Genomic DNA, 143,151 nt, shown 5'->3' with positions numbered 1-143,151 from the left:
CGGAGAAAATCCACATGGTCACGGGGAGAATGTGCAAATCCCGTACTGGCAGCACCTGTAGTTGGGATCGAACTCGGGTCTCTGGCAGCAACTATACCGCTGTACTACCGTGCCGGCTTTGTGTCTTTATTTTTGGAAACCAGTATGTGCCATTCCTCATGTCTATTTTGATCATCCTTTATTTCAGATTTTCAATTGATCTAGGAATGGACTCTGCGAACATAGCATTTCATTTTAACCCACGGTATTCTAACAGTGGCTCTAAGATTGTCTTGAATAACCTGGTCAACTCCCATTGGAAAACGCAGCAGATTGAGGAAAACCCCCTAGGCAAAGAGGAAGATTTTACGGTGAGTGAGTGTGATTTAGATTTAGTTCTAGAGACACAGCGCGGAAACAGCCCACCTAGTCCGCACCAACCAGTGATCCCCGCACACTAATACTATCCTGTGCAACAAGTTCAATTCAGACTTATACCAAAGCCAATTAGCCTGCAAACCTGCACGTCTTTGGAGTGTGCGAGGAAACCGGAGCACCTGGAGAAAACCTGCGCCGAATACCCAGGTTCGATCCTGATAACACGTGCTGTCTGTATGGAGTTTAACGTTCCCCCTGTGACCGCAGGGGCTTTCTCCCGGCGCTCTGGTTTCCTCCCACACTCCAAAGACGTGTAGGTTTGTAGGTTAATTGGCTTCGGTAAAAAAACCCAGTAAATTATCTCTAGTGTATGTCGGGTAGATCTAGTGTATGGGATGATCGCTGGTCGGCAGGGAATCCATGGGCCGAAGGGCCTGTATCCGCACTGTATCTCTAAAGTCTAAAGTCAGTAAGTAAAGAGGAATAATGCACGGAGTTTTTGGGTTGAGTTACAGAATGAATTAGGGTTTGATGCCTCCTGAACATGAAGGAACCTACAGATAGACACAGAAAGTTTGAGTAACTCAGCGGGATAGGCAAAATCTCTGGAGAAAAGGAATGGGTGACGTTTTGGGGTGAGACCCTTCTTCAGAAGGAAAGTCACGGGAAAGGGAAACTAGGGATATCGACAATGATAATCATATCTTGCTTGCATATCTTTCATTCGTGTATTCTATAACTCTCTATATCACTGTCTATATCTCTTGTTTCCCTTTCCCTTGACTCTCAGTCTCAACCCAAAACGTCACCCATTCCTTCTCTCCAGAGATGCTGCCTGATCTGCTGAGTTACTCCAGCATTTAGTGTCTCTCTCTCCACTTTGTGAATCCTGTCAAATTCCTGACCTTTTGTTTCCCGTTTATTTCTTTGATAGGTCCTCATTACGTTCAACGCAGACAACTTTGAGATTGTCATATGTAATAAAACCACACTGCAGTTTCCAAACCGCTGTGAAAAGGATATGCTGGAAGAATTTTGGATCAACGGGGATATTCAAGTGAAGCGTGTGACAATTAATAGCCTAATAAACTGACACTTTTGGGGGGTGTTTTAAAACATTTCGAGAGAAGAATGGTTTTTCTTCAAGGAATTGGGTGTGGGGGAACTAAAGCAAGTAAGCGTAAGGGGATGTCAGAAGGGGGCTCACCACTGAATGTTTTGTTCAAGCTATTGGAACACTTTGCTTGCCCTTCAGATGGGCGTCGAGCTGTTTCCATCTTTACTGTCGCTAGTCCAGCCCTATTGCTCCTACAGGGATTGTAGAACAGATTGCCTTCCCCCCTCTCACAAGGTGTTGTGTAGAGAGCGGAGACCACATTTGGCCCATTTCTATTCATCATGGACCTCACTGATGCACGCAGTCTGCCTCTTCTCCCAGTTTGACCATTTATTCAATGCTATTGCAGGGGTTTATTTTCCGACTCAAATGACACTTTGTAAACATACGTCTGTGTTGAACAATTGGTGATGGGGTGTGTCACCAAGATTGTAAACTCGAGAATAACTCGCTTTGCGCTTGTAATGCAATAAAAACATATTCCCTTCATGATTCATTGTGTCTGATTCTGTTACTCACTTGGTGAGACACTTTCATTCCATCTGGCATCGTTCACCTACCTTGATAGACACAGAATGCTGGAGTAATCAGTGGGTCAGGCAGCATCTCTGTGGAGAAAATGGAGAGGTGACTTTAGACTTTAGAGATACAGCGTGGAAACAGGCTCTTCGGCCCAACGAGTCCGCGCCGACCAGCGATCACCCCGTATACTAACACTGTCCCACACACTTGGGACAATTTACAATTTGACCGAAGCCCAACCTACAAATCTGTACATCTTCACGAGTGTGGGAGAAAACCGGAGCACCCGGGGGAAGCCCACACAGGTCACGTACAAACTGTGCGGCAGTAACTCTACCACTGCATCATCGTGCCACCCCTATCTTGGGCTTGCCCTGAGTTGGACTACATTTCTCCACATTTCCATCAAGATCCATGACACCCGGCTATAATGGTCCATCAGTGAAAAATGTCATGGAGCCCATTTAGTGATAGCCGAGAACCTGGCGCTGTAACTCTCCACTGCGCCACCGTGCCGCCCTCAACCCCTACACATCTCAGATTTAACTGACCAAACCCTTTCTTGAGACTCTGCCAGTTGTGAAAACATCTCAACAGTTTCATTGTGTTCACACCTCAACCTCCGGAGCTCCAAGGAACACGGATCCGGTTTCTGACTCCATTTGTCTGGGGTCAGCTCTCTCATCCACGGAGGTGGCCTCGTGACCCTTGGTGCGGGCAAGTTGGGTTGAAGGGCCTGTTTCCATGCTGTATGAACCTATTACTCTATGACATTGAGGTGTGATGTCCACTTCGGCTGCAGATGCCTCTCTCCCTTTCCCTCTCCAGTTCCAACCTTCTCGTCTCAGATGTCCTCAGTAACACGCAATGCCTCTCCCTCCCTCCCTCCTCCTCCATCCCTCTCCCTCCCTCTCTCTCCCTCCCTCCCTCCCTCCTCCTCCATCCCTCTCTCCCTCCTCTCCTCTACCTTTCCCTCCCTCCCTCCCTCCTCCTCCATCCCTCTCTCTCCCTCCTCTCCCTTTCCTCCCTCCCTCCCTCCTCCTCCATCCCTCTCTCTCCCTCCTCTCCCTTTCCCTCCCTCCCTCCCTCCTCCTCCATCCCTCTCTCTCCCTCCTCTCCCTTTCCCTCCCTCCCTCCCTCCTCCTCCCCTTCTCCCTCTTTCTCTCCCTCCTCTCTCTCTCCCTCCCTCTCTCTCCCTCTCTCGCTCCCTTCCCTCCTCTCACTCCCTCCCTCCCTCCAGACCCTGCAGCTGACGCGCGGTGTTGGTGTTGGTGTTGACGGCGCCTTCATTGTGTCTCGAGGAGCCGCGATCGCGCGCCCGATCCTCCCGCCAAACACCAACCGCCGCGCGCACGGGCCTCCCAGCCCAGGGGGTCTGTGGTGAAGCCGGGCGGCGAGGCCGATCTGGGCCGAAGGGAACCTCAGTGGCGGCGGCAGCGGGAGCCTCGACGTTGACGGCGGTGGGAGCCTCGGCGGTGCTGGGTCCTCGGCGGTGCTGGGACCTCGGCGGTGGGAGCCCTGACGGTGGGAGCCACGGCGGTGGGAGCCTCGGCGGTGGGAGCCCTGGCGGTGGGAGCCCTGGCGGTGGGAGCCCTGGCGGTGGGAGCCACGGCGGTGGGAGCCTCGGCGGTGGGAGCCCTGGCGGTGGGAGCCTCGGCGGTGGGAGCCACGGCGGTGCTGGGGCCTCGCGATCGACCCACGATCAGAAGACAGACACAAAATGCTATAATGTTTCAGACCCTTCAGAAGAAAGGTCTCGACCCGAAACGTCACCCATTCCATCTCTCCAGAGAGATGCTGCCTGTCCCACTGAGTTACTCCAGCATTCTGTGTCCATCTATGGACAGGTACATAGATAGGACAGGTTTGGAGGGATATGGAGAAAAGGCAGGCAGTTGGGAGTAATGTAGATCAGGCATGTTACTAATCGGTGCGGGCAAGTGGGGCCGAAGGGCCTGTTTCCGCGCTGTATGACTATGACATTGAGGTGTGATGTCCACTCTGACTGCAGATATCTCTCTCTAATTCTGTCCTGTGTCTCCTGATCTCAGTTGTCCCCATTAAGTAAGTAAGTAAGTTTATTGGCCAAGTATTCACATACAAGTAGCAATGTTACAAAATTTTGAGATTTAAAAAATCAAGTCTGCAATTTATCCCATCAGATAAAGCATAAAAAGAAGTTTAATTTGGCACCTAATTCACTTTCATATCTCAAGTATTAAAAATGTTATGGCCATTTTCATACTCGGAAATTAGCATCTTGTTCCCTATTGATTTTCTATGGACATAACAAAAAAGCTGTGATCGTGAACAGTCAAAAGCCCATAACCTTCTTAAAAATTAAGAGAACTGAATGAAATTTTCAGTTATCATAGATTGAACCATTCTGAAACAAATATAAAACAATCTTACTCGGATGACCTGAAATTAAAGCATATAATTAGTTAGTTACCCACTTGTAGCTAATTTCAAACTTCAATTACTAGATCTGAACATCTATCCATTTCTTAATAAATGATTAACAATTATAAATAGCCTAAGTGTCCAAATAATATTCACAAATAATTCACAATAAAACATGATTTTTAAATCTCATTTACATTAATTTATAGGCCAAATGGAAGGAATTTAGTGTTCAATTGCTTTAAATTAAAGTCCATTTTAAATCAGCTTTCTAGTGGGATCCTGTGAACGCGCTGGTTTAGAACGTTCACATTGCGGTAGATTTGTGCCCTCAAATGCCCAGAAAAATACTGCGGGATATAATGGGCCCAAAATTAGCTACTCGCAATATTAAACTTTGTATAAAGTGATCTTAAGAAGCCCTTTTTAGTGTAAAAATATACTGCTACCCTTCAGATTTCTGCTCTATAGACCCAGCTGGTTTCGAGCCGTCGAGGGTTTAGAGGTTAATTATTAAACTTCTAAAGCACTTAGGAAAAACTCGTAAAACTAATAATAGCTCATGTGAGGGAACCTACCAGCGAATTTTCGTTAATAATTAACTAGGCTGAACAAACTCGATTTGAACAGCCTAGAGAAAATCGCGTTTTAAACCCGCCCCCCTCTAAACGGCGCCAAACTCGAGCACACGGGCGGGGGCAGATTTTCAGCGACGCTTCAGGTACGCTTTGCAACATACCTAATACAAGGAATTTGCCTTGGTGCTCCGCCCACAAGTAACAACATGAGAGTGGTAAATCTCTGGAACTCTCTGCCACAGAGGGTAGTTGAGGTCAGTTCATTGGCTATATTTAAGAGGGAGTTAGATGTGGCCCTTGTGGCTAAGGGGATCAGGGGGTATGGAGAGAAGGCAGGTACGGGATACTGAGTTGGATGATCAGCCATGATCACATTGAATGGCGATGGCCTACTCCTGCACCTAATTTCTATGTTTCTATGTTTCTAACATGACATACAGTGACAGTTACGATTGACTCAGAAAACACTAAACATTAATAATAATAAAACACTCCGTGCCTTCATTTACCCCAACTGCGTCCATCTTCCCCCTAGACCTCCGTTGTCTCAGTCTACCTCCCAACTAGACGCTCTTGAACCCACACCTGACAAGTTGTTTGGACAATGCCTTCATATTTCCTTGTGGCACACCGTCTAATTCTAGCAGGTTTAGTTTTTATTTCAGTTTGGAGACTTAGCGCAGAAACAGACTCTTCGGCCCACCGAGTCTGCACCGACCAGCGATCTCCGCACACTAACACTATCCTACACACACCCAAGGGACAATTTACACTTACACCAAGCCAATTACCTGTACGCGTTTGGAGTGTGGGACGAAACCAGTGAAAACCCACGCAGGTCACGGGGAGATCATACAAACTCCGTACACACAACACCCGTGTTCGGGATCGAACCGCTGTAATGCGGCACCTCTGCCGCTACGCCAGCATGCCGCCTGTGATTAGTAAGGGTTAAGATGCCAAGGGTTATGGAGGAAGGCAGGAGAATGGGATTGAAAGAGAAAGATGGATCAGCCGTGATTGAATGGCGGAGTAGACTCAATAGGTTCTGGGTCCCGAGTATATTGCGCTGTAAAGGGGCTGTCCCACTTAGGCAACCTAATCCGCGAGTTCTGGCGAGTTTGCCCTCGACTCATACTCGCAGCATGGTCGACACGAGGTTGTAGGAGGTCTTTGTAACTCTCCTTCATGCTTGAGAGTGGTCCCCGTGTACTCGAGGCCTCAGCTAGGTTGCGGCATATTTTTCAACGTGTTGTAAAATGACCGTGAGCAAAAAAACCTTGCCATGGAAAACTTTTTTTACTCGTAGGTTTAGTCGTAGTAGGCCATAGTAGATCGTCATGTTAGTCGTAGGTAATCGAGTCCGAGATAGTCTTCATCATAATCGAAGGAGGTCTTCTTCACTCTCCACTATTCGGTGTCCAATTTTCCCGAAGTTAGTCGAAGCTGGTCTTCAACATAGTCGAAGCTGGTCTTCAACATGTAATTTTTTCAAACTCTCCTAAACTCTTCTAAACTCGCCAATTAGGTCGCCCAAGTGGGACAGCCCCTTAAGGCAACAACTCTACTGCTTGGCCAACATGCCACCCAGTTTAGTACAAAACCAATGTCTTCTTCAGACAAACTCAGACTCTGAACAACTTCTGCCCAGGTTCACAGCCTCAAAGATTGTGCAGACGTTACCCAGTCTGATCACTAAATGATTGTTCAGTTTAGTTTACGTTTACGTGTGCCGCGGTACAGCAAAAAACCTTTGAGAGAAACTGGGGAGGGTCTCATCAAAGAGGCCAGCGTGTCCTTCAATCCTGACTGCCGGTGCTGTCAGAGCCCTTCAATAGATGATAGCCTCAGAATTAAAGGGCGTTCTTTCAGAAAGGAGGTGAGGAAGTACTTCTTTAGTCAGAGGGTAGTTCATCTGTGGAACACATTGCCACAGACGGCTGTGAAGGCCAAGTCTGTGGATATTTTTAAGGCAGAGATAGACAAATTGCTGATTAGAGCAAGTGTCATGGGGGTGAGGCAGGAAAATGGAATGGCGGAGTAGACTCGATGGGTTCTGGGTCCCGAGTATATTGCGCTGTAAAGGGGCTGTCCCACTTAGGCGACCTAATCCGCGACTTCTGGCGAGTTTGCCCTCGACTCATACTCGCAGCATGGTCGACACGAGGTCGTAGGAGGTCTTTGTAACTCTCCTTCATGCTTGAGAGTGGTCCCCGTGTACTCGAGGCCTCAGCTAGGTCATGGCATATTTTTCAACGTGTTGTAAAATGACCGTGAGCAAAAAATCCTTGCCATGGAAAACTTTTTTTACTCGTAGGGTTAGTCGTAGTAGGCCGTAGTAGATCGTCATGTTAGTCGTAGGTAATCGAGTCCGAGATAGTCTTCATCATAATCGAAGGAAGTCTTCTTCACTCTCCACTATTCGGTGTCCAATTTTCCCGAAGTTAGTCGAGACTGGTCTTCTACATAATCGAAGGAGGTCTTGAACATGTAATTTTTTCAAACTCTCCTAAACTCTTCTAAACTCGCCAATTAGGTCGCCCAAGTGGGACAGCCCCTTAAGGCAACAACTCTACTGTTTGGCCAACGTGCCACCCAGTTTAATACAAAACCAATGTCTTCTTCAGACAAACTCAGACTCTGAACAACTTCTGCCCAGGTTCACAGCCTCAAAGATTGTGCAGACGTTACCCAGTCTGATCACTAAATGATTGTTCAGTTTAGTTTACGTTTACGTGTGCCACGGTACAGCAAAAAACCTTTGAGAGAAACTGGGGAGGGTCTCATCAAAGAGGCCAGCGTGTCCTTCAATCCTGACTTCCGGTGCTGTCAGAGCCCTTCAATAGATGATAGCCTCAGAATTAAAGGGCGTTCTTTCAGAAAGGAGGTGAGGAAGAACTTCTTTAGTCAGAGGGTAGTTAATCTGTGGAACACATTGCCACAGACGGCTGTGAAGGCGAAGTCTGTGGATATTTTTAAGGCAGAGATAGACAAATTGCTGATTAGAGCAGGTGTCATGGGGGTGAGGCAGGAAAATGGGATTAGGAGGCAGAGATCAGCCATGATTGAATGGCGGAGTAGACTTGATGGGCCGAATGGCCTAATTCTATCCAAAACATGTGAACTGTCTGTGCGGAGTTTGCACGTCCCCCCCCCCCCCCCCCCTGTGACGGCCTGGGTTACCCACACTCCTGGAGTGGGCTGCTGTAAGTGATCCTCCAGTGTCGGAGTCTGTTGGTGTTAATGGTCATGTTCGGTATAGTTTAGAGATACAGCGTGAAAACAGGCACTCCGGCCCACCAGATCCACGCCGACCAGCGATCACCAAACACTAGTTCTATCCTACGCACTAAAGGCAATTTACAGAAGCCAATTAACCTACAAACCTGCACCTCATTGGAGCATGGGAGGGAAATGGAAAACCCACGTGGAGAACATTAAAACTCCATACAGCAGGGAAATGTATAAGGGAAATGACTGGGGCAATGGGGCTGGAAACAGAAGATGCATCTTTATTGTCATCTGACATCTATAAGATCACTAGCTTGCGTTGGACCTACATCCACTCTTGTGAAGGAAGGAACACCATTTGATGTTTGGCTCCATCTGGATAATAGTCTGTCTTAAAGTACACTTTTCCCACATTGAGTGAAGCTAATGTTATGTTCATGGCTCAGCTTTTTAAAGTTCCAGGGTCATTGTCACAGTCAGTTGTCGATTGTCCTGGGCTCACAATCGTTGCAAAGTTCTGTACTGATATAGTGTCTTTAATTCATAAGTGATAAGGTAATATGGGATAGGAATAGAATTAGGCCATTCGGCCCATCAAGTCTACTCTACCATTCAACTAAGGTTGCTCTATCTTTCCCTCCTAACCCCATTCTCCTGCCTTCTCCCCATAACCCCTGACACCCATACTAATCAATAATCTATCAAACTCCACCTTAAAAATATTAATTGACGGCCTCCACAGCTGTCAGTGGCAATGAAATCCACAGATTCATCACCCTCTGGCTAAAGAAATTCTTCCTCACCTCCCTACTAAAGGTATTTTTTTTTTATCTGAGTTTATTGTCACATGTATCTATGCATCCACTTTTTTAAGAAAGGTGTGAGAGAGAAAACGGGGAATTATAGACCAGTTAGCCTTACATTGGTAGTGGGGAAAAGGCTTGAGTCGATTGTTAAAGACGTTATAGCAGCGCATTTGGAAAACAGTGATGTGATCGGTCAAAGTCAGCATGGATTTATGGAGGGGAAATCATGCTTGTCTAATCTTCTGGAATTTTTTGAGGACGTAACAAGTAGAATGGATAAGAGGCATCCAGTGGATGTGGTGTATCTGGACTTTCAAAAAGCCTTTGACAAGTCCCTCACGAGAGAATAGTGTGTAAAATTAGAGCACATGATATTGGGGGTAGGGTATTGATATTGATAGAGGACTGGTTGGCAGACAGGAAGCAAAGTTTAGGAATTAACGGGTCCTTTTCAGAATGGCAGGCAGTGACTTGTGGGGTGTCGCAAGGCTCAGTGCTAGGTCCCACTATTTGCAATATAAATTAAGACAAGGGAATTAGACGGGAATTAAATGTGACATCTTCAAGTTTGTGGATAACAAAGCTGGGTGGCAGTGTGAGCTGCAATGAGGATGCTATGAGTCTGCAGGGTGACTTGGATAGGTTGGGTGAGTGGGCAGATGCCGTGTAATGTGGATAAATGTGAGGTTATCCACTTTGGTAGCAAGATCAGGAAGGCAGATTATTATCTGAATGGTGACAGATTAGGAAAAGGGGAGGTGCAATGAAACCTGGGCGTGCTTGTACATCAGTCACTGAAAGTAAACATGGAGGTGCAGCAGGCAGTAAAGAGAGCAAATGGCATGCTGGCCTTCATTGCGAGAGGATTTGAGTTTAGGAGCAAGGAGGTTTTACTGCAATTTTACAAGGCCCTGGTGAAACCACACCTGGAGTACTGTCTCCTAATTTAAGGTAGGACATTATTGCTATTGAGGGTGTGCAGCGTAGGTTCACCAGGTTAATTCCCGGATGGTGGGACTGACATATGATGAAAGAATGGGTCGAATGGGCTTGTATTCACTGGAATTTAGAAGGATGAGAGGGATCCCTATTGAACCATATAAAATTCTTAGAGGATTGGACAGGCTAAATGTTCCCAATGTTGTGGGAGTCTAGAACCAGGGGTCATATTTTAAGAATAGGGGTAGGCATTTAGGGCTGAGATGAGGAAAAACTTTTTTCACCCAGAAAGTTGTGAATCTGTGGAATTTTCTGCCTCAGAAGGCAGTGGAGACCAATTCACTGGATGTTTTCAAGAGTTAGATTTAGCTCTTAAGGCTAAAGGAATCAAGGGGTATGGGGAAAAAGCAGGAACGGGTACTGATTTTAGATGATCATCCATTATCATATTGAATGGTGGTGCTGGCTCGAAGGACTGAATGGCCTACTCCTGCACCTATTTTTCTATGTTTCTATGTACTGAAGGTCCAGCTTATTGTTGCGTGCTACCCAGTTAGCGGAAAGACAACACGTGATTACAATCGAGCCATCCACAGTGTATAGATACATCATAATGGGAATAACATTTAATGCAAGATATTCCCAGTAAAGTCCGATTAAAGATAGCCCGCGGGTCTCCTGTGATGTAGATGGAAGGTCAGGACTGCTCTCCAGCTGGTGAAAGGATGGTTCAGTCGCCTGAAAACAACCGGAAGAAAGGGTCCCTGAATCTGGAGGTGTGCGTTTCACACTTCTGTACCTCTTTCTGCCAGAGGGGAGAAGACGGAGTGACCGGGGTGACACTCATCCTTGATTATGCTGCTGGCCTTGCCGAGGCAGCGTGAGGTGTAGACGGAGTCAATGGAAGGGAGGTTGGTTTGTGCGATGGTCTGGGCTGCGTCCACAACTCTCTGGAATTTCTTGCGTTCTTGAATGGAGCTGTTCCCAAACCATGCTGTAATGCATCCCGATAAAATGCGATAGTTCACATCATGGGTTCCTGCCACTGATGGAGGTGGAGGCCGGATCTCTGGATCTTTCAAGAGAGAGCTAGATAGGGCTCTTAAAGATATCGGTCAGGGGATATGAGGAGAAGGCAGGAGCGGGGTACTGATTGGGGATGATCAGTCCTGATCACATTGAATGGCGGTGCTAGCTCGAAGGGCCGAATGACCTACTCCTGCACCTATTGACAATTCACCTTAAACCTATGCCCTCTGGTTCTCGATTCTACAACTCTGGACAAGGTAGTGAGGTGGACCCGGTGAGCCGAGGGGCCTGTTTCCGCGCTGTATCTCTAAACTAAACTAAGCTTCAATAGTAGGTGGCAGACAAAAATGCTGGTGAAACGCAGCGGGTGTGGCAGCATCTATGGAGCGAAGGAAATAGGCAACGTTTCGGGCCGAAACCCTTCTTCAGACTTCAATAATGTTTTATTGTTAATGTTTTGTGTCATTCCTAACTGTCATGGTATGTCATATTGTCACTTGCGGGCGGAGCACCAAGGCAAATTCCTTGTATGTGAATACTCGGTCAATAATCCTTTTCATTCCTTCATGAACATAACATTAGCTTCACTCAATGTGGGGAAAGTGCGGGGACGTGTACTTTAAGATAGACTATTATCCAGATGGAGACATACATCAAATGATGGAGTAGAGAGGGTTCTATTCTGGAGATGTAGAAAATGGAGAAATTGTTGCAACAGTACAGGGTGTTGGTCAGTCGGTCGTTCTGTACCCGGAGTGCTGGGTACCCTAGGGTCACGCGGCCACCTCCGTGGATGAGAGAGCTGACCCCAGACAAATGGAGTCAGAAACCGGATCTGTATTCCTTGGAGCTCCGGAGGTTTAGGTGTGAACACAATGAAACTGTTGAGATGTTTTCACAACTGGCAGAGTCTCAAGAAAGGGTTTGGGTCAGTTAAATCTGAGATGTGTAGGGGTTGAGGGCGGCACGGGTGGCGCAGTGCTAGAGTTACAGCGCCATTTTCTCGGCTATCACTAAATGGGCTCCATGACATTTTTCACTGATGGACCATTATAGCCGGTGTGTCATGGATCTTGATGGAAATGTGGAGAAATCTAGTCCAACTCAGGGCAAGCCCAAGATAGGGGTGGCACGATGATGCAGTGGTAGAGTTACTGCCGCACAGTTTGTACGTGACCCTGTGTGGGCTTCCCGGGTGCTCCGGTTTTCTCCCACACTCGTGAAGATGTACAGATTTGTAGGTTGGGCTTCGGTCAAATTGTAAATTGTCCCAAGTGTGTGGGACAGTGTTAGTATACGGGGTGATCGCTGGTCGGCGCGGACTCGTTGGGCCGAAGAGCCTGTTTCCACGCTGTATCTCTAAAGTCTAAAGTCACCTCTCCATTTTCTCCACAGAGATGCTGCCTGACCGGCTGATTACTCCAGCATTCTGTGTCTATCAAGGTAGGTGAACGTTGTCAGATGGAATGAAAGTGTCTCACCAAGTGAGTAACAGAATCAGACACAATGAATCATGAAGGGAATATGTTTTTATTGCATTACAAGCGCAAAGCGAGTTATTCTCGAGTTTACAATCTTGGTGACACACCCCATCACCAATTGTTCAACACAGACGTATGTTTACAAAGTGTCATTTGAGTCGGAAAATAAACCCCTGCAATAGCATTGAATAAATGGTCAAACTGGGAGAAGAGGCAGACTGCGTGCATCAGTGAGGTCCATGATGAATAGAAATGGGCCAAATGTGGTCTCCGCTCTCTACACAACACCTTGTGAGAGGGGGGAAGGCAATCTGTTCTACAATCCCTGTAGGAGCAATAGGGCTGGAATAGCGACAGTAAAGATGGAAACAGCTCGACGCCCATCTGAAGGGCAAGCAAAGTGTTCCAATAGCTTGAACAAAACATTCAGCGGTGAGCCCCCTTCTGACATCCCCTTACGCTTACTTGCTTTAGTTCCCCCACACCCAATTCCTGGAAGAAACACCATTCTTCTCTCGAAATGTTTTAAAACACCCCCCAAAAGTGTCAGTTTATTAGGCTATTAATTGTCACACGCTTCACTTGAATATCCCCGTTGATCCAAAATTCTTCCAGCATATCCTTTTCACTGTGGTTTGGAAACTGCAGTGTGGTTTTATTACATACGACAATCTCAAAGTTGTCTGCGTTGAACGTAATGAGGACCTATCAAAGAAATAAACGGGAAACAAAAGGTCAGGAATTTGACAGGATTCACAAAGTGGAGAGAGAGACACTAAATGCTGGAGTAACTCAGCAGATCAGGCAGCATCTCTGGAGAGAAGGAATGGGTGACGTTTTGGGTCGAGACTGAGAGTCAAGGGAAAGGGAAACAAGAGATATAGACAGTGATATAGAGAGTTATAGAATACACGAATGAAAGATATGCAAGCAAGATATGATTATCATTGTCGATATCCCTAATTTCCCTTTCCCGTGACTTTCCGTCTGAAGAAGGGTCTCACCCCAAAACGTCACCCATTCCTTTTCTCCAGAGATTTTGCCTATCCCGCTGAGTTACTCAAACTTTCTGTGTCTATCTGTAGGTTCCTTCATGTTCAGGAGGCATCAAACCCTAATTCATTCTGTAACTCAACCCAAAAACTCCGTGCATTATTCCTCTTTACTTACTGACTTTAGACTTTAGAGATACAGTGCGGATACAGGCCCTTCGGCCCATGGATTCCCTGCCGACCAGCGATCATCCCATACACTAGATCTACCCGACATACACTAGAGATAATTTACTGGTTTTTTTTTACCGAAGCCAATTATTTTTTTTATTTTATTTATTTTTTTAATTTTATTTTATTAGAAGTACGGTAAATTACAATCCTACACAACACATATATCTTAATACATTTTTTGTACCGCTTCATTTTTTTTTAGAGCTTTAAGAAAAAGGTAGAAGTAAGGAAAGTAAAGAAAGTGCAAGAGAGTCGTGAAGTGCAAGAGTGTTGGGAAAAGAAAGCCCCTTAGGAAAGAAGTTAGAGAAGGAAGTAAAGTAAGAAAATAGACCCTAGAAAAGAAAGAAAAAGAAAATAGAAACAATCGCTCTATTATAACATTAAACTCCGCAGAAAGGGGACTACCAACCAAGTCTGTTTTTGTTGATTTACCTTCCGTTACCAGGTCCTGATACCACTTATTTATATATTTTTTTTTTTTTTAAATTACTATTGCACCTCATACTTGTAATAGGTCCAGAAACATAGACCACGTCTTTTGGAATTGGTCTGCTTTACCTGCTAGGGGGAATCTCATCTCTTCCAGATGTAATGTTTCAAACATATTTGATATCCACATTTTTATTGTTGGTGTCGGCGCATTTTTCCAGAATTTAAGTATAAGCTTTTTTCCCATTATTAGCCCGTAATTAAATAAATTCTTCTGAAACACGTTTAATTCAGGGTTACCTTCCGATATTCCGAAGATAATCCATTCTGGTTTTGGTACCAGTTTTATTTTGATCAATTTTGAAAAAATATCAAATATTTCATACCAGAATTTTTGGATTTTTTATACAAAAAAACAAAAGAGTGCGCTATGGTAGCTTCTTGACACAGGCATTTATCACAGATTGGTGAAACATTAGGGAAGATTTTATTTAATTTAGTTTTTGAATAATATAAACTATGTAATGTTTTAAATTGGATGAGCGTATGTCGTACGTTGATCGGACATTTATGCACCTGTAGTAAATGATTATCCCAGGTCTCTTTTGAGATTTTTCTATATTTTCCCATACACGAGATCTACCCGCCACGATTAACCTACAAACCTACAAAACGTCTTTGGAGTGTGGGAGGAAACCGGAGCGCCGGGAGAAAGCCCCTGCGGTCACAGGGGGAACGTTAAACTCCATACAGACAGCACGTGTTATCAGGATCGAACCTGGGTATTCGGCGCAGGTTTTCTCCAGGTGCTCCGGTTTCCTCGCACACTCCAAAGACGTGCAGGTTTGCAGGCTAATTGGCTTTGGTATAAGTCTGAATTGAACTTGTTGCACAGGATAGTATTAGTGTGCGGGGATCACTGGTTGGTGCGGACTAGGTGGGCTGTTTCCGCGCTGTGTCTCTAGAACTAAATCTAAATCACACTCACTCACCGTAAAATCTTCCTCTTTGACTAGGGGGTTTTCCTCAATCTGCTGCGTTTGCCAATGGGAGTTGATCAGGTTATTCAAGACAATCTTAGAGCCACTGTCAGAAAACCGTGGGTTAAAATGAATTGCTACGTTCGCAGCGTCCACTCCTAGCTCAATTGCAAATCTGAAATAAAGGATGATCAAAATAGACATGAGGAATGGCACATACTGGTTTCCAAAAATAAAGACACAAAGCCGGCACAGTAGTACAGCGGTATAGTTGCTGCCAGAGACCCGAGTTCGATCCCAACTACGGGTGCTGCCTGTACGGGATTTGCACATTCTCCCCGTGACCATGTGGATTTTCTCCGGGTGCTCTGGTTTCCTCCCACACTCCAACACATGCGGGGTTGCAGGTTAATTGGCTTTGGTAAATTTGTCAACTGTACCTAGTGTGTGTTGGATAGTGTTAGTGTGCGGGGATTGCTGGTTGGCTCAACTCGGTGGTCGGAAGGCCCTGTTTCCATGCTGTATCTCTAAAGTCTAAAGTGCTGGATTAACTCAGCAGGTCAGGTAACATCTCAGGACGACATAAATAGGCGGAATTTCAGGTCAGGACCTTTCTTCGGGATGAATGGAGGGGGGGGGGGGGGGGAATGTGGAAGAGATAAAAATAGAAACATGGAGAGAATTTGAGATATTTTTCTCTCTCAAAGAGAGATTCAACAACATTGTGATAAAGTCCTGGAAACGTACAGCACCAAAACAGGCCCTTCGGCCCAACGAGTCCATGCTGACCATCAAGTACCTGTTAATCCTACACCAATTCCATTTTATTCTGCAGAAACAAAAAACTGTAGATGCTGGAAAACTAGATGCTGACTTAAACTAGATAGTTTAAGATAGACACAAAGTGCTGGAGTAACTCTGCAGGTCAGGCGGCATCTCTGGAGAAAAAGGATGAGTGACGTTTCGGGTCGGGACCGTTCTTCATACTGAAGGTAGGGGGAGGAGAAGAAATAGAGGTAAGAAAAGACCAAGACAAAGCAGGGCCAGTAACACATTACCTCATGTGTAGGAAGGGACTGCAGATGCTGGTTTAAACCGAAGAAAGACACAAAAAGGCTGGAGTAACTCAGCAGGACGGGCAGTATCTCTGGAGAGAAGGAATGGGTGACTTTTCGGGTCGAGGTTCTTCTTCAAACTAATATACAATACATATAAGGGTGTTTCCGTAACTATAGGGATCCAACCTGTGACATGGAAGGCCAAATTTGAAAGTCATTAAATCTAAATGAAATACCACAGGATAAAAAATTGGCCTGCCTATGATACGTTTGAGCTAATTTGTGATCAAAATCGAAATTTAATACTTTCAAAATTTGGGGGGGGGAAACAAGAAATCTTTTAAAATAAAAAACATATAAGACACTTACTGATTTTGAAGCTCCATTACAAAATGGCAGCACCTAACTCACCACGAGGCCCATAGTTCCCGCCAGGGTCATTATAATCGCGTTGGTTGATTTAAAAAAAAATTGTGACATGCAACAAAATCCCGTTATAGCGTCATCAATAGCATTCGCGACTATGGAGACGCTAAAATAGGTGAACTAACTAGATTTTTATTTCATGATTTTTAGTTCCATTCATTATTAACTATCTCAATGGAAAGCTTAAACTCAAAATATCTAAACTTCCTGTCTGCGCTTTATATTGATTTTAGAAAAAACGCTACTCTTTATCGCTGAGATATTTGGCCATCTTACTCACAGTCCACCTCGAGTCAGCCCCGAGGATTTTTCCCATCGATGAAAAATAAAAAAGTTATGAGTGTTTAAAAAAGCTTGAGATCAGCTGATTGGTCCTCTCGTGTCAATCACCGGGATGAAGGTAATGCCCCCTCCGGGGGTGGGGGTGGGCAAGACTATAAAACCCCGGATGCCTGGACATGAGTCAGTCACTCTGCAAGATCGCGAGGGAGAAGCCACGACTGTCATTCTAAGCTGTGAATCAACTGAACTGTGAGTCTGCAATGTACTTGCAATAAATGATTTGTCAGCCCTTAATGACAGCCATGAGTTGCTTGGCCTGTTGCCCTGGCTGTGCTTGAAAGTGCAATGCTTAATTGGTAATGAAATGACAATGCCATGAGTTGTTTGGCCGGCTGCCCTGCCTGTGCTTAAAACTGCAATGCTTTATTAGGCCCGACTGTGTTTGGAAGGAATAAATGCTTTATTAGGTCCGACTGTGTTTAGTTCATAAGTCCCGCTCATTTCGTGACTTCTGCTTAGTGGACAGGTCGCGCTGATTGCGTAATTTCCGGAAAGTGCAGAGGTCACGCTGATTGCGGAAGTGTAGCTGACTGCGGAAGCCCCACAGTGGAGAGGCCGCGCTCAGCCGTGTGAATAGATTCAAGAACGTTTACTGTCATATATATGGCGTGTTAGTCCGTGTTTGTGAGTGTGAGTGTGTATGTGTGTGAGTATGAGTGTGTGTGTGTATGTAAGTGTGAGTGTGTATGTGAGTGCGTATGTGTGTGTGAGTGTATGTGTTAGTCTGTGTGTGTGTGAGTGTATTTGTGTGTGTGAGTGTGTGTGTGTGTGTGTGTATGAGTGTGTGTGTGTGAAAGGTGGAGGGTATGTGTTTACGTGTGAGTCTGTGTGTGTGTGAGTGTGTGTGTATATTGGAATTGGTGGAGAGGTGGAATATTGCGTTGGGGGACCACCCCTCCCGTGCGAAACTGGGACCCAACCGGCCCCACTAGTAAACAGTAAAAAAAGAAACAATAAATATAAAAATAGTTACTCTGCTTTTAGTTCACACATGACCAAATTGACACTGATACTCGTGTCTGCTGCAAAAACGTGTGGCATCAGAAACCCAGATAAATAATAAAAATCATAAGCATCATCTGAATTTGGCTTTTATTGAGTTATATAATTGAAAAATTAATGTTATCTTTCTGGTATAAATGAGCCTAGGGATTTGATGAAACCTGCTTGAAAAATGTCACAAAAAAGGCAAGAAAACACAGGGACATCTAATTTTTTTCTTTGTAAAACAGATTTATTTATTTTTGCTTCATCTCATTATTTTGGCTATACAGCATGACCTATACTACTTAAAATACAGGATATGAAACAATGGGAATATTGCATAAAAAACAGAAAAATATCCTGGAGGTTTGGAGACCTTCAGTTTCACTACTGAGTGTTGTATTTATGGAAGCACCCATATATATAGGTGAGTGTGCGTGTGTGTGAGTGTAAACAGTGGGTAATAACAGGACAACCACAATCTTTTCTTACCTGGCTGTATCTGATTTAACTCTTCCTTCAACTTCGACAGAGTCACCATGCTTAATTTTGAGACCAGTCAGGTGAAATAACTGAGGGGGCAAGAAAAAGCTTCCTGAGTCGACAATATTAGAAGGCGAATATTAGGTGCAATGACTGGTAGAGCTGATGCCTCACAGTACCTGAGATCCCAGGTTCGATCCTGACCTCGGGTGCTGTCTGCAAGGAGTTTGCACGTTCTCCCTGCGCCCACGTGGGTTTCCACCGGACGCACCGGTTTCCTCCCACATCCCAAAGACCACGCGGGTTTGTAGCTTATTTGGCCTTCGGTAAATTGGCCCTAGTGGGCAGGGAGTGAGTGACAAAGTGGGAGAACGTAGAACTAGTGCGAACGGGTCAGTGCGGACTCGGTGGGCCGAAGGGCCTGTTTCCACGTTGTATCTCTAAACTAAACTGAACATTAAAGGATGTAGGAAGGAACTACAGATGCTGGTTTACACCGAAGATAAACACAAAATACTGGACAGGCAGCATGTGTGGAGAAAAGGGATGGGAACAGCACCTCATATTTCACTTGGGCAGCTTACACCCCAGCGGTTAACATCAATTTCTCTAACATCAAGTAACCCTTGCTCTCCCTCTCTCTCCGTCCCTCCCCCACCCTAGTTCTCCGACTGGTTCCACTGTCCTCCTGCTTAATGTTACTGTTTGTTTGCCTCCTTGTCACCTTCTCTTCAGCCAACAATGAGCCATTCCACATCTCCTTAGTACAGGTATTGTCTGTTTTGATCTGTCCTTTTCACACCTTACGCTTCCATATCTCTCGACCCCCTCCCCCTGAATATCAGTCTGAAGAAGGGCCTCGACCAGAATCGTCACCCATTCCTTCTCGCCAGAGCTGCCGCTCGACCCGCTGAGTTACTCCAGCTTTTTGTGTCTGTCTTCGATGTAAACCGGCATCTGCAGTTCCTTCCTAAACAAAAATAAACTGGGTTTAAGAAGGAACTGCAGATGCTGGAGAATCGAAGGTTACACAAAAAAGCTGGAGAAACTCAGCGGGTGCAGCAGCATCTATGGAGCGAAGGAAATAGGCAACGTTTCGGGCCGAAACCCTTCTTCAGACGGAAAAAATAATAAACTGGTGCTTACTAGCGGGTAGCCTCATCATTGGCCGAATTACCCACCACAGGTTAAGATCATAAGTGCTAGTGTAAGGGGTGATCGCTGGTCGGCACGGATTCGGCGGAACAAAAGGCTTGTTTCCGTGCTGTATCTCGAAAGACTAAAGTCATAATAAGATCATAAGTGAAAGGAGTTAAATACGGCTATTCGGCCCATCAGGTCCACTCCGACATTCAATCATGGCTGATCTATCTCACCCTCTTAACCCCATTCTCCTGCTTTCTCCCCGTCACCTCTGGTGGTGAATGATAGGCACCGGCTGGTGAGAGATCAGTACTCACGCTTATTCTTCTCTCCGTGTTCTGCATTCTTCTTGTATCTCACAGGCGCAGTCAGCTCGTTGAAACAAAGCGAGGACAACATGCCTGGTCTCCACAACCCTGGTTTATAAAGGCAATCTCGCCCAGCCTGGTCGCCACTCAGGATCGGTCCCAACAATGCCTCACCCCTACACCTCCCCTTTGGAGCTCGCAGCCAATGCAAGAGCGTGATAGGCACCCGTGCAGCATCCCACTGGAAGCTGGCAAGGAGACAGGGGAGTGATTGAGAGATGCAGGTGAAGTTGTCAGAAAACAAACCTTGGGCGGGGAAGATTTGTTTAGACAATGTGTCCTTACACTTTCACACTGGGAGAGTTGCTGGATTGGGAAGACGTTTGTTTACCACACATTATATGGCAATTGATGCGCATGAACAAATAGATCCTTCTCTACTCCACCATTTGATGTTTGTCTACATCTGGATAATAGTCTGTCTAAAAGTGCACGTCCCTGCATTTCCCCCACATTGAGTGAAGCTAATGTTATGTTCATCGCTCAGCTTTTTTAAGTTCCAGGCTCAATGTCACAGTCAGTTGTCGATTGTCCTGGGCTCACAATGGTTGGAAACGTCTGCACTGATTTAGTTTCATAAGATCATAAGTGATAAGGTCATAAGTGATATGAGCAGAATTAGGCCATTCGGCCCATCAAGTCTACTCCGCCATTCAACCATGGCTGATGTATCTTTCCTTCCAGCGATGTAAATGGTAGGTCAGGACTGCTCTGCAGCTGGTGAAAGGATGGTTTCTGACAACAGCCGGGGAGAAAGGGTCTTATCTAAATGGTGGCCGATTGGGATATTATCTAAATGGTGGTCGATTGGGAAAGGGGGAGATGCAGCGAGACCTGGGTGTCATGGTACACCAGTCATTGAAGGTAGGCATGCAGGTGCAGCAGGCAGTAAAGAAAGCGAATGGTATGTTAGCTTTCATTGCAAAAGGATTTGAGTATAGGAGCAGGAAGGTTCTACTGCAGTTGTACAGGGTCTTGGTGAGACCACACCTGGAGTATTGCGTACAGTTTTGGTCTCCAAATCTGAGGAAGGAAATTATTGCCATAGAGGGAGTGCAGAGACGGTTGGACAGGCTAGATGCAGGAAGGTTGTTCCCGATGTTAGGGAAGTCCAGGACAAGGCGTCACAGCTTAAGGATAAGGGGGAAATCCTTTAAAACCGAGATGAGAAGAACTTTTTTCACACAGAGAGTGGTGAATCTCTGGAACTCTCTGCCACAGAGGGTAGTTGAGGCCAGTTCATTGGCTATATTTAAGAGGGAGTTAGATGTGGCCCTTGTGGCTAAGGGGATCAGGGGGTATGGAGAGAAGGCAGGTACGGGATACTGAGTTGGATGATCAGCCATGATCATATTGAATGGCGGTGCAGGCTCGAAGGGCCGAATGGCCTACTCCTGCACCTAATTTCTATGTTTCTATGTCCCTGAATCTGGAGGAGTGCGTTTTCACACTTACGTACCTCTTTCCTGATGGGAGAGGGGAGAAGAGGGAGTGACCAGGATGAGACTGGTCCTTGATTATGCTGCTGGCCGGGGCAGCATGAAGTATTGAGTCAATGGAAGGGAGGTTGGTTTGTGTGATGGTCTGGGCTGCGTCCACAACTCTCTGGAATTTCTTGCGTTCTTAAATGGAGCTGTTCCCAAACCATGCTGTAATGCATCCCGATAAAATGCGATAGTTCACATCATGGGTTCCTGCCACTGAGAGTGGGGTCTTCACTGGTGAAGCTGATGGTTTTGCTGATGGGATATCACCCCGTGTTATGACTCGAGCTGCAAGAAAGAATGTTCTGTTTGGGACATATGACAATAAAACACTTTTTAGTTTAGTTTATAGATAAGCACGGAAATAGTCCCTTTGGCCCACCAAGTCCGCGGTGACCAGCAATCCCCAGACAATAACACTATCCTACACAACGGATGATTTTACTTCGGAGTCACGTGAGTAACTACGTGAAGAGCCCGCTCAGCACGTATGCGCGCGGCATTGCGTTCAGCAGTGCAACAGTGGCCGCAGCGGAAGTCGGGCGCTCCCGCTGCAGTTTAAAAGACGGACTGTCAGGTAAGTTAAACTGAGGTCGGCTTTACTTCTGAAAGGAGAGCCTTCTGATTTCTGTTTTCAGAATGAGCAAAGAGATCTGTCCCCCGCTCGACTCCAACGGAGGAGCATTCCATCTGTGGGGGGCAGCAACAGGCGGTAGGACCGCTTATCGGGTGCTCTGCCATCCCCGACACCGTGCCGAGCGCAGTCCCGCTAGCGCCTGAGCAGCGGGCTGGATGTAAAGCCACCAGAAAGAGCATCCGGCCGGTAATTTCCGACTCGTCGGACGGGGACGTCTCACCACCCGCACGGGGGAGAGACAGTCGCATGGAGCGGCTCCTGGAGCAGGTGCTCCAGCGAGACTCGCTGCGTTAGGGGCAGTCTCGCAGGGGGAGTTCAGGCACTCCCTCCACAGTGCCGTGCACTGGCCATCGCTTCCTTCAGCCATCACATAATTTGCTCGTTCTGTGGACAATACGGAGATGACCACTAACCAACTCTCGCGCTGTTGTGCAACACGCAGTTCGAGATAAATAACCTCCGTAAAGAAATGATAAGACCTGCCCTAAATCCAAAATTCGCGGGGTTGTGCAAAACCCCAGCCACTGAGCCAGACACACTGCTCTTTGGCAAAAAGCTCACGAAAAAAGTAAAGGATATGGAAGAGGCCTCTAAAAAACTTTCGGTCTCATGAGGGCAGGCCCCGGGATGAGCAAACCCAAAACAACAATACCCAAGCGGCAGCACCCCATCGCGTCCACCAGTTGACGTCTACCATATGGGACTGGTGAAAGCTCGGGGTCCGCATATCACCACCTGAAGTCTTTTTTAGACCAAGGCCCAGAGCGGACCCCATGGGAAATGCGCCACCCCCAAACATCACCGCCACGTCAGACAACGCGCAAGACTCGCTGGTCTGGGAAGAGACAGAAGAAACACCCGTAACCATGGAAGTAGGTGGGTCTGGTTCCTACCAGCATATAGAAAGTAGGGGCTCAATACTAACAGGGGGGGAGATTACACCTGTTTAAGGAAGCATGGGAGTCTATCACGAGTGACAAGTATATACTCAATAGCATTAGTGGATACAAAATACAATTTATACTAGAAAAATTGCCACCAGTTCAACATTCACCCCAGAGGGTCTTTTCCCTCTCAGTTAAAGAGAAACGAGAGGGACAAGCTGAACTGGTGAGAATAATCACAAAGGGTATCATGGGAACAAAACAAAACATGAACTCTTGGAATTTGTGTCAAATATATTCACTAAAACTAAAAAAGATGGTGGGTGTCGCATCATCATTGACTTAACTTCACTAAATATGTTTGTTAAGTATGTACGTTTCAAAATGGAAACGTTTGTTACTGCCAAACAACTGATTTCCAAAGGATACTTTATGGCAAGCATTGACCTCAAAGATGCATACTATTCAGTACCCATTCACAAGGATCATCGCAGATACCTGAAATTTACCTGGATGGGGCAGCAATGGCAGTTTAAAGCATTACCCGATGGATTAACATCAGCCCCAAGATTATTCACCAAGATACTAAAACCAGCCCTGGCAATATTAAGAAGACAAAAACATATGGTCATGGCATATCTTGATGATCTCTTAATAGCAGGCAAGACCATGGAATTAGCATATCGGCTGGGTCAACTACCAAACAGTTGTTCGAAACCTTGGGATTTGTCTTACATCCAGATAAATCTAAGTTGAAGCCATCCACAACCATGGACTACTTGGGCTTCACAATTAACTCAGCCCACATGTCTGTGACTTTGCCAAAAGACAAAACAACTGAATTGGCACAATCATGCAATAATTTAATGGTCAACGAGCGACCAACTATTCGACAAGTAGCAAGAGTAATTGGGGAAATGGTAGCAGCATTTCCGGCTACACAATTTGGACCTTTGCACTATCAAAACTTACAAAGAGCAAAGGTACAGGCAGTAAAACGACATGCAGGTCATTATGATCGTATCATGAAATTACCCACTGAAGCAATATCAGAACTACAGTGGTGGGCAGAAAATGTTTGGCATAGTTTTAGCCCTATCATCATCATTAACCCTACTTTAGTTATCCAAACAGATGCCAGTGCTCAAGGCTGGGGAGCAACTAACTCCATATCCAGCACAGGTGGTAGATGGACTAACCTAGAGTCATCATTACTACTTATACTGGGCATTAACTATCTAGAGATGGTGGGTGCCTTTTATGGTTTAAAAGCATATGCATCCAATATGCATCACTTGCATGTACGGTTACAAATAGACAATACTACGGTGGTGGCCTACATTAACCATATGGGCGGCATAAAATCAATATCATGCAACAAATTGGTCAACACAATTTGGCAATGGTGTGTCGAAAGACATATTTGGCTATCAGCAACTTACCTGCCAGGTAAGCTAAATACAGTGGCAGACACCAGGTCACGCAAATTTAATGACAACGCCGAATGGATGTTAAACCCCAAAGTGTTTGCAAAGATTATTAAGCAATATGGCACGCCAGATATCGACTTATTTGCATCAAGGCTAAATCACCAGGTACCTTGGGAACCAGACCCTGACGCAGCAGCGGTAGATGCGTTCGCGCTGGATTGGGGAAATGTCTTCTTCTATGCATTTCCTCCCTTCTGCCTCATCAGCCGTGTACTACGCAAAATACAAATGGACTCTGCTTCAGGTATTTTGATAGTACCCGACTGGCCTACACAGCCATGGTTCCCATTACTTCATGACATCCCTCCGAATATCCACAAGAAAACAGTACTTGTCCAGCATCAAAAGGTGGGAGAAGTACTGCTTGGATACAGCGACCACCTACTCAACCGCTACAGTTATCAACGTACTGGAATTCCTGGCGAACCTTCACCACGATGAAGGACTCAGCTACAGTGCCATAAACACAGCTAGAAGTGCCCTGTCTGTCTATTTAAAACAAGCTCCAGGACAACAGGCCATGGGGTCCCACCCACTGGTGGTCAAACTAATGAAGGGTATTTACAACTTTAACCCCTCTAGAACAAAGTACACCCATATATGGGATGTCAGTGTGGTCCTGACATGCCTCAGGGGATGGCCACCAGCCAGATCCCTCAACCTGGAACAATCTACGCTTAAAACACTCATGTTGATGGCACTTGTATCTGCACAGAGGGTCCAGTCACTACACCTATTGCGACTGGACAACATGATCACAGCTCCAGACCAGATCTTTCATTATCCAGGGACTGATCAAACAGAGCAGACCAGGAACACCTAATCCAGTCGTGGAATTCCGGGCTTACCCGCCAGAACCACGGTTATGTGCCATGACCCACCTACTGTCCTACATAGACACAACCAAAAATATTCGAGCGAGTGAAAAAGCCTTATGGGTCAGTCATAAAAAACCTTATGATCGGGTGACGAGCCAAGCCATTTCGAGATGGTTCAAGCAGGTGCTAAAAGCTGCTGGGATAAGCACTAACATGTACAAATCTCACTCCACCAGGGCAGCATCCACGTCGACGGCCAAAGAATGAACGTGCCTATAGACCACATCCTGGCTACAGCAGGATGTTGGGGGGGAAAGAACGTTCAGAACTTTTTATAATAAGCCGTTGGCAAAACCTGCTTTATTTGCAGAAAAAAATTTACAGACTGCAAATATTTAATTTAAGCCCAGGGGAGCAATTTAATTTCGTTGTTGTCATTGTTAAAAAATACCGTTGTGTTTTTCTACAAACAGATTCATTGGTTGATTACGATAACACACTTCCTCCCTCAAGGACTTTGGCAGTGAGTGAAGTAAGAACTGTTACACGGTTTGAAATCACAGAGCTTTAAAATCTTCACGTAGTCACTCACGTGACTCCGAAGGAAAATAGTAAAATTAAACGAGAACTTACCAGTTTGAAGTTTGATCTGTATTTTATGAGGAGTTACGATGAGGGATTACGTGCCCTCCGCTCCCACCTTCAATAATATGGGTCAAACTGATAACTGATGTCTCTTTTTCTTTAATATGTTTATTTCAATAACTGTATCTATCTGTGATTCCACACCGCTGCTTTGAAGTATGCCGCACATGCGTGCTGAGCGGGCTCTTCACGTAATCCCTCATCGTAACTCCTCATAAAATACAGATCAAACTTCAAACCGGTAAGTTCTCGTTTAATCTTACTATTTTACAATTATACCAAGCCAGTTAACCTACAATCCTGCATGTCTTTGGAGTGTGGGGGGAAACTGGAGATTGCTGAGAAAACCCCGCAGGTCATGGGAAGAACATACAAACTCCATACAGACAGTACCCGTGGTCAGGATCGAACCGGGGTCTCTGGCACTGTAAGGGGGTGATGGGGAGAGGGGGAGAGAGAGAGGGGAGAGGGAGAGAGAGAGAGAGAGAGAAGGGGGGAGACGGGGGAGGTGGGATGAGAGAGAGGAGGGGAGAGAGAGGGTGCCTTTTTACTTCAAACCAAACAACCATTTGTAGGCAGTGCTTTTTTCCTCAAACTAACCATATTTTCATTTTCAAACCACATTATGGGTACTAACAGCTGTGGAGACATTTGTTCAGTGTTATTCAGAGCTCTGATTGAGGCACACCACTTGCAGAGACTGATTGAGGCACACCACTTCCTGGTTTTATAGTCCCTCCCCCTCCCTCCAGCAGGGGCAGCAGAGAGAATGGAGAATTTTGTAAAAACATTAATATCTCTGTCATTTTTAATCGACGAGAAAAATCCTCGGCACACATGCGGCGGAGGGGGGCTCTGAGCGAGGTGGCCAAAAATGACGGCCATAGGTGGCGGCGTTCTCTTGGAAATCGCAGCACAGAAGGTCAAAAGCGGTCAAGAGATTTAATAATATATAAGAAAGATAGATTGTGTGTTGTTTATCATTGTACCGTTGCTGACAAATTCATTTCACTTGCACTTTATGTGCAATGTGACGAATAAAACTGATTGATTGACTGATTGAAAGGTGTAGATGGTGATATAGAAAGATATGGAACAAATGAATGAAAGACATGCAAAAAAAAACGATGATGGGAACAGGCCATTGATAGCTGTTGGCTAGGTGAAAATGAGTTACAGACAATGAGACGACTTTGAAACTAGTACAAAGACATGGGTGGGGGAGGGTCGGAGAGAGAGGGGATGTATATGTTGTTTGATATTAATATGTCAAAAGTTGCTGGGTCAGTGAGTCACAATTGTTTTGTGGTGCCTGTAACATGCTGCCTGTGGAAGTCATAGAGTCATACAGAACGGAAACAGGCCCTTCAGCCCACACTGACCAACATGTCCCATCTGCACTAGTCCCACCTGCCCACGTTTGGCCCGAATCCCTCTAAACCTTTCCTATTCATTTAACTGTCAAAACGTCTATAAAATCCGATAGTTTTATAGTTTCTGCCTCAACTACATCCTCCGGAAGCTCGTTCCATATACCCACCACCCTCTGTGTGAAAATGGTGCACCTCAAATTCCAATTAAATCATTCCCCTCTCACTTTCAACAATGTCCTGTGGTTCTTGATTCAAGGCTCTGTGAATCTGCCTCTATCTGTTCCCCTCGTGATTTTATACGCTGGTATAAGATCATCCCTCATCCTGCTATGGTCCAAAAAATACAGTCCCAGCCTGCCCAACCTCTCCCTATAGCCCAGGGCCACAGGTCCTGGCCATAGAGTTCAAATAACAATTTTCAACAAATAAAAAAGTTGAAATAACAAATTTGAAGAGGTATTTAGACCAACATGTGAAATGGGCAGGGAAGGAGGGATACAGAACATGTGCGGGCAGATGAGATTAGTTATTAGGGCAGCATGGTGGCACAACGGTAGAGCTGCTGCTTTACAGCGCCAAATACTGCTTAAGGGGTTGGACAGGCTAGATGCAGGAAGATTGTTCCCGATGTTGGGAAAGTCCAGAACAAGGGGTCACAGTTTAAGGATAAGGGGCAAATCTTTTAGGACCGAGATGAGGAAAACATATTTCACACAGAGAGTGGTGAATCTCTGGAATACTCTCCCACAGAAGGTAGTCGAGGCCAGTTCATTGACTATATTTAAGAGGGAGTTAGATGTGGTCCTTGTGGCTAAAGGGATCAGGGGGTATGGAGAGAAGGCAGGTACAGGATACTGAGTTGGATGATCAGCCATGATCATATTGAATGGCGGTGCAGGCTCGAAGGGCCGAATGGCCTACTACTGCACCTATTTTTTTATGTTTCTATGTTTCTAATACCAGGGTTCGATCCAGACCACGGGTGCTGTCTGTACGGAGTTTGTACGTTCTCCCCGTGACCTGCGTGAGATCTTCTGTTTCCTCCCACACTCCAAAGATGTACAGGTTTGTAGGTTAATTGGCCTGGTTTCGATGTGAAATTGTGCCCAGTGTGTGTAAAGTAGTGTTAATGTGCGGGGGATCGCTGGTCGGTGTGGACTCAGTGGGCCGAAGGGCCTGTTTATCCGCTGCATCTCTAAACTAAACTAAACTAACTTTAGTTGATGAAAAGACACAAAGTGTTGGAGTAACTCAGCTGACTGAATCAGTGTGAGGAAGGGTCCGACGTTGCCTATCCATGTTCTCCAGAGATCCTGACCCACTGAATTACTCCAGCACTTTGTGTCCTTTTGTCTATTAACCACCATCTACAGTCATTGTCCATAACGGACAAAACTTCCCTCCGCTATGGACCATTAACATATAAAACCTTGTCCCCTCGAGGCATGTTAATAGGGGAAACTGGGAACTGGATACACAAAGGCCAGAACTTTACAGGGAGAGAGAGAGACACATCTGCAGTCAGTGTGGACTGCAATGTAATAAACATTTGGAAGAAATAGTACCAGAGGGCTTTAAGAGAAAGATGAATAACAGCAACATTACAATGTGAGGAATTGTAGTCAGTCTGAAGAAGGGTTTCGGCCCGAAACGTCACCTATTTCCTTCGCTCCATAGATGCTGCTGCACCCGCTGAGTTTCTCCAGCATTTTTGTGTATCTTACAATGTGAGGAACTCCACACAGATCCATGTTAAACATGGTAATAAAAGGAACTGCAGATGCTGGTTTATACCAATGAATGAAACAAAATGTTGGAGTAATTCAGCGGGTCAGGCAGCATCTCTGAAGTAGGGTCTGGACCTGAAATGTCACCTATCCATGTTCTCTAGAGATGACGCCTGACCCGCTGAGTGACTTCACCAATCTGCGACTATCTTTCATGTTGAACTTGAACTCAGTGCTATCTGTAGCAATACATCAAGCTTCCATTATTATCTAAGTAGGAAGGAACTGCAGATGCTGCTTTAAACAAAAATAGACACAAAAAGCAGGAGCAACTCAGCAGGACAGACAGCATCACTAGAGAGAATTAATGGGTGAAGTTTCAGTTCTTCAATTATAATCTCTCCCAAAACACAAACACTAACGGCCCGTCGCTCCCTATCAAAGCTCATGAACAATGTCGGGGCAGAATGGTTTGCAGACGGACTCTGAACACGGATCCGGTTTCTGACTCCATTTGTCTGGGGTCAGCTCTCTCATACACGGAGGTGGCCTCGTGACCTTCTTCTGGACCGCCTCCAACACTGGCACATCTCTCCTTAAATGAAGGGAGGCCACTAAACCTATGCCCAGCACTCCGGGTACAGACCGACCAACACCCTGTACTGTTGCAACAATATCTCCATATTCCATGTCTCCAGTCCTCACTGTATCTGCCTGCTGATTGTATGGTCATTGATGCACAAGAACAAATAGATCCCTCTCTACTCCACCATTTGATGTTTGTCTACATCTGGATAATAGTCTGTCTAAAAGTACACGTCCCTGCATTTTCCCCACATTGAGTGAAGCTAATGTTATGTTCATCGCTCAGTTGTTGATTGTCCTGGGCTCACAATGGTTGGAAACTTCTGCACCGATTTTGGGCTGGGTTCCTGACACTGATCTCCCCCTTGCTGCCAGATATACTAGATGAATGTATGAATAGAAATTCAGTCAAACAACTTAACATCATATTTGTATAACACCCTTCTAAATATAGAAATCCCATTGTCAGAAGCAATTAGAAGAGACTGGGAAGAGGAACTAGGTCTAAAAATTCTAAAGACAGATGGGAAGAAAACCTTTTATATATACACAATTGTTCGATTAACGTTAGACATACGTTAGTTCAATTTAAAATACTGCATAGACTCTACTATTCAAAGTCTAAACTGAATAGGATCTTTCCAAATGTATCTCCTATTTGTGACAAATGTCTCCTTCAAGAAGCAACTTTAACACATTCCTTCACCTCTTGCATAAAATTACATAACTTTTGGAGAGGAATTTTTGAAATTCTCTCAAAAACACACTGGATCCTGACACGGAATTGATTATTCGAGCAACGTCAGAAGCCTGCTCTGAGCTATCAATATTTCAAAGACGTTTCCTCAATTATGGCCTGAAAAACGGCAAAAAAATGAATGCTCAAATTTTGGAAACATACATCTGCCCCTACTCTTAAAATGTGTATTACAAGCATGTCTGAGACGCTACATCTTGAAAATATTAGACTTGTCTTAGCAGAAAAACCAAAGCATTTTTCGAAGACATGGACACCATTCATTGATTTATTACAAGGATAGTATGGTGCAACACAATCTAATTACGGGTTGGGTGATGAGTGGGGAGGGATGCGAGGCAGGTATATCACCACCTTTTGTTATTCTTTCTGTTTTTATCTTTTTATTTCTCTACGTCTTCCTTATTTCTTTTACTTACTCACTCTTTGACTGCACCACTTTGGTAGTCTAGGGGTTCTATCCTTGAAGAAACAGTAACCCTAAGATTTTTGCCTCCATCACAGTGAGGAGGTGCCTGATGAATTCACTGTGGTGGATGTTAATTTGTGTTTATTGTGTGTTTTGTTGTTTATTATTACATGTATGGCTGCAGGCAACGACATTTCGCTCAGACCGAAAGGTCTGAATGACAAATAAAGGATCTAAGTCTAAGTCACATTCCACTTTTTCTCTCTCTTGCTTTTTCTCTCTTCTTTAATCTTAACTTTAGCTAAAAATTAAAATTGAAGCTGTACGATAATTGTATTATGTCATATGCCGCTGGTTATATTTTTGTACACTTGCTTCTAATAAATTGAAAAACAAAACAAAAACAAAAACAAAGATAGACACAAAAAGCAGAAGCAACTCAGCAGGACAGGCAGCATCACTGGGGAGAATTAATGGGTGAAGTTTCAGTTCTTCAATTATTATCTCACCCAAAACACAAACACAAATGGCCCGTCGCTCCCTGTCAAAGCTCATGAACAATGTCGGGGCAGAATGGTCATAGACGAAGACTGCAGACGTGGTTCGTAGACAAAAGGACACAAAGTGCTGGAGTAATTCAGCGCATCAGGAGCTCTGGAGAACATGGATAGGTGACGTCGGGACCCTTCCTCACACTGATTCAGTCAGCTGAGTTACTCCAACACTTTGTGTCCATTCATCAACAAAATTTATTTTAGTGATACAGCGCGAAAACAGTCCCTTTGGCCCACCGAGTCCGCGCCGACCAGCGATCCCCACACATTAACGCTATCCTATACATGCTAGCGACAATTGTACATTGATACCAAGCCAATTAAAACCTGTACGTCTTTGCAGTGTGGGGGGAAACCGAAGATCTCAGAGAAAACGCAGGCAGGTCACGGGGAGAACGTACAAACTCCGTACAAACAGCACCCGTGGTCTGGATCGAACCCTGGTATCAGGTGCTGTAAGGTGGCTCTGCTGCTGCACCACCGTGTTGTCCTAATAACTAATCCCATCTGCCTGCATATGTTCTGTATCCCTCCTTCCCTGCCCATTTCACATGCCTGTCTAAATACCTCTTCAAATTTGTTAACTTTGACAATAATTTTGTCACTTTTGAGAGAAACTGGGGAGGGTCTCATCAAAGAGGCCAGCGTGTCCTTCAATCCTGACTTCCGGTGCTGCCAGAGCCCTTCAATAGATGATAGCCTCAGAATTAAAGGGCGTTCTTTCAGAAAGGAGGTGAGGAAGAACTTCTTTAGTCAGAGGGTAGTTAATCTGTGGAACACATTGCCACAGACGGCTTTGGAGGCCAAGTCTGAGGATATTTTTAAGGCAGCGATAGACAAATTGCTGATTAGAGCAGGTGTCATGGGAGTGAGGCAGGAAAATGGGATTAGGAGGCAGAGATCAGCCATGATTGAATGGCGGAGTAGACTTGATGGGCCGAATGGCCTAATTCTATCCAAAACATGTGAACTGTCTGTGCGGAGTTTGCACGTCCCGTCCCCCCCCACCCACCTGTGACGGCCTGGGTTACCCCACACTCCTGGAGTGGGCTGCTGTAAGTGATCCTCCAGTGTCGGAGTCTGTTGGTGTTAATGGCCATGTTCGGTATAGTTTAGAGATACAGCGTGAAAACAGGCACTCCGGCCCACCAGATCCACGCCGACCAGCGATCACCAAACACTAGTTCTATCCTACGCACTAAAGGCAATTTACAGAAGCCAATTAACCTACAAACCTGCACCTCATTGGAGCATGGGAGGGAAATGGAAAACCCACGTGGAGAACATTAAAACTCCATACAGCAGGGAAATGTATAAGGGAAATGACTGGGGCAATGGGGCTGGAAACAGACGATGCATCTTTATTGTCATCTGACATCTATAAGATCACTAGCTTGCGTTGGACCTACATCCACTCTTGTGAAGGAAGGAACACCATTTGCGTTTGGCTCCATCTGGATAATAGTCTGTCTTAAAGTACACTTTTCCCACATTGAGTGAAGCTAATGTTATGTTCATGGCTCAGCTTTTTAAAGTTCCAGGGTCATTGTCACAGTCAGTTGTCAATTGTCCTGGGCTCACAATCGTTGCAAAGTTCTGCACTGATATAGTTTCATAAATTCATAAGTGATAAGGTAATAAGCGATAGCCCCATTCTCCTGCCTTCTCCCCATAACTCCTGACACCCATACTAATCAATAATCTATCAAACTCCACCTTAAAAATATTAATTGACGGCCTCCACAGCTGTCAGTGGCAATGAAATCCACAGATTCATCACCCTCTGGCTAAAGAAATTCCTCACCTCCCTACTAAAGGTATGTTTTTTTATTCTGAGTTTATTGTCACATGTATCTATGCATCCACTTTTTTAAGAAAGGTGTGAGAGAGAAAACGGGGAATTATAGACCAGTTAGCCTTACATTGGTAGTGGGGAAGATGCTTGAGTCGATTGTTAAAGACGTTATAGCAGCGCATTTGGAAAACAGTGATGTGATCGGTCAAAGTCAGCATGGATTTATGGAGGGGAAATCATGCTTGTCTAATCTTCTGGAATTTTTTGAGGACAGCGTGAGGTGTAGACGGAGTCAATGGAAGGGAGGTCGGTTTGTGTGATGGTCTGGGCTGCGTCCACAACTCTCTGGAATTTCTTGCGTTCTTGAATGGAGCTGTTCCCAAACCATGCTGTAATGCATCCCGATAAAATGCGATAGTTCACATCATGGGTTCCTGCCACTGATGGAGGTGGAGGCCGGATCTCTGGATCTTTCAAGAGAGAGCTAGATAGGGCTCTTAAAGATATCGGTCAGGGGATATGGGGAGAAGGCAGGAGCGGGGTACTGATTGGGGATGATCAGTCATGATCACATTGAATGGCGGTGCTAGCTCGATGGGCCGAATGACCTACTCCTGCACCTATTGACAATTCACCTTAAACCTATGCCCTCTAGTTCTCGATTCTACAACTCTGGACAAGGTAGTGAGGTGGACCCGGTGAGCCGAGGGGCCTGTTTCCGCGCTGTATCTCTAAACTAAACTAAGCTTCAATAGTAGGTGGCAGACAAAAATGCTGGTGAAACGCAGCGGGTGAGGCAGCATCTGTGGAGCGAAGGAAATAGGCAACGTTTCGGGCCGAAACCCTTCTTCAGACTTCAATAATGTTTTATTGTTAATGTTTTGTGTCATTCCTAACTGTCATGGTATGTCATATTGTCACTTGCGGGCGGAGCACCAAGGCAAATTCCTTGTATGTGAATACTTGGCCAATAAACCTTTTCATTCATTCATGAACATAACATTAGCTTCATTCAATGTGGGGAAAGTGCGGGGGCGTGCACTTTAAGATAGACTATTATCCAGATGGAGACAAACATCAAATGGTGGAGTAGAGAGGGTTCTATTCTGGAGATGTGGAAAATGGAGAAATTGTTGCAACAGTACAGAGTGTTGGTCAGTCGGTCGGTCTGTACCCGGAGTGCTGGGTACCCTAGGGTCACGAGGCCACCTCCGTGGATGAGAGAGCTGACCCCAGACAAATGGAGTCAGAAACCGGATCCGTGCTTGGAGCTCCGGATGCTATATTTAAGAGGGAGATAGATGTGGCCCTTGTGGCTAAGGGGATCAGGGGGTATGGAGAGAAGGCAGGTACGGGATACTGAGTTGGATGATCAGCCATGATCATATTGAATGGCGGTGCAGGCTCGAAGGGCCGAATGGCCTACTCCTGCACCTAATTTCTATGTTTCTATGTACAGATTTGTAGGTTAGGCTTCGGTCAAATTGTAAATTGTCCCAAGTGTGTGGGACAGTGTTAGTATACGGGTTGATCGCTGGTCGGCACGGACTCGTTGGGCCGAAGAGCCTGTTTCCACGCTGTATCTCTAAAGTCTAAAGTCACCTCTCCATTTTCTCCACAGAGATGCTGCCTGACCCGCTGATTACTCCAGCATTCGGTGTCTATCAAGGTAGGTGAACGTTGCCAGATGGAATGAAAGTGTCTCACCAAGTGAGTAACGGAATCAGACACAATGAATCATGAAGGGAATATGTTTTTATTGCATTACAAGCGCAAAGCGAGTTATTCTCGAGTTTACAATCTTGGTGACACACCCCATCACCAATTGTTCAACACAGACGTATGTTTACAAAGTGTCATCCCCCCCCCTCCATCCACAATCCCTCCAAATGCCAATCCGTCCAACAAGCCAACGGATTCCACATATTCAAATTAAGACCTTCAGGAAAAACAAATGATTCCTGGTGAAACCATCTTGCACAGTGCAATGACCAGTCACTGGAAGGACAAAGTCGTTTGGTGAGCAAGGCTGGTGTGGAGGGAATAGTTAGACTAGGGGCTGCATCAACGCCCCACACTGAATGGAGTAGATGCCCTGTCTGCCCTCTTCTCCCCAGGGCTGGAATAGTGACAGGACAGTAAAGATGGAAAAACAGTTCAACGCCAATTAGAAGGGCAAGCAAAGAGTTCCAATAGCTTGAACAAACCATTCATTGGTGAGCCCCCTTCTGACATCCCTTTATGTTTACTTGCTCTAGTTCCCAATTCCTGGAATAAAAACCATTCTTCCCTCGAAATGTTTTAAAAGACCCCTCAAAAATGTCAGAGGTAGGCAAAACTGCTGGAGAAACTCAGCGGGTGCAGCAGCATAGAGTTTCTCCAGCACTTTTGTCGCTGAGTTTCTCCAGCACTTTTGTCGCTGAGTTTCTCCAGCACTTTTGGCGATCTTCGATTTTCCAGCATCTGCAGTTTCTTCTTAAACCCCAAAAGTGTCAGTTTATTTGAAGGACCATCATTTGTTCAATTTCACGCTCTTCAGCTCAAGATCCCCCTTGATCGAAAGCATTTCAATTATATCCAAGCCACTGTGGTTTGGAAATGTCATTGTGGTTTCATCACATAGGATGATCTCAAAGTTTTCTTTGGTGAACTTAATGTGGACCTGTCAACACAATAAAGGGGAAACAAAAGGTCAGGAATTTGACAATTCACAAGAGCGAATGCAGGTCCAACGCAAGGTAAAGTGAATTTATAGAGGTGTACGAGAACCGGCTTGAAGTGTAATGTCAAAGATGGACACAAAATGCTGAAGAAGTGTCTCAACCCGATACGTTGCCTATTCCTTTTCTCCAGAGATGCTGCCTTACCCGCTGAGTTACTCCAGCTGATTGTGTCTTGCTCCAATACACCGACACAGAGATACAGCCAGTTCATAGACACAAAATGCTGGAGGAACTCAGCGGGATGGGCAGCATATCTGGAGAGAGGGAATGGGTGGCGTATCAGGTCAAGACCCTTCCTCAGACTGAGGGTCAGGGGAAAGGGGAATCAGAGATATAGACGGTGATGCAGAGAGATAAAGAACAATGAATGAAAGATACGCAAAAAAGTGACAACGATAAAGGAAACGGGCCATTGTTAGCTGTTTGTTGGGTGAGAACGAGAAGCTGCTGCGACTTGGGTGGGGGAGGGATGGAGAGAAGGGGAAAGCTGGGGTTACTAGAAGTTAAATAAATCAATATTTATATATTAACGGAGGAGGCCTAGGACAGAAACGTCAATATTTTACAGTGGAAAAATTGACCATTTTGGTGGTTTCTAAGAAAGGTAACATAGTGATTCAATTCAATTCAACTTTATTGTCATTGCACAAATACAAGCATAGGTACAACAAAATGCAGTTTAGCGTCTGGTCATAGTCATAGTGCAAGATAGTCCATATGGTGCCAGCGCATTAACCTGGCCCTCAACACCAGCAAAACCAAGGAACTGATTGTGGATTTTGGAAGGAGTAGGATGGGGACCCACAGCCCCGTTTATATTAACGGGTCGATGGTTGAAAGGGTCAAGAACTTCAAATTCCTGGGCGAGCACATCTTTGAAGATCTTTCCTGGTCCGAGAACACTAACGCAATTATCAAAAAAGCTCATCAGAAGTAAGAGAGAGTCTTCCTTGAGACCTCTACTTCCTGAGAAGATTACGGAGAGTCGGTTTGTCAAGGAGGACTCTCTCTAACTTCTACAGGTGCACAGTAGAGAGCATACTGACCGATTGCATCGTGGCTTGGTTCGGCAATTTGAGCGCCCTGGAGAGGAAAAGACTACAAAAAGTAGTAAACACTGCCCAGTCCATCGGCTATGACCTTCCCTCCATCGAGGGGATTTATCGCAGTCGCTGCCTCAAAAAGGCTGGCAGCATCATCAAAGACCCACACCATCCTGGCCACCCACTAATCTCCCTGCTACCTTCAAGTAGAAGGTACAGGAGCCTGAAGACTGCAACAACCAGGTTCAGGAATAGCTACTTCCCCACAGCCATCAGGCTATTAAACCTGGCTCAGACAAAACTCTGATTACTAATAACCACTTTCTGTTATTTGCACTTTACCAGTTTATTTATTCATGTGTGTATATATTTATATCATGGTACTAGACCAAGTGCAGACCCGTTGGGTCTGTTCCCCCAACGTCACACACTAACACCCCCCCCCCCCACACTCACGCTAATTACCCCCCTTGATATTATATTAATATTATTAATTTGCTCCTTTTACCCCATAAACACCCTATCTATTGACACATAGCCCCAAACTTGCAGTCATACCTAGAGAGGGGGAGGGGGGGGGGGAAGAGGGGGGGAGAGAGAAAAAGGGGGGGGGGAGAGACACAGAGAGAGGGGCAAGAGGGAAAGGGGGTTGGAGAGGAGGACAACAGGGAGGGTGGGTGAGGGAGGAAAGGTGGGGGAGGAGGGGAAAGAGAGAGGATGAGAGTGAGGGGGAGAGAGAGGGGGGTGCGGTGGGGTAGCAGGGAGGTGGGGGGAGAGAATGAGGAGAGGGTGTGGAGAGAAGGGGGTTTCGTGGAGGGAGGGAGGGAGGGTGGGTTTGAGAGGGGAGGGAGGGGAGAGAGTGATGGGGGAGGGAAGAGAGAAGAGAGGGGGGGGGAAGAGAAGTGGGGGGGGAGAAGAGGGGGGAGAGAGAGGGGGAGAGGGAGAGGGGGGGAGGAGGAGGAGGAGGAGGGGGAGGGGGGAGGAGAGGGGGGAGAGGAGAGGGGGAAAAGGGGTAGTAGAGAGAGGTTGTGCTGAGAGGGGAGGGGGAGAGGTGGGGAGCAGGGGAGGGGGGGGGAGGGTGGAGGGAAGGGGGCCACGGGGGTGTGTGGAGGGGAGGGGTTTTAGGGGAGGAATGGTGGGGGAGGGGGATGGAGGGAGAAAAAGAGAGGGGAGAGAGAGAGGGGGGGGAGAGGAGAGGGGAGAAAGGAGAGGGGTAGAGAGAGAGAGGGGGGGAGGAGAGGGGGGAGGGGGGGGAGGTGAGGGGGGCGGGGAGGAGGGGGGGAGAGGAGAGGAGAGGGGGGTAGAGGAAAGGGGGGGGGGAGGGGAGAACCTAAAAAACATTTTTTGAACCAAAAGAGAGACACATTCTGCAAGCATTGTAGAAGGGTGGAGGGAAGGGGGTAGGGGTGTGTGGAGGGGAGGGGGGGGGTTAGGGGAGGAATGGTGGGGGAGGGGATGGAGGGGAGAAAAAAGAGGGGGAGAGAGAGAGGGGGGGAGAGGAGAGGGGGGAGGAGGAGGAGAGGAGAGGAGAGGGGGAGAGGGAGGGAGAGGAGGGGGAAAGGGGGGGAGAGGAGAGGGGGGGAGAGGAGAGGGGGGGGACAGAGGAAAGGAGGAGGGGGGAGAACCTAAAAAATATTTTAGAACCAAAAGAGACCCATTCTGCAAGGATTGTAGAACCAAAAGAGACACTTTTTGCAAACATTTTAGAACCAATAGACACATTCTGCAAGCGTTTTAGAACCTCTAAGGGCACTTACATTTGAGTAAACATATGTTCAGTGTTATTCACAGCTCAGAGAAACGTGACCCTCTGCCTTCCTCCAGCTTGCAGAGACTGATTGAGGCACCCCACTTCCTGGTTTTATAGTCCCGCCCCCCTGCCGCCAGCGGGGGCAGCAGAGAGAATGGGGAATTTTGTAAAATCATTAATATCTCTGTCAGTTTTCATCGACAGGAAATATCCTCGGCACACATGTGGCGGAGGGGGGCTCTGAGCAAGGTGGCCAAAAATGACGGCCGTAGGTGGCGGCGTTCTCTCGGAGATCGCAGCACAGATGGCCAAAACCGGTCAAGAACAGAGTTTTAGTAATATAGATATGGACACATTTATCTGTTTTGTAGTAAATGCCTACTATTTTCTGTGTGCTTAAGCAAAGTATTTCATTGTCCTATACAAGGACACATGACAATAAACTCACTTGAACTTGAACTAGAAGTAAAAATAAAAATACAACATAAGCATACAATAAAAAATAAAAAATACTGGTTAACAATGTGTGGATTGTGGATAAATTAAAACTGGTACATAGGCAAATAACTGTATACAAATGGGAGAGTCTAAAGATAGCTAGCGACGGGCTCCGAGTTCAGCAGTGCAATGATGTTGTTGAAAAAGCTGTTCCTCAGGCTGCTTGTGCGAGACCTGAGGCCCCTGTACCGCCTTCCTGATGGGAGGAGGGCAAACAGTCCATGGTTAGGGTGAGAGGGGTCCATGATGATTTTCCCGGCCCGTCTCAGACACCGTTTTCGGTGGAGGGCATCCATGGCAGGGAGCGGGGCACCGATGATGTACTGAGCGGTTTTCACCACCCGTTGCAGTGCCTTCCTGTCCGCTACGGTGCAGCTGCTGTACCATACCGTGAAGCAGGTGGTCAGGATGCTTTCGATGGTACAGCGGTAAAGGTTGGTCAGGATCTGGGGGAACAGGTGAGCTTTCTTGAGCCTTCTCAGGAAGTAAAGGTGCTGCTGCGCCTTTTTGATCAGCTTGGTGGTATTGAGGGACCAGGACAGATCCTCCGAGATGTGTACCCCGAGGAATTTGTAGTTGGAGACGCGCTCCACCTCAGTCCCGTTTATATGGATGGGGGTATGTCTGCCACCTCTGTTCTTCCTGAAGTTAACAATAATTTCCTTCGTCTTCGTGGAGTTGAGGACGAGGTTATTGTTGGCACACCAGGCTGCCAGGTTCTGGACCTCCTCCCTATAGGCTGACTCGTCGTTGTCACTGATCAGCCCTACCACCGTGGTGTCGTCGGCAAACTTAATGATGGCGTTGGAGCCATACTTAGGGACGCAGTCATGGGTGAAGAGGGAGTAGAGGAGAGGACTGAGCACACAGTGTTATAGTGGAGGAGGTGAGGTTGGTGACCATAACAGACTGTGGTCTGTTGGTGAGGAAATCCAGTGTCCAATTGCAGAGGGAGGTGGTGATGCCAAGTCCGCTGAGTTTGGTGATCAAGCTAGTGGGGATGACAGTGTTAAAGGCGGAGCTGAAGTCGATGAACAACAACCTGATGTAGGTGTTATTGCTGTCCAGGTGGGTCAGGGCAGAGTGCAGGGCCGCAGATATGGCGTCCTCTGTAGACCTGTTGGTCCGGTAGGCAAACTGATGGGGATCCAGTGTGGGGGGGAGGCTAGCTTTGAGATGAGCCAAGATCAGCCGCTCGAAGCACTTTGCGATGACAGGGGTGAGTGCCACTGGGCGGAAGTCGTTGAGACTCCCTGAAGCTGACTGCTTGGGCATGTAGGGAGATGTGGAACAAATGAATGAGAGATATGCAAAAAAGTAACGCTGATAAAGGAGACAGGTCATTGTTGGCTGTGGCTCAGTGAGAACAAAATACATGGGTGGGTGAGGGTTGGAGAGAGAGGGAATGCTGGGATTACTTGAAGTTAGATAACTCAAATACCCCTGAGCTGTATGCTGCCCAAAGCAAAATTTGAGATGCTGCTCCTCCAATTTGTGCTGCCAGAGTGGGCAAAACGCAAATTGCAGGGACAACATCTCCAGAACTAAATCTAAATCTAAATCACACTCACCTTGAAATCTTCGTTACGTTGTAGGGTGTTTTTCTCGATCTGCTCAGCCCTCCACTTGTCGCTGACTAAGTTATTCAAGACAATCTTAGTTTCAATTGCAGTAAACCGTGGGTTAAAATGCAGTCCAATGTTCCACACGTCTATTCCTAGATTAATGGTAAATCTGAAACAAAGGATGAAACAAAGAAATAGACATGATGAAGTACACAGCGACACAGGCCCAGGCTCGATCCTGACTACGGGTGTTGTCCGTACGGGGTTTGCACGTTCTCCCCTTGACCTGCGTGGGTTTTCGCCGGGTGCTCCAGTTTCCTCCCACACTCCAAAGATGTGCGGGATTACAGGTTTGGTAAAAATTGTAAATTGTCCCTAGTGTGTGTTGGATAGTGTTAGTGTGCGGGGATTGCTGGTTGGCGCGGACTCAGTGATCGGAAGGGCCTGTTTCCAGGCTGTATCTCTGAAGTCTAATGTGTTGGCTTAACTCAGCAGGTCAGGTAACACCTCAGGACGACATAAATAGGCGGAAATTCGGGGACATTTCGGTAAACCTCAGAGACAGGATTGTGTCAAGACACAGATCTGGGGAAGGGTATAAAACAATTTCCGCATCATTGCAGGTCCCAAAGAGCACAGTGGCCTCCGTCATTCTTAAATGGAAGAACTTTGGAACCACCAGGACTTTTGTTAGAGCTGAGTAAAAGGCACATGACAGCCTGCTTGGAGTTTGGCAAAAGGCACCTAAAGGACTCTCAGACCATGAGAAACAAGATTCTCTGGTCTGATGAAACCAAGATTGAATACATAGGCCTGAATGCCAAGCGGCACGTCTGGAGGTAACCAGGCACCTACTGTGAGGCATGATGGTGGCAGCATCATACTGTGGGGATATGTTTCAGCGGCAAGAACTGGGTGACTAGTCATGATCGAGGGAAAGATGAACAGAGCAAAGTACAGAGAGATCCTTGATGAAAACCTGCTACAGAGCGTTCTGGACCACAGACTGGGGCGGAGGTTCACCTTCCAATAGGACATCGACCCTAAGCACACCATCAACACAACGCAGGAGTGGCTTTGTGACAAGTCTGGGTGGCAGTGTGAACTGTGAAGAGGATGTTAGGAGATTGCAGGATGACCTGGACAGGTTGAGTGAGTGGGCAGATGCGTGGCAGATGCAGTATAATATAGATAAGTGTGAGGTTATCCACTTTGGTGGCAAAAACAAGGGGGCAGATTATTATCCCAATGTGGTTAGGTTAGGTAAGGGGGAGGTACAGCGAGACCTGGGTGTCCTTGTACACCAGTCACTGAAAGTTGTCGTGCAGGTACAGCAGACAGTGAAGAAAGCTAATGGAATGTTGGCCTTCATAACAAGAGGATTTCAGTATAGGAGTAAAGAGGTTCTTCTGCAGTTGTATAGGGCTCTGGTGAGACCACATCTGGAGTATTGTGTACAGTTTTGGTCTCCTAATTTGAGGAAGGACATCCTTGTGATTGAGGCAGTGCAGCGTAGGTTCACGAGATTGATCCCTGGGATGGCGGGACTATCATATGAGGAAAGATTGAAAAGACTGGGCTTGTATTCACTGGAGTTTAGAAGGATGAGGGGGGATTTTATAGAAACATATAAAATCATAAAAGGACTGAACAAGCTAGATGCAGGAAAAATGTTCCCAATGTTGGGCGAGTCCAGAACCAGGGGCCACACAGTCTTAGAATAAAGGGGAGGTCATTTAAGACTGAGGTGAGAAAAAACTTTTTCACTCAGAGAGTTGTGAATTTATGGAATTCCCTGCCACAGAGGGCAGTGGAGGCCAAATCACTGGATGGATTTAAGAGTTAGATAGAACCCTAGGGGCTAGTGGAGTCAAGGGATATGGGGAGAAGGCAGGCACGGGTTATTGACAGGGGACGATCAGCCACGATCACAATGATGGCGGTGCTGGCTCGAAGGGCCGAATGGCCTCCTCCTGCACCGATTTTCTATGTTTTTATGGAAGTCTGTGAATGCCCTTGCGATGGCCCACCCAAAGCCCAGACCTGAACCTGATTGAACATCTCTGAAAATAGCTGTGCATCGACGCTCCCCATCCAACCTGACAGAGCTTGAGAGGATCTGCATAGAAGAATGGGAGAAATGACCCAAATACAGGTGTGCCAAGCTTGTAGCGTCGTACTCAATGAAGACTTGAGGCAGTAATCGCTGCCAAAGGTGCCTCAACAAAGTACTGAGTAAAAGGTCTGGATACTTATGTAAATGTGATATTTCAGTTATTTATTTTTAATTAATTTGCAATAATTTCTAAACACTTGTTTTCGCTTATTCATTATGGGGTATTGTGTGTAGATTGATGATTTAAAAAAAAAAAGAAATGTATCCATTTTGGAATAAGGCTATAACATCAAAATGTGGAAAAAGTGAAGGGGTCTGAATACTTTCTGAATGCACTGTATGCTTTCACGCACATGCATACACACATATATAAATACACATGTGTGTGAGTGAGTGTAAATAGAGGGTAATAAGCAAGTGAACCAAAATCTTTTCTTACCCGATTGCTCTGAAATGAACTCTTCCTTCAACTTCGACAGAGTCACCATGCTTCATTTGGAGACCAGTCAAATCAAATAACTGAGGGGGCAAGAAAAAGCTTCCTGAGTCGACAGTATTAGAAGGCGGTTCAGTGGCACAGCTGGTAGAGCAGCTACCTCACAGTACCTGAGATCCCAAGTTCGATCCTGACCTCGGGTGCTGTCTGCAAGGAGTTTGCACGTTCTCCCTGCGCCCACGTGGGTTTCCACCGGGCGCTCCGGTTTCCTCCCACATCCCAAAGACCACGCGGGTTTGTAGCTTATTTGGCCTTCGGTAAATTGGCCCTCGTGGGCAGGGAGTGAGTGACAAAGTGGGAGAACGTAGAACTAGTGCGAACGGGTCAGTGCGGACTCGGTGGGCCGAAGGGCCTGTTTCCACATTGTATCTCTAAACTAAACTGAACATTAAAGGATGTAGGAAGGAACTGCAGATGCTGGTTTACACCGAAGATGAACACAAAATACTGGAGTTACTCAGCGGGTAACTGAGTAACTGAACAGAAACGGGATGGGATCAGCACCTCTGATTAAGTCGGCGCCGACCAGCGACCACCCATTGACGCTTGATCCATGTTATCTCACTGTGTCACCCACTCCACAGATGAAAGAATCTATACACATCTCTATGTGTCGGTGTTTTGGAGCAGGTCAGGCAGCATCTCTGGAGAAAAGGCATAGGTGAATTTTCAGGTCAAGACTCTTCAGCATTTTGTGTCTGTCTTTGACGTTACACTTCAAACTGGTTCTCGTACACCCCTATAACCATATAACAATTGCAGCACAGAAACAGGCCATCTCGGCCCTTCTAGTCCGTGCCGAACATCTTTTTTCCCTTAGTCCCACCTGCCTGCACTCATGCCATAACCCTCCATTCCCTTCTCATCCATATGCCTATCCAATTTATTTTTAAATGATACCAACGAACCTGCCTCCACCACTTCCACTGGAAGCTCATTCCACACCGCTACCACTCTCTGAGTAAAGAAGTTCTGAAGTCATGTCCTCTTGTTTGAATCTTCCCTACTCTCAAAGGGAAAAGCTGATCCACGTCAACTCTGTCTATTCCTCTTATCATTTTAAAGACCTCTATCAAGTCCCCCCTTAACCTTCTGCGCTCCAGAGAATAAAGACCTAACTTATTCAACCTTTCTCTGTAACTTAGTTGTTGAAACCCAGGCAACATTCTAGTACATCTCCTCTGTACTCTCTCTATTTTGTTGACATCCTTCCTATAATTGGGCGACCAAAATTGTACACCGTACTCCAGATTTGGTCTCACCAATGCCTTGTACAATTTTAACATTACATCCCAGCTTCTATACTCAATACCCCTATAAGATCACTCCTTAACCTCCTACGCTCCATGGAATAAAGTCCTAGCCTTAACCTGTCCCTACAGCTCAGGCCCACGGGACCTGGGAACAGACTCTTTTCTGCACCCTTTCCAGATTGACGACATCTGACATCCTGACTTTATCATAGTTACGTTTTTGCATATTTTTAATTCATTTATTTCATATCTCTCTGTATTACCGTCTATATCTCTGGTATCCCTTCCACCCCCAGCCCCCTTTCACTGACGGAGGCACTGAGGTCAAACATCAGCTGTGAGTTTAAACCGTAGATAGGTCGAGTCTGGCCCTGATACGATACGGTAGATCATTATTTATCCCAGGAGGGAAATCGATCGGCCAACAGTCATAAAAACACAAAATACATAAAACATTAAATTAAAGTGACAAGTGGAAAGGTTTGGGGATGTGGAAAGATTGGGGGGAGGGGGTTCAGTCTCAGTCTACCCCATGACAGAAGGGGGAGGAGTTGTACAGTTTGATAGCCACAGGGAAGCAAGATCTGTGGCGTTATGTGCCTCATCTTGGATGGGTCACCTATTCCTTTCAAGAGATCCTCCGAGTTACTCCAGCTTTTTGTGCCATTCTTCAATGTAAACCGGCATCCACAGTTCCTTCCTACACAAAATAAACTGCCGCGTACTAGCTGGTATCCTCATCGTTGGCCGAATAACTCACCACAGGTTTAAGATCATAAGTAATAGGAGTATAATACGGCCATTCGGCCCATCAGGTCCACTCCGACATTCAATCATGGCTGATTCATCTCTCCCTCTTAACCCCATTCTCCTGCTTTCTCCCCGTCACCTCTGGTGGTGAATGATAGGCACCGGCTGGTGAGAGATCAGTACTCACGTTCCATTGTAACTCCTTCTCTGACATCCTTCTTGTATCTCACAGGCGCAGTCAGCTTGTTGAAACAAAGCGAGGACAACTTGCCTGGCCTCCACAACCCTGGTTTATAAAGGCAATCTCGCCCAGCCTGGTCGCCACTCAGGATCGGTCCCAACAATGCCTCACCCCTACACCTCCCCTTTGGAGCTCGCAGCCAATGCAAGAGCGCAATAGGCACCCGTGCAGCATCCCACTGGGAGCTGGCAAAGAGACAGCGGAGTGATTGAGAGATGCAGGTGAAGTTGTCAGAAAACAAACCTTGGGCGGGGAAGATTTGTTCATCCTTCTGAACTCCAAAGTGTACACGCCCAGCCGATCCATTCTCTCAGCATATGACAGTCCCACCATCCCGGGAATTAACCTTGTAAACCTACACTGCACTCCCTCAATAGCAAGAATGTCCTTCCTCAAATTAGGGGGCCAAAACTGCACACAATACTCAAGGTGTGGTCTCACTAGGGCTCTGTACAACTGCAGAAAGTCCTCTTTGCTCCTATATTCGATTCCATCAGTTCCTCCGTCACCCCAGATCCTGGCCACTACTATATCAGGAAGATTGTTTGTGTCCTCCTTAGTGAAGACAGATCCAAAGTACCTGTTCAACTCATCTGCCATTTCCTTGTTCCCCATAATAAATTCACCTTTTTTGGTCTTCAAGGGTCCAGCTTTGGTCAACTAATTTTTTCCCTTCACATACCTAAAGAAGCTTTTACTATCCTGCTTTATATTCTTGGCTAGCTTACCTTCGTACCTCATCTTTTCTCCCCTTATTGACTTTTTGGTTATCTTCTGTTGTTCTTTAAACATTGCCCAATCCTCTTGCTTACCGCTCATCTTTGCTACGTTGTACTTCTTCACTTAAATTTTTATACTTTTAATTTTATCAAAAATTATTATACTTTTAAATTTTATACTGTCCCTGACGTCCCTTGTCAGCCATGGTCGTCCCTTTCTCCCCTTGGAATCTTTCTTCCTCCTCGGAATGAACTGATCCTGCACCTTCTGTATTATTCCTAGAAACACCCGCCATTTTTGTTCCACTGTCATCCCTGTTAGTGTTTCTTTCAGGTCAACTTTGGCCAGCTCCCCCTCACGGCCTGCCCCATAGTCCCCTTTATTCAACTGCAAAACTGACACCTCCGACACCTCTAGTTGGTGGTAGGATCGTTCAGTTGCCTGATAACAATGGGGAAGAAACTGTCACTGAATCTGGAGGTGTGCATTTTCGCGCTTCTGTTCTGTACCTCTTGCCCGATGGGAGAGGGGAGAAGAGGGAGTGAGACTGATAAGGGTCATGATAAGGGAATAATGTTTAGTGCAAGATAAAGCCAGTGAACTCAGCGGGTCAGGCGGCATCTCAGGAGAAAATGGATACGTGATGTTTCAGGTCAGGACCCTTCTTTGTTGACCATGAGCTCAGTGTGATCTGTAGCACTAGATCAAGCTTCAATTATAATCTCACCCAAAACACAAACACTAACGGCCCGTCGCTCCCTATCAAAGCTCATGAATAATGTCGGGGCAGAATGGTTTGCAGACGGACTCTGAACACGGATCCGGTTTCTGACTCCATTTGTCTGGGGTCAGCTCTCTCATACACGGAGGTGGCCTCGTGACCTTCTTCTGGACCGCCTCCAACACTGGCACATCTCTCCTTAAATGAAGGGAGGCCACTAAACCTATGCCCAGCACTCCGGGTACAGACCGACCAACACCCTGTACTGTTGCAACAATATCTCCATATTCCATGTCTCCAGTCCTCACTGTACCTGCCTGCTGATTGTATGGTCATTGATGCACAAGAACAAATAGATCCCTCTCTACTCCACCATTTGATGTTTGTCTACATCTGGATAATAGTCTGTCTAAAAGTACACGTCCCCGCACTTTCCCCACATTGAGTGAAGCTAATGTTATGTTCATGAATGAATGAAAAGGGTTATTGGCCAAGAACTCACATACAAGGAATTTGCCTTGGTGCTCGGCCCACAAGTGACAACATGACATACCATGACAGTTAGGAATGACACAAAACATTAAACATTAACAATAAAGCACTATTGATTAAACATGTGAATCAACTAAAATACCAGAACAAAAGGAGGCTTCATTGCTCATCTTTTTAAAGTTCCAAGGTCATTGTCACAGTCAGTTGTCGATTGTCCTGGGCTCACAATCGTTGGAAGCTTCTGCTCCAAATTTGGGCTGAGCTCCCGTCACCGATCTCTCCCAGAGAGAGGATTCCCCTCTGGTAAAGTTTAGTTTAGAGATACAGCGTGGAAACAGGCCCTTCGGCCCACTGGGTCCGCACTGCCCAGCGATCAACCTGCACACTAGTACTGTCACACACACTGTGGGCAATTTACAATCTTTACCAATTAACCAACAAACTTCGTAATGAACTGGGCAGCACGGTGTCGCAATGGTAGAGCTGCTGCCTTACAGCGCCAAAAACTCGGGCACGATCCCGACTACTGTTGTTGTCTGCTCTTGCTCCCAGATTCCTCCAACACTTTGGTAAAATTGCAAACTATCTCTAGTGTGTGTAGGGTAGTGTTAGTGTGCGGGAATCATCGGTTGACATGGACTCGGTGGGCCGAAGGGCCTATTTCCGCGCTGTATCTCTAAACTAAACTAGTGCTTTATTATAATATGTCCCAAACAGAATGGTTAAATTCTTTCTTGCAGCTAGAGTCAGAACACGGGGTGATGTCTCATCTGCAAATCCATCAACTTCACCAGTGAAGACCCCACTCTATGGGGCAGATCAGTGGCAGGAGCCCATGAGTCGGAAGGAACTGCAGGTGCTGGTTTACACCGAAGATAGACACAAAATGCTGGAGTAACTCAACGGGACAGGCAGCATCTCTGGAGAGAAGGAATGGATGACGTTTTGGGTCGAGACCCTTCTTCAGATTAGACAGGAGAAAGGGAAACGAGATGATGACATTGACTGAGGGTGGTGTGTGTATTGAACAAGCTGCCAGAGGAGGTAGTTGAGGCTGGGACTATTCTAATGTTTTGCAAAAGTTAGACAGGTACATGGTTAGGATAGGTTTGGAGGGATATGGACCAAGCACAGGCAGGTGGGACTAGTGTAGCTGGGGCATGTTGGCCGGTGTGGGCAAGTTTGGCTGAAAGGCCTGTTTCCACACTGTATCACTCTATGACTCTATGTAGAGTGAAAAAGAACAATGAACAGGAGCTCATGATGTGAACCATCCCATTTTATCGGGATACATCACAGCATGGTTTGGGAATAGCTCCATCCAAGAGTTGTGGACACAGCCCAAGCCATCACACAAACCAACCTCGCATCCATCAATGCCATCTACACTTCACGCCAACAGCATTACCAAGGACCAGTCTCACCCCGTTTACATTCTTCCCGGCTGTTATCAGGCAACAGAACCACCCTTTCACCAGCTTGAGAACAGTCTTGACCTACTATCTACCTCGTTGGAGACCCGCAGGCTATCTTTAATCGTGCATGCAACAAAACATGTTTAGCATGCAACAAAACATTTTCACTGGACCTCGGTACATGTGACAATGAACTCAGAATAAAAGGACGTACCTTTACAAGGGAGATGAGGAGGAATTTCTTTAGCCAGGTGGGTGGTGAACCTGGAATTTTCAGCAGGCGGCTGTGGGGGCCAAGTCAATGGATATTTTTATGGTGGAGGTTGATAGATTCCTGATTAGTACGGGTATCAGGGATTATGGGGAGAAGGCAGGACAGGGGGACAGATAGATCAGCCATGATTGAATGGCAGCTTACTTGATGGGCCGAAAGGCCTAATTCCGTTCCTATATTTTATGACCTTTTAAACTTATGAAACTAAATCTGCAGAATTTTGCAAAGATTGTGAGCCCAGGACAATTGACAACTGACAGTGTCAATGACCCTTGAACTATAAAGGCTGAGCAATGAAGCCTTCTTTTGCTCTGGTATTTTAGTTAATTCACATGTTTAATCAATAATGCTTTATTGTTAATGTTTAATGTTTTGTGTCATTCCTAACTGTCACGGTATGTCATGTTGTCATTTGCGGGCGGAGCACCAAGGCAAATTCCTTGTATGTGAATACTCGGCCAATAAACCTTTTCATTCCTTCATGAACAAAACATTAGCTTCACTCAATGTGGGGAAAGTGCGGGGGCGTGTACTTTTAGACAGACTTATCCTGATGTAGACAAACATCAATTGGTGAAGTAGAGAGGGATCTATTTGTTCTTGTGCATCAATGACCATACAATCAGCAGGCAGGTGCAGTGAGGACTGGAGACATGGAATATGGAGATATTGTTGCAACAGTACAGGGTGTTGGTCGGTCTGTACCCGGAGTGCTGGGCATAGGTTTAGTGGCCTCCCTTCATTTAAGGAGAGATGTGCCAGTGTTGGAGGCGGTCCAGAAGAAGGTCACGAGGCCACCTCCGTGTATGAGAGAGCTGACCCCAGACAAATGGAGTGTTCCTTGGAGCTCATGAGGTTGAGGTGTGAACACAATGAAACTGTTGAGATGTTTTCACAACTGGCAGAGTCTCAAGCAAGGGTTCAGTCAGTTAAATCTGGGAAATGTTAGGATTTATGAGCGGCACAATGGCAGAGTTTCTGCTTTATTAAATGGGCTCTGGGACATCTTTCACTGATGGACCATCATAGCCGGGTGTCATGACCGCATCTCAATGGAAATGTGGAGAAATGGAGTCCAACTCAGGGCAAACTGAAGATAGGGGCGGCACAGTGGTAGAGTTGTTGATGCACGGCGCCAGAGACCCAGGTTCGATCCTGTCTACGGGTGCTGTCTGTACGGAGTTTGTACGTTTTCCCCATGACCTGCGTGGATTTGTGGTTTAATTGGCTTGGTATAAATGTAAATTGTCCCCAGTGTGTGTGTGTGTGTGTATGTGTGCAGGATAGTGTTAGTGTGCGGGGATCGTATGTTCGGCGTGGACTCGGTGGGCCAAAGGGCCTGTTTCTGCGCTGTATCTCTAAAGTAAACTTCACCAAGATTGTGCAAGGCAACCAAGACTTTATTTAAGAGCATCAAATACAGTGATCTCTGGGAACAATCTAATAGAATGTGCACTGATCAAAGATGCACCTGCTCCTTCAGATTCAGATTCAATTTTAATTGTCATTGTCAGTGTACAGTACAGAGACAACTAAATGCATTTAGCATCTCCCTGGAAGAGCGACATAGCAAACGATTTGAATAAATAATAATAAGTGTCCAGGGGGGGGGGGTGGTGATTGGCAGTCACCGAGGTACGTTGTTGAGTAGTGACAGCCGCCGGAAAGAAGCTGTTCCTCGACCTGCTGGTTCGGCAGCGGAGAGACCTGTAGCGCCTCCCGGATGGTAGGAGCAGTCCTTGGCGATGCTGAGCGCCCTCCGCAGACAGCGCTTGCTTTGGACAGACTCAATGGAGGGGAGCGAGGAACCGGTGATGCGTTGGGCAATTTTCACCACCCTCTGCAGTGCCTTCCGGTCAGAGACAGAGCAGTTGCCATACCATACTGTGATGCAGTTGGTAAGGATGCTCTCAATGGTGCAGCGGTAGAAGTTCACCAGGATCTGAGGAGACAGATGGACCTTCTTCAGTCTCCTCAGGAAGAAGAGACGCTGATGAGCCTTCTTGATCAGAGTAGAGGTATTGTGGGTCCAAGAGAGGTCATCGGAGATGTTGACTCCCAGGAACCTGAAGCTAGAAACACGTTCCACCTCCGTCCCGTTAATGTGGATGGGGGTGTGCGTGCCGCCTCTGGACTTCCTGAAGTCTACAATGAGCTCCTTGGTCTTCTTGGAGTTAAGGGCCAGGTTGTTGTCAGCGCACCATGCTGCTAGGAGCTGGACCTCCTCCCTGTAGGCCAGCTCATCGTTGTTGCTGATGAGGCCAATCACCGTTGTATCATCTGCATACTTGATGATGGTGTTAGTACCATGTACAGGTGTGCAGTCATAGGTGAAGAGGGAGTAGAGGAGGGGGCTCAGCACACAGCCCTGTGGAACGCCGGTGTTCAGGGTGAGGGTTGAAGAGGTGTGCTTGTCTAACCTCACAGACTGTGGTCTGTTGGTTAGAAAGTCCAGTATCCAGTTGCAGAGGGAGGGGTCGATGCCCAGGTTACCGAGTTTGGTGATCAGTTTTGATGGTATAATGGTGTTGAATGCTGAGCTGTAATCGATGAACAGCATTTAAGTCTCAAGAAGGGTCTCGACCAGAAACGTCCTCCATTCCTTCTCTCCAGAGATGATGCCTGTCCTGCTGAGTGACTCCAGCTTTTCGTGTCTAACTTTGGTTTAAATCAGCATCTGCAGTTCCTCCAAACACACCTTCTACATCGAATTTCCCTTCGATGTACGCAGCGTCCCTTTGATTTACTTTTCCCACGGGAACTCGAGCCTTTACATCTTCACATGGTCCTACAACAATCATGTACCCACCATCCTTTGTGTGAAGAAGTTGCTTCTCAGGTTCCTAGTAAATGTTTCCTCTCTCACCTTAAACCTGTGTCCTCTGGTTCTTGATTCCCCTCATAAAAAGCTCTGTACATTCACCCTGTCTTTTCCCCCCTCATTATCCTACACACCTCTAGAAGATCACTCCTCAGGAAAGCAGACTATTATCTAAATGGTGGCCGATTGGGAAAGGGGGAGATGCAGCGAGACCTGGGTGTCATGGTACACCAGTCATTGAAGGTAGGCATGCAGGTGAAGCAGGCAGTAAAGAAAGCGAATGGTATGTTAGCTTTCATTGCAAAAGGATTTGAGTATAGGAGCAGAGAGGTTCTACTGCAGTTGTACAGGGTCTTGGTGAGACCACACCTGGAGTATTGCGTACAGTTTTGGTCTCCAAATCTGAGGAAGGACATTATTGCCATAGAGGGAGTGCAGAGACGGTTCACCAGACTGATTCCTGGGATGTCAGGACTGTCTTATGAAGAAAGACTGGATAGACTTGGTTTATACTCTCTAGAATTTAGAAGATTGAGAGGGGATCTTAAAGAAACTTACAAAATTCTTAAGGGGTTGGACAGGCTAGATGCAGGAAGATTGTTCCCGATGTTAGGGAAGTCCAGGACAAGGGGTCACAGCTTAAGGATAAAGGGGAAATCCTTTAAAACCGAGATGAGAAGAACTTTTTTCACACCGAGAGTGGTGAATCTCTGGAACTCCCTGCCACAGAGGGTAGTTGAGGCCAGTTCATTGGCTATATTTAAGAGGGAGTTAGATGTGGCCCTTGTGGCTAAGGGGATCAGGGGTATGGAGAGAAGGCAGGTACGGGATACTGAGTTGGATGATCAGCCATGATCATATTGAATGGCGGTGCAGGCTCGAAGGGCCGAAAGGCCTACTCCTGCACCTAATTTCTATGTTTCTATGTTTCATCTGCGCTTTCATGTAGTCTAACTGTGCCAGATAACGTTCCTTTCTCTATCTTTAGTTCAGTTTAGAAATACAGGCCCTTCGGCCCATTTGAAGTTAGAGAAATCAATATTCATATGGCTCGGTTGCAAGCTGCCCAAGCGAAATATGAGGTGCTGTTCGTCTCAAGTGAAATAAGTTCCATATGATCAAGGAAATTTATTGTGGGCTGAAGGGCCGGTCCCTGTGTTTTAATGTTCTATGGTTCTATGTTAAAGACAGTCAGTACCTGTGCTGGAATGGAGAGAAATTACCAATGGTGTAAACTGGTGCAGAGGGGGAGAGGGTGCAGAAGGCTGGTTGAGTGTTGCTTGTTTGCCTGGAGAGGGTGCAAACCAACAGACAGAGGAGAGAGGGGACGGAAAAACCAAGGCAGCTACTGAAAATCTGAAATAAAGGAGTCTCGTGGGGGAGCATGTATGGTCGGAAAGCATCCTTTGTGCTATTAATTAGTTTTAAGTTTAGAGAAACAGCGCGGAAACAGGCCCTTCGGCCCACCGAGTCCGCGCTGACCAACGATCCCCGCACACCAACACTGCCCTACACACACTAGGGACAATTTTAAATTTATACCAAGCCAACTAGCCTACAAACATGTACGTCTTTGGGGACAGCACTCGTGGTCAGGATCGAACACGGCTCTCTGGCACTCTGCCGCTGCGCCACCGTGCCGCTATTCATCATTATCAGTGTTGCCTCCTCAAATCCATATCTTCATCATCTTGCTGCCAACTTCAACACTAACCAAAATTAACACCAGGAACACCAGGTTTCACAGTTAAACTTCCCCATATCAGATCAAAGTCTGTAATATAGAAATAATGATCACCCACCCCCACACACCAACAAAATAATAAAAACAAGAAGTTCTGTCTTGTTTGTTGAACAAAGAAGGACCCGGCGTGAGGGGACTGCCGTGAGGATGTGGGGGGCAACCTGGCGCGGGATACTTTGTAACCTTGTCGGTGCCCTTTATGTTGCCACTTGAGGATGTTTCCACCAGTGGGAGAGTCCAGGACCAGAGGGCACAGCCTCAGAATTAAAGGACGTTCCTCCCTTTAGGAGGGAGACGAGGAGGAGTTTCTTTAGTCAGAGGGCGGTGAATTTCTTTAGTCAGAGGGCCGTCAATGGATATTTTTACGGCAGAGAGGGAGATGAGGGTTATGGGGAGAAGGCAGGAGAATGGGGTTAGGAAGGCGAGATAGATCAGCCATGATTGAATGGTGGAATAGACTTGATGGGCTGAATGGCCTAATTCTGCTCCTATCGCTTATGATACTTTGGGTACACAAAACAAATAATTTCACTGGGACTTGTCACGTGTGACAACAATGTGTTCATTTATTCGTTCGTTCGTTCAAACCAGTCCTTGGTTATATTTCCCATGATTACATCTTGTTTGTTTACAGCTCCATAAATACAGTGAGCGGAATGATCCGGAAAACGCCAGCGATTCAGTGGTACTTTCTCCAGCGGTCATGCTCTACGGGGAAATAAAACCAACAGGTTAGTCAACAAAATGTTGGCAACACAAACTGGCAATCTACTTCCATCAGCTAGGTTCGCATTCCATTCACCTCTACCCCATTCAGGACATTGAACAATGCCGTGAACTGCTGTATATTGAGCACTCTGTATCCGCCCCATTGCTCTATCTGAAGAAGGGTCTCGACCCGAAAAGTCACCCATTCCTTCTCTCCAGAGATGCTGCCGGTCCCACTGAGTTACTCCAGCTTTTTGTGTCTATCTTTGATTTTAAACCAGGAATCTTCGGTTCATTCCAACATACCATTGCTCTATCTATTGTACTCTAGTTTGAACTGGTTGTGTAGGAAGGAACTGCTGAAGCTGGTTTAAACCGAAGATAAGGTACAAACTGCTGAAGGAAGAAGGGTCTCGACCCAAAACGTCACCCATTCCTTCTCTCCAGAGATGCTGCCCATTCCTCCAGCATTTTGTGTCTATGAACAGGTTGTATCTGTGTTGGTGTATTGGAGATAAACACAAACAGCTGGAGTAACTCAGCAGGCAGCATCTCTGGAAAAAAGGAATGGGTGACATTTCGGGACGAGACACTTCTTCAGACCTGAAATGTCACCTATTCATTTTCTCCTGACCCGCTGAGTTACTCCAGCTTTTTGTGTCTATCTTCGCATATTTGTTGAGGTTTGTCCTCATCTCCGTTCAAAATGGCTTACCCCTTATTCTCAAACAGTGGTTCCTGGTTCTGGACTCCCCCAACATCAGGAACATGTTTCCTGTCTCTAGTGTGTCCAATCCCTTAATAATCTTATATGTCTCAATAAGATCCCCTCTCATCCTTCTAAATTCCAGAGTATACAAGCCCAGTCGCTCCATTCTATCAACATAATCCATATCCCCTCACACATATGTGCCTATCCAAAAGTCTCTTAAAGGCCACTATTCCGACTGCCTCAACCACCATCCCAAGTTAGGAAAGGTTTGACGCATATGGATCAAACCCGTGCAGATGGGACTAGGTTGGAAGGGCATCTTGGACGAGTTGTTCCCATGCCCTGTGACTCCATGACTCCAACTTATCCCAAGCCAAAAGAGTTTTATTTTTCATATTAACCTGACACAGTTGGACAGCCAGAGACCAACTCATTTTCTGAGTATAGTAAACAGCGCACCCATTAGATGGTTGGGGTGGGAGATTGCAACCTTCACGTGGTCCACCCTGTTTCGACGAATGCCGGACTCGAGAGTTTGAGCTATAGGGAGAGATTGAGCAGGCTATGGTTTTATTCCTTGGGTTGCAGGAAGATGAGGGATGTCCTTATGGAGGTGTACAAAATCATGAGAGAAATAGATCTGGTAAATGCACTAAATCTTTTGTCCAGACTAGGGGAATCGAGAACCAGAAGAGATAGGTTTAAGGTGATGGGAGAAAAAGAATAGGAATGCAAGGGGAAAGGTTTACTTTTACAGAAAGAGTGTTCAGTGTATGGAAGCTGCCGGAGGAGGCAGATACTATCATAACATGTAAGAGACATTGTGACAGGTACATGGATAGGATAGGTTTGGAGAGTTATGCAGGTGGGACTAGTGTAGATGGGGCATGTTGGTCGGCGTGGGCAAGTTGGGCTGCAGGGCTTGTTTCCACACTGTATAACTAGATATATCACCAGATCATAGTTGGACTATCAAGTCAGATAGTGTAGTCCACCATTCCATCAGGCATTAACGTTCACTACCGGTCTACCAAAGGATTCCACTTACTCAGATGGTCGTACCCCCAAACGTAGCTGAGGAGGACGTAACCAGCCAGCACCATGGCAACTCCACCAATGCCACCTCGCTTCACGTTGATGTACTTGTTGTAGTACCGATTGTGGCCTGAATAGTGGGGGGGAGCAAAGAAACGCCACAGACACACGTTACAAACAAGTCATTGCTGGCAGCTCATTCACCCAACGTCAAACGTCCCATTATCGAGCAGGGCAGTCCCCCCCCTCTCCCCCCTCCCCCAGTGAGAGAAAATAAACCTTCCGCTGCATCTCCCCGGCTTTCCTCTTAATGCACACACTGAAGTCACATTCAGCAGTTTAGTTTACAATGCGGAAACAGACCCCAAGGCCCACTGAGTCTGCAACGACCAGCGATCACCCGCACACACACCAGGGGCAATTTACAGAAGTCAATTTACCTACAAACCCACACGAGTATGGGAGGAAACTGGAGCGCCTGGAGAAAATCCATGAGGTCACAGGGAAAACATGCAAACTCCATATAGACAGCACCCGTAGTTAGGATCGAACCCAGGTCTCAGCTGCTATAAAGCAGCAGCTCTACCTCTGTGTCGTCCCCACTCTGGGCAATAGACTGCATGTGTCTGCCTGATCTATTCCTGTCATGATTTTACATACCTCTATAATATCACCCCTCATCCTCCTGCGCTCCAAGGAATAGAGCCTACGCAACCTCTCCATACGGCTCAGACCCTCTAGTCCTGGCAACATCCTTCTCTGTAACCTTTTCCAGCTTGACAACATTTCTCTTATAACATGGTGCCCAGAACTGAACACAATGTTCTAATTGCTGCCTCACCAACGTCTTATACAACTGCAACATGGCCTCCCAACTTCTATACTGAATTAAGTTGGACTAGTGTGTAGTTCTATCCTACACATTAGGGACAAATTATGAATGGGGCAGAACCACAGTGAGAAAAGAATGCTCGGTGGCATGCAGCTGCGATCATCTTAGTTTAGTTTAGTTTCAAGATACAGCGCGGAAAAAGGCACTTCGGCCCACCGAGTCTGTTGCGACCAGTTATCCCCACACCAACACTATCCTACACACACTAGGGACAATTTTTACATTTACACCAAGCCAATTAGCCTCCAAACCTGCACGTTTTTGGAGTGTGGGAGAAACCGAAGATGTCGGAGAAAACCCACACAGGTCACAAGGAGAACGTACAAACTCCGTACAGACAGCACCTGTAATCTGGATCTAACCCGGGTCTCCGACGCTGTGAGGCAGCAATTCTACCGCTGCACCACGGTGTCACCCCTTTAGACAAGCAAACTTTTTGTAACACTCCAATTTTGCAAATAAAATTGACTCATCATTATACATAAAAACTAGGTGCAGGAGTAGGCCATTCAGCGATTCGACCCAGCACCGGCATTCAATACGATCATGGCTGATCATCCAGAATCAGTACCCCATTCCTGCTTTTTCCCCGTAAGGGATATTCCGTTAGCCCAAAGAAAAGAGAAAGAGTCCTCATAGACTTACCTCGTCTCAGAGCGGCCAGGACGCCGTTGGGCGTGAAGTCCCGAGCAACGACCCAGCGAGAGAGCTCGCCCAGCTTCACATCCATGAGACGCTTCTCAGCGACTGGAACTGCCGGCACAGAAACAAGTGGTCAAACACGCGGCTCAGCGGTAGAGTTGCTGCCTCACAGCACCAGAGACCCGGGTTCGATCCTGACCTCGGGTGTTGCCTGTATGGAGTTTGTACGTTCTCCCCGTGACCAGGTGGGTTTTCTCCGAGATCTTCGGTTTCCTCCCACGCTCCAAAGGCGTACAGGTTTGTAAGTTAATTGGCTTGGTGTAAATGTAAATTGTCTCTAGTGTGTGTAGGATAGTGTTAAATGTGCGGGGATTGTTGGTCGTTGCAGACCCGGTGGACAGAAGGGCCTGTTTCCGCGCTCTATCACTAAACCGCGCCTGAGGCAGGGATCATGAGGCATTAAAACCACAAATGTTTCCTTTCTGACAATTTCCCACAAGCTCGCCATCTCTCATTTATTCACTCAGCACTGGAGTCAACATACATGCTCCCCCACGAGATTCCTTTATTTCAGATTTTCAGTAGCTGCCTTGGTTTTTCCGTCCCCTCTCTCCTCTGTCTGTTGGTTTACACCCTCTCCAGGGAAACAAGCAACACTCAACTGCAGATGCTGGAAAATCAAAGGTACACAAAAATGCTGGAGAAACTCAGCGGGTACTATGGAGCGAAGGAACTAGGTATAGTTTCGGGCCGAACCCCTTCTTCAGTCTGAAGAAGGGTTTTGGCCCGAAAAGTTGTCTATTTCCTTCGCTCCATAGATGCTGCACCCGCTGAGTTTCTCCAGCTTTTTTGTGTACCCTGGAGTCAACAGAGTTGTCCAGAGAGCAGTGCTGAACTATTATCTACCTCTTTGGTGACCCTTGAACTATCCTTGATCAGACTTTGCTGGCTTAACCTGGCACGAAATGTTATTCCATATCATGTATCTATGACCTTTCTTTCCCTTTCCCGGGGGACATTGGATGCCCAGCAATGAACCCCTACCCTACCTGCATTGAACCCCTACCCTGCCTGCCCAGCCAAGCATGCAAGACGGGGTGGTACGATCCACATTCAATTTATTTTCCACCCACACAATGCCCGCCCACCTAGATGGGTTAAGATCCCCTTTATCATCTTTCCCGGGGGGGGGGGGGGGGGGGGTGATTTGTTACCCGCCATTGACCACTACCCTCGCTACCCAGTATTGACCCCTATCCTCCATGCATTGACACCTCTGCTCACTGCACAGCCAACCACCCAAACCAGGGCGTGGGGGGTGTAAGTTCTCCTTCATTCCTTTTCTCTCGTGGGGGGGGGGGGGGGGGGGGGGGATTAGATACTCAGCATTGACTCATGCCCTCGCTGCCCATCATTGACCTCTATCCTCCCAGTATTGACCCATGCCCTCGTTGCCCAGCATGCAAAGGGGGGGGGGGGGGGGGGGGGTTTCTCCTTCATTCCTTTTCTCTGGGGGGCATTAGATACCCAGCATTGACCCATGCCCTCGCTGCCCATCATTGACCTCTATCCTCCCAGTATTGACCCATGTCCCAAGGGTGGGGGAGGGCGGGGGGTGACTGCTATCTCAGGGTGACCTTGGGGCCAATCCTTTCCCCGACGGTGTCCGCCTGCCGGGCGGGACACATTGTATCCGACGGCCCCCACATTAGACACATTGTATCGGGCGCGGGCGCTGTGGAACGCGGCGGTGTCCCCGGGACGGATACATTGTATCCGCGTCTCTCACCTGGTCGCTCCGCCATTGCTGCCGCCACCTCGCCCGCCCTGCGCGATGACGTCAATCGTCTGCGTGATGACGACTATCCCAGTTTGAAGCCAACACCCCTGCGCGATGACGCTTCCCCTGCGTGATGACGACAATCCCAGCTTGAAGACAACACCCCTGCGCGATGACGCATCCCCTGCGTGATGACGACTATCCCAGCTTGAAGACAACACCCCTGCGTGATGACGTTTCCCCTGCGTGATGACGACTATCCCAGCTTGAAGACAACGCCCCTGCGCGATGACGTTCCCCCTACGTGATGGCGATGACGTCGACGTCAAAGCTGCGTGATGACGGCATCACCCACCCACTCGTCCAATGAGAATCCAGTGAGGCTGCTGTTGCCAGGCGAGCGCGGCCAATCAGCGTGGAGCAGGAGAGGCTCCATCTGCCCTGTTCCAGGCGGGATGAACTTGGCTTTTGTCCAGAAGTGGCTGTGGCCAAAGATATTAGAGCCGTATGGGAAACTCAGCCTGCAGCGTGTGAACCGATGTGTGTAACCTGGGCACTCAGTGGGTCGGGCCGCGTCTCATAAATCCATAGTTCACAAGGGATAGGAGAAGAATTAGGCCATTCAGCCCATCAAGTCCATTCCGCCATTCAATCATAGCTGATCTATCTATCTCCCCCTCTCAACCCCATTCTCCTGCCTTCTCCCCACAACCCCTGACACCCGTACTGATCAAGAATCTATCAATGCCTTTAAAATATTGACTTGGCCTTGCTTCGTCCCTGCTGTTATCAGACTACCAATGGACCACCTCATGCACGAAAGATATACTCCAAACCTCCCCATCCACCCCATTGTAGCCCTAGCACCGGGCTGAGATGGATGCACATCCCGTGAGGAGAGGGTAGAGCAGACGGGGATTGTTTGTCTAGTCAGTTACCTACAATGGGAGAATTCAGTTGTGTTGGAAGCTACCCAAGAGGAATATGAGGTGCTCCTCCAGTTTGCATATGGCTGCACTCTGGTAATGGAGGGGGCCCAGGCCACAAAGGAACTGCAGATGCTGGTATATACCAAATATAGGCACAAAGTGCCGGAGTATCTCAGCGGGTCAGGCAGAGTTACTCAATCTATTCCTCGCATGATTTTTGTACACCTCTATAAGATGTGCCTTTAAAATATCTAAAAAGGATTCCTAGGTACTGGAAGGAAGACATGTGGTACTAGCTAAGGAAGGCATTGATAGCTTGGTTGGCATGGATGAGTTAGGCCAACAGTTTACTTCTGAACTCTTTGACTCTAAACTAGGTTAAGATTTGAAAAAAATCTTTAAATTAGTTTAATGATAGAGCGTAAAAATGGGTCAGGGATTACGGGGAGAAGGCATGAGAATGGGATTGAGAGGAAAATATAGATTGGCCATGATTGAATGGCGGAATAAATGTGATGGGCCGAATGGCCTAATCCCTCTCCTATAATATGAACTAATGAAACAGGCCCTTTGTCGCACTGTTCCCCCTGACTAACGATCACCCGTATACAAGTTCTATTCGACACACTAGGGACAATTTACAGAAGCCAATTAACCTGCAAATTTGCACGTCTTTGGCGTGTGGGAGGAAACCGGAGCACTCAGAGAAAACCCACGCGGTCACAGGGAGAACGAACAAACACTGTACAGACAGCAGTCACGGTCAGGATCCAACCTGGGTATCTGGCGCTGTGAGGCACCAACTCTAAGGCTGCGCCATTGTAGATATCTACGGTATTATTTGGAAGTACAATAAGTGGTTAAAGATGACCATGCCAGTGACACCCAGATCCACATGCTTAGATCATGAAGGATGCCTTAAAAACACAAGCATTTTTCAGAACTGATGCCAATTTAGAGTCATACAGCACGGAAACAGGTCCTTTAGCCCACCTCAGTCTGTGGGAAGGAACTGCAGATGCTGGTTTACAAGATGGACACAAAATGCTGGAGTAACTCAGCGGGACAGGCAGCAGTGTTCAAGAAGGAACTGCAGATGCTGGAAGATCGAAGGTACACAAAAATGCTGGAGAAACTCAGCGGGTGCAGCAGCATCCATGGAGCGAAGAAAATAGGCGACGTTTCGGGCCGAAACCCTTCCTCAGACTGATGAAAGGGGTGGGGAGGAGAGAAGGAAGGAAAAAGGTGGGGAGGAGGAGGAGCCCGAGGGCGGGGGGATGGGAAGAGACAGCTCGAGGGTTAAGGAAGTGGAGGTGACAGCAAGGGCTAGCAAAACTGGGAGAATTCAACGTTCATGCCATCCGGACGCAAGCAACCCAGGCGGAATATGAGGTGCTGTTCCTCCAATTTCCAGTGTTGCTCACTCTGGCAATGGAGGAGACCCAGAACAGAGAGGTCGGATTGGGAATGGGAGGGGGAGTTGAAGTGCTGAGCCACCGGGAGTTCAGGTAGGTTATTGCGGATTGAGCGGAGGTGTTCAGCGAAACGATCGCTTAGTCTTCCCGATGTAAATCAGCTGACATCTAGAGCAGCGGATGCAGTAGATGAGGTTGGAGGAGATACAGGTGAAGCTTTGTCGCACCTGGAACGACTGCTTGGGTCCTTGAATGGAGTCGAGGGGGGAGGTGAAGGGACAGGTGTTGCATTTCTTGTGGTTGCAACGGAAAGTGCCCGGGGAGGGGGTGGTATGGGAGGGAAGGGAAGATTTGACAAGGGAGTTGCGGAGGGAGCGGTCTTTGCGGAAGACAAACATGGGGGGAGATGGGAAGATGTGGCGAGTGGTGGGGTCACGTTGGAGATGGCGGAGAGGATTATTTGTTGTATTTGCCGGCTGGTGGGGTGAAAGGTGAGGACCAGGGGGACTCTGCCCTTGTTGCGAGTGCGGGGATGGGGAGAGAGAGCAGTGTTGCGGGGTATGGATGAGACCCTGGTGCGAGCCTCATCTATGGTGACGGAGAGGAATCCCCGTTCCCTGAAGAACGAGGACATTTCTGATGTCCTGGTGTGGAACGTCTCATCCTGGGAACAGATGCGGCGTAGGCGGAGGAATTGGGAGTAGGGGATGGAGTCTTTACAGGGGGCAGGGTGGGAAGACGTGTAGCCCAGATAGCCATGTGAGTCAGTTGGTTTGTAGTGTATGTCGGTCAGAAGTCTGTCCTCTGCGATGGAGATGGTGAGGTCAAGGAATGGTAGGGAAGTGTCGGAAATGGTCCAGGTGTATTGGAGTGCCGGATGGAAGTTGGTGGTGAAGTGGATGAAGTCAGTCAGTTATGTGTAAGTGCAGGAGGTGGCCCCAAAGCAGTTGTCAATGTAACGGAGGTAGAGGTCGGGGATGGGGCCCTGGTACGTATTGAAAAAGGATTGTTCAACGTACCCGACAAAGAGGTAGGCGTAGCTGGGGCCCATGCGTGTGCCCATAGCTACGCCTTGTGTTTGGAGGAAATGGGAGGAGTCAAATGTAAAGTTGTTGAGGGTGAGGACCAACTCCGCTAGGCGGAGGAGAGTGTCAGTGGCTGGGTATAGGTTGCTCCTCTGGTCGAGGAAGAACCGGAGGGCTTTGAGGCCATCCTGGTGGGGGATGGAGGTGTAGAGTGACTGGACATCCATGGTGAAGATGAGGGGGTGAGGGCCTAGAGAGTGGAATGCGCGGAGGCGGCAGAGAGTGTCTGAGGTGTCTAGAACATAGGTAGGAAGGGATTTGACCAAGGGGGATAGTATGGAGTCAAGGTATGTGGAGATGAGTTCGGTGGGGCACGAACAGGCAGAGACAATGGGTCTGCCGGGAGAGCCGGGTTTGTGGATTTTGGGGAGAAGGTAAAAACGGGCCGTGCGGGGCTGGGGAACGATGAGGTTGGAAGCTTGGTCGGGAATTGATGAAGTCGGTGATGGTGCTAGATATGGTGGCCTGGTGCTCGTCAGTGGGGTCATGGTCCAAGGGTAAGTAGGAGGAGGTGTCCGAGAGTTGGCGCGTGGCCTCAGCTTTGTAGAGATCGACGCGCCAGACTACCACGGCACCTCCCTTGTCGGCTGGTTTGATAACCCAATCTGGGTTTTTGCGGAGTGATTCAATGGCAGTGTGCGTTCAGGGGGGGAGAGAGATAGGAGTGAGACAGGGGAGTGGAGAAGTTGAGGCGGTTGACGTCGCGGCGGCAGTTCTGGATAAAGAGTTCCAGAGCCGGGACGTTAAGAGACAGGCAGCATCTCTGGAGAGAAAGAAAGGGTGACATTTCGGGTTGTGACCCTTCTTCAGACTGAGTTGGATAGACTTTTGGGAATTTATTTCGAGCATTTATTTTTCATGAATAGTCATCCTGCAGTTTAACTTCAGACCACGTGGGGGTGCAGTCTGGTTGAGCTTGTCAGTGTGAAAAACCTCACGTTATAGCAAACCCTGTTTTGATGCATTTGTGCCAATGGGGGAAATGAGGTTCGGGACTAGAATACAAACAAAGCAATAAAGAGTCGGGTTGTGCAAAAGAAAAAATAAACAGAGTGCAGAATGTAGTGACATAAGGAACTGCAGGTGTTGGAATCTTCAGCGAAACGTGGAAGTGCTGGAGGAACTTTTCGGGTCAAGCAACATTTGTGGAGGAGATGTTTAGGTTTATGATGGGAGGGAAGCTGCCGAGCTCGGACCCTACTCACCCCTGAAGACCGGAGAGGAGGTGAGGGGAGACGGTGGTGGACGCTGGTCAAGGGGCCGTATGACGGAGCCCGCGGGTCGGAGCCCACAGCCGGCCCCTGTGTCGACGGAGCCGGTGGCCCCATCCTGGGTCGGCATTAAGGAGGTATCTGGAGAGGACCCGGTGGCGTTAGTGGAGATGTCAGTGCAGCGGTCGACGATGGCATCGACCGACGGACCACGTGGAAGTGTCAAGTCAAGTCAAGTTTATTTGTCATGTGGTGAATCTGTGGAATTCTCTGCCACAGAAGGTAGTTGAGGCCAGATCATTGGCTATATTTAAGAGGTGTGGCCCTTGTGGCTAAAGGGGTCAGGGGGTATGGAGAGAAGGCAGGGATGGGATGCTAAATTGGATGATCAGCCATGATCATATTGAATGGCGGTGCAGGCTCGAAGGGCCGAATGGCCTACTCCTGCACCTATTTTCTATGTTTCTATGTCACATACGCATACGAGATGTGCAGTGAAATGAAAAAAAAAACAATGATGGCAGCAGTGGGATTCGAACCCACGCCCCCGAAGAGACTGGAGCCTTAATCCAGCGCCTTAGACCGCTCGGCCACGCTACCAGCTGAGGATGTTGCTGCCGGGAGAAGAAACAATGCACTGAGCTTCTTGGACTTAATTACTCTAATCGGGTTAATGGATAGGATAGGTTTAGAAGAATGTGGGTCAAAGGCAGGCAAGTGGCGCTAACGTAGATGGGGCATCTTGAGCACCATGTACAAGTTGGGCTGAAGGGCCTGTTTCCGTGCTGTACGACTCTTACGGCTACTGGAGCTCTGTTCTGGGAGTCATAGAGTGATACAGCCCAACTTGCCCACACCGACCAACATGTCCCAGCTACACTAGTCCCCCCTGCCTGCATTTGGTCCATAATCCCTCCAAACCCGTCCTATCTATATACCTGTCTAACTGTTTCTTAAACGTTGCCATAGTCCCGCTACCTCCTCTGGCAGCTTGTTCCATGCACTCACGGTGTGAAAAAAGTTACCCCTCGAATTCCTATTAAATCTTTTTCCTTTTTCACAACAAAAAGAACAGTTCATTTTTGTTTGTTGTCGCACATATAATAAGATGATGTGGTGGAAAGCCAAAGATGGACACAAAGTGCTGGAGAAACTCAGCGGGTCAAGCAGCATCTTTGGAGAAAAAGGGTGGGTGACGTTTTGGGTCGGAAACCTTCGAAAGCATCCAACCCAGGTTGCATGTTTGGGAACTGCTCTGCCCAAGATCGCAAGGAGACTGCAGAGAGTTGTGGACATAACCCAGTCCATCACACAGACTAAACTCCCCACCATCGACTCCATCTACACTTCTCGCTGCCTCGGGAAAGCAGCCAACATAATCAAGCATATATAAGGAATTGCAGATGCTGGACCACAACAAGAAAAAGATGCAAAGTGCTGGAGTAACTCAGTGGGTCAGCTTAACTTGAATAGGTGACATTGCAAGTCAAAGCCAGAAACGTCTCCTATCAATAAAGTAGACACACAAAGTGCTGGAGCAACTCAGCGGGTCAGGCAGCATCTCTGCAGAAAAAGAATAGGTGACGTTTCAGGTTGAGACCCTTCTTCAGACTGTCCCCATGACTGTCCCCTACCATGTTCTCCAGAGATGCTGGGCCTCACCTGCCGAGTTGTTCCTCTCCAGAACCAGGGGCCACAGTTCCAGAACCAGGGGCCACAGTTCCAGAACCAGGGGCCACAGTTTAAGAATAAGGGGTAAGCCATTTAGAACGGAGACGAGGAAACACTTTTTCTCACAGAGAGTGGTGAGTCTGTGGAATTCTCTGCCTCGGAGGGCGGTGGAGGCAGGTTCTCTGGATGTTTTCAAGTGAGAGCTAGATAGGGCTCTTGAAGATAGCGGAGTCAGGGGATATGGGGAGAAGGCAGGAACGGGGTACTGATTGGGGATGATCAGCCACGATCACATTGAATGGCGGTGCTGCCTCGAAGGGCCGAATGGCCTACTCCTGCACCTATTGACTATTGGGTTACTCCAGCACTGTGTCTCTTTTTCAACAGAACCAGGGGACTTTCTCACCCTGATCACTCTCTATTCTCCCTTCTCCCATCCGGCAGAAAACACAAAAACTTGAAAGCGCGCGCCACCAAACTGAGGAATAGCTTCTTCCTCTCATCAGAATACTGAACGGTCCACCCTTGGGCTAGGGGATGTTCCTGATCTTGCAAACCGCGCCGCAACAACACAGAAGGGATGCTCCCGTGAGCAGAACTGTACGAAAACGGACCCGGTGGCTGCCATGAACGAAGACCCAATGGGGCCGTTGCCTAGAGGGTGGAAGCTCAGAAGCCCCGGAGACCAGAGAGCGGAGGAGGAGGGAGCCACTGGCGACGACGGACGTGAGGAGTGGGCCAGTGGGAGAGGGAGCGCGGGCTATTGCCTCCAGCACCTGCAAGGTCGGCTGCAGGAGGCGCCCCTACCTCCCCGGGTCACAGAGGCGAGGGTCGGACCGGCGAGGAGAGGGACGTGGGTCGAGGGTGACGGAGGAGGCCCTGCAGCAGCCTGGGGCTCGCCTGGATCTGGAGCCGCTCCAGTACTTCCAGCATTGCCACAGACGGCTGAAGAGGCCATGTCAATGGGTCTTTTTAAGGGCGGACATTGTCAGATTTGCACTCCCTGTTGTACTTGTTGAGGCTTAATTGCACTCATGTATAGAATCTGATTTAATTGTGATGGCACATCAAACAAAAGCCTTTCACTGTACCTTGGTACACATGACATTAATAAGCTAATACCTGTACCATGTGTTGTTCACAACTTCAGATTCAGATTCAGATTCAATTTTAATTGTCATTGTCAGTGTACAGTACAGAGACAACAAAATGCATTTAGCATCTCCCTGGAAGAGCGACATAGCATATGATTTGAATAAATAATAATAAGTGAGGGGGGGGGGGGGGGGGGGTGGTGGTGGCAGTCACCGAGGTACGTTGTTGAGTAGAGTGACAGCCGCCGGGAAGAAGCTGTTCCTCGACCTGCGGGTTCGGCAACGGAGAGACCTGTAGCGCCTCCCGGATGGTAGGAGGGTAAACAGTCCATGGTTGGGTGAGAGCAGTCCTTGGCGATGCTGAGCGCCCTCCGCAGACAGCGCTTGCTTTGGACAGACTCAATGGAGGGGAGCGAGGAACCGGTGATGCGTTGGGCAATTTTCACCACCCTCTGCAATGCCTTCCGGTCGGAGACAAAGCAGTTGCCATACCATACTGTGATGCAGTTGGTAAGGATGCTCTCGATGGTGCAGCGGTAGAAGTTCACCAGGATCTGAGGAGACAGATGGACCTTCAGTCTCCTCAGGAAGAAGAGACGCTGATGAGCCTTCTTGATCAGAGTAGAGGTATTGTGGGTCCAAGAGAGGTCATCGGAGATGTTGACTCCCAGGAACCTGAAGCTAGAAACACGTTCCACCTCCGTCCCGTTAATGTGGATGGGGGTGTGCGTGCCGCCTCTGGACTTCCTGAAGTCTACAATGAGCTCCTTGGTCTCATAAGACATAGATGCAGAATTAGGCCATTTGGCCCTTCAATCATGACTGATCTATCTTTCCCTCTCAACCTCATTATCCTGCCTTCTGCATAACCCTTGCATAATCTATATTACTAAAAGTCTGATCTTGACCACTTCCTGTTGTTCTGTATATTGATTTTAGAAAAAACGCATCCACTTAAGGCTGCGATTTTTACTCAGAGTCCCCCTCCCCTGCGCAGGACAAGAGGATTTAAAAATAAAAGAGTTATTAGTGTTAAAAAAAATGTTGAGATTCTCTCTCCTGAAGGCCACGCCCCTTCCGGAGGGACTATAAATCCCGGAAATGTTGAGTGCCTCAGTCAGTCTCTGCAAGATGGGGGAAGAGCAAGAGGGTCACGTCTCTCAGTCTGAGCTGTGAATAACACTGAACACATGTCTACTAAACTGTGAGTGGTTTTACTGACTTGTCAGTGCCCTTAATGTGGTTTGAAAATATAGTTTTGAAATGCTAAAGCTGTGTTGCCTATAGTTTGGAAATGCTAAAGCTGTGCTGCCTTTGGTTTGGAAATGCTAAAGCTGTGTTGCCTAATTAAAGTTGCCTTGCCTGATTAAATTTGCTTGCCTGATTAAATTTGCTTGCCTGATTAAAGTTGCCTTGCCTGATTAAAGTTGCCTTGCCCGATTAAAGTTGCCTTGCCCAATTAAAGCTGCCTTGCCCAATTAAAGCTGCCTTGCCTAATTAAAGCTGCCTTGCCTAATTAAAGTTGCCTTGCCTAATTAAAGTTGCCTTGCCTAATTAAAGTTGCCTTACCTTCTATATAATTAAAAGTCTAATCTTGACCACTTCCTGTTTGCGCTTTATATTGATTTTAGAAAAAACGCTACCACGTACGGCTGTGATTTTTGACCATCTTACTCAGAGTCCCCCTCCGCTCATCAGGAGCCGAGGATTTTTCCCATTGATGAAATATAAGAGTTATTAGTATTTAAAAAATGTTGAGATTCTCTCTCCTGTCAATCATGCCATGAAGGCCACGCCCCTTCTGGTGGGAGGGGGGAGGGACTATAGAACCCAGAAGTGTGGACGTGGCTCAGTCTCTACAAGATGGAGGAGGGAGAGGTCACGACTCATTGTCTTTAATGGCCTTGCACCCTGCTTGAAATGGTATGAAACTGCACTTGAATTTTGTGGCCTTGCACCCTGCTTGAAGTGGAATTTCAAGGAATAGCCGTGAGTCAACTGCCAGCCCACCAGCCGTGAGTGAGTGAGCTGCCAGCACAACAGGCTTGAGTGACTGAGCCGCCAGCCCATGAATCCATTCGGCCCACAATATCCATACTAACCCTCTGGAAACCAGTCCCTTCAGCCCACAACACCCATACTAGCGCTCCAGAAAGCCTCCCTCCCCCCACACTGGCCACCAATTTTGGAATTGGTGGAGAGGTGGAATATTGCGTTGGGGGACCAGCCCTCCCGTGTGATGCTGCGACCCAACGGGTCCCACTTAGTCTAGTATATATATATATATATATAGTCTATGATATATATATATATATACACATAGTATACACACACACGCATGCACAAAGCAAACAAACAAACAATAGTAGTGCAAAAACACAAAGCCAATGCCCCCAACTCTATGTAGACACCCTTGACACCTTTACTAATCACGTACCTGCTTTAAAAATGCCCAAAGACAGCCTCCACATCGGTCTGCGGCAATGAATTCCACGGATTCACCTCCCACTTGACGAAAGAAATTGCTCCTCATCTCCTTTCTAAAATTGCTTCCTTTTCTGAGGTTGATCCATCTGGTCCTAGACTCTCCCATTAATGGAAACATCCTCTCCACATCCATTCTATCCAGGCCTTTCACTGTTTGGTAACTTTCAATGAGGGCCCCCTCTCGTTGTAGAGGTTGGTTGGTGAGGTAGGATAAAGGAACGGAATCGCCTCCTTTCAAGAAGGGAGGGAGATGAAGCTAGGTTTTATTTAGTAGATAAAAAGACCTGTAAAATATTTGGAAGCAGAACAGCTGTATTTCATCAACTTAAAAAAGTACTGTTTACAATAATCTTTGACCTCTTTGAGTGCTTGTAACACAAACAATCCCAGCCATCTGCTTATAAAATTGGAGTCACTTCCTGTTTGAAACAGGGCCTTGTTCTGCCCGCTTGTTTTTCTTTTAATTTTCACTTTCATCTTCAACACTACCCTTTAAAATCAAACCAAACAGACGCACAGAGTAACTTGGTGATTCTAGGACCAGAGGACATAGGTTTAAGGTGAAGGGGAAAATATTTAATAGGGATCTGAGGGGTAACTTTTTCATGGTGGGTGTATGGAACAAGCTGCCACAGGAGGTAGTTGAGGCAGGGACTATCGCAACGTTTAAGAAACAGTTAGACAGGTATATGGATAGGACAGGTTTGGAAGGATTATGGACCAAGCGCAGACAGAAACAGAAACCTAGAAAATAGGTGCAGGAGTAGGCCATCCGGCCCTTCGAGCCAGCACAGCCATTCAACGTAATCATGGCTGATCATCATAAATCAGTACACCCCCATTCCTTCTTTCTCCCCATATCCCTTGATTCAGTCAGCCTTTAGAGCTAAATCTAACTCTTGAAAACATCTAGTGAGGTGGGACTAGTGTAGCTGGGACATGTCAGCCGGTGTGTGGGCAAGTTGGGCCGAAGGGCCTGTTTCCACGCTGTATCACTCAATGACTCTAAAATCGAGTGCTGAAAATCGAGGTACCCTTCAGATTTGCTATGAATGGGTCTTGAGATTCTGCGTCCTGCCCTTTAGCTTCACCGTTGTATTGAGAGCAGCCACTGTAGAGTTGACCGCACAAGCACAGAGCATTAGGAAGGGACTAAACACCTATCAGCAAAAATAAACTTCCTCGCCTCCAAAAATGTGACTCAAATTGTCTGTCCTTATGTTCAGCTGAACATCCTGTGGTTTCAAAGAGGAAATGTGCAGCCCAGGCCTTTTTTTAAAAAATAATTACAAAATGTTCGGTGTAAAATCAGTCAAATATAACCCCTAGGTCAGAAATCCTTTTAAGTACCAGTTTCATGCACTTTGTCGTTAAGATTCTCGAGTCATAGAATCGTACAGAGTGGAAACAGGCCCGTTGGCCTAATTTGCCCATACCAACCAACATGCCCCATCTACACTAGTCCAACCTGCCTGCATTTGGCCCATGTCCCTTTAAACCTAATTCTGAAGAAGGGTCTTGACCCAAAGCGTCGCCTATTCCTTTTACCCAGATGTACTGCCTGACCCGCTGAGTTACTCCGGCATTTTGTGTCTATCTGTAGTGTAAAACAGCATCTGCAGTTCCTTCCTACACATTCCCTCTCAACCGATCCTATCCTTGTACCTGTCCAAATGCTTTTTAAATGTTGTCCATGACAGGTTTAAAGGAAGGAATGCAAGGAACTGTATACAAGGCCCATATCCCCCGAACCTGTCCTATCCATTTATCTGTCCAAATGGTTCTTAAGCGTTGCAATGCTACCTGCCTCGACTACCTCCTCCGACAGCACTTTGTGTCACTCTTCTGTATTCGATTGCCGACATTTCACGATGTTATTGGAAACAAAGAACTGCAGATGCTGGTTAATGCGTGCTGGAGTAACTCAGCGGGTCAGGCAGCATCTCTGGAGAACATGCATCTGTGATGTTTCGGGTCTGGACCCTTCTTCACACTGATTGTGAGTGGGGGGGTGGGGGGAGACGAAAGCTGGAAAAGGGGAGAGGCAGGACAACGGTCAATAGGTCAATAGGTCATAGGTCAACACAGGCGAGTATGATTTATTTTGACAGGTGGATGGTTGGAACTAAAGATCCTAGGGCGGAGCAAGATAGACCACTCCTGCTAAATGCAATGGCTGACGTGTAGTACGCAACGGAGCGGAACGTGGGCCTTTTTTCATCCATTTCAGTAACCCGCTAAATGCAATGGCTGACGTGTAGTACGCAACGGAGCGGAACGTGGGCCTTTTTTCATCCATTTCAGTAACCCGACCCGACTCGCAGTGTAATCAACGTTGCGGGGGAACAGTTTGTGTTAATAAATTATAATTCTGAAAATGAGGAGAAGATTTTTAGCAAAGAACTTTTATTTTTACGAGGATGTTTCCGTAACTGGCTTCCGTCTCCGCACTAGTATCTTCGCTCCGCTGTGATGGGATCTTTGGTGCGGAGACGGAAACCGGTTACAGAAATGGGGCCGAAAATTACCCATGAATCTGTCGAGCGGTCTACGTTGCTTGCTATAGGATCTTTGGTTGGAACAAAGGCCAGGGATAAGAACCACAGGTGTGAGATAGAATTGAAGAAATGCATATTGTGAAGTCAGGGGGAGGAAAGTAACGGACTGAAGACCTGTCCATGTTCCATCCAGAGATGCTGCCTGACCCATTGCGTTACTCCAGCACCTTGTGTCTTGTATTGTGAAGCATCACGCACTGTGCCTCACCTGGGACTGTTTGATGGGACAGAGTAGGGGAAGCTTGATGTTGCATCCACCCTTGCTGTGTGCATTCCTGATGGGGGCCATGTAAAGGCAGGTTCTCTCTGTGTCTAACCCTAGATACTGAGAGTTTCATGTGGGGAAGTGCAGAGGGACATTCACACACTTTTGTCTAATTGATGCTAGACAAAATTGCTGGAGAAACTCAGCGGGTGCAGCAGCATCTATGGAGCGAAGGAAATAGGCAACGTTTCGGGCCGAAAACCTTCTTCAGACGATGCATCTGATATCACACAACCTAACCCAGCCAGCAACTACCTAGTCATAGAGTCATAGTCATACTGCATGGAAACAGTTCCTTCGGCCCGACTTGCCAACATGCCCCATCTACACTAGTCCCACGTGCCTGCATTTAGCCCATATCCCTCTAAACCTGTCCAATACATGTACCTATCAAAAAAACATCTTAAACGTTGCAATAGTCCCTGCCTTAACTACCTCCTCCAGCAGCTCATTCCATGCACCCACCACCCTCTGTGTAAAAAGTTACCTCTCAGGTTCCTATTAAATCTTAGACAGACACAAAATGCTGGAGTAACTCAGCGGGACAGGCAGCATCTGTGGAGAGAAGGAGTGGGTGACGTTTTGGGTCGAGACTCTGATGCTTGAAGAAGTGTCTCGACCCAAAACGTCACCCATTCCTTCTCTCCACAGATGCTGCCTGTCCCGCTGAGTTACTCCAGCATGTTGTGACTACCTTCATGGAAGGATCGTTCAGAAGCTCCAATTTCACACTGGGAATGACATTAGTTTAGCGATGCAGCGTTGAATGAGGCCCTTCGGCCCGCCGTTGGAGGTACTGGCTCACTGCGCCAGAGACCCGGGCTCGATCCTCCCGTGTCCTGCGTGGGTTTTCTCTGAGATCTTCGGTTTCTTCCCACACTATAAAGACGTGTAGGTTTGCAGGTTTATCGGCCTGGTATGTACATGTAAATTGTCCCTAGTGTGTGTGTAGGATAGTGCTAGTGTGCGGGGATCGCTGTTCTGCGCGGACTCTTATTTCTTATTTATTTATATAGCACATTTTTAGTCAACTTGCATTGACCCCAAAGTGCTTCACATAATTACATTACATTTACACACAGGCAAAGGTGGGTGAAGTGTCTTGCCCCAACGACACAACGACAGTATGCACTCCAAGCGGGATTCGAACCGGCTACCTTCCGGTTGCCAGCCGAACACTTAGCCCATTGCGCCATCTGTCGACTCGGTGGGTTTGTTTCCGTGCTGTATCTCTAAACTACACCAGGGGCAATTTACCTACAAACCTGCAGCTCTTTGGAACATGGGGAGACAGCGGAGCACGTGGAGAAAACCCACGTGGTTACGGGGGGAGCATGCAAACTCCACACTGACAGCATGGGATGGAAGCTGGGTGGGTCTCTGGTGCCATGAGGCAGCAACTCTACCTGCTGCGCCACCATGCCAGCCACCTCCCCCAGCACTGGCACAACTTGTTTGTGGGGCAGTGCATTCTCTTCCGTAACAAAGCAGGAAGTGCATATTGCAGAAGCTTTTACTTGGGGAAAGTTTGAAAGAAAAGGACACTGGTCACATGCAGTGGTAAGGGCGTGAGTTTTGGAATGAGAAATCGCTCCGTAATCTGTCATCAATCCTCAGTCGGTCCGTAATTCCTCTCGCATTTTGAGAAGCACGTTCCATAAGGGGAATTCTGGAAGCATTTTGCCTGGGAACATTTTTAGTTTTAGTTTTAGAGATATGGCGTGGAAACAGGCCCTTCGGCCCACCAAGTCCAACCTCTGCACTCGGCAGATCACGATGAACGAGGCCTGTTCTCCCTCAAGCTTATCTTTGGTTGAGACAGTCCAGAAGGTGCAGATAGGACCAGCCAAGGATTGATAGTAGAGAAGATAGACTCAAAATACTGGAGTAACTGCGGGTCAGGCAGCATCTGTGGACAAAAGGAATAGGCGACCTTTCAGATCGAGACCTTTTTTGGTTTAGTTTAGAGATACAGCTCGCAAACAGGCCCTTCGGCCCTCCGAGTCCATGCCGACCAGTGATCCCCACACACATAAACACCATCCTACACACACTAGGGGACAATTCCCAATTTTACCAAGCCAATTGACCTACAAACCTGCACGTCTTTGGAGTGTGGGGGGAAATCGGATTTCCCAGAGAAAACCCACAGAGGTCACGGGGAGAACGTACAAACTCCGTACAGGAGTTTCCGGGTGTTCCAGTTCCCTCCCACGTTCCAAAGACATGCAGGTTTGTAGGTTGTGTTTAAGAAGGAACTGCAGATGCTGGAAAATCGAAGGTAGACAAAAGTGCTGGAGAAACTCAGCGGGTGCAGCAGCATCTATGGAGCGAAGGAAATAGGCAACGTTTCGGTGAAGGTTTGTAGGTTAATTGGCTTCTGTAAATTGTCCCTTATTTGTAGGGTAAAAGTAGTATTTGGGGATCGCGTGGACTCAGTTGGCCGAATGGTCTGTTTACAATACAATACAATACAATATCGTTTCTTCGATTATATAGTTTGGGTTAGTTTAGGTTAGTTTAGTTTTGTTTATTGCCACAACCAGTCACTGGAAAGGAACAGCACCTCATATTCCGTTTGGGGAGTCTGCATCCTGGGGGCATGAACATCGAATTCTCCCAATTTTGTTAGTCCTTGCTGTCTCCTCCCCTTCCTCAGTCCCCCTGCTGTCTCCTCCCATCCCCCAGCCTTCGGGCTCCTCCTCCTTTTTCCTTTCTTGTCCCCGCCCACCCCCGCCCCCGATCAGTCTGAAGAAGGGTTTCGGCCCGAAACGTTGCCTATTTCCTTCGCTCCGTAGATGCTGCTGCACCCGCTGAGTTTCTCCAGCTTTTTTGTGTACTGGAAAGACAACACCTGATTACACCTCCGATTTCTGAGTCCACTGATAGAGAGAGCCCTCCAGATCAGAAGGTGCAGGCAGAACCTCATAGAGATTGGTGGTAGAGAATGATAGACAAATGCCTGTGGTCAGGATCGCTGTAAGGCAACAACTCTACCCCTGTGCCACCCTTCACGTTGAAGAAACGTCACCTATTCCTTTTCCCCAGAGGTGCTGCCTCCCACACTGAGTTACTCCAACATTGTGCTTCTATCTTCGGTGTAAACCAGCATCGTGCAGTTCCTTCCCACACATTGGTGGTAGAGACGATGGTTCTTAACTAGGGAAGGGGGGGGATCTGGACTGAGATATGGTTGGGGCAGAGATGTGGGTTGGAGGAGCTAGAAACTTTGTAGATAGACACAAAAATCTGGATTAACTCAGCGGGACAGGCAACATCTCTGGAGAGTAGGAATGGGCGACGTTTCTGGACGTGATACTTCTTCAGACTAGGGAAACAAGAGATATAGGTGATGATGTAGAAAGATGAGGAACAATGAATGAAAAATATGCAGAAAAGTTATGGTGATAAAGGAAACGGGCCACTGTTTGCTGTCTGAAGAAGGGTTTCGGCCCGAAACGTTGCCTATTTCCTTCGCTCCATAGATGCTGCTGCACCCGCTGAGTTTCTCCAGCATTTTTGTGTACCTTCGATTTTCCAGCATCTGCAGTTCCTTCTTAAACACTGTTTGTTGGGTGAAAACGAGAAGCTGGTGCGACTTGGGTGGGAGAGGGATAGAGGGAGAGGGAATGCCGGGGTTACTTGAAGTTAGAGAAATCAATATTCATACCACTGGGCTGTAAGCTGCCCAAGCAAAATATGAGATGGTGTTCCTCCAATTTGCGTTTAGCTTCACTCCGACACTGGAGTAAACTTTGTAGATTGCCTCAGAACTGGAATAACTCGGAGGGTCAGGCAACACCTCTGCAACGTTTTGAGAATCCTGTACCGGCACTCCCAAGTCCCTTTGCACCTCCGATTTCTGAATCCTCCTGAGATTTACAAGGTACAGTTAAAAGCTTTTGTTTGCATGTTACCCAGTCAAAATTTCTCCGTGGATTGTCACCTTGTCGTGGTGGAGAAGCTTGTGTGTTCCTGAGATCCTGAGAGCGATGCTGTCTGGAGCTATCTACGCTCCTGGTAGGGCCACCCATGGCGGTAAGGTCGAGGGGGGGGGTCTCTGACAAAGAGCAATCCAACCAAGACCTCAACAGTGGAACAGGCGGAGGACGATGGCTGACCTTAGTGGAGCGTCACAACGGCTGGGAAGGCAGATGAAGGCTGCGGCAGAAAAGGGTCTCCGGTCGTCTGTGACTCCATGCCACTGGATCCTGACCCAGATCTGTCAAGGACCTGGTGGCTGTCTGTGCACCAGTCTCCCCACATTAAACAAAGTCACGCACAGGCGTCCTCCATATAGGGGACAGTACCCTGGAGACACCCATGGTCAGCCTTGACCAAAGGGGGCCTAAGAACCCAGTCAAAGAAAAGTCAAAGAAAAGACTGGTCAATGAGGTAGCTACTATCTACCTCATTGGAGACTCTTGGACTAACTTTGATCAGACTTTACTGGCTTTATCTTGCACTAAACTTTATTCACGTTATTCCCTCTATCAGTGGGCTCAGAAATCGGAGGTGTAATCAGGTGTTGTCTTTCCAGTGACTGGTTGTGGCAATAAACAAAACTAAACTAACCCAAACTATATAATCGAAGATAGACACAAAATGCTGGAGTAACTCAGCGGGCCAGGCAGCATCTCTGGAGAGAAGGAATGGGTGACGTTTCAGGTCGAGACCCTTCTTCGGACTGAAAGTCAGGGGCCGAAGGAGACACCGGAATATCAATCAATCAAAGACTTTATTGTCATTCAAAAATACACCAACAGATGCAAGTCTGAACAAAATTTCATTGCATCTGGCTCACCGTGCAACATAAAATAACAAAAAGATAAAATAGATAAAAAGATAAAATAGATAATAGTGGCGGCACATTATGTGGAATTCAAGAGTCTGATGGCTCGGGGGAAGAAGCTGTTGCAAAACCTGGCCGTTCTGCTCCTTATACTGCGATACCTTTTGCCCGAGGACAGCAGAGTGAACAGTCCATGATGGAGATGTGTGGGGTCTTTTATAATGCTGTTGGCCTTGGACAAGCAACGTTTGCACGCAATGTCCCGGATTGAAGGAAGGGAAGTCCCGATGATTTTTGGAAGGGTTAGGGTAAGGTGTGAAAACGGCAGATCAAAGATATGGAAGGTTATGAGAGATATGGAAGGGTAAGGTGTGAAAATGGCAGATCAAAGGGGACAAAGCTCAAGGAAAATGTAGAATAGATCATTGTTAGCTTGGGCAATGCAACAGCGAGGCGTATATAAGGATAAACTTTAAACAAGGATACAGTCAGACTGGTCGGAAACACGGAGATATGGAAGGGTAAAAACGAGGGATGCTGCCTGTCCCACTGAGTTACTCCACCGGTTTGTGTTTGTCTTCGGTGTAAACCAGCATCTGCAGTTCCCTCCTACGCACCGCATCCCAAAGACGAATTTGAGAAAACTCGAAAAGAGGAAGACAAAATGACTGGAAGGAGTTTCCCCTTTCAAACTGGGTTGTAAAGTCGCTGCCAGAACGTAGCTTCCTCTTTAATTCATCTCGACAAACCTGCTGCCTGGCATCTGGGGAAGTGATGAAACTGCAGAGCAACAAACCAGCGCCTTTGGTCAATCACAGCAAGTGGGAGCAGGTTGGGCGGGGAGAAACACTTCCCTTGGACTCTCCTCTCCCTGCCCAACGTATATGCAAAGGCCCTCCGAAGACAGACACAAAAAGCTGGATTAACTCAGGCAGCATCTCTGAAGAGAAGGAATGGGTGACGTTTCGGGTTGAGACCCTTCTTCAGACTGGTCAGGGATAAGGGAAACGAGAGATATAGTCGATGATGTAGAGAGATAAAGAACAATGAGTCAAGTCATTTTTATTTGTCACGTGCACATAACGTGCAGTGAAATGAATTTGCCAGCAGCGGTACAATAAAAAAGAACACACAATACACAATAAAAATTGAACACAAACATCCACCACAGCATTCATACTGTGGTGGAAGGCACAAAGTTTGGCCAGTCCTCCTCCATTTTCCCCCGTGGTCAGGACCACAATGCGGGCGTCTAGATGCACAGACAAGGTATGTCCAGGTATGTCCTGAATTGGTGCCTCCCCATCGGAGAACACGGCTTCAAGATGGTTTCGGCCGCAGGCCGGCGGTCGAAGATCTAAAGTTCCCGCCGCGCCGCCAATGAGTGAAAGATACGCAAGATAAGTAACAATAATAAAGAAAGTTAGCTGTTTGTTGGGCAACAACGAGAAGCTGGTGTGACGTGGGTGTACCCATTTACTGTTGTGTGGTGTCTTTATAAAATTCCTGTTTTTTCTTTTTTTTCCCTCCCACAATATGTGATTCTGTTCCATTCTGTTTTGTAGGGGTCCATTCTGTTTTGTCTCCTCCCCTTCCTTAACCCTCTAGCTGTCTCCTCCCACCCTCCTATCCGCCCGCCCTCGTGCTCCTCCTCCTCCCCTTTTCCTTCCTTCTCCCCCCCCCCACCCCCATCAGTCTGAAGAAGGGGTTTTGGCCCGAAACGTCGCCTATTTCCTTCGATCCATAGATGCTGCTGCACCCGCTGAGTTTCTCCAGCAATTTTGTGTACCTTCGATCTTCCAGCATCTGCAGTTCCTTCTTGAACAGCTGTTTTGTAGGGGTTTTTTTTGCACAATCCGCGAGCATTGCCAATTTTCATTTCACTGCACATCTCGTATGTGTATGTGATGAATAAACCTGGCTTGACTAGGAGGGGCAGAGAGAGAGGGAATGCTGAGGTTACTTGAAGTTAGAGAAATCAATATTCATACCACTGGGGTGTAAACTGCCCAATTGAAATATGAGGTGCTGCTCCTCCAATTTGCCTTCCGCCTCCCTCTGACAATGGAGGAGGCCCAGGACAGTGTGGGAATGGGAAGGAGAATTAAAGCAACCAGACTGATTCCTGGGATGTCAGGACTGTCTTATGAAGAAAGACTGGATAGACTCGGTTTATACTCTCTAGAATTTAGGAGATTGAGAGGGGATCTTATAGAAACTTACAAAATTCTTAAGGGGTTGGACAGGCTAGATGCAGGAAGATTGCTCCCGATGTTGGGGAAGTCCAGGACAAGGGGTCACAGCTTAAGGATAAGGGGGAAATCCTTTAAAACCGAGATGAGAAGAACTTTTTTCACATAGAGAGTGGTGAATCTCTGGAACTCTCTGCCACAGAGGGTAGTTGAGGCCAGTTCATTGGCTATATTTAAGAGTTAGATGTGGCCCTTGTGGCTAAGGAGATCAGGGGGTCTGGAGAGAAGGCAGGTACGGGATACTGAGTTGGATGATCAGCCATGATCATATTGAATGGCGGTGCAGGCTCGAAGGGCCGAATGGCCTACTCCTGCACCTATTTTTTTTATGTTTCTATGTTTCTAATACCAGGGTTCGATCCAGACCACGGGTGCTGTCTGTACGGAGTTTGTACGTTCTCCCCGTGACCTGCGTGAGATCTTCTGTTTCCTCCCACACTCCAAAGATGTACAGGTTTGTAGGTTAATTGGCCTGGTTTCGATGTGAAATTGTGCCCAGTGTGTGTAAAGTAGTGTTAATGTGCGGGGGATCGCTGGTCGGTGTGGACTCAGTGGGCCGAAGGGCCTGTTTCTCCGCTGCATCTCTAAACTAAACTAAACTAACTTTAGTTGATGAAAAGACACAAAGTGTTGGAGTAACTCAGCTGACTGATGGCTCGAAGGGCCGAATGGCCTATTCCTGCACCTAATTTGTTTCTATGTTTCTACGTTTCTATGAGAGGTCAGGTAGGTCCAGGCGGACTGAGCGAAGGTGTTACGGGAAGGAGGAGGATAGAACTGGTGTACGGGGCGATTGCTGGTCGGAGTGGTGGACCAAATGGCCTGTTTCCACGCTGCATCTCTGAAGTCTAAAGACCAGTGGCCTCTTGCCCAGTTCAGTCCATGTGCATGTCAGTGTTTATGCTCAGTGCGCAGCTGTGAAGTCGCCTGGTGCACTTTCTCCCACATTAAAGGGTGTCGCAAGAATGCAAATTGCTACCGCTTCTCGCAGCCGGAGGCTTTGCAGCTCATGTGGTGCGGGGGTTTGCATCAGCACATTCAGCAGTGCACCGTGCCCCCTCGTTCATTCTGCGGCCGTGCATGCAACACCTGCCTGCAGCTTTGCAGAGAACTCCAACCAACCTCAGTCACCAGGGCTTATACCCTCAGCCTAACCCGACTACAGTTTAAGTTGCAAGCTGTATTCGCACATCACCATCAACACACAGCTTTTTTTCCCTCCTCTCCCATCTGGGGAAACGCATACCTCCAGATTCAGGGACAGTTTCTTCCAAGCTGTTATCAGGCAACTGAACCATCCTACCAACAACCGGAGAGAGGTCCTGAACTACTACATAGAAACATAGAACATAGGTGCAGGAGTAGGCCATTCGGCCCTTCGAGCCCATTCAATATGATCATGGCTGATCATCCAACTCAGTATCCCATCCCTGCCTTCTCTCCATACCCCCTGATCCCTTTAGCCACAAGGGCCACATCTAACTCCCTCTTAAATATAGCCAATGAACTGTGGCCTCAACTACCTTCTGTGGCAGAGAATTCCAGAGATTCACCACTGTGTGAAAAATGTTTTTCTCATCTCGGTCCTAAAGGATTTCCCCTCTATCCTTAAGCTGTGACCCCTTATCCTGGACTTCCTCAACATCGACCTTATTGAAGACCCTCAGACTATCTTTGATCGGGCTTTACTTTGCACTAAATGTAATTCATGTTGTCCCATTTATCAATTAAAGTTGAATCTGAATCTGAATCATGTATCTGTACACTGTGGACGGCTCGATTGTAATCATGCATTGTCTTTCTGCTGACTGGTTAGCACGCAACAAAAGCTTTTCACTGTACCTCGGTACACGTGACAATAAGAGAGTTAAGAATCAAGAGCCTGAAGAATGCATCTGCCTGAAGAAGGGTCTCGACCCGAAACGTCACCTATTACTTTGCTCCTTAGACGCTGCCTCACCCGCTGAGTTTCTCCAGCATTTTTGAATCAACAGTGTTTTGTTATCATATGTCCCAGATAGAACAATGAAATTCTGACTTGCAGCAACACAACACAACACAACACTGCGTTCATACGCTCTCCATCCCTCCCCCACCCAAGTTGCACCAACTTCTTGTTTTCACCCAACAACGGCCTGTTTCCTTTATCACTGTTCCATTTGTGCATATCTTTTGTCCCTTGCTTGTTATCTCTCTGCATCATCATCTATATCTGCCAGGGGTGGTGGTGGAGGCAGATACAATAGTGTGCAGACAGGCAAGAGCTCGTCTCGGCATCATAATTTGCCACAGACATCGTGGGCCGAAGAGTGTAGGAAGGAACTGCAGATGCTGGTTTAGACCAAAGATAGACACACAATGCTGGAGTAACTCAGCGGGACGGGCAGCATCTCTGGAGAGAAGGAATGGGTGACGTTGCGGGTCGAGACCCGAAGTCTGAAGAAGGGTCTTGACCAGAAACGTCACCCATGCCTCCTCTCCAGAGATGCTGCCCGACCCGCTGAGTCACTCCAGCATTCTGTGTCTGTCTTCTTTAACTTTCGTTACAGGAAAGTCTTAAAATGACGAGAAAGGGCACGGCATCAAACTTCACAACTTCCTGTGCCACCTAAGTGATTCATGCCTGTCGGTGTCACTTTAAGACCAGTTTCATTTTAGCTTCTTGTGGGAGGTAACTCAAACTCTGTACACACGCACACACACTCACACACACGCACACACACACGCCCACAGCAGACGAGCGTTTGTAGCGAAGGAGAGACTGCAGTCTCCAGCAAAGCAACGGGCGTGAAGACAGAAAAGTTTCAAAAATGATGAAGAAACAGCTGAACCGGATGCTCCAGTTAGCGAACCACACCTCAGGCAGGTAAGAGTGGAGAGAATTCCGCATTATGTTTCCTGGAGGCTTTCGACAAGTGGTTTTTTTGCAATATTCAATTTAGGAAGTTAAGGGCTTGCTGTTTGGCTTGCCTGCAGCAGAACTCCTTCGTTACAGTGGAAAGCTGAGAGTTTCCCCTGTCAGATAGTAAATGCCTGTCTTGATAAATTGTCCGGCTCTGAATCTGTGGAATTCTTTGCCACAGACGGCTGTGGAGGGAAAGTCAGTGGATTTTTTTTAAGGCAGAGATGGATAGATTCTTGATTTGTACGGGTGTCGGGGGTTATGAGGATAGATCAGCCATGATTGAGAAGAACTTTTTTCACACAGAGAGTGGTGAATCTCTGGAACTCTCTGCCACAGAGGGTAGTTGAGGCCAGTTCATTGGCTATATTTAAGAGGGAGTTAGATGTGGCCCTTGTGGCTAAGGGGATTAGGGGGTATGGAGAGAAGGCAGGTACGGGATACTGAGTTGGATGATCAGCCATGATCATATTGAATGGCGGTGCAGGCTCGAAGGGCCGAATGGCCTACTCCTGCACCTAATTTCTATGTTTCTATGTTTCTATGATTGAATGGCAAAGTAGACTTGATGGGCCGAATGGCCTAATTCTACTCCTATTACTTATGATCTCATGAGCAGTTGGGAGTTTGTGAGGAGCGGAGGAGACGGGAAGCATACGCCTCTCCTCCGACTTCATTGATCTTTAACCCATTCAGTGCCATACTTGGCCAGTAGTGGGAAACAAAACTTGGCAGTGAACAGGTTAACGGACGATCATAACTGGAGGAATGTGTCCACACTAACGTCCCCTCTTCCCCTGGCTCCTCTGCTCCTGCTGTTGCACAATTAACCTCAATAAGCAAAAGAACAAAGTGCTGGAGGAACTCAGCAGACCAGGCAGCATCTGTGGAGGGGATGGGCAGGCAACGTTTTGTGTCGGGAACCCTCTTCAGTCTGAAGACACAGAATGCCACCTGTCCGTTCACTTCCACAGATGCTGCCTGACCCGCTGAGTTCTTCCAGCACTTTTTTTTCCGCGCAGGATTCCAGCACCTGAGGTCTCGTGTGTCTCCACTGGGAAATCTCCTTGAGGAACGGCTACTGGCTGCATGCCGGTGGAGTTGCTGCCTCACAGCGCCAGAGACCCGGGTTCCATCCTGACTGCGGGTGCTGTCTGTGCGGAGTTTGTATGTTCTCCCCGTGACCGCGTGGGCTTTCTCCGTGTGCTCCGGTTTTAATAGACAATAGGTGCAGGAGTAGGCCATTCGGGCCTACAGTTTAAGTTGCAAGCGGTCCTTCGAGCCAGCACCGCCATTCAATGTGATCATGGCTGATCATCCACAATCAGTACCCCGTTCCTGCCTTCTCCCCATATCCCCAGACTCCGCTATCTTTAAAACCCCTATCTACTATAGCTCTCTCTTGAAAGAATCCAGAGAACCGGCCTCCACCGCCCTCTGGGGCAGAGAATTCCACAGACTCACAACTCTCTGTATAAAAATGTTTTTCCTCATCTCCGTTCTAGATGGCTTACTCCTACTCCAAAGACCTACAGAGATAAAGACCTCCAAAGATTTGTACATTAATTAGCTTCGGTAAAAATTGTAAATTGTCCCTCGTGTGTAGAATAGTGTGTGGGGATCCCAAACTCAGTGGGTGGAAGAGCTTGTTTCCTCGTTGCATCTCCAAACTAAACTAAACCAAGCCTACATTGAGGCCATGTTCCACCATTGTGGACCAAAGCACGTGTTCTTGTGCTACAGTGTTAAATGTTCATTCCGAAATGAATTCCAAGGCATTCTTGAATTCCACTGTTCCCCCTTTGTGGTTCCTTCTGCTCTGCTGCTCCTTGGCCATGAGTCTGACCCAAACCATCGGACTGAAGAGGCCTCCAGACCAGAAACATCGTTAGAACGTTCCCCTCCACAGAGGCCGCCTGACTCACTGAGTTCCTCCAGCACTTTGCTCGAGATTCCCGCATCTCTTGCATCAGCCATGAGAAGCAGCTCCCGTGGTTGAAGCAATGACGTGGATTTTGGGGAAATAACTTCTGCACCGAACAGCAGCTGTCCGCAGCAAGATGGAATCTAACTGCCTGGCTGGCAGTACCATGGCTGAGTTCCCCAACACTAGCTGGTGGAGCTGACGAAGGGTCTCGACCCGAAACGTCACCCATTCCTTCTTTCCAGAGATGCTGCCTGTCCCACCGAGTTACTCCAGCATTTCGTGTCAATGGCCTTGTAGAGCTGCTGCCTCACAACCCCAGAGCCCCGGGTTCAATCCTGACGTCAAGTGCTGTCTGTGCGGAGTTTGCATGTTCTCCCTGTAACCATGTAGGTTTTCTGTGGGTGCTCCAGTTTCCTCCCATATCTCCATAAAAGACGGTACACAAAAAAGCTGGAGAAACTCAGCGGGTGCAGCAGCATCTATGGAGCGAAGGAAATAGGCAACGTTTCGGGCCGAAACCCTTCTTCTCCAAAGAGAGTACTGGTTTGCAGGTTAATTGGCTTCGGTAAAGTTGTAAATTGTCCCTAGTGTGTGTAGGATGGTGTTAATGTGCAGAGTCAGTGGGCCCAAGGGCCTGGTTTTCACGCTGTATCTCTAAAGCCTAAAGGTCCCCATTGAAGTGTACAGAATAATGAAAGGCTTGGATAGAGTGGTTGTGGAGAGGATGTTTCCACTAGTGGGAGAGTCTAGGTCACAGCCTCAGAATTAAAGGACGCTTTTTAGGAATGAATAAAGCAATAAGTTTATTGTCCATGTAGTCACATACAAGGAATTTGCCTTGGTGCTCTGCTCACAAGTGGCAATATGACATACAGTGACAGTTAAGAATGATACATAAAACATTATACATTAATAATCAGGAGATGAGGAGAAATTTCTTTAGTCAGAGGGTGGTGAATCTGTGTAATTCTTTGCCACAGAAGGCTATGGAGGCAAAGTCACTAGATATTTCGAAGGCAGAGATAGATAGATTCTTGATTAGTGCGGGTGTCTGGGGTTATGGGGAGAAGGCAGGAGAATGGTTAGGAGGGAGAGATAGATCAGCCGTGATTGAATGGTGGAGTAGACTTGATGGGCTATTCCTGTCCCTTATGGCCTTAAGTCACAAGTCAAGTCAAGTCAAGTATATTCGTCACACATACACATACGAGATGTGCAGTGAAATGAAAAGTGGCAATGCTGGCGGACTTTGTACACAGAGACAAACAAACAAACAACCAAACAAACTACAAACAGAATCGCATATTATTTTACATATTAAATATTGTGGGCGGAAGAAAAAGAGAAAAAAACAGCACTTTAAAAAAAAAAAAACAGTAGAGTGGTTCAGTAAAGTTAGTCCCTGGTGAGATTAGTCCCTGATGAGTTTACAGATCTAATGGCCTCTGGGAAGAAACTCCTTCTCAACCTCGCCGTTCTCACCGCATGGCAACGGAGGCGTTTGCCTGACCGTAGCAGCTGGAACAGTCCGTTGGAGGGGTGGAAGGGGTCTCCCATGATTTTATTGGCTCTGGAGTTGCACCTCCTGATGTATAGTTCCTGCAGGGGGGGGAGTGAAGTTCCCATAGTGCGTTCGGCTGAACGCACTACTCTCTGCAGAGCCTTCTTGTCCTGGGCAGAGCAATTCCCAAACCAGATGGTAATATTTCCGAACAAGGCTATTGAGTTGCAAGTTGTCAACCACCCGAAGCATTCAGTCCTTCCATCACCAGTGCTGTGTGGCTGCAGAAACATCTACACAAGGTTCCTCTCCTCCAAGCTGCTCCTTCTAAACCTACAACAACTTCTACAACCAAGATGGGTGTCTGGGTGTCATGGTACACCAGTCATTGAAGGTAGGCATGCAGGTGCAGCAGGCAGTAAAGAAAGCGAATGGTATGTTAGCTTTCATAGCAAAAGGATTTGAGTATAGGAGCAGGGAGGTCTACTACAGTTGTACAGGGTCTTGGTGAGACCACACCTGGAGTATTGCGTACAGTTTTGGTCTCCAAATCTGAGGAAGGACATTATTGCCATGGAGGGAGTGCAGAGAAGGTTCACCAGACTGATTCCTGGGATGTCAGGACTGTCTTATGAAGAAAGACTGGATAGACTTGGTTTATACTCTCTAGAATTTAGGAGATTGAGAGGGGATCTTATAGAAACTTACAAAATTCTTAAGGGGTTGGACAGGCTAGAGATGCAGGAAGATTGTTCCCGATGTTGGGGAAGTCCAGGACAAGGGGTCACAGCTTAAGGATAAGGGGGAAATCCTTTAAAACCGAGATGAGGAGAACTTTTTTCACACAGAGAGTGGTGAATCTCTGGAACTCTCTGCCACAGAGGGTAGTTGAGGCCAGTTCATTGGCTATATTTAAGAGGGAGTTAGATGTGGCCCTTGTGGCCAAGGGGATCAGGGGGTATGGAGAGAAGGCAGGTACGGGATACTGAGTTGGATGATCAGCCATGATCATATTGAATGGCGGTGCAGGCTCGAAGGTCCGAATGGCCTACTCCTGCACCTAATTTCTATGTTCTATGTTTCTAAGAAGGACTGAGACTGTTGATGCATGGGAACACCACTTGTAGATTCCTCTCCAAACCATCCAACAAATGGAGATATGTCTCCTGCCCCGTATAATGTTTACACATTCTGTTGTGCTGCAGCAAGCAAGAATTTCATTGTCCTAGCTGGGACACATGACAATAAAGCTCTCTTGACTTGACTTGATATATTGCCATTGTTACCTAGTTTAGTTTAGTTCAGTTGAGTTCATAAGTGACGGCAGCAGAATCAGGCCATTCAGCCCATCAAGTCTACTCTGTCATCCAAACCTGGCTGATCTAACCTTAGTTTAGTTTGTAGATTGCCTTGTTAGTAAGTAAGTTTATTGGCCCAGTATTCACATACAAGGAATTTGCCTTGGTGCTCCGCCCACAAGTAACAACATGACATACAGTGACAGTTACGAATGACTCAGAAAACACTAAACATTAATAATAATAAAACATTCATGATAAAACACCATTGATCAAGCATGTGAACCAACAAAATACCAGATCAAAGGGAGGCTAAAGATTTTTGGCTGTTAGTAGAGCAACTACTCGTGGATAAAAACTGTTTTTATGTCTGGGCTGTGGCAGCTTTGACAGTCCGGAGTCGCCTTCCAGAGGGAAGTGATTCAAAGAGATTGTGGCCAGGGTGAGAGGGGTCAGAGATGATCTTGCCCGCTCGCTTCCTGGCCCTTGCAGTGTACAGTTCATCAATGGAGGGAAGGTTGCAGCCAATAACCTTCTCTGCTGATCGGACGATTCGCTGCAGCCTCCGGGTGTCGTGCTTGGTGGCTGAGCCAAACCAGACCATGATGGAGAAGGTGAGAACAGACTCTACGATGGCCGTGTAGAATTGGACCATCATTGCCTGTGGCAGATTGTGCTTCCTCAGCTGCCGCAGGAAGTACATCCTCTATTGGGCCTTTTTGACTGTGGAGTCGATGGTAGCCCCACACTTAAAGTCCTTGTAGATGATGGTTCCCAAGAACTTAAAAGACTCCTGTCTGTAGGCAGATTCCTCCCCATCCTGGAACAGTCCAATCAGGGTTGTGTCGTCCGCAAACTTGAGAAGCTTGACAGAGGTGTCTGTGGAGGTGCAGTCGTTGGTGTAGAGAGAGTAGAGGAAAGGAGAGAGTACGCAGCCTTGCGGTGCTCCTATGCTGAGTGTTTGTGGGTCCGAGATGTGCTTTCCCAGCCTCACATACTACTTCCTGTCTGTCAGGAAGTTGGTGATCCACCGACAGAGGGGTTCAGGCACAGTCAACTCGGAAAGTTTGGAGTGTAGTAGCTCTGGCACAATGGTGTTGAATGCAGAGCTAAAATCAACAAACAGGATCCTTGCATAGGTCCCCTGGCAGTCTAGGTGCTGGAGGATGAAGTGCAGGCCCAGGTTGACTGCATCATCCACAGATCTATTGGCCCGATATGCAAACTGCAGAGGGTCCAGCAGGGGGATCGTGATATTTTTCAGCTTGGCCAGCACAAGCCTTTCGTGTGTCTTCATGACTACAGAGGTCAGTGCGACAGGCCTGTAGTCATTAAGGCAAGTAATCCTTGCCTTTTTGGGTACAGGGACAATAGTGGAGACTTTGAAGCAGGCTGGGACAGTACAGGTATGCAGGGACTGGTTAAAAATGTCTGTGTAGACCGGTGCCAGCTGTTTGGCTGAGCTTAAGAGTAGAGGGGGAAACATTGTCAGGTCCTGGAGATTTCCAGCTTTTCTGTCTTCTGAAAAGCCTCTCCACCTCCTCTATTTTTATTGTTGATATTGGATAAGTGATGTTGTGCAGCACAGAGGGTGTGGGTGATTGGGTGTGAAGTGATTGGAGGCGGGTGGGTGTAGAAGAGCCCAGTCTTTGCAGACTGAGGGTACACAAAATTGCTGGAGAAACTCAGCGGGTGCAGCAGCATCTATGGAGCGAAGGAAATAATAATAATAATAATAATAATTTTATTTATAGAGCACTTTAAAAACAAACATAGCTGCAACAAAGTGCTGTACATCACTAATCATTGACAAAAAAGTTAATACACACCAAAAATAACAATCAAAAGAAATAGTAGGAAAAGACATGTAAAATAAAGAAACATCAAAAACACCACAAACAGAAGCAAAGCCTCAGGCATGGTCAAAAGCCAGGGAGTACAAATGTGTTGTATAAAATGTGAAATAGGCGACGTTTCGGGCTGAAACCCTTCTTCAGACTGATGGGGGGTGGGGGGGGGGGGAAGGAAGGAAAAGGGGAGGAGGAGGAGCCCGAGGGCGGGCGGATAGGAGGGTGGGAGGAGACAGCTAGAGGGTTAAGGAAGGGGAGGAGACAGCAAGGGCTAGCAAAATTGGGAGAATTCAATGTTAATGCCATCCGGACGCAAGGTCCCCAGGCGGAATATGAGGTGCTGTTCCTCCAATTTCCGCTGTTGCTCACTCTGGCAATGGAGGAGACCCAGGACAGAGAGGTCGGATTGGGAATGGGAGGGGGAGTTGAAGTGCTGAGCCACAGGGAGGTCAGGTTGGTTATTGCGGACTGAGTGGAGGTGTTCGGCGAAACGATCGCCCAACCTACGCTTGGTCTCCCCTTTGCAGACTGAGGTGTGAAGTGTTGGTTGGGGTGGGAAATGGTGCAGCCTTTTCGTACTTAGTCTTGCCTTTAGCAGGTGTGAAGTGGCGAATGGAAAGGAGAGGGTGCAGGGTCCATTCTTTGTAGACTGGGGTCTGGCTGTGTTGGGAGGGGATACCAGGGTTCCGTTTCTGATGTTCAAACCTGCAGTGAAACTCATTCAGGTCGTTGGTCAGCTGAGGATTGTCCAAAGAGCGGGGGGGCTTTCCTCTTGTGGCTGGTAATTTCTTGCAAGACCTTCCAAACTAAAGAAGAGTCACTTGCTGAGAACCTGCTCCTCAACTTCTCAGAGTACCTTTCCTTGGCAGCTCTGATTTATCTTCTCAGCTTGTACTTGGCCTGCCTGTAGAGGTCTGCATCCCCGCTCCTGTAGGCCTCCTCTTTAGGCCGTCGGAGCTGTCTGAGTTCTGCAGTGAACCAGGGTTTGTTGGTGTTGAACCAGGTCCGGGTCTTAGTTAGAATGCAACTGTCCTCGCAAAAGCTGACATAGACTCATCGAGGCTTGTGGATGCTTCCCTGAACACATTCCAATCCATGCAGTCTAAGCAGGACAGTAGGTTCTCAATGCCATCGCTTGTCCACCTTTTCGTTGTTCTGGCTTAGCAGCTTTTAGATTAGCAAGTTGCCCCTCGGGTTCCCATTAAATCTTTCCCCCATCATCTTAAACCTATATCCTCTGGTCCTTGATTACCCTAACTCTGGTTAATGAGCCCAATCTACCCCATTGGAGACAAGATCAAGATCAAGATTCAATTTAATTTAATTGTCATTTGGACCCCTTGAGGTCCAAACGAAATGCCGTTTCTGCAGCCAAACATTACAAACAAATAGACCCAAGACACAACATAATTTACATAAACATCCATCATATCGCTGTGATGGAAGGCCAAAAAAACTTATCTCTCAACTGCACTCCCCCCCCCATGTCAGAGTCAAAGTCAAAGCCCCCGGCTGGCGATGGTGATTGTCCCGCGGCCATTAAAGCCACGCCGGGTGATGCAAGGTCGCACACCGGGTTCTTGGTGTTGGAGCCCCCGGCGTGCGCTCGCAGAGTCCCGCGGCCATTCCAAGCCGCGCGGGGCGGTGATGTCAGGCCCCGCTCCAGGAGCTCTTCAACCCCGCAACTCGGGCGAGAGAAGTCGCCGTTGCGGGAGCCCTGAAAAGCGGTCTCCCTCCAGGGACCCGCGGGCTCCAGGTGCCGCCGTCCGCCAGACCCGCAGTTGCAGCCTCCGAATCTCCGGAGGTCGGGCCGCAGCCATCGAACTATCTTCAATCAAACATTATCCTATATCTGTACACTGTGGGCAGCTTGATTGTAACCATCTAGAGTCTTTTTGCTGACTGGATAGCACACAACAAAAAGCTTTTCACTGTACACGTGACGATAATAAACTAAACGAAAATAAATAAAGAAGTCTGAAGAAGGGTCTCGACCCGAAACGTCGCCTATTCCTTCGCTCCTGCCTCACCCGCTGAGTTTCCCCAGCATTTTTTTCTACCTTAAACAAACAAGGAGCCTTTATTGCAGATTCGCAGTTTACAAAATACTGCATTCATCAAAACTGCGATTCATGCCGTCTGCAAACCGGGTTCATCAGGTTGCAGTTGTCAGCTGTGTTCACGATGCACTCGCGCCTCCCGCGGTGACAAAAGTTCATGGAAGGCGTCAAGTCCCCATGGACACCATGTGTTCCTTCTCCAGGGACACGTGGGACCGGACATAGGTACAATAGACAATAGGCAATAGGTGCAGGAGTAGGCCATTCGGCCCTTCGAGCCAGCACCGCCATTCAATGTGATCATGGCTGATCATCCCCCAATCAGTACCCCGTTCCTGCCTTCACCCCAAATCCCCTGATTCCGCTATCTTTAAGAGCCCTATCTAGCTCTCTCTTGAAAGCATCCAGAGAACCGGCCTCCACCGCCCTCTGACGCAGAGAATTCCACAGACTCACCACTCTCTGTGAGAAAAAGTGTTTCCTCGTCTCCGTTCTAAATGGCTTACTCCTTATTCTTAAACTGTGGCCCCTGATTCTGGACTCCCCCAACATCGGGAACATGTTCCCTGCCTCTAGCGTGTCCAAGCCTTTAACAATCTTATATGTTACAATGAGATCTCCTCTCATCCTTCTAAACTCCAGAGTGTACAAGCCCAGCCGCTCCTTTCTCTCAGCATATGACAGTCCCGCCATCCCGGGAATTAACCTTGTTAACCTACACTGCACTCCCTCAATAGCAAGAATGTCCTTCCTCAAATTAGGGGACCAAAACTGCACACAATACTCCAGGTGTGGTCTCACTAATGCCCCCGTCAAACTTAGGAAACCTGAACGGAAACCTCTGGAGACTTTGCGCCCCGCCCAAGGTTTCCGTGCGGTTCCTGGAGGTTGCAGGTGGTTGCCGGAGGTTGCAGGTAGTGGAAGCAGGTAGGGAGACTGACAAAAACCTCCGGGAACCGCACGGAAACCTTGGGCGGGGCGCAAAGTCTCCAGAGGTTTCTGTTCAGGTTTCCTAAGTGGGACAGGGGCATAAGCCTCTGTACAACTGCAGAAGGACCTCTTTGTTCCTATACTCGACTCCTCTTGTTATAAAGGCCAACATGCCATTCGCTTTCTTCACTGCCTGCTGGACCTGCATGCTTGCTTTCATAGACTGATGAACAATGACCACCAGATCCCGTTGTACTTCCCCTTTTCCCGACTTGACGCCATTTGGTACGGAAGAGGGGCAGGCGGTCGTTTCGGGCAGAACCCTCGTCTGCTGGCTGCCCGGACCCACTGGCTGTGCGGGGTCACTTCAAGGGCACGGCACACTGGTACCACACACCAACCATCCGTCACGCCCAGAACCTCTACCAGCTTCCTCGAGGGCCTTCTGACTCTCCCTCCCTACACAGCAGCACCCTAACTACATCAACTGCAAAGGTTGCCCCATATCCCAGACCAAGCCTTGGCTTGGAAACAGAGAAACATAGAAATTAGGTGCAGGAGTAGACCATTCGGCCCTTCAAGCCTGCACCGCCATTCAATATGATCATGGCTGATCATCCAACTCAGTATCCCATCCCTGCCTTCTCTCCATACCCCCTGATCCCTTTAGCCACAAGGGCCACATCTAACTCCCTCTTAAACATAGCCAATGAACTGTGTGGCCTCAACTACCTTCTGTGGCAGAGAATTCCACAGATTCACCACTCTCTGTGTGAAAAATGTTTTCCTCATCTCGGTCCTAAAAGGTTTCCCCCTTATCCTTAAACTGTGTGACCCCTTAACCTGCTTCTGCACTGTTCCTTGTATTCACAATACCTCCAGTTTTCTTTGACTGTTTCATAAGTCATAGGAGCAGAATTAGGCCATTCGGCCCATCGCGCTTACTCCACCATTCAATCGTGGCTGATCTATCTCTCCCTCCTAGCCCCATTCTCCTGCCTTCTCCCCATAACCCCTGACACCAGAATCTGTCCATCTCCGCCTTAAAAATATCCATTGGCTTGGCCTCCACAGCCTTCTGTGGCAATGAATTCCCCAGATTCACCACCCTCTGACTAAAGAAATTCCTCCTCATCTCCTTTCTAAAGGTACGTCCTTTTATTCTGAGGCTGTGTCCTCTGGTCCCAGACTCTCCCACTAGTGGTAACATCCTCTCCACATCCACTCTGTCCAGGCCTTTCACTATTCGGTAAGTTTTAACGAGGTTCCCCCTCTTCCTTCCAAACTCTAGAAGGATGGTTGTATAAGGTTTAAAACTCTATGTTGTTTTTATATAACATAAAATGCATCACCTATACATGTTCTCCAGGGATGCTGCCTGAACCGCTGAGTTGCTCCAGCAAATAAAATAGACACCAAGTGTTGGAGTTAAGGGCCTGTCCCACGAGCATGCGACCGACCTGCATGCGGCAAGCGCGACCAAACCGGAAGCGGGGGCCGTGCGGAGGTCGAGTGATCCCCGTACAGGGCCGGTCCCACTAGCATGCGCCTGCATGCGGCAAGCGCGACCAAGCTCCAAGTGGGGGTCGAGTGAGTGACGTGAAGTTCGAGCGAAGTCCGCGGGAAGTTCGGGCGTGGCGTACAGCGTCAGGACGTTGCGTACGGCGTCGAGACGCAGCGCACGCCCGTCAAGGCGGCGGAATTTTCGAACACGGTCATTTTTTCGGAGCCCCGCGCGATGTCGGGACCAGCTCCGCACAACTCCATACGGCTCCGGCGATCGAAGTGGGACCGGCCCCGCGAGGCCGTACAGCTCAAGCGACCACGTTAGGTCGCGCTTGCCGCATGGAGTCGCATGCTCGTGGGACAGCCCTTAACTCAGCAGGTCAGACAACATCTCTGGAGAACTTGGAAAGGTTAAATTTTGGATTGGACCATTCCCTCCCTATCTGACCCCCTTCCCCCCACCCACCCCCCCCCTCCCCCCTTCCCCCCACCCACCCCTCGCCCTAATCATTGTACTAGTTTCACTATCGTCCTGTTGAGTGTTTAAGAAGGAACTGCAGATGCTGGAAAATCGAAGGTAGACAAAAGTGCTGGAGAAACTCAGCGGGTGCAGCAGCATCTATGGAGCGAAGGAAATGGGCAACTGAAGAAGGGTTTCGGCCCGAACCGTTGCCTATTTCCTTCACTCCATAGATGCTGCTGCACCCGCTGAGTTTCTCCAGCACTTTTGTCTACCGTCCTGTTGAGTTTCGTTGTCTGCATAGCTCGTTATCACCCACCACTCAGCCAACAATCTCACCAGTGACCCGGGTTCGACCCTGACTACGGGTGCTGTGTGTACGGATTTTGTACGTTCTCCCCGTGACCTGCGTGGGTTTTAATTCGAGATCTTCGGTTTCCTCCCACACTCCCAAACACATACAGGTTTGTAGGTTAATTGGCTTGGTATGACAAATTGATATGACCAATGACTTGGTATGTTGCTAAAACAAATTGTCCCTGATGGTGTGTGTAGGGTAGTGTTAGTGTGCAGGGATGGCTGGTCGGTGCGGACTCTGTCGGCCTGTTTCCACGCTGTATCTATAAACTAAACTAAACTGCACGCATTACTACAGACGTGGTCTGGGCCTGGCTGAGCTGGTCATTCGTGGGTTTTGGCAAAGGGCCATGGGCCTAGAGCTCCAACTAGGCAGCCAGCCTGCCCCTCTTCCAGGCTCATGTCCGTGCCCGGGTATCCCTGGAGAGGGAACACACAGTGTCCACGGGCACTTTGCACATTTTCCAGCACCGCTGGGCACCACATGATCTTGAGTGCTGCTCAGCTGAAAGTAAAATAGGTGCAGGAGTAGGCCATTCAGCACTTTGAACCAGCACCGCCATCCAATATGATCAAGGCTGATCATCCAAAATCAGTATCCCGTTACTGCTTTCTCCCCATATCCCTTCATTCCTTTAGCCCTAAGAGCTATATCTAACTCTCTCCTGATAAACACCCAGTGAATTGGCCTCCGCTGCCTTCTGTGGCAGAGAATTCCACAGTTTCGCAACTCTCTGGATGAAAAAGTTTTTCCTCATCACAGTCCCAAGTGGCCCACCCCTTATTCTTAAACTGTAACCCCCTGGTTCTGCATATTCCTTATTTTAGAGTGACGTCTCCTTGTGTAGGATAGTGTTAGTGTACGGGTGTCGGCGCGGACTCGGTGGGCCGAAGGGCCTGTTTCCATGCTGTATCTCTAAAGTATCTGCCGTTGCACATCAGACAGGCCCCCTCACTGTCCATCTTCAAATCCAGTGTTAAAACACATTTGTACTCCCTGGCTTTTGACCATGCCTGCGGCTTTGCTTCTGTTTGTGGTGTTTTTTGATGTTTCTTTATTTTACATGTCTTTTCCTACTATTTCTTTTGATTGTTATTTTTGGTGTGTATTAACGTTTTTGTCAGTGATTAGTGATGTACAGCACTTTGTTGCAGCTATGTTTGTTTTTAAAGTGCTCTATAAATAAAATTATTATTATTATTATTATTAAAGTTAAAGTTATAGTAGTGTATTCACTGTGACTTTGCACCTGTATATAAACTTACCTTTGTAAAAAAAGATGCGTCCTAACCGATGCATTCTATAGCTGCAGATATTGACAATGTGTACAAAATAGCCACGTGGATTATGTAACGTTTAGTTTAGTTTAGAGATACAGCGTGGACACGGGCTCTTTCGGTCCCACGTGTCCACACCGACCATCGCTTACACGTACACCAGTTCTACCCAACATATTAGGGACAATTTACAGAAGCCAATTAACCTACATGTGTAGGAAGGAACTGCAGATGCTGTTTTAAACTAAAGATAGACACAAAAAAAGCTGGGGTAACTCAGCGGGTCAGGAGACCAAGGAATTGGTGATGTTTCAGGTCAGACCATCCCCACCCTCTCCACTCCTCCCCCACCCAAGTCAACGTACTAGTTTCACTGTCGCCCAGTTAAGTTTCATTGTCTGTATAACTTGTTATCACCTACCACACAGCCAACAATGGACCATTGTGGGCTCTATGCTTCCTTGATCATCGTTACTTTATTGCAGATCTTTCATTCATTTGTTCTGTACCTCTCTATATATTACCGTCTATATCTCTCGTTTCCCTTCTCGCTGACTCTCAGTCTAAAGAAGGGTCTCGACCCGAAATGGCACCTGCTCCAGAGATGCTGCCTGGCCCCGCTGAGTTACTCCAGCGTTAGTGTGTCCATTTCCAATCAACCTACACGCCTGCACGTCTCCGGTATGTGGGAGGAAGCCAGAGCACACGGAGAAAACCCACGCTGGTCACGGGGAGAACGTGCAAACTCCGTACAGACGGCGCCCGCAGTCAGGATGGAACCTGGGCCTCTGGCGCTGTGAGGCAGCAACTCTACCGCTGCGCCATCGTGCCGCGCCTTAATACACATGCGTGAATATTCTTGTTTCCATTGCTTTGTTCAGTTTAGTCTATTGTCACGTGTACCGAGGTACAGTGAAAAGCTGTTGTTGCTGCTAACCAGTCAGCGGAAAGACAATACATGAGTACAATCAAGCCATTCACAGTGTATAGATACATGATAAGGATGTAACGTTTAGTGCAAGGTAGAGCCAGCAAAATCCGATCAAGGATAGTCCGAGGGTCCCCCGATGAGGTAGATAGTAGTTCAGGACTGCTCTGTAGTTGTGGTAGGATGGTTCAGTTGCCTGATAACAGCTGGGTAGAAACTGTCTCTGAATGTGCGTTTTCACACCTCTGTACCTTTACCCTGATGGGAGAGGGGGGAAGAGGGAGTGACCAGGGTGCGACTCATCCTTGATTATGATGCTGCTGGCCTTGCCGAGGCAGCGTGAGGTGTAGCTGGACTCAGTGGAAGGGAGGTTGACGTGTGTGGTTGTCTGGGCTGCGTCCACAATTCTCTGCATCAGGGCAAGTGTTTTTGTCTGTGGTTTCAGATTGAGGAAACTTGCATTCACTTTTAAGGAAGCATCTAGCTAATGCTTGACGTCTTTCTGCTTGACGTACAGAAAAGATCCCTTCACCACCACTTCGACGAAGAGCAGAAGTCTTGGACCCAATATTTGTCCTTCAACCAAATCATGAAAATAAATGTGTCACTTGGTATTATTTTGTTCTTTGTGGGATCTTGTCGTCTGCATAGTAAATGAATGAATGAATGAATAAGTTTATTGGCCAAGTGTGTACACATACAAGGAATTTGCCTTGGTGCTCCGCCCGCAAGTAACAACACGACATACAGTAAACCATTAAGAATAAAACATAAAACATAAGACCTCTACCGACAGCGCTGTAAAATTTATCTTCAAGCCAACATGCTTATAGATTCAGATTCAGATTCAATTGTAATTGTCATTGTCAGTGTACAGTACAGAGACAACGAAATGCATTTAGCATCTCCCTGGAAGAGCGACATAGCAAATGATTTGAATAAATAATAATAAGTGTCCAGGGGGGGTGGTGATTGGCAGTCACCGAGGTACGTTGTTGAGTAGAGTGACAGCCGCCGGGAAGAAGCTGTTCCTCGACCTGCTGGTTCGGCAACGGAGAGACCTGTAGCGCCTCCCGGATGGCAGGAGGGTAAACAGTCCATGGTTGGGGTGAGAGCAGTCCTTGGCGATGCTGAGCGCCCTCCGCAGACAGCGCTTGCTTTGGACAGACTCAATGGAGGGGAGCGAGGAACCGGTGATGCGTTGGGCAATTTTCACCACCCTCTGCAATGCCTTCCGGTCGGAGACAGAGCAGTTGCCATACCATACTGTGATGCAGTTGGTAAGGATGCTCTCGATGGTGCAGCGGTAGAAGTTCACCAGGATCTGAGGAGACAGATGGACCTTCTTCAGTCTCCTCAGGAAGAAGAGACGCTGGTGAGCCTTCTTGATCAGAGTTGAGGTATTGTGGGTCCAAGAGAGGTCATCGGAGGTGTTGTCTCCCAGGAACCTGAAGCTAGAAACACGTTATAAGGAAGTTTTATATGTGCTCTGACGATGTGAAGTGTTCCCTGTTCAGAACCTACATCACACCGTTATATACTGCTCAATTGTGGTCTAAGTATAAGAAAAAGAGTATGCAGAGGCTTAAGGTAGCATACAATGATGCAATGAGGTTGCTACTTCGTGTCCCTAGGTGGCATAGTGCCAGTCAATTGTTTGTGTCCACTAGAGTGCCAACCTGTGAGGCACTCTTAAGACAGCTGATGTTTAGTTTTATGTGTCGCCTGGACAAGAGAACCACATAATTGAAACCTTTTTCAGCCCTCTGAAAATCTGCTATAGATTCACTTCTAGGCTAAGACGGCATTGGTGCAATAGCTTATATATATATTTTAGGCTAATATGCAATTTCTTAATGTATCTTTGTAATTCTTTGTACTGTTTGATGTGTATATAGACCTGTGTCTGAAATAAAGCTTTAATAATTAAGAAAAAAACATTATAGTTTAAACATGTGAACAAAATTAAATACCAGAGCAAAAGGAGGCTACAGACTTCTGGTTGTTGATTAGAGCTACTGGGGAGGAGTGTTGTGTTGCCCACTTTAAAAGTGACAACACTTCAAAAGTATTCAATTGGCTGTGAAGTCATTTCACACTTCCCAAAAAGGGGCGTTGGGGGGTGCAGTGGGGTAGAGGTGCTGCCTTACTGCGCCCGAGACCCGAGTTCGGTCCTGATGTACGTTAAGTATGTAAGTTACACAAAAGAGCTGGAGAAACTCAGCGGGTGCGGCAGCATCTATGGAGCGAAGGAAATAGGCAACGTTTTGGGACGAAACCCTGAAGGAAATAGGCAACGTTTTGGGACGAAACGCTGAAGGAAATAGGCAACGTTTTGGGACGAAACGCTGAAGGAAATAGGCAACGTTTTGGGACGAAACGCTGAAGGAAATAGGCAACGTTTCGGGCCGAAACCCTTCCGGGTTTCGGCCCGAAACGTTGCCTATTTCCTTCGCTCCATAGATGCTGCTGCACCCGCTGAGTTTCTCCAGCTTTTTTGTGCACCTTCGATTTTCCAGCATCTGCAGTTCCTTCTTAAACAAGTCTGTAAGCGAATTGGCTTCGGTAAAATTGTAAATTATCCCCAGGTGAAAAGAGCAAGGAGGGTCTCGATCTGAGACGTCACCCATTCCTTCTCTCCAGAAGTGCTGCCTTTCCCGCTGAGTTACTCCAGCATTTTGTGTCTGTCTTCTTGTGTGTAGGATAGATATTTTATAGACTTGGTTTACACTCTCTAGAATTTAGGAGATTGAGAGGGGATCTTATAGAAACTTACAAAATTCTTAAGGGGCTGGACAGGCTAGATGCAGGAAGATTGCTCCCGATGTTGGGGGAAGTCCAGGACAAGGGGTCACAGCTTAAGGATAAGGGGGAAATCCTTTAAGACAGAGATGAGAAGAACTTTTTTCACACAGAGAGTGGTGAATCTCTGGAACTCTCTGCCACAGAGGGTAGTTGAGGCCACAGTTCATTGGCTATATTTAAGAGGGAGTTAGATGTGGCCCTTGTGGCTAAGGGGATCAGGGGGTATGGAGAGAAGGCAGGTACGGGATACTGAGTTGGATGATCAGCCATGATCATATTGAACGGCGGTGCTGGCTCGAAGGGCCGAATGGCCTACTCCTGCACCTAATTTCTATGTTTCTATGATAGTGTTAGTGTGTGGGGATCGCTGGCCGGCGCAGACTCGGTGGGCCGAAGGGCCTGTTTCCGCTCAGAATCTCTATACTAAAACTAAACTAAGCTAAAGAACTGTGTTAAGTTTCCTTTCAAGACCTCTCTATACCATTGTAGATTGGCTTTGTAAAGGCGGAAGGACATCTGATTTGTGAGGAAGTTGTTTAAATGGTACGGTGCACTGTATTTCTGGGTAATGATTGCCTCCCTGAAGCCACTGTCTCCACCCTCTCTGCCGCTCTCCGCTACTCCCTGAGTCCACTGCCGCACCATCCGATGCATGCGATCTGAGAGGAGCTGTGGCTGGACGAGTTTCCTGCAGACAGGGTCGTCGTGGAGAATTGCCCGCACCCTGGTCTCTAGTCTTAGTTTTGAATTTAGAGATGCAGCGTGGAACCAGGCCCTTAGGCCCACTGAGTCCCATTCAATTCAATTCAATTCAACTTTAATGTCATCGCACAAATACAAGTATGAGTACAACGAAATGCAGTTTTGCGTCAGTCCGTCGTAGTTGTACATAAAGAAATATAGAAAATAGAAAGAGGGAAGATACAGAATAATCAAAAAAATACAGAATAATTAAACAATGGGGACGGAGGGACAGGAGAAATCTATCGTCGGGACTCCGAGTTCAGCAATGTGATTGTATTGTTGTAGAAGCTGTTCCTCATCCTACTAGTACGTGACCTGAGGCTCCTGTACCGCCTCCCTGATGGGAGGAGGGCAAACAGTCCATTGTTCGGGTGTGAGGGGTCTTTGATGATCTTCCCAGCCCGTCTCAGACACCATTTTCGGTGGAGGGCATCCATGGCAGGGAGCGGGGCACCGATGATGTTTTCACCACCCGTTGTAGTGCCTTCGGCCCACCGAGTCCACCCCGTACACTCGCTCTATCCTACGCACCTGTACACTGTTGCTGCGAAACTAATCGATACGATACGATAGAAACTATATTTATCCCAGGAGGGAAATTGATCGGCCAACAGTCATAAAAATACAAAATACATCAAACGTGTAATTAAAGTGACGGATTGGGGATGTGCAAAGATTGGGGAGGAGGCGGGAAAGAGGGGGGGGGTCAGTCTGCCCCACGACACAAGGGGGGGTAGTTGTACAGTTTGCTAGCCACAGGGAAGAAGGATCACCTGTGGCGTTCTGTGCTGCAACTTGGTGGAACCAGTCTGTTGCTGAAGGTGCTCCTCAGGTTGACCAGCGGGTGTCATGGAGGGGGTGAGCTGTATTGTCCAGGATGCTCCGCAGTTTGCTCCCCTCCAAGACCAACCCCAGTGAATCCAACTCCAGCCCCAGGACGGAGCCGGCCTTCCTGACGGGTTTGTTCATTCTGTTGCCGTCCATTGGAAAACGCACACCTCCAGATTCAGGGGCAGTTTCTTCCCAGCTGTAATCGGGCAACTGAACCATCCTACCACAGCCAGAGAGCAGTGCTGAACTATTATCCACCTATTTGGTGACCCTCAGACTATCCTTGATTGGACTTTGCTGGCTTTACCTTGCACTAAACGTTATTCCCTTATCATGTATCTGTACACTGTAAGTGGCTGGATTGTGATCATGCATTGTCTTTCCGCTGACTGGATAGCACGCAACAAAAGCTTTTCACTGTACACGTTACGATAAATTAAATGGGTTTGAGATGCAGGTGTATAAAACCAAACCCCCACCCCTGAGACGTACATCATTTCAGTTTGTTACTTGACTAATTTTGTTTTCTCATCTCTGTTTTTTCTCCAGAAGTGAGAATTCACTGCTTCTCACCGAGGATCTCATCCAGGTACATTGCTGCTGCAAATCTAATAGATCTCTTAAATGTCTTTTGGGAATTTTAATGTCAAGTGTACCCTTGCACAATAGGCAGACACCCTGGTAAATGAAGGAAGACCCTTTTAGTTTAGTTTAGTTTAGTTTAGTTTAGTTTAGTTTAGTTTAGTTTAGTTTAGGCAGTGGGCAGGTGCTATAGACCTGCACGGGAGGGTAGACGTTCCCGCCTCCACGAGTCTCGGGTAGATGGGGCTCGTCAGCCTGGGAAGGCAGTCCATCTAGGAGAGGGAAAACTCTGATTTAAAACCTCCGCTGCCTTGTGGCCATATCCAGCCATTGGAAAAGGCTCCTGGAGTAAACCTCAAGGGTCGGAGCCCCTAAGGTAGTTTGACGTTGTGTACAACCCCGCTCTGGCAGCTCGCTGGTGCCAAACTGTAACGGCCCTGCTGTTCCTTTGGATCGACCAGCGACGTGGAGAGGGGGGGAACATGCTGCATGGGCAACAGCCTGTCCTCCATATGACATCGATCGCCCAGGCTTGCATCCGACCACGATGCATCACCCATGGTCAGCCATGACCAAAGTGGCCCTACTACTAGTTGAGAGTTACAGTATAGAAACAAGCCCTTCGGCCCGTCGAGTCCGTATCGACCAGCGATCACCCCTGCACTACTCCCCACCCTACACACACACACTAGGGACAATTTACAGAAGCCCGTTACTCTACAAACCTGCTCGTCTTTGCAATGTGGGAGGAAACCGGAGCACCCGGAGAAAACCCACGCGGTCACAGGGAGAACGTGCAAACTCCGTACAGACAGCAGCCGATCCCTGGGGTCTGTGAGGCAGCAACTCTACCGCTGCACAACTTTGCACCCTAGGCTAATTTAGTTTCGATTAGTTTAGTTTAATTTCCAGACACAGTCTCTGGCGCTGTGAGGCAGGCGGCACCTCGACCGCTCCGTCACCATGACACACGCTAGGCTTTGGCCATGCACTGTTGCATGTTGATATGCACTGTTGATATGACAGATCTACTTCCAAGTGAGTGCAGTGACTTGACCTCTCTCTCTTGTCTGCCCCTCTGTCCAGTTTGAGAACAGGATTGAACCCGCCAGGCGTGCAACATACAACACGTACAAGAAACTGCAGGCTTGCCTCCACGGACAACAGGGCTCAGACCTCGAGAGGCGCCTGGTGAGTAAAACAACTTCCCCCATCCCCTTGTGTCACGGGTTCCTGGGTTCCATCCTGGGTTCCATCGGGTGCTGTCGGTGCGGAGTTTGCACGTTCTCCCCGTGGCCTGCGTGGCTTTGCTCCAAGATCTTCGGTTTCCTCCCACACTCCAAAGACGTCAAGGTTACATTAGGGAAGTCCAGGACAAGGGGTCACAGCTTAAGGATAAGGGGGAAATCCTTTAAAACCGAGATGAGAAGAACTTTTTTCACACAGGGAGTGGTGAATCTCTGGTACTCTCTGCCACAGAGGGTAGTCGAGGCCAGTTCATTGGCTATATTTAAGAGGGAGTTAGATGTGGCCCTTGTGGCTAAGGGGATCAGGGGGATATGGAGAGAAGGCAGGTACGGGATACTGAGTTGGATGATCAGCCATGATCATATTGAATGGCGGTGCAGGCTCGAAGGGCCGAATGGCCTACTCCTGCACCTAATTTCTATGTTTCTATGTTTCTATGTCTGCAGGCTAATTGGCTTGGTAAAATTGTACATTTTCCCCTGTGTGCGTTGGGTAATGTTAGTGTGTCGGGGGTCGCTGGTCGGGGCGGACTTGGTGGGCTGAAGGGCCTTATTTCCAATGCTGTATCTCTAAAATAAACTAAACTCCACTACATTATTTGTTTTTAAGAAGGAACTGCAGATGCTGGAAAAATCGAAGGTAGACAAAAGTGCTGGAGAAACTCAGCCGGTGCAGCAGCATCTATGGAGCGAAGGAAATAGGCAACGTTTCGGGCCGAAACCCAGAAGGAAATAGGCAACGTTTCGGGCCGAAACCCGGAAGGGTTTCGGCCCGAAACGTTGCCTATTTCCTTCGCTCCATAGATGCTGCCGCACCCGCTGAGTTTCTCCAGCACTTTGCCTACCTACATTATTTGTCTCTTGTGTATCCTGCAGAAAAAGATGCCCCTGATGACCTTATCGCAGAGCATGGGAGAGAGCTGTAGAGAGCTGGACAACGAATCCAGCATTCGGTGAGTCAGAAGCCGTGGGTCAAGTCCGGACGCCTTGACCTGGCCAGGGCGGCGAATCTGCGGAATTCACTGCCGCAGACGGCGGCGCGGAGGCCAAGTCAAAGGATGTTTTCAAAACTGACCAAACAGTGGACCAGAGTGGACGTGGAGAGGATGTTTCCACTAGTGGGAGAGTCTAGGACCAAAGGCCACAGCCTGGTGTCCAGTTCTTGCCTTTTGTCGCCTGGCCTCTCCTCTGTACAACCCTCCCCCTACCAGCACCAGTCACTTACACTGGTGGAAGTGCTCAGTTGGGTGTTCAATAATTATACACCCATCCCGTGCTATTCATCCTCGGCAGAGGCCACCCTGGTGTGGCACGGTGGCGCAGAGCGTAGAGCTGCAGCCTCACAGCGCCAGAGACCCGGGTTCGATCCTGACCTCGGGCGCCGTCTGTATGGAGTTTGCACGTTCTCCCAGCGACCCGTGTGGGTTTTCTCCAGGTGCTCCAGGTTCCTATCTTATCTAATCTTATCCTATCTTATCTTATCTAAATGGTGGCCGACTAGGAAAAGGGGAGATGCAGCGAGACCTGGGTGTCATGGTACGCCAGTCATTGAAGGTAGGCATGCAGGTGCAGCAGGCAGTGAAGAAAGCGAATGGTATGTTAGCTTTCATAGCAAAAGGATTTGAGTATAGGAGCAGGGAGGTTCTACTGCAGTTGTACATGGTCTTGATGAGACCACACCTGGAGTATTGCGTACAGTTTTGGTCTCCAAATCTGAGGAAGGACATTATTGCCATAGAGGGAGTACAGAGACGGTTCGCCAGACTGATTCCTGGGATGTCAGGACTGTCTTATGAAGAAAGACTGGATAGACTTGGTTTATACTCTCTAGAATTTAGAAGATTGAGAGGGGATCTTATAGAAACTTACAAACTTCTTAAGGGGTTGGACAGGCTAGATGCAGGAAGATTGTTCCCGATGTTGGGGAAGTCCAGGACAAGGGGTCACAGCTTAAGGATAAGGGGGAAATCCTTTAAAACCGAGATGAGAAGAACATTTTTCACACAGAGAGTGGTGAATCTCTGGAACTCTCTGCCACAGAGGGTAGTTGAGGCCACAGTTAATTGGCTATATTTAAGAGGGAGTTAGATGTGGCCCTTGTGGCTAAGGGGATCAGGGGGTATGGAGAGAAGGCAGGTACGGGATACTGAGTTGGATGATCAGCCATGATCATATTGAATGGCGGTGCAGGCTCGAAGGGCCGAATGGCCTACTCCTGCACCTAATTTCTATGTTTCTATGTTTCTAATGTGCGGGGTGATCGCTGGCCGGTGCAGACTTGCTTGGCCGAAGGGCCTGTTTCCGGGCTGTATCTCTTATGTCTAACGTTCTCCTGCTGCAGGTTGAACTCCTTGCTCATTTTGCGTGTCCCTTCTGCAGGAAGATGTTGGAGGTTTGCTGCTACATCGAAGGCACCCTGGCAAAGGTCTGCGTTGACCACGAGCTACAGCTGGAGAAAGACGTGCTGGACCCGCTCTTCAAACTGTCTGAGGTGAGGCATGTAAAACACTAGTGTCGAAGAAGGAACTGCAGACGCTGGCTTGAACCGAAAGTAGACACAAAATGCTGGAGTAACTCAGCGGGTCAGACAACATCTCAGGAGAGCAGGAACGTAACACACTTGCGGAAACTCGGTGAAGGTGATCTTAAACACCGAGGCTACCAGATAAGAGTCAAGAGGTGGCACAGAGGTAGAGTAAAGGGCGTGTCCCACTTGGCCGTCATTTACGTGACAGGTCGATGGCGCGTGAAGATTTCGTACAGAACAAAATCTTGGAGCGCTCTGCGATACTGCGCACAACTCCACACTCCTCCACGCCACTCCATGCGCCCGTCCCGCGACCCACATGCTACCCACATGCTACCCACATGCTACCACATGACGGCCAAGTGGGACAGGCTCTCACGGCGACAGAGACCCAGGTTCGATCCTGACTATGGGTGCTTGTCTGTACCGAGTTTATATAACCATATAACCATATAACCATATAACAATTACAGCACGGAAACAGGCCATCTCGGCCCTACAAGTCCATGCCGAACAAATTTTTTTCCCCTTAGTCCCATCTGCCTGCACTCATACCATAACCCTCCATTCCCTTCTCATCCATATGCCTATCCAATTTATTTTTAAATGATACCAACGAACCTGCCTCCACCACTTCCACTGAGAGCTCATTCCACACCGCCACCACTCTCTGCGTAAAGAGGTTCCCCCTCATGTTACCCCTAAACTTCTGTCCCTTCATTCTGAAGTCATGTCCTCTTGTTTGAATCTTCCCTATTCTCAAAGGGAAAAGCTTGTCCACATCAACTCTGTCTATCCCTCTCATCATTTTAAAGACCTCTATCAGGTCCCCCCTTAACCTTCTGCGCTCCAGAGAATAAAGACCTAACTTATTCAACCTATCTCTGTAACTTAGTTGTTGAAACCCAGGCAACATTCTAGTAAATCTCCTCTGTACTCTCTCTATTTTGTTGACTATTTTTATATGCTCTCCTTGTGACCACGTCAGTGTTCCCCCACGCTCCAAAGACATGCAAGGTTGTAGGTTCACTACTGAAGATGGACACAAAATGCTGGAGTAACTCAGCGCGACAGGCAGAAACTCTGGAGAGAAGGAATGTGTGACGTTTACGGGTCGGGACCCTTCTTTGTTTAGTTTAGTTCAGAGATACAGCGCAGAAACAGGCCCTTCAACTCACTGAGTCCGTGCCGTCCAGCGATGCCCGTACACTAACACTATCCTACACATACTAGGGACAATTAATAATCTTTACCGAATCCGATTAACAAACAAACATTGGCTTCGGTAAAAATTGGGGGTGAAAAGTCCCAAGTGTGTAGGATAGTACTAGTGTACGGGGTGATGGCTGGTCAGCGCGGACTCGGTGGGCCATTGTGGGCCGGTTTTCACACTATGTATCTAAAGACTAAAGTAAAGTGTTTTACTGTCAAATGTCCCGAAATGGAAGAATGGAATTCTTACTTGCAGCAGCACCACAGATAGGTAAACATAGTACTCAGTAAACACAAGGATAAACAACAACAACAGTTCTGTATATATAAAAATACAAACATTCATGGTGCAAGGACAGAAACAATCCCGCAAATTGATGTAGTTCAGAGGTTATTTGGAGGTTATAGGTCAGAGGCTAGATCCCCAGTGGTGGGTGACTCCCAAAAGCTTCCACTATCCTGTGCCTCTTCTACTCCTTTGTAGTTGGGTTGGGTTGGGTTGTGTTGGGTTGGGTTGGGTTGGGTTGGGTTGGGTTGGGTTGGGTTGGGTTGGGTTGGGTTGGGTTGGGTTGGGTTGGGTTGGGTTGGGTTGGGTTGGGTTGGGTTGGGTTGGGTTGGGTTGGGTTGGGTTGGGTTGGGTTGGGTTGGGGTTGGGCTGGGTTGGGTTGTGTTGGGTTGGGTTGTGTTGGGTTGTGTTGGTTTGTTGTGTTGGGTTGGGTTGGGTTGGGTTGGGTTGGGTTGGGTTGGGTTGTGTTGTGTTGTGTTGGGTTGGTTGGGTTGGTTTGGGTTGGGTTGGGTTGGGTTGGGTTGGGTTGGGTTGGGTTGGGTTGGGTTGGGTTGGGTTGGGTTGGGTTGGGTTGGGTTGGGTTGGATTGAGTTGAGTTGGTTGTGTTGGGTTGGGTTGGGTTGGGTTGGGTTGGGTTGGGTCGGGTTGGGTGGGTTGGGTTGTGTTGGGTTGGGTTGGGTTGGGTTGTTTTTATTCATGTCACGAGCTACAGTGAATATCTTTCGTTGCCTGCTAACCACTCAAAGAAAAGACTATACGTGATTTCAATCAGGTCTACCACAGTGCACAGATAAATGTGTATAAGATCATGAGGGGAATAAACAGGGTGAATACACACAGACTTACCCAGAGTAGGCGCAGCGATAAGATTGCTGCCTTATAGCGCTTACAGCACCAGAGACCCGCGTTCAATCCTGACTATGGGTGCTGTCTGTACGGAGTTTGTATGATTGTATTTTTCTCCAAGATTTTTGGATTCCAAAGACGCACAGGGTAGTAGGTTAATTGGCCTGGTATAAATGTAATTGTCCCTAGTGTGCGAAAGATAGTGTTAGTGTGCGGGGATCGCTAGTTGGTACTGATTTGGTGGGCCAAAGGGCCTGTTTCCGTGCTGTATCTTTAAACTAAACTAAACTAAACGAGGGGGATCAAGAACCAGAGGACATAAGTTTAACGTGAGAGGGGAAAGATTTAATAAGATCATGAGGAGCAACTTTTTCACACAAAGAGTGTTAGGTGTATGGACTGAGCTGCCAGAGGAGGTAGTTGAGGCAGGTACGACCACAACATTTAAAATACATTTGGACAGGCACATGGATAGGATAGGTTTAGAGGGATATGAGCCAAATGCAGGCAGGTAGGACCAGGGTAAATCGGGCATGGTTGCAATGGGCAAGTTGGGCCGAAGAGTCTGTTTTCATGTTGTATGTCTCTGTGTGACATGCAGGGAGCAGAGGTCCAGTTTTGTAGTTTGACCTGACATTCATGTTCCAGCATTGACATCCCAGGAATCAGTCTGGCCGTCTCTGCAAGGGTCTGTCCTTCCTGTGTGGATAGTTCTGTATTCTATGGCCTCACCAACATGGATAGTAAATGCATGCAGCTCTATAGGATCTTGGATGTTATGGATACAATACAGAGGCAGCTTCTCCTGCCCACTGAGTCCATGTTGACCAACATTCACCCCATGCACTAACATTATACTGCACACAGGGACATTTTTTACTGAAGCCAATTAGCCTACAAACCTGTAACGTCTTTGGAGTGTGGGAGGAAACCGGAGCACCCGGAGAAAACCCCACGCGGGGCACAGGGAGAACGTGCAAACTCCGTACAGGCAGCACCCGTAGTTAGGATCGAGGCCGGATCTCTGGCGCCGTGAGGCAGCAACTTGGTGGCATCATCCGGGGATGAATAACAGAAGTTGATGTATCAACACACATTGAGCACTTCACCGGTCGGTGTCAGAGACCGGCACAGAGAGGTGGATGGTTGAGTGAGCAATTGGTGGCCGGGCGAGTTCAGGCCCCACACAGCAGGCTGGTGTCTCTGCACGCACTCATGCCCTGGACCTGCTCTCACTCTTCCTGTTGTTGAAGCTGGTCAGTTCCACTCTCTAATCAAAGGAGGAAACGCAATGCTAGCAGTTATTTCAAGAGGACTACAATACAAAAAACAGTGATGTCATGCTGAGGCGCTGTGAGGCGTTGGTCAGGCCGCAGTTGGAGTATTGTGAGCAGATTTGGGCCCCGGATCTGAGGAAGGATGTGCTGGCGTTGGAGAGGGTCCAGAGGAGGTTTACGAGAACGAACCCAGGAATTAGTGGGTTAACACACACGAGTGGGTTAATGTACGATGAGCGTTTGACGGCACTGGGCCTGTACTCGCTGGAGTTTAGAAAGATGAGGGGGGGACCTCATTGAAACTTACCGACTAGTGAAAGGCCTGGATAGAGTGGATGTGGAGAGGATGTGTTTCCACTAGTGGGAGAGTCTAGGACTAGAGGGCACAGCCTCAGAATTAAAGGACATTCCTTTAGGAAAGATGAGGAGGAATTTCTTTAGTCAGAGGGTAGTGAATCTGTGGAATTCATTGCCACAGAAAGCTGTGGAGGCAAAGGATGGATTTAACATAGAAACATAGAAACATAGAAATTAGGTGCAGGAGTAGGCCATTCGGCCCTTCGAGCCTGCACCGCCATTCAACATGATCATGGCTGATCATCCAACTCAGTATCCCGTACCTGCCTTCTCTCCATACCCCCTGACCCCCTTAGCCACAAGGGCCACATCTACCTTAAATATAGCCAATGAACTGGCTTCAACTACCCTCTGCGGCAGAGAGTTCCAGAGATTCACCACTCTCTGTGTGAAAAAAGTTCTTCTCATCTCGGTTTTAAAGGATTTCCCCCTTATCCTTAAGCTGTGATCCCTTGTCCTGGACTTCCCCAACATCGGGAGCAATCTTCCTGCATCTAGCCTGTCCAACCCCTTAAGGTAGAGATAGATAGATTCTTCATTAGTACGGGTGTCTGGGGTTATGGGGAGAAGGCAGGAGAATGGGGTTAGGAGGGTGAGATAGATCAGCCATGATTGAATGGCGGAGTAGACTGGATGGGCCGAATGGCCTAATTCTGCTGCTATCACACGACCTTATGATCTTATGAGAACAGCAATGCTTGCCTGCCAATGCTGAGGGGAGTGTGTGTTCTCCCTTCTCACCCTCAGCCCCACACACTGAAGGTCTGAAACACAGCAGGGGAGGTGACCATTGTGGGTGTGTGTGGTCAGTGTGTGGGTCCGGAGCAGCAGTGCACCCTCTCCGCAACCCAAGAAGCAAAAACAACGACACACGTCTACATTAACCCCACCCGCAACCCACAAATGCACAGCGGTGGCGTTGCTGCCTTTGACAGCGCTTGCAGCACCGGAGTCCCGGGCTGGCTCTGTCCTGGGGGGCGGAGTTGGAGTTGGATTCACGGGAGGTTGGTCTTGAAGGGGAGGAGGATTCTCCTCAAACTGCGGAGCATCCTGGACAATAGAGCTCACCCCTCCATGACACACACTGGCCACCTTCAGCAACAGACTGGTTCCACCAAGATGCAGCACAGAACGCCACAGGAGATCCTTCTTCCCTGTGGCTATCAAACTGTACAACTCCCCCCCCTTCTGTCGTGGGGTAGACTGAGACTGAGTCGTGTCCCCCCCCCCCCCCCCCCCCCAACCCCCACCCCATAAATCTTTGCACATCCCCAATCCTCGATTAATTTAATTTCATGTTTCATTAATTTTGTGTTTTGTATATTTTGTGTTTTATGACTATTGGCAGATCAATTTCCTTCCTGGGATAAATGAAGTTCTATCGGATTGTTATTGATGTAGAGTTCAGCTAGTAGACACTGACTCAGTTTCTAGAGTCTGGGGACTAGACCTCACAGCCTCAGAATTAAAGGACATTCTTTTAGGAAGGAGATGAGGTGGAATTTCTTTAGTCAGAGGCTGGTGAATGTGTGGAATTCTTTACCACAGTAAGCCAGTGCAGGCCAAGTCGATGTATATATTTAAGGCAGAGATAGATAGATTCTTTATTGGTACAGGTTATGGGGAGAAGGCAGGAGAATGGGGTTAGGATGAAGAGATTCAGATTCAGATTCAATTTTAATTGTCATTGTCAGTGTACAGTACAGAGACAACAAAATGCATTTAGCATCTCCCTGGAAGAGCGACATAGCAAATGATTTGAATAAATAATAATAAGTGTCCGGGGGGGGTGGTGATTGACAGTCACCGAGGTACGTTGTTGAGTAGAGTGACAGCCGCAGGGAAGAAGCTGTTCCTCGACCTGCTGGTCCGGCAACGGAGAGACCTGTAGCGCCTCCCGGATGGTAGGAGGGTAAACAGTCCATGGTTGGGGTGAGAGCAGTCCTTGGCGATGCTGAGCGCCCTCCGCAGACAACGCTTGCTTTGGACAGACTCAATGGAGGGGAGCGAGGAACCGGTGATAGATCAGCCATGATTGAATGGTGGAGTAGACCTGATGGGCCGAATGGCCTAATTCTACTCCTATCTCTTATGATCTTATGATCTATTGTAAACTAAGCCAGCTTGGACGGCACTGTGGTAGAGTTGCTGGCTCACAGCGCCAGAGACCCGGGTTCAATCCTGACTACGGATGCTGTCTGCACAGAGTTTATATGTTCTCCCTGTTTTCTCCAGGTGTTCTGCTTTCCTCCCACATCCCAAAGACATGCAGGTTTGTTAATAGGTCAATTAATTGGCTTTGGTAAAGTCATAAAATTGTCCCTAGAGTGTGGGATAGTACTAGTGTACGGGGTGATCACTGGTTGGCATGGACAGGTTGGGCCGAAGGGCCTGTTTCCTCGCTGTATCTCTAAAGTCTTACACGTGCTAATAGGTGACTGATGGTCTGTGCGGGCTTGGTGGGCTGAAGGGCCTGTTTCCACGCTGTATCTCTAGGGGGTGGATGAGAAAGTGGGATTGCATAGAACTCGCATGGTCAGCTGATCAATTGACACATAAAAGCTGGAGTAACTCAGCGGGACAGGCAGAGAGAAGGAAATGGGTGACGTTTCGGGTCGGGACCCTTAATCAGACCGTTTAGGCAAGCCTGCGACTACACCTAATGTTGCTTTCTCTGTACAAACAGGAGGAGCTTCCCAATATTCTTAAACACAAGAAAAAACTGGACAAGCTGACCCTGGATTGGACGTCCGCCAAAAATCGGTAAGGTGGCAGTGTTCACCAGCTGGCAGGGCAGTAGCCAACAGGTACCCAACGCACGGTAGAGTGGCTGCCTCCTCACAGCGTCAAAGTCCCGGGTTTGATCCCGACCACGGGTGCTGTCCCTATGGAGTTTGCACGTTCTCCCTGTGACCCGCGTGGGTTCTCTGCAGGTGCTCCGGTTTCCCCCCACACTCCAACAGCGTGCGGGCTTGTAGGTTCATTGGCCTTTGTAAATGGTTAATTGACCCTCGTGCGTAGGATAGTGCTGGTGTCGCTGGGCGGAACGGACTCGGTGGGCCGAAGGGCCTGTTTCCACGTTGTATCAAAACATAGAAACATAGAAAATGGGTGCAGGAGTAGGCCATTCGGCCCTTCGAGCCTGCACCGCCATTCAATATGATCATGGCTGATCATCCAACTCGGTATCCCGTCCCTGCCTTCTCTCCATACCCCCTGATCCCTTTAGCCACAAGGGCCACATCCAACTCCCTCTTAAATATAGTCAATGAACTGTGGCCTCAACTACCTTCTGTGGCAGAGAATTCCACAGATTCACCACTCTCTGTGTGAAAAATGTTTTTCTCACCTCGGTCCTAAAAGATTTCCCCCTTATCCTTAAACTGTGTGTGGCCCCTTGTTCTGGACTTCCCCCAACATCGGGAACAATCTTCCTGCATCTAGCCTGTCCAACCCCTCTGAAACAAACACTAAGGAAAGGAACTCATTGTGATTGGGAACTCATTGTGATTGGAATATCTGCTCATCTCCTATTGAAATGCAAGTACCTTCACAAGTTCACAAGTTATAGGAGTAGAATTAGGCCATTCGGCCCATCGAGTCCACTCCGCCATTCAATCATGGCTGATCTCTGCCTCTTAATCCTATTTTCCTCCCTTCTCCCCAAAACCCTTGACACCCGTTCTAATCAATAGCTTGTCTATCTCTGCCTTAAAAATATCCACTGACTTGGCCTCCACAGCCCTCTGTGGCAAAGAATTCCACAGATTCACCACCCTCTGACTAAAAAAAGTTCCTCCTCACCTCCTTCCTAAAAGAACGGCCTTTAATTCTGAGGCTGCGGCCTCTGGTCCTTGACTCTCCCACTAGTGGAAACATCCTCTCCACATCCACTCTATCCAGGCCTTTCATTATTCTGTGAGTTACAATGAGGTCCCCCCCTCAACCCTCTAAACTCCAGCGCTTGCAACTACCTCATAGTTTTTAGTCTTTGGTTTTGGAGATGCAGCATGGAAGTAGGCCCTTCGGCACACCGAGTCCACCATCAAACACCTCGTTCACTCAAGTTCTATGTAATCCCACTTTCCAATGCATTCTCCACACACCTGGAATAATTTGACAGTGGCCAGTTAATCTACACCAATATTAATCACTCACTGCATCACAAAGTCTCAGTGTAACTGTGTTTGACGGCACTGGGCCTGTACTCGCTGGAATATAGAAGGATTTGAGTATAGGAGCAGGGAGGTTCTACTGCAGTTGTACAGGGTCTTGGTGAGACCACACCTGGAGTATTGCGTACAGTTTTGGTCTCCTAATCTGAGGAAAGACATTCTTGCCATAGAGGGAGTGCAGAGACGGTTCACCAGACTGATTCCTGGGATGTCAGGACTTTCATATGAAGAAAGACTGGATAGACTCGGCTTGTAAACGCTAGAATTTAGAAGATTGAGGGGGGATCTTATAGAAAATTCTTAAGGGGTTGGACAGGCTAGATGCAGGAAGATTGTTCCCGATGTTGGGGGAAGTCCAGAACAAGGGGTCACAGTTTAAGGATAAGAGGGAAATCTTTTAGGACCGAGATGAGGAAAACATTTTTCACACAGAGAGTGGTGAATCTCTGGAATTCTCTGCCACAGAGGGTAGTTGAGGCCAGTTCATTGGCTATATTTAAGAGGGAGTTAGATGTGGCCCTTGTGGCTAAAGGGATCAGGGGGTATGGAGAGAAGGCAGGTACAGGATACTGAGTTGGATGATCAGCCATGATCATATTGAATGGCGGTGCAGGCTCGAAGGGCCGAATGGCCTACTCCTGCACCTATTTTCTATGTTTCTATGTTTCTATGATGGGGGAGACCTCATTGAAATGTACCGAATAGTGAAAGGCCTGGATAGAGTGGATGTGGAGAGGATGTTTCCACTGGTGGGAGAGTCTAGGACCAGAGGGCACAGCCTCAGAATTAGAGGACGTTCCTAGAGGAAGGAGATGAGGTGGAATTTCTTCAGTCAGAGGGTGGTGAATCTGTGGAATTCATTGACCACAGATGATTCTGGAGACCGTCAATGGATATTTTTGAAGATAGAGATAGATAGATTCTTGATTATTATGGGTGTCGGGGGTTGTGGGGAGAAGGCAGGAGAATGGGGTTGGGAGGGAGAGATAGATCAGTCACGATTGAGTGATGGAGCAGACATGATGGGCCGAATGGCCTAATTCAGCTCCCTTCACTTATGAATTAACCTTTCTTCCCCCAGGCTAGGCCAAGCTACTAAGTCTGTCAACACAGGGGCCATGGCACAGCCCACGACAGCAAAGGTGGACCTTCTCAAAGACGAGGTGGACGAGATCTGGAGAAAAGTTGAACTATCTAAGGTGCTCGCAACCCAATGTATGAACATTGAATTCCCCAATTTCAAGTAATACCTCTCTCTCTTCTCTGTGTTCTCCCCACACATTTCTCCCACACCCCCAACCCATCCCCCACTCCCATCACACCGCTCCTTCCTACAACCCGAATCCCATCCCTAACTTCCCTTTTATAAGTCACAGGAGCAGAATTAGGCCGTCAGGTCTACTCCGCCATTCAATCACGGCTGATCTATCTCTCCCTCTCAACCCCATTCTGCTGCCTTCTCTCCTGACACCCCTGCCACCCGAACTAATCAAGAATCTGTCAATTTCCCCTTTAAAAATATCCACTGACTTGGCCTCCACAGCCGTCTGTTGCAATGATTTCCACAGATTCACCACCCTCTGACTAAAGAAAGTCCTCCCCATCTCTTTTCTACATGTACATCCTTTTATTCTGAGGCTGTGCCCTCTAGTCCTAGACTCTCCCACTAGTGGAACCATCCTCTCCACGTCCATTCCATCCAGGCCTTTCACTATTCGGTAAGTTTCAATGAGGTCCCCCATCATCCTTCTAAACTACAGGGAGTAGAGGCCCAGCGTCGTCAAACGCTCATCGTACATTAACCCACTCATTCCTGGGATCATTCTCGTAAACCTCTCCAAGGCCAACACATCCTTCCTCGGATGTGGGGCCTAAAACTGCTCACATGCCATGTGGTTGAAAACGTAATTGCCACAGAGTGAGATTCACCACTCTCTGTGTGAAAAATGTTTTTCTCATCTCGGTCCTAAAGGATTTCCCCTTTATCCTTAAACTGTGACCCCTTGTCCTCGACTTCCCCAACATCGGGAACAATCTTCCTGCATCTAGCCTGTCCAACCCCTTAAGAATTTTGTAAGTCTCTATAAGATCCCCCCTCAGTCTTCTAAATTCTAGCGAGTACAAGCCGAGCCTATCCAGTCTTTCTTCATATGAAAGTCCTGACATCCCAGGAATCAGTCTGGCGAACCTTCTCTGTACTCCCTCTATGGCAAGAATGTCTTTCGTCAGATTTGGAGAGCAAAACTGTACGCAATACTCCAGGTGTGGTCTCACCAAGACCCTGTACAACTGCAGTAGAACCTCCCTGCCCCTATACTCAAATCCTTTTGCTATGAATGCTAACATACCATTCGCTTTCTTCACTGCCTGCTGCACCTGCATGCCTACTTTCAATGACTGGTGTACCATGACACCCAGGTCTCTTTGCATCTCCCCCTTTCCTAATCGGCCACCATTTAGATAATAGTCTGCTTTCCTGTAGACATCGTGTAGAGATGTGATATCATCTCCTGTCTTTGCCTCGTTACAGGATGAATACGCCGCTGACCTTTATCACTTCGCCAGCAAGGAGGAGGAATATTCCAACTACTTTTACTTGGTAAGCCGCAGTGCAGAAACACAAACCATGAAAGCTCTTCCCCTTCACAGCTGGTGGACCCAGGTTCGATCCTGACCTCAGCAACTGTCGGGAACGTGTGGAGTTTGTACGTTACCCTTAAAGTCATACGGTCATCGGGAATGGGAGTAGAATTAGGCCATTCGGCCCATCAAGTCTACTCCGCCATTCAGTCATGGCTGATCTATCTCCCCCTCCTGTTTAAGAAGGAACTGCAGATGCTGGAAAAATCGAAGGTGGACAAAAATGCTGGAGAAACTCAAGGGGCGAGATGGCATCTATGGAGCGAAGGAATAGGTGACGTTTCGGGTCGAGACCCTTCTTCAGTCTGACCCGAAACGTCACCTATTCCTTCGCTCCATAGATGCTGCCTCACCCGCTGAGTTTCTCCAGCATTAGCATTTTTGTCTATCTCTCCCTCCTAATTCCTTGTGACCAAGTGGGATTCCTCTGGGTGCTCCGGTTTCCTCCCACTCTCCTAAGGAGTGCAGGTGTGCAGGTTAATTGGCCTCTATAAATTGTCCCTAATGTGTAGGGTGGAACTAGTGTAGGGGTGATCGCTGATCGGCACGTACCTCGTGGGCCGAAGGGCCTGTTTCCATACTGTACCTCTAAAGCCTAAAGTGAGTGGTAGGGCACGAGCATGGTGGGCCGAAGGGCCTGTTTTCACGCTGTATCTCCAAACTATACTGAAATAAAATTTCACCAGGAATGCAGGTAGGAACTTTCAGATGCTGGTTCATACCAAAGAGAGACACAAAATGTTGGAGTAACTCAGCGGGACAGGCAGCGTCTCTGAAGAGAAGGAATAGATGACCTTCCAGGTGTCAGTGTGCGGGGATCAGTGGTCATGTTGGGGGAGTCCAGAACTAGGGGCCACACAGTTTAAGAATAAAGGGGAGGCCATTGAAAACTGTGATGGGAAAAAAACTTTTTCACCCGGAGAGTTGTGAGTTTGTGGAATTCCCTGCCACAGTGGGCAGTGGAGGCCAATTCGCTGGATGAATTTAAAAGATAGTTAGGTAGAGCTCTAGGGGCTAGTGGAATCAAGGGATATGGGGAGAAGGCAGGCACTGATTGTGGATGATCAGCCATGATCATATTGAATGGCGATGCTGGCTCGAAGGGCCAAATGGCCTCCTCCTGCACCTATTTTCTATGTTACGGGGAGAAGGCAGGAGAATGGGCTTGAGAGGAGAAAACAATGGGCCGAATGGCCTATTTCCGCGCTGTATCCCTAATCTAAACTGAATAAGACAGGAGTTGGGGAGTGTCAGAGAGCAGATTCAGATTCAGATTCAGATTCAGGTTCAATTTTAATTGTCATTGTCAGTGTACAGTACAGAGACAACGAAATGCATTTAGCATCTCCCTGGAAGAGCGACATAGCAAACGATTTGAATAAATAATAATAAGTGTCCGGGGGGGGGGGGGGGGTGGTGATTGGCAGTCACCGAGGTACGTTGTTGAGTAGAGTGACAGCCGCCGGGAAGAAGCTGTTCCTCGACCTGCTGGTTCGGCAACGGAGAGACCTGTAGCGCCTCCCGGATGGCAGGAGGGTAAACCAGTCCATGGTTGGGGTGAGAGCAGTCCTTGGCACCATGTTACCCTCCAGCGCCATAAAGGGCCCTGCGTGGGGGGACCGCAGGGGGGGGGGGGGGGGGGGGGGGGGGGGGGGGGGGAGAACAAGGGAGGACCTGGCACGGGGGATACTTTTGTCGGTGCCTCTTTGCAAACCTTGGGCTTTCATCCCCACAACCCCTGACACCCGTACTAATCAAAAATCTATCTATCCACCCAGTGGTGGACTGGCCAGGGTGTCAGCTTGCCCGATGGCAAGTGGGCCCCTGATGAAGTGGGCCCCATATATCAAGTAGGCCCCTGATGAAGTGGGTCCCCTATATCAAGTAGGCCCCTGATGAAGTGGGCCCACTTTGTCTCCTGGCAACCAATATGTTTAGGCCCAGTCCGCCACTGTATCCACCTAATTGCCTACCTAAGAATCTATCTATCTGTCTGTCTCTGCCTTAAAAATCACCGTTGGCCTCCACAGCCGTCTGTGGCAGTGAATTCCACAGATTCACCACCCTCCGACTAAAGAAATTCCTCCTCAATAGACAATAGACAATAGGTGCAGGAGTAGGCCATTTGGCCCTTCGAGCCAGCACAGCCATTCAACGTGATCATGGCTGATCATCCCCAATCAGTACCCCGTTCCTGCGTTCTCCCCATATCCCCTGACTCCGCTATCTTTAAGAGCCCTATGTAGCTCTCACTTGAATGCATCCAGAGAACCGGCCTCCACGGCCCTCTGAGGCAGAGAATTCCACAGACTCACCACTCTCAGTGAGAAAAAGTGTTTCCTCGTCTCCGTTCTAAATGGCTTACCCCTTATTCTTAAACTGTGGCCCCTGGTTCTGGACTCCCCCAACATCGGGAACATATTTCCTGCCTCTAGCGTGTCCAAGCCCTTAACAATCTTATATGTTTATCTTATGCTATCTTTAAGAGCCCTATGTAGCTCTCACTTGAAAGCATCCAGAGAACCGGCCTCCACCGCCCTCTGAGGCAGAGAATTCCACAGACAGTAACAAGTTGAAGAGAGACACAAAATGCTGGAGTAACTCAGCGGGACAGACAGCATCTCTGGAGAGAAGGAATGGGTGATGTTTCTTCAGTCTGAAGAAGGGTCTCGACCCGAAACGTCACCCATTCCTTCTCTCCAGAGATGCTGCCTGTCCCGCTGAGTTACTCCAGCATTTTGTGTCTATCTTCGATTAAAACCAGCATCTGCAGTTCTTTCCTACACACCTAGTAACATGTTGCTCTTGTTATGTTCTGGAATAAATATCCCGTGGATCCTGTTGACGTAATGTTCTTTTTGATTTGGAAGTTGTTGGAAGCCCAGGCAGAATACCACCGGCGGTCTCTGAACGCACTGGATGCCCTGCTGCCCACACTGAAGACCAGCCCCAACTCACCAGGTCAGTCAGTGCCCTCCCCATGCTCTGTGCCACCTACACCCAAGCTCACCGCAGGCTTCAAACAAAGGCACTTCAGTCACCTCCATACCCACACACTCTCTCTCCTCTCTTTCTCTCTCTCCTCTCTTTCTCTCTCCTCTATCTCTCCCTCTATTCCCCTCTCTCCTTTCCTTTCTCCCTCTCTCTTTCCCTCTCTCTCCCTCCTCTCCTTTCCCCTCTCTCTCTCTCCCTCTCTCTCTCTCTCCTCTACTCTTCCTCTCTCTCTCTCTCTCTCTCTCTCTTTCTCTTTCCCTCTCCCTCTCTTCCTCCCCTCTCTCTATCTCCCTCTCTCCTCTCTCCCTCTCTCCCTCTCTCTCTCTCTCTCTTTCCCTTTCCCTCCCTCTCTCTCCTCTCTCCCCTCTCTTCCCCCTCCTCTCTCCCCACTTCCCTTTCCCCTCTCTCTCTCTCTCTCCCTCTCTCCCCCCTCTCTCCCTCCAAGTCTCTGCCCCTGTCCCTCCCTGTCTCTCTCCCTCTCCCTTCTCCCTCTCCCTCCCCTCTCTTCCTCTCCTCTCTTCTCTTCCCTCTCCCCTCTCTCTCCCTTCCCTCTCCTCTCTCCCTCTCTCTCCCTCTCCCCCTCTCTCCCTCTCCCCCTCCCCTCTCAATTTGCTTTCCCCTCTCTCTCTCTCTCTCTCTCTCCTTCCCTCTCTCTCCCTCTCTCCTCTCTCTCTCTCTCTTCCCCCCTCTCTCACTCTCTCTCTCTCTCTCTCCTCTCCCTCTCTCCCTCTCTCTCTCTTTCTCTCTCTCTCTCTCTCTCTCTCTCTCCTCTCTCTCTCTCTCTCTCTCTCTCCCTTTCTCTCTCTCTCTCTCTCTCTCTCTCTCTCTCTCTCTCTCTCTCTCCTCTCCCTCTCTCTCTCTCTCTCTCTCTCTCTCTCTTTCCCTTTCTCTCTCTCTCTCTCTCTCGTTCTCACACACTCACTCACACACCCATAACCTACACACACACACATCAACAAACTGGCACACTCTCATGCTCCTGTTTACACACACTCTCATACCCCCATAACACACACCCATACTCACACCTAGACACTAACACATTCCCCTATTGACCCAGGCACCTTTCTCTCACATTCAAACATTCTCCCACACTTGCACTTTCTCTCTGTCTCTATCTCTCTCTCTCTCTCTGCATCTCTGTCTCTCTATATCTCCCTCTCACTCCACTCTCCCTCTCTATTCTATCTCTCCTCTCTCTCTCTACTCTGTCGAAATCTCTCTCCTCTCTCTCTCCTCTCTCTCTCTCTGTCTGCATCTCTCTCTCTCTCTCTCTCTCTCTCCTCTCTCTCTCTCTCCTCTCCCTCTCTCCCTCTCTCCCTCTCTCTCCCTCTCTCTCTCCCTCTCTCTCCCCCTCTCTCTCTCTCTCTCTCTCTCTCTCTCTCTCTCTCGTCTGCCTCTCTCTCCCCATCTCCCTCACTCTCTTTGTCTCTCTCTGTCTCCCCCGCTCTCTCTCTCTCTCTCTCTCTTCCTGCCTCTCTCTGTCTCCCTCGATCCCTTTGTCTCTATCTGTCTCTCTGTCTCACTTGTTCTGTTTCTCTGTCTCTGTTGCTCTCTCTCCCTGTCTCCCTGTCTCTCCCTCACTCCATTCAATTCAATTTTAAAACTTTATTGGCATGATAAAAAAACATTGTTATATTGCCAAAGTATAGAACATGACATACATATTTGAAATGCATAAGTATAAATACAAGTATACAGTGTATGGATAGATATGTCCCTGTACATAAACTTGCAATAGGCCGATAGCTCTTTATTGATTGCTACACGTTTTTGTAGCTGTAAGCAGCACAACACAATAGCAAGTTTAGCAATTCAATATTCATTTCTTAGTGTTAGTTAATGTCGATTAGTGTGTGCGTACATATGTACATGTTGGTCATTCACCGTCTCTCAGGTTGTGGCATGCTGTTACGTATTGTGCACCAAGATGAGCCGTATTTCCTTCGCCAAGGATTATTCTTAGTTTTGATGTATCATCTAGTTCTTTAAAATCAGGGGTTGCCTCACTGAGTTTGTCAAAGTCTGCTTTCCTTGTTTTGTCAAATGTTTTGCATTTTAGGAGGAAGTGCAACTGTGTTTCAACCTCATCTGGCAAACAGTGGCCGCATATTCTGTTTTCTCTTGGTTGCCAGAATCTCTTCTGTCTTCCTTTTTCAACTGCCAAATAGTGGTCACTTAACCTGTATTAGGTGAGGGTCTGTCTCTGCTCTATGTCTGTAACAGTTGAGAGATAGTCTGCCCATTTATAATCTCCTTTTAGGGCACGGTAACATTCTAATCTGCTTTGGCTTTTGGTTTCTTGATCCCAATGTTCCAAGTACGTTTCGTTACGTTGTTTGATCATTTGGTTCCCTCTAACTGGTGATTGGGGGATCAGTATTGATCTGGGGCTGGTCAGGGTTTAACTGGATAGGGGTTAACGTAGGGGTAGTTAGTCTCAGTACCAACTGACACAGGGAACTCTTTTCTGGGTTCCCCTCTTGTGTTTGAAGGGCTTTAAACTGGAGGGTATCTGGGGGGTTAGATTTAAGGTGATTCCAAAAATGTAGTGCTCTTTTCTGGATATTTATTATCAGTGGGTATCTGCCTAGTTCTGCCCGACATGCGTTTGTTGGTGTTTTCCTTTGGATACGGAGGATGTTCCGGCAAAATTCCGCGTGCAGGGCCTCCGTTGTATGTTTTTCCCATTTACTCTTTTGGAATTCGAATGTTATTAAAGACGAGAATTCCATTATCAACTCCATTCAGACCTTCTTTGTGCATCATATCAGTAACTGTCACCCCTGGATACATATTGCCTTCTTGATCTCGAATTGGCACAATAAAACAGTGAGGCCCTAGCAATTTTTCCCATTTTCCCACTGACTGAGTGGGCCCCATACTTCACTACCATGAAGCCCAATAGGCTGGATTACACTGTCACATATTTGAAGCCAGATTTTAATTGGGATTTGGATGTTGTAGAATCTTCTTTTTATTGCGTACAGAGCTCTTCGAACTTTCTCTTTTAGTACATTCACTGCCATATTGAAGTTCCCTGATGCTGAAACAGTTAGGCCGAGGTGAGTATAGCTCACAGTGGGTTCGATAACAGTAAATTGAGAGTAAATTTGTATTTATCTTCCTGGCATCTGGGTCTTTTCTGAAAAATCATGGTTGATTTTCTTTAGATTTACTGGAGGGCCCAATTTTGGCAGCACTCATCAAGTAGGCCCAACTGTTGCTGCAGTCCCTGTTCTGTGGGGGGCAGCAGAACCAAGTCATCCGCATAAAACAGGGACTTTACCTCCCCGTCTAGAAGACGGAGCAGCTGGAGAACTAGGACGGAGGGCCGGCACTGTGCTCTGATCCAACCTTGTCACTCTGTCTCTCTCTGTCTCCCCCCTTTCTCTCTGGGTCTTCCCCCCCTCTAGAAACATAGAAACATAGAACATAGAAATTAGGTGCAGGAGTAGGCCATTCGGCCCTTCGAGCCTGCACCGCCATTCAATATGATCATGGCTGATCATCCAACTCAGTATCCCGTACCTGCCTTCTCTCCATAACCCCTGATCCCCTTAGCCACAAGGGCCACATCTAACTCCCTCTTAAATATAGCCAATGAACTGGCCTCAACTACCCTCTGTGGCAGAGAGTTCCAGAGATTCACCACTCTCTGTGTGAAAAAAAGTTCTTCTCATCTCGGTTTTAAAGGATTTCCCCCTTATCCTTAAGCTGTGACCCTTTGTCCTGGACTTCCCCAACATTGGGAACAATCTTCCTGCATCTAGCCTGTCCAACCCCTTAAGAATTTTGTAAGTTTCTATAAGATCCCCTCTCAATCTCCTAAATTCTAGAGAGTATAAACCAAGTCTATCCAGTCTTTCTTCATAAGACAGTCCTGACATCCCAGGAATCAGTCTGGTGAACCTTCTCTGTACTCCCTCTATGGCAATAACATGATAATGTCATTTTGTTGTCTCTGTACTGTACACTGACAATGACAATTAAAATTGAATCTGAATCTGAATCTGAATCTGAATAATGTCCTTCCTCAGATTTGGTCCTCTATCTCTCTGTCTGTTTCTCTCTCTCTCCCCCCTCTCCTTGTCTCTCTCTCTTTCCTCTCACACGCATTGGTATACCGTGGCGCTGGTTTACACGACCAGAATCTCGCGCGCCGTGGACTAAGTGCCCAGGGCGTTGTTGGGCGCGGGTACATTAACCAAGCTTCCTCCCTCTGTTCCGTCACCCTCATTCTGTGCGGGAAGCTGTTATCCCGGAGAACCCTGCCTATGGCCGTCCGCTGAAGGAGCACCTGGAGAACCGGGGGCAGGATATCGCCCTTCCCATCGAGGCCTGTGTCATGATGCTGCTCGAGAAAGGAATGAAAGAAGAGGTAGGATGCCAAGACAACTCTCAGTCGAGTGCCAACTCCCCTACACTGTGCATCGACCCGATCTATTCCTCGCATAATTTTATAAGATCACCCCTCATCCTCCTGCGCTCCAAGGAATAGAGACCCAGCCTACTCAATCTCTCCCTATAGCTCACACCCTCTAGTCCCGGCAACATACTTGTAAATCTTCTCCATACCCTTTCCAGCTTGACAACATCTTTCCTATAACACGGCAGCCCAGAACTGAACACCATACTCCAAATGCGGTCTCTTATACAACTGCAACATGACCTCCCAACTTCTATACTCAATACTCTGACTGATGAAGGCCAATGTGCCAAAAGCCTTTTTGACCAGGAAGGTCAAGGTCAAGGTGAGGAAGGCTCTTGTTATCCACAGCATAGAACAGATGATTGGCAAGTGTGGAGGAAGGAACTGCAGCTGCTGGTTATACACCGGAGATAGACACAAAATGCTGGAGTAACTCAGCGGGACGGGCGACATCTCTGGAGAGAAGGAACGGGTGACGTTTCGGGTCCAGACCCTTCTTCAGACTGAAAGTCACGGGAAAGGGAAGCGAGTGATAGAGACGATGATGTAGAGAAATAAAGAACAATGAATGAAAGATACGCCAAAAAAATAAGGATGATCAGCCATGATCACATTGAATGGCGGTGCTGGCTCAAAGGGTCGAATGGCCTACTCCTGCACCTATTTTCTATGTTTCCATGTTAATATTGGCTGACTGGTCGGCAGAGGCAGAGACTTTAATGAAATGAATTCAGTGAAATGAATTTGACTTACATGACTTTTCATAAAAATAGACAATAGACAATAGGTGCAGGAGTAGGGCACTCGGCCCTTCGACCCAGCACCGCCATTCAATGTGATCATGGCTGATCAACCCCAATCAGTACCCCGTTCCTGCCTTGTCCCCATATCTCCTGACTGCTATTTTTAAGAGCCCTATCTAGCTCTCTCTTACAAGTATCCAGAGAACCCGCCTCCACTGCCCTCTGAGGCAGAGAATTCCACAGACTCACAACTCTCTGCGTGAAAAATTGTTTCCTCGTCTCCGTTCTAAATGGCTTACCCCTTATTCTTAAACTGTGGCCCCTGGTTCTGGATTCTTAAACTGTGGGCCCTGGTTCTGGGCGAGCACTGGAATTGCCAACGCACAGCGGGATAAACAGTCAGGGCTGCATTAGTGAAGAGGAATGCCTTTTGGTCGGCAGGGACATGACGGGCCGAAGGGCTGGCTTCAGGCTGAATGATTCAACGGCTCTGTTCTTGTCAATCGTGATAGCTTGGTGAGATAATGCCAGAAAGCCTGACGCTGCTGTTCAAGGAAAGACCTAATTGGATGTGGTTATAACCGGAATTAGACAAACCACTAACTTCTGCAGCTGGTATTCTTGTTAATCAAGACGGCCTTTTCTATTTTCAAATTAATAAGACAGAACTTTAATCTTTTTCAAACCTGCCCAAAGACATCCAAAGAGTTCACACACTGTGGCAGATAAGATAACCATATAACCATATAACAATTACAGCACGGAAACAGGCCATCTCGACCCTTCTAGTCCGTGCCGAACACATATTCTCCCCTAGTCCCATATACCTGCGCTCAGACCATAACCTTCCATTCCCTTCCCGTCCATAAAACTATCCAATTTATTTTTAAATGATCAAAACAAACCTGCCTCCACCACCTTCACTGGAAGCTCATTCCACACAGCTACCACTCTCTGAGTAAAGAAGTTCCCCCTCATGTTACCCCTAAACTTCAGTCCCTTAATTCTCAAGTCATGTACCCTTGTTTGAATCTTCCCTACTCTCAGTGGGAAAAGCTTTTCCACATCAACTCTGTCTATCCCTCTCATCATTTTAAAAATCTCTATCAAGTCCTCCCTTAACCTTCTGCGCTCCAAAGAATAAAGCCCTAACTTGTTCAACCTTCCTCTGCAACTTTGTTGCTGAAACCCAGGCAACATTCTAGTAAATATTCTAGATGTTTTTAGAATTAAAGGAACGTTTTCAATGAAGAATTTGTGATTAATTCGGAGAGAGCAGGCAATGCAGCCCAGACCAACCTCCCTTCCAGTGACTCCATCTATGCCTCACGCTGCCTCGGCAAGGCCAGCAGCACAATCAAGGACCAGTCTCACCCCCGGTCACTTTGAAGTGTAGGTTTATTATTGTCCTGTGTACTGAGGTACAGCGAAAAAGCTTTCACTGCCTGCTACCTGATCAAGCAGATATACTGCACATGGATACAATCGAGAACAATAGGTAGATCAAAGGGGAAGATACAGAGTGCAGAATATAGTTCCATAAATAAAGTTCAGTTCTCCTGCGTTAGGCTTTACGTTAGACTCTGGAATTACAGTGCAGAAACAGGCCCTTCGGCCCATCGAGTCCATGCCGACCACCCCATATACTACACCTAGCAACAATTTATAATTTTTACTGAAACCAATGAACCTGCAAACCTGTACATTTAGTTTGGTTTAGTGATACAGTGCCGAAACAGGCCCTTCAGCCCACCGAGTCCATGCCGCCCACCCATCACCCCATATACCACACCTGGAGACAATTTACAATTTTTACTGAAACCAATTAACCTGTAAACCTGTACATTTAGTTTAGTTTAGTTTAGTTTAGTTTAGCGATACAGCGGAGAAACAGGCCCTTCGGCCCACCGACTCTGCGACAACCAGCGATCCCCGCACACTAACACTATCACACACACACACACACACACACACACTCACACACACACACACACACACACACACACAACTATCCTACACACACACACACACACATACACACACACACATACACACACTAACACTATCCTACACACACACACACACACACACACTGGGGACAATTTACAATTTTACCAAGTCAATAAAACCTACCAATCTGCACGTCTTTGGAGTGTGGGAGGAAACCGGAGCTCCTGGAGCAAACCCGCGCAGGTCACGGGGAGAACGTACACACTCCGTACAGACAGCACCCGTAGTCAGGATGGAACCCGGGTCTCTGGCGCCGTGAGGCAGCAACTCGACCGCTAATGATTTGGGAACAGCACATTCTGCCTCGTTCACGGGGCCGAATGTGCAACCCCCGCCCGGCCTAGCGTGAGGTTTGAAACCGGTTTTGTCCACCTGGCGCAGGGCTTGTTCCGGCTGGCGGCAGCAGCGTCCGTGCTGAAACGGTTAAAGGCCGCGCTTGATGGCGGCTCCTTCGATCCGGAAGAGTTCAACTCAGACTCGCATGCTGTGGCAGGTAAGCTGCGCTCCAACACCACCTGCATGGCCTCTGGTGGTACGCATTTATATTGTCGGCCAAGAAAGCACCCTCCACATTCCTTTCCTCTACTCCTACTTTACTTTAGGAAGCAACTGCAGATTTACACTGAAGATGGACACAAAATCCTGGAGTAACTCAGTGGGACTCCAGCTTTTTGTCTGCCTCAGCTCATTAAGATCGCTGAAAGTATTTTAGAGATACAGCGTGGAAACAGGCCCTCTGGTCCGTGCCGACCAGCGATCACCCCTTCACACCAGTTCTATCCTACACACCAGGGACTAATTTACAGAATTCAATCAGCCTACAATCCTAAAATAGACACAAAATGCCGGAGTAACTCAGCGGGACAGGCAGCATCTCTGGAGAGAAGGAACGGGTGATGCTTCTGGTCGAGTCCCTACTTCGGACAGTTTAGAAACATAGAAACACAGAAATTAGGTGCAGGAGTAGGCCATTCGGCCCTTCGAGCCTGCGCCGCCATTCAATATGATCATGGCTGATCATCCAACTCAGTATCCCGTACCTGCCTTCTCTCCATACCCCCTGATCCCCTTAGCCACAAGGGCCACATCTAACTCCCTCTTAAATATAGTCAATGAACTGTGGCCTCAACTACCCTCTGTGGCAGAGAATTCCACAGATTCACCACTCTCTGTGTGAAAAATGTTTTTCTCATCTCGGTCCTAAAGGATTTCCCCCTTATCCTTAAACTGTGACCCCTTGTCCTGGACTTCCCCAACATCGGGAACAATCTTCCTGCATCTAGCCTGTCCAACCCCTTAAGAATGTTGTAAGTTTCTATAAGATCCCCCCTCAATCTTCTAAATTCTAGCGAGTACAAGCCGAGTACTTCGGACAGTTTGAGTCTGAAGAAGGGTCTCGACCCGAAACATCACCCATCCCTTCTCTCCAGAGATGCTGCCTGCCCCGCTGAGTTACTCCAGCATTTTGTGTCTGTCTCTAGTTTTGTTCAGAGGTTCAGCGTGGAAACCGGCCCTTCAGCGCACCGAGACCTCGCCGCCCACTGATCACCGCACGCTGACACAGCCCAACACACTAGGAACAATTAACAATTTTTTTGTCGTTGCCGGCTTCCATGAAGAGTTGCCCTGTGGGGATGTTGTGTCAATGAATGAATGAATAAGTTTATTGGCCAAGTATTCACATACAAGGAATTTGCCTTGGTGCTCCGCCCGCAAGTGACAACATGACATACAGTGACACTTAGGAATGACTCATAAAACACTAAACATTAATAATAAAACATTATTGATTAAACATGTGAATTAAATGAAATACCAGAGCAAAAGGAGGCTACAGATCTTTGGTTAAAACAACTCAATAACATCAGCAGTTCCTTGTTTCTACAGTCGCTTATATAGACTTACCACACAAGCCAACAATCCCAATGAGCCCCATCGTCAGAACATTCGGGGTTAAGATGTTAAAGTCACTGTATTTGTCAAATGAAAAGATTTGCTAGAGCTTGAAGTGAGATTGCATGGGATGTTTAGTTTAGAGATACAGCAGGGAAACAGGCCCTTCAGCCCACCGAGTCCGCCCCAAGCTGTGATCCCCACACACTAATGCTATCCTACACACATTAGGGTCAATGATACCATGCCTGTACGTACAAAGCTGTACGCCTTTGGAGTGTGGGAGGAAACCGGAGATCCCGGTGAAAACGCTCTCCGTACAGACAGCAGCCGGGCCGACCCGATCATGATCGAACCCGGTTTCCTGGCACTGTGAGGCAGCAGCAACTCTACCCCCTCGCCAAACCGTGTCGCCCCTGTTGATGAAGGACGTTTGAACGGCTGTAGAACTAATCCTCCTCCCTCTCTGGGACAGGTGCACTGAAGTCTTACCTACGTGAGTTGCCTCAGCCCCTCATGACGTTTGACCTTTATGATGAATGGTTCCAAGCTGCCAGGTACGTGGTCACGGTGTGCGTTAGTTTTGTTCTTCTTTTGTGTCGTGTTAGAAACATAGAAAATAGGTGCAGGAGGAGGCCATTCAGCCCTTCGAGCCAGCACCGCCATTCATTGTGATCATGGCTGATCGTCCCCAATCAATAACCCGTGCCTGCCTTCTCCCCATATCCCTTGACTCCACTAGCCCCTAGAGCTCTATCTAACTCTCTCTTAAATCCATCCAGTGATTTGGCCTCCACTGCCCTCTGTGGCAGGGAATTCCATAAATTCACAACTCTCTGGGTGAAAAAGTTTTTTTCTCACCTCAGTCTTAAATGGCCTCCCCTTTATTCTAAGACTGTGTGGCCCCTGGTTCTGGACTCGCCCAACATTGGGAACATTTTTCCTGCATATAGCTTGTCCAGTCCTTTTATAATTTTATATGTTTCTATAAGATCCCCCCCCCATCCTTCTAAACTCCAGTGAATACAAGCCTAGTCTTTTCAATCTTTCCTCATATGACAGTCCCCGCCATCCCAGGGATCAATCTCGGGAACCTACGCTGCACTGCCTCAATCACAAGGATGTCCTTCCTCAAATTAGGAGACCAAAACTGTACACAATATAGATGTGGTTTTACCAGAGCCCTATACAACTGCAGAAGAAACCTCTCTACTCCTATACTGAAATCCCCTTGGGTGTTCTTCTTTGGGCTGCTTTCTCCCTCTATCTCCCACCCCGTCTGACCCCCCTCCTGGTACCTCCTGCTGCTACAGCTCAACCCAGCCACCAGTTTTTACCTGTACCTCAGTACACGTGACAATAAGTAACTGTAGGGGCAAATTGAAAGGCCGGGCAGAGTAGGTGTGCAAAATAATGGGCGATTTATTAAAACTGCTGCCCACCAGTCAAAGCTGATCAGCAGAGCACGGCTTGTGTTCCCGATGTTGGGGGGAGTCCAGAACCAGGGGCCACACAGTTTAAGAATAAGGGGTAAGCCATTTAGAACGGAGACGAGGAAACACTTTTCCTCACAGAGAGTTGTGAGTCTGTGGAATTCTCTGCCTCAGGCGGAGGCAGGTTCTCTGGATGCTTTCAAGAGAGAGCTAGATAGGGCTCTTAAAGATAGCGGAGTCAGGGGATATGGGAAGAAGGTAGGAACGGGGTACTGATTGGGGATGATCAGCCTTGATCACATTGAATGGCGGTGCTGGCTCGAAGGGCCGAATAGCCTCCTCCTGCACCTATTGTCTATTGACTTTGGCACAGATTTTATATTCTCAGGGTCGGCACGGTGTTGTGGTGGTAGAGATGCTGCCTCACGTCACTAGAGACCAGGGTTCGATCCTGACTACGACCTGTATGGAGTTTGTACGTTCTCCCCATGACCTGAGTGGGTTTTCTGCAGGAGTTTAGGTTGCCACCCACACTCAAAATACATAGAGGTTTGCAGATGGTATAGCTTTGGTAAAATTGTAAATTGTCTGTAGTGTGTGTAGGATAGTGTTAGTGTGCGGGGATCGCTGGTCGGCGCGGGCTCGGTGGGCCGAAGGGCCTGTTTCTGCGTTGTATCTCTAAACTTAACTTAGCTGGCAAGATTACACAGAAACCTGATTACAATAAAACCAGATCTTGATGACAGAATATATTTATTATCCACAAGTCTAACTTAGTCGACAGTAGATCCAACCTTCTGTTACAATGGTGGGTGCTCGCGGTAACATAATCAATGAAGTTCCTGAAACTTGGGTACCGCCACTCCATGTCGGTCCTGTTAGGCGTTGTCTGTGTTTCTATATCACCACATTAGCTCAGTCCACATCCCTGTTTACTAGTGTCGGAAGGAACTGCAGATGCTGGTTTACACCGAAGATAGGCACAAAATGCTGGAGGAACTCAGCGGGACAGACAGCATCTCTGGAGAGAAGGAATGGGTGATGTTTCGTCAGTTGGAAGAAGAGTCTCGAACCCGAAACGTCACCCATTCTTTCCCTCCAGAGATGCTGCCTGTCCCGCTGAGTTACTCCATGCAACTTCAAGTCAAGTCAAGTCAAGTTTATTTGTCACATACACATACGAGATGTGCAGTGAAATGAAAGTGGCAATGCTCGCGGACTTTTGTGCAAAAGACAAACAACAAAACAACCAAACAAATTATAAACACAATCATAACACACATATTCTTTTACATAATAAATAATGGAAGGAAAAACGTTCAGTAGAGTTAGTCCCTGGTGAGATAGGCGTTTACAGTCCGAATTGCCTCTGGGAAGAAACTCCTTCTCAACCTCTCCGTTCTCACCGCATGGCAACGGAGGCGTTTGCCTGACCGTAGCAGCTGGAACAGTCCGTTGCAGGGGTGGAAGGGGTCTCTCATGATTTTGTTTGCTCTGGAGTTGCACCTCCTGATGTATAGTTCCTGCAGGGGGGTGAGTGAAGTTCCCATAGTGCGTTCGGCCGAACGCACTACTCTCTGCAGAGCCTTCTTGTCCTTGGCAGAGCAATTCCCAAACCAGATGGTAATGTTCCCAGACAAGATGCTTTCCACCGCCGCTGCGTAGAAGCACTGGAGGATCCTCGGAGACACTCTGAATTTCCTCAATTGCCTGAGGTGGTAAAGGCGCTGCCTTGCCTTACTCACAAGTGCTGTGGCGTGTGATGCCCATGTCATATCCTCAGAGACTTCGGTGTAAACCAGCACCTGCAGTTCCTTCCTGTGCACGGAGACTGGGCAGTGATGGGCGCAAGACACACATGGGGTGGAGACTACAAGGAGGAACTTGCTCTACACATCCACCAGAGCTTAACGTTGACTATTTCCCCCTTGTGCAGTGAGAAGGATCTTCCAAAGCAGATCGAACGGCTGCGGGAAGTGTCCGCCAAGTTGCCAGAGGAATTCTACAAGAACTTCAGGTAACGCCACGCGACAAAATGGCGAGCAATCCAGAGGGAGGGGTAGTGGTAGGGTTGGAAGATACCTTGTATCTGTATAGAGTCGCAGAGTCTGTGCACGATTTGATTGTAATCATGTCCAGTTTTTCCACTGGCACTGCGATATGGACCAAGCGCAGGCAGGTGGGACCAGTGTAGCTGGGACATTGTTGGCCGGTGTGGGCGAGATGGGCCGAAGGGCCTGTTTCCACACTGCATCACTCTATGACTGTAAGGAATGGGTAACGTTTCGGGTTGGGACCCTTTTTCAGACTGACTCTTATGCTCTCCTCTCCTCTACCTTTCCTAACCCCCCCCCCCCCCCCCCCCCCACCATAATCAGTCTGACAAAGGGTCCCGACCCGAAACGTCGCCTATCCATGTCATCCAGAGATTCCGCCTGACCCGCTGAGTTACTCCGGCACTTTGTGTGTTGTTTTTGTAAACCAGCATCTGCAGTTCCTTGCTTCCGATTAACACTTTTTGTTTGGAAACCAAACCAGGTATCTCATTAAGTTTCTGGCAAAGTTGGCGGAATACCATGCGGTGAACAAAATGACACCCACGAACATCGCCATCGTGCTTGGACCCAACCTTCTGTGGCCCAGGAATGAAGGGTAGGTTAAAGGTCGCTTTGTCATCTGTACCTTCCCATCAGGCTATCGGGCGCAAAGATAAAGCTCTTTATGACAGCGGCGGCCATTTTGTCCTTTTCGCCCCGGGCATAGTGGCGCTGCAGTAGAGTTGTTACCTCACAGCGCCAGAGACCCGGGTTCGATCTCGACTAAGGCTGCTGTCTGTACATTCTCCCCGTGACTGGAGTGTGTTTTCTCCGGGATCTCCGCTCCCCACCCCCCCACATTCCAAGGACAATAGACAACAGGTGCGGGAGGAGGCCATTCCGCCCTTCGAGCCAGCACCGCCATTCAATGTGATCATGGCTGATCATCCCCAATCAGTACACCAATCCTGCCTTCTCCCCATATCCCCTGACTCCACTATCTTTAAGAGCCCTATCTAGCTCTACGGGTTTGTACAGGTTTGTAGGCTAATTGGACGTGGTAATATTGTAAATTTCCCTGGTGTGTGTAGGATCTCGTTAGTGTGCGGGGATCGCTGGTCGGCGCGGACTCGGTGGGCCGAAGGGCCTGTTTCCGCACTGTATCTCTAATTTAAACTAGGGCCTGAGAAAGGGTCTCGACCCGAAATGTCACCAATTTCTTCTCTCCAGAGATGCTGCCTGGCCCGCTGAGTTACTCCAACATTTTGTGTCTATTTTCTAAAAAACAGGAAGTTGTTTTGAATCAGAAATCTACTGTGCTAAGTGAAGGACTGATGTCTGCCCTCTGATTGTTCCGAATTCACCTCCAACCTGATGAAACCGCACCTGGGGTATTGTGTGCAGTTTTGGTGCCCACATTTGAGGAAGGACATTCTTGCTATTGAGGGAGTGCAGCGTAGGTTCACCAGGTTAATTCCCGGGATGGCGGGACTGATATCTGATGAAAGAATGGGTCGACTGGGCTTGTATTCACTGGAATTTAGAAGGATGAGAGGGAATCTTATAGAAACATATACAATTCTAAAGGAATAGGACAGGCTAGATGCAGGAAAAATGTTACCCGATGTTGGGGGAGTCCAGAACTAGGGATCACACAGTTTAAGAATAAGGGGTAGGTCATTAAGGACTGAGATGAAGAAAAACATTTTCACCCAGAGAGTTGTGAATCTGTGGAATTCTCTGCCACAGAAGGTAGTGGAGGCTAATTCACTGGATATTTTCAAGAGAGAGTTAGATTTAGCTCTTAGGGCTAATGGAATCAAGGGATATGGGGAATCAAGTCTGTGGAATTCTCTGCCTCAGAGGGCGGTGGAGGCCGTTTCTCTGGATGCTTTCAAGAGGGAGCTAGATAGGGCTCTTAAAAAATAGCAGAGTCAGGGGATATGGGGAGAAGGCAGGAACGGGGTACTGATTGGGGATGATCAGTATTGAATGGTGGTGCAGGCTCGAAGGGCCAAATGGCCTCCTCCTGCACCTATTTTCTATGTTTCCAATTCGGTGAAAGGCGTTCTTTAGTTTGCCCGAAACCTGTTGGTCTCTCGGCAGAGGGAGATGTAGGGAATGTTGCCGACTGGCCCGCTCCAGACTGCGGGATGACTCTACCGTAGCGCGCGTCTTTGATTCACAACACGTGACCCCTTCCCTGTGTCTCTTTGTCCAGGACGGTCTCAATGATGAACATGGCGTCAGCATCGTCGGTCCAGGTGGTGCTGGTCATCGAGCCGGTCATACAGAACGCAGACGGCATCTTCCCAGAAGGTGGAGCCCCCTCTCGCTTGCCCGTGGAGACGGCTTTGCAATGTCCGCTCGCCCCCTCCGCTCCTCCTCGCCACCCCCCTCCCCCTGGGTTTCCGCTGGGTGTCGTCGCCCCTTCTCCTGGGCGCCGTGTGTTAAGCTGGAGAAGAGCGTGAAGGCCACGGTGGCGCAGCGGTAGAGTCGCTGCCTCACAGCGCCAGGGACCCGGGTTCGATCCTGACTACGGGTGCTATCTGCACGGAGTCTGTACCTTCTCCCCGTGAACTGCGTGGGTTTACACCGGGTGCTCCGGTTTCATCCCACACTCCAAAGGCGTGCAGGTTTGTGTCTTCTCGCTGTGAGGCAGCAACACTACCACCTGAACACCAGTGTTTCATCTCCACTAACCTTTCGGACGACTGGACTGGTGTTGGACATATCCTGCTCATTGTCTAATAGCGGGGGCATGATGTAGACCCTTCAGCCATTCCTTCACTCCAACGATGCTGCCTCACCCGCTGAGTTACACCAGCGTTTTGGTGGCCCAGCGGTAGAGTCGCTGCCTCACAGCGCCAGAGTCCCAAATTCAATCCTGACTACGGGTGCTGTCCGTACGGAGTTTGCACGTTCTCCCCGTCACCTGCGTGGGTTTTCACCGGGTGCTCCGGTTTCCTCCCACACTCCAAAGACATTCAGGTTTTGTAGGTTAATTTGGTTCGGTGTCATTGTAAGATGTCCCTCGTGTGTAGGATAGAGCTGATGTACGCTGGCAAGATGGCTGGTCGCGCTGTACCTCGAAGGACATAAAGTGCTGGAGTAACTCAGTAGGTCAGGCAGCATCCCTGGAGAACATGGGATGGGGGACATTTCAGGTCGAGGCCTTCAGACTGATTGTGGGGAGGGGGAGAAGGAAGCTGAAGAAGGGGAGAGGCAGGAGAAAGTGCAACAGGTGAAAGGAAACAGGCGAGGGGAGGAGCTTTGGCGGAAAAAGGGCCAGAAAAAATGACTCTAGCGTCTTGAGTCTACTGCTAGTAACTGGACTCCCTGGTCACTCTTCTCAAATTCGACTGAAGAAGGGTCCCTACCCGAAGGATAACTGTAAGGTTATCCATTTTGGTGGCAAAAACAGGAAAGCAGACTATTATCTAAATGGTGGCCAACTAGGAAAAGAGGAGATGCAGCGAGACCTGGGTGTCATGGTACACCAGTCATTGAAAGTAGGCATGCAGGTGCAGCAGGCAGTGAAGAAAGCGAATGGTATGTTAGCTTTCATAGCAAAAGGATTTGAGTATAGGAGCAGGGAGGTTCTACTGCAGTTGTACAGGGTCTTGGTGAGACCACACCTGGAGTATTGCGTACAGCTTTGGTCTCCAAATCTGAGGAAGGACATTATTGCCATAGAGGGAGTACAGAGACGGTTCACCAGACTGATTCCTGGGATGTCAGGACTGTCTTATGAAGAAAGACTGGATAGACTTGGTTTATACTCTCTAGAATTTAGGAGATTGCGAGGGGATCTTATAGAAACTTACAAATTTCTTAAGGGGTTGGACAGGCTAGATGCAGGAAGATTGCTCCCGATGTTGGGGAAGTCCAGGACAAGGGGTCACAGCTTAAGGATAAGGGGGAAATCCTTTAAAACCGAGATGAGAAGAACTTTTTTCACACAGAGAGTAGTGAGTCTCTGGAACTCTCTGCCGCAGAGGGTAGTCGAGGCCAGTTCATTGGCTATATTTAAGAGGGAGTTAGATGTGGCCCTTGTGGCTAAGGGGATCAGGGGGTATGGAGAGAAGGCAGGTACAGGATTCTGAGTTGGATGATTAGCCATGATCATATTGAATGGCGGTGCAGGCTCGAAGGGCCGAATGGCCTACTCCTAATTTCTATGTTTCTATTTTCTATGAAACGTCACCAGTCTATTCCCTCCATGGATGCTGCCTGACCCGCTGAGTTCCTCCAGCACTTTGTATTACTGTCAGAATCGGTTCATTATTGTCATGTGTACCAGGATTCGCTACTATCCCATATCTGTACACCGTGGACGGCCCGATTGTAATCGTGTGTTGTCTTTCCGCTGACTGTGTTCGCACGCAACAAAAACGCTTTTCACTGTCCCTCGGTACACGTGACAATAAACGACACTAAACTGAACGTGCCCTTACCAACCAAGATGCCCCATCGTCGCCAGTCCCACCTGCCTGCGCTTGGCACCATAAACTGAACTGAAAAATGTTTCGACACAAAACGCTGGAGTAACTCAGCGTCTCTGGAGAGAAGGAATGCGTGACGTTTAGATAGACAATAGACAATAGGTGCAGGAGTAGGCCATTCGGCTGATCATCCCCAATCAATGCTCCGTTCCTGCCTTCTCCCCATATCCCCTATCTTTAAGAGCCCTATCTAACTCTCTCTTGAAAGTATCCAGAGAACCGGCCTCTGAGGCAGAGAATTCCACACTCACCACTCTCTGTGTTAACTTTCAGGTTGCGACTGAAGTTTGAAGAAGGGTCTCAACCCGAATCGTCACCCATTCCTTCACTCCAACGATGCTGCCTCGACCGCCGAGACTCCAGCGTTTTGTGTCTATCTTCGGTGTAAATCAGCATCTGCAGTGCCTTCCTTCTGCACATACATTTGAAGTGTTCGCAAACTGCTTCTGTTTTCACAGATTTGGATTTCAGTGTGTCGGGAATGTTCGGCCCAAGTTCGTTGTACTCCAGTTACACCTCGACAAAGAAAGACACTGGCTCAACGGAGCCGGCACAGACGACCCCTCCCCCACTCAAGGAGGTCACGGCACTGAAGGATGAGTAGGTTCAGATTTTTAATTGGTTATTCTAAAAATTGTAATCAATGCTCCTAAATTTCATTGTTCCCCACGCTTGGGCTACTATGTCTCGACTTGAACTTTCCACTTCCCTCTGAGTTTAGTTCAGTTCAGTTCAGTTTAGTTTAGTTTAGGGTTGCCGTGCGGAAACGGGCCCTTCGGCCCATCGAGTCCGTGCCGACCAGCGATCACTCCGTACAATAACACTATCCGACACACACACACACACTGGGGACAATGTACAATTTTACCAAAGCCAATTAACCTACAAACCTGCACGTCTTTGGAGTGTGGGAGGAAACCGGAGCACCAGGAGAAAACCCACACGGTCACAAGGCCAGTTTGGGTGCTGTCAATGCGGAGTTTGCACGTTCTCCCCGTGAATTGCGTGGGTTTACTCCGGGTGCTCCGGTTTCCTCCCACGCTCCAAAGACGTGCGTGTTTGCAGCTTAATTGGCTTCTGTAAATTGTCCCCAGACAGTGTGTGTGGGATAGATTTAGCGTGCGGGGGGGGGCGGGGGGGGGGGGCCGCTGGTCTGTGCGTACCCAGTGGGCCGAAGGGCCTGTGGCTGAATGAACGAACAATGCATTGTCGTCACGTGTGACAAGTCACCGCGACATCCTGTGTTTTGCACAAGCTGAACCAAACTAAACCATAAGCGCTTGTTTGAACGTGATGCCAGAGTCGAACCGTGTGCGCTTAATGTCCGCTCTGCGTCTTTTCCGACAGGAGTTTGTGTGAAGAACGCACCCTGGTTCGTCCATCGTCACCTCCGCCAGATGTGGAGGAGGGTCCCAGCAAAGTGGAAGCCCCTCCAAACCAGACAGCGCCCAACCAGGCTGACCTCACCAGCCAGACCCCCAACAACCTGACCAAGAAAGGTGAGCGATAAGCGGGGCTAGCGACAAAAAACATATTCTATGATGCAATAGATGAGACGGAACTTGATCTGCCCCAGGAGGGAAATTGGTCTGCTAATATTCTCAACAGGATAATGAAATATCAAAACAAGGGGATGGGTGGAAAGCCCAAGATTGGGGAGGGAGGGGGGGGGGGGGGGGGGGGGGGGGGGGGGGGGGGGGGGGGTCAGTCAGTCTATCTGAGATAGTCAATCTGAGATGGGTAACGTTTCAGCTTGACCAGGGGATTGCATATTAGGTTGTAGTCGGATGTGTCACTCTATAGCAATAGGAATATACTGTGACTAGGCACAGTGAGATTCTTTGCTTGCGTACACAATGAAGACAAATTCAGATTCAGATCAGATTCAATTTTAATTGTCATTGTCAGTGTACAGTACAGAGACAACGAAATGCATTTAGCATCTCCCTGGAAGAGTGACATAGCAAATGATTTGAATAAATAATAATAAGTGTCCGGGGGGGGGGTGGTGATTGGCAGTCACCGAGGTACGTTGTTGAGTAGAGTGGCAGCCGCTGGAAAGAAGCTGTTCCTCGACCTGCTGGTTCGGCAACGGAGAGACCTGTAGCGCCTCCCGGATGGTAGGAGGGTAAACAGTCCATGGTTGGGGTGAGAGCAGTCCTTGGCGATGCTGAGCGCCCTCCGCAGACAGCGCTTGCTTTGGACAGACTCAATGGAGGGGAGCGAGGAACCGGTGATGCGTTGGGCAATTGTCACAACCCTCTGCAATGCCTTCCGGTCGGAGACAGAGCAGTTGCCATACCATACTGTGATGCAGTTGGTAAGGATGCTCTCGATGGTGCAGCGGTAGAAGTTCACCAGGATCTGAGGAGACAGATGGATCTTCTTCAGTCTCCTCAGGAAGAAGAGACGCTGATGAGCCTACTTGATCAGAGTAGAGGTATTGTGGGTCCAAGAGAGGTCATCGGAGATGTTGACTCCCAGGAACCTGAAGCTAGAAACACATTCCACCTCCGTCCCGTTAATGTGGATGGGGGTGTGCGTGCCGCCTCTGGACTTCCTGAAGTCTACAATGAGCTCCTTGGTCTTCTTGAAATAGCGGCTACCTACGGCACTGACAAATTTACAAAGCACGCCGGCACTCATTTTGTCCCCCCCCCCCCTGCAGTGGAGACTAATTCACTGGATGTATTCAAGAGAGAGTTAATATAGCTCTTGGGGCTAACGGAATCAATGGGGTTCTTCTTGGTTTCTTGGTCCTCCAAAATATTCCAAATGGAATTTAAACTGGAGGTGGTGAAGGGAGGGCTTAAGCCAGAAAGGGTTATTGGGAAGAAAGAGGTACTTTAAATTTAGTTGCATCTGGTTGGGTAACTATAGTTGGGTGGAGATTATTCCATGCTTTAATTGTGCGGGGGAAGAACGAATTGCTGTACACACATCTGTCTTTGTAGCTGGGATCACAAATTGGATCGAATGCCCTCGTCTGCTCCTAATTGGTTTGGGTTTGGTGTAGGTCTTGTAGTCTATGTCGAGCTGGCCATTTAACATTTTGTAAAAACAGGTCAAACGGTGAGCTTCACGTCTGTCTGTCTTGGTGAGGGTTCCACCCCGACCAGAGAATTCAGAAGTTTGGTGACACTCGCTTCTCTCTCATAGGTGTTAGTAACAAATCGAGCTGCCTGTCTTTGGACACGTTCGATGGAAGGAATGTATTTATTTGTGTATGGGTCCCATGCTGCAACTGCGTAGTCCAAATGAGGTCTAACGAGGGTGAAGTATAGCTTCCCCTTGACAGGAGTTGAACAGTGATGAAAGTTGTGCCTCAGAAAGTTTAGGACACCTGTTGCTTTCACCGTTGCATGATGAGCCTGACCATTCCAACGCAGATCATTATGTGTAGGGGTGGTGATTTTCAGATTCAGATTCAGATTCAGATTCAATTTAATTGTCATTGTCAGTGTACAGTACAGAGACAACGAAATGCATTTAGCATCTCCCTTGAAGAGCGACATAGCAAATGATTTGAATAAATAATAATAAGTGTCCGGGGGGGGGTGGTGATTGGCAGTCACCGAGGTACGTTGTTGAGTAGAGTGACAGCCGCCGGGAAGAAGCTGTTCCTCGACCTGCTGGTTCGGCAACGGAGAGACCTGTAGCGCCTCCCGGATGGTAGGAGGGTAAACAGTCCATGGTTGGGGTGAGAGCAGTCCTTGGCGATGCTGAACGCCCTCCGCAGACAACGCTTGCTTTGGATGATCAGCCATGATGATATTGTATGACGGTGATGGCATGAAGGGCCGAATGGCCTGTACCTAATTTCTATGTTTCGAACTGCGAGGGTTTTTTTGCTTCTGTGTTTCAGTGAAGAAACCCGTGCCGTCGAGACCCACGTTCCCACCGCCGCACCACCCGAAGGCCAGCCTGCCTTGGACCTCGAAGCCCATGTGCGCGCCCCTCACCCAGCCGATCGACGAGAGGCCCATCGTCCGCCGAGCGACTGCCTGCCCGGTGCGGGTGCCCGCCGTGCCCCCGCCCCCCGTGCCGGCCCCCCGCACCCACCAGCGCACCACCAGCCTGGGCTCGGCCCACTTTCGGCTGGGCGACCCGCCGGAGGCCGGCGGCGACGGCGGCAAGCGGCCGCCAGAGGCCTCGGTGAAGACGGCGCCCTGCCAACCGCGCTCCCCGCAGGTCAGCTGGGACACGGAGCCGCAGCCGCAGCCGCAGTCGAAGCCGCAAGCAACGGCCAGGGTCCGGGTCCTCTCCGCCAGTCAGGCCATGTTGGCCGGGACCACCCCCAAAGTGAAAGGATCACTGAGCGTGGAGAGAAGTGGTACGTGAAGGCGTGAGGCGCTACGGGGAGAAGGCAGGAAAACGGGCGGGGGGGGGGGGTCAGGAGGGAGAGGGATATCATAATCACATATCACACCACAACCATGTTTAAGAAGGAACTGCAGATGCTGGAGAATCGAAGGTTACACAAAAAAGCTGGAGAAACTCAGCGGGTGCAGCAGCATCTATGGAGCGAAGGAAATAGGCAACGTTTCGGGCCGAAACCCTTCTTCAGACTGATCGGGGGCGGGGGTGGGCGGGGACAAGAAAGGAAAAAGGAGGAGGAGCCCGAAGGCTGGGGGATGGGAGGAGACAGCAGGGGGACTGAGGAAGGGGAGGAGTCAGCAAGGACTAACAAAATTGGGAGAATTCGATGTTCATGCCCCCAGGATGCAGACTCCCCAAACGGAATATGAGGTGCTGTTCCTCCAATTTCCGGTGCTGCTCGCTGTGGCCATGGAGGAGACCCAGGACAGAGAGGTCGGAGACGGAGTGGGAGGGGGAGTTGAAGTGCTGAGCCACTGGGAGGTCAGCTTGGTTATTGCGGACCGAGCGGAGGTGTTCGGCGAAACGATCGCCCAACCTCCGCTTGGTCTCACCGATGTAGATCTGCTGACATCTAGAGTAGCGGACGCAATAGCTCACACCACAACCAGTCTGAAGAAGGGACTCGACCCAAAACGTCGCCCATTCCTTCTCTCCACAGATGCTGCCTGTCCCGCTGAGTTACTCCAGCATTTTGTGTCTGCCTTTGGTTTAAACCAGCATCTGCAGTTCCTTCCTGCACGTATAACGAGCATTTGATGGCACTGGGCCTCGACTCGCTGGAGTTTACAAGGATGAGGGGAAAAACCTCGTTGAAATGTACAAGAATAGTGCAAGGCCTGGATAGAGCGGATGTGGAGAGGATGTTTCCACGTGTGGGAGAGTCTAGGACTAGAGGGCACAGCCTCAGAATAGAAGGACGTTCCTTTCTGAAGAATTGAACAGGAATTTCTTTACTGAGAGGGTGGTGAATCTGTGGAATTCTTTGCCACAGAAGGCTGTCAATGGATATTTTTTTTAGGCAGAGATAGATAAAGTCTTGGTTAGTACGAGTGATAGTATGGTTTTCGGGAGAAGGCAGGGGATAGGGTTAGGAGGGAGAGATAGATTGTGTGGCGGAGAAGACCTGATGGGCCATATGGCCTAATTCCCCCCTACCCCCTGCTCATCCAGTTTAGTTTCCCTCCCCTATCTGCCCTTCCCTTCCCCCTCCCCCATCCTTCAGACTGTGGAGATACCTTCGGCCCACCTAGACCAGCAATCATCCCATACACTGCAGATGCTGGTTTACACCGAAGATAGACACAAAATGCTGGAGTAACTCAGCGGGACAGGCAGCATCTCCGGAGAGAAGGAATGGGTGACATTTCGGGTCCCTCTTAAGGGACTGGACAGGCTAGACGCAGGAGAGATGTTTCTCGTCTTGGCGGGAGTCTAGAACCAGGGGTCACACAGTTTAAGAATAAGGGGTCGGCCATTTAGGACTGAGATGAGGAAAAACTTTTCCACCCAGAGAGTTGTGAATCTGTGGAATTCTCTGCCACGGAAGGCAGTGGAGGCCGATTCACTGGATGTTTTCAAGAGAGAGTTAGAGTTAGGAATCAAGGGATATGGGGAGAAGGCAGGAACGGGGTACTGATTGGGGATGATCATTTTGAATGGCGGTGCTGGCTTGAAGGCCTACTCCTGCACCTATTTTCTATGTGATGTTGGTTGATTGGGAGAGCATGTTTGTGAAGCTCCGTCTCATGTGGTCCTTGCATCTGCTGAGGAATATTATCACCTCTGTGTCCCTGCAGGTCCTCAGGAGCAGTCACCAGATGCCACCACCGGGGGGCACCTCTGACAACCCACCTAACCCCAACTACACGATCTAGAATTGGAGCACCTGAAGTGCAGATCAAGATCTTTGGTGCAGATGGGCTTCTTGGCCCCCACTCCGTTGCAAGGAGAGCACGGTAACTCGCGATCTTTAGGCTTTGTGTAGTTTAGTTTAGAGATACAGCGCGGAAACAGGCCCTTCGGCCCACCTGGTGCGTGCCGACCAGCGATCCACGCACACTAACACCATCCCACACACACCCAGGGGCAACTTACAATTTTACCAAAGCCAATTAACCTGCAAACCGGCACGTCTTTGGGGTTTGAGAGGAAGCCGGAGCTCCCGGAGAAAACCCCACACAGGTCACGGGGAGAAGGTACAAGCTCTGTACAGACGGCACCCGTGGTCAGGATCGAACCCGGGTCTCTGGCGCTGTGAGGCAGCAACTCTGCCCGTTTGATTAGGCAGGGGAGGAGGAAATGCCCAATTGACTCAGCAGATCCTAGCCTCCTTGTGGCCAGCTACAATGGCAGGAAATCTGAGGTAAGGAGTCATACTCATAGAGTGATACAGCGTGAAAACAGGCCCTTCATTAATTCCCAAGGTGTTCGAGACTCATCCACAAGACATTACATTCTCAGCACAATTATCTTGTCAAGCCCTGGAGTGATACAGCGTGGAAACAGGCCATTCGGCCCAAACTTGCCCACACCGCCCAACGTGCCCCATCTACTCTAGTCCCACTAGATGGGGCACGTTGGCCGGTGTGGGCAAATTTGTGCCGAAGGGCCTGTTTCCACATGCCCACGCTTGGCCCATATCCCTCCAAACCTGCCCTATTCATGTACCTGTCCGAATGTCTCTTTAACGTTGCGATAGTCCCTGCCTCAACTACCCCCTCCGGAAGCTTGTTCCACACACTTGCCACCCTTTGTGTGAAAAGGGGAAGAGAAGAGATCTGGCCGGTCCAGCAATGACTGAGGCTGTAACGCTGGATGAGAGGAGAGACCAAATATAACGCCTGCAATCGAGCTGTCCACCACCCTCCACAGAAGCTGCCTGACCCGCTGAGTTCCTCCAGCACTTTGTATTTTGCTGGATGCAAGCAAGGTAGACGAGAGGAATGTCCCATTGATTCGGACAGATCTTGGCTTTCCTGTTGCCTTTGGG

The 143,151-nt window shown here is 48.1% G+C and overlaps 4 protein-coding genes and 1 non-coding gene across 5 annotated transcripts; 1 reads left to right on the top strand and 4 right to left on the bottom strand.

Moving 5' to 3' along the window:
* Positions 1-12,191: 12,191 nt before the first annotated feature.
* Positions 12,192-20,499, bottom strand: LOC129713790 (beta-galactoside-binding lectin-like). Its single transcript, XM_055663093.1, has 4 exons — positions 19,852-20,499; positions 18,401-18,480; positions 15,111-15,273; positions 12,192-13,168 (listed from the first exon to the last, which is right to left on the bottom strand). The coding sequence occupies exons 1-4, from the start codon at positions 19,876-19,878 to the stop codon at positions 13,010-13,012; spliced, it is 429 nt and encodes a 142-aa protein (XP_055519068.1). The 5' UTR covers positions 19,879-20,499; the 3' UTR covers positions 12,192-13,009.
* Positions 20,500-35,572: 15,073 nt separating this feature from the next.
* Positions 35,573-45,468, bottom strand: LOC129713702 (galectin-2-like). The gene is made up of 4 exons (XM_055662952.1): positions 45,442-45,468; positions 43,195-43,274; positions 40,646-40,808; positions 35,573-35,722 (listed from the first exon to the last, which is right to left on the bottom strand). The coding sequence occupies exons 1-4, from the start codon at positions 45,466-45,468 to the stop codon at positions 35,573-35,575; spliced, it is 420 nt and encodes a 139-aa protein (XP_055518927.1).
* Positions 45,469-54,227: 8,759 nt separating this feature from the next.
* On the bottom strand, positions 54,228-59,557 carry LOC129713789 (ATP synthase subunit f, mitochondrial-like). The gene is made up of 4 exons (XM_055663092.1): positions 59,461-59,557; positions 57,675-57,782; positions 56,151-56,267; positions 54,228-54,390 (listed from the first exon to the last, which is right to left on the bottom strand). The coding sequence occupies exons 1-4, from the start codon at positions 59,474-59,476 to the stop codon at positions 54,362-54,364; spliced, it is 270 nt and encodes an 89-aa protein (XP_055519067.1). The 5' UTR covers positions 59,477-59,557; the 3' UTR covers positions 54,228-54,361.
* Positions 59,558-64,609: 5,052 nt separating this feature from the next.
* Positions 64,610-64,691, bottom strand: trnal-aag (transfer RNA leucine (anticodon AAG)). The gene has a single exon. It is a non-coding gene; the product is annotated as a tRNA-Leu (tRNA).
* A 17,198-nt stretch (positions 64,692-81,889) lies between these two features.
* LOC129713788 (SH3 domain-binding protein 1-like) lies at positions 81,890-142,566 on the top strand. Its single transcript, XM_055663091.1, has 19 exons — positions 81,890-82,076; positions 101,137-101,176; positions 102,256-102,360; positions 103,293-103,369; positions 104,796-104,907; positions 111,608-111,684; positions 114,178-114,295; positions 115,627-115,695; positions 118,607-118,697; positions 122,984-123,111; positions 126,297-126,408; positions 128,284-128,365; positions 131,178-131,258; positions 131,780-131,893; positions 133,499-133,596; positions 136,241-136,382; positions 137,130-137,281; positions 139,648-140,115; positions 141,959-142,566. The coding sequence occupies exons 1-19, from the start codon at positions 82,021-82,023 to the stop codon at positions 142,003-142,005; spliced, it is 2,169 nt and encodes a 722-aa protein (XP_055519066.1). The 5' UTR covers positions 81,890-82,020; the 3' UTR covers positions 142,006-142,566.
* The last annotated feature ends 585 nt before the right edge of the window (positions 142,567-143,151 follow it).

This window comes from Leucoraja erinacea, chromosome 37 (assembly GCF_028641065.1).
Source record: "Leucoraja erinacea ecotype New England chromosome 37, Leri_hhj_1, whole genome shotgun sequence".
Classification (NCBI taxonomy): Eukaryota; Metazoa; Chordata; class Chondrichthyes; order Rajiformes; family Rajidae; genus Leucoraja; species Leucoraja erinaceus.
The sequence above is the reverse complement of the archived record's forward strand: the minus strand, read 5'-3'. Positions and strand labels throughout refer to the sequence as shown.

What these genes read in the sequence shown, in the direction of transcription:
- LOC129713790 (XM_055663093.1), bottom strand. Translation starts at nt 19,878, where the DNA reads ATGCAGAACACGGAGAGAAGAATAAGC. An exon ending in ACACGGAGAGAAGAATAAGC is followed by an intron (nt 18,481 to 19,851) that starts GTGAGTACTGAT and finishes TTGCCCCCTCAG; the next exon opens with TTATTTCACCTGACTGGTCT. An exon ending in GTTAAATCAGATACAGCCAG is followed by an intron (nt 15,274 to 18,400) that starts GTAAGAAAAGAT and finishes CCTTTATTTCAG; the next exon opens with ATTTGCAATTGAGCTAGGAG.
- LOC129713702 (XM_055662952.1), bottom strand. Translation starts at nt 45,468, where the DNA reads ATGTCAGAGAAGGAGTTACAATGGAAC. An exon ending in GTTCATTTCAGAGCAATCGG is followed by an intron (nt 40,809 to 43,194) that starts GTAAGAAAAGAT and finishes CCTTTGTTTCAG; the next exon opens with ATTTACCATTAATCTAGGAA. An exon ending in AACGTAACGAAGATTTCAAG is followed by an intron (nt 35,723 to 40,645) that starts GTGAGTGTGATT and finishes TTGTGTTGACAG; the next exon opens with GTCCACATTAAGTTCACCAA.
- LOC129713789 (XM_055663092.1), bottom strand. An exon ending in CCTGGCCGCTCTGAGACGAG is followed by an intron (nt 56,268 to 57,674) that starts GTAAGTCTATGA and finishes CCCACTATTCAG; the next exon opens with GCCACAATCGGTACTACAAC. An exon ending in TTGGGGGTACGACCATCTGA is followed by an intron (nt 54,391 to 56,150) that starts GTAAGTGGAATC and finishes ATTTCCCCGTAG; the next exon opens with AGCATGACCGCTGGAGAAAG.
- LOC129713788 (XM_055663091.1), top strand. Translation starts at nt 82,021, where the DNA reads ATGATGAAGAAACAGCTGAACCGGATGCTCCAGTTAGCGAACCACACC. An exon ending in GCGAACCACACCTCAGGCAG is followed by an intron (nt 82,077 to 101,136) that starts GTAAGAGTGGAG and finishes TTTTTTCTCCAG; the next exon opens with AAGTGAGAATTCACTGCTTC. An exon ending in GACAACGAATCCAGCATTCG is followed by an intron (nt 103,370 to 104,795) that starts GTGAGTCAGAAG and finishes TCCCTTCTGCAG; the next exon opens with GAAGATGTTGGAGGTTTGCT.